The sequence below is a fragment of the Oncorhynchus mykiss genome, chromosome 24 (genome assembly GCF_013265735.2).
Source record: "Oncorhynchus mykiss isolate Arlee chromosome 24, USDA_OmykA_1.1, whole genome shotgun sequence".
NCBI classification, from domain to species: domain Eukaryota; kingdom Metazoa; phylum Chordata; class Actinopteri; order Salmoniformes; family Salmonidae; genus Oncorhynchus; species Oncorhynchus mykiss.
Genome location: NC_048588.1, coordinates 31999945 through 32143369, shown reverse-complemented (window position 1 = coordinate 32143369; position 143425 = coordinate 31999945). Strand labels below are relative to the sequence as shown.

General features: G+C 43.6%; 6 protein-coding genes across 10 annotated transcripts; 2 read left to right on the top strand and 4 right to left on the bottom strand.

Moving 5' to 3' along the window:
• Positions 1–6475: 6475 nt before the first annotated feature.
• On the bottom strand, positions 6476–8567 carry LOC110503170 (neuronal acetylcholine receptor subunit alpha-9). Its single transcript, XM_036961887.1, is given in 4 exon segments — positions 6476–7060; positions 7062–7362; positions 7763–8042; positions 8258–8567. Coding segments are annotated over 4 exon segments (1197 nt in total). The 5' UTR covers positions 8480–8567; the 3' UTR covers positions 6476–6666.
• Positions 8568–13621: 5054 nt separating this feature from the next.
• LOC110503169 (post-GPI attachment to proteins factor 2) lies at positions 13622–24541 on the top strand. Of its 4 annotated transcripts, none has more exons than XM_036961886.1 (7): positions 13622–14069; positions 14169–14194; positions 14310–14475; positions 14565–14814; positions 16681–16787; positions 20402–20510; positions 23632–24541. In XM_036961886.1, exons 3-7 carry the CDS (start codon positions 14311–14313, stop codon positions 23760–23762), a joined length of 762 nt encoding a protein of 253 aa, XP_036817781.1. In that variant the 5' UTR covers positions 13622–14069; positions 14169–14194; position 14310; the 3' UTR covers positions 23763–24541. The 4 variants fall into 4 exon arrangements, with proteins under 4 accessions (XP_036817781.1, XP_036817779.1, XP_021437198.1 ...); XM_036961884.1 differs by having other exon boundaries at positions 14305–14475; XM_021581523.2 differs by lacking the exon at positions 14169–14194.
• Positions 24542–25814: 1273 nt separating this feature from the next.
• On the bottom strand, positions 25815–28374 carry LOC110503168 (rho-related GTP-binding protein RhoG). The gene is made up of 2 exons (XM_021581521.2): positions 27954–28374; positions 25815–26862 (listed from the first exon to the last, which is right to left on the bottom strand). Exon 2 carries the CDS (start codon positions 26834–26836, stop codon positions 26261–26263), a length of 576 nt encoding a protein of 191 aa, XP_021437196.1. The 5' UTR covers positions 26837–26862; positions 27954–28374; the 3' UTR covers positions 25815–26260.
• A 7962-nt stretch (positions 28375–36336) lies between these two features.
• Positions 36337–92979, top strand: LOC110503167 (stromal interaction molecule 1). Of its 2 annotated transcripts, none has more exons than XM_021581519.2 (13): positions 36337–37008; positions 37545–37668; positions 51242–51372; positions 55675–55789; positions 56918–57026; positions 57139–57254; positions 64272–64449; positions 77799–77976; positions 79754–79921; positions 86578–86678; positions 86800–87032; positions 90721–90787; positions 91918–92979. In XM_021581519.2, exons 2-13 carry the CDS (start codon positions 37557–37559, stop codon positions 92450–92452), a joined length of 2043 nt encoding a protein of 680 aa, XP_021437194.2. In that variant the 5' UTR covers positions 36337–37008; positions 37545–37556; the 3' UTR covers positions 92453–92979. The 2 variants fall into 2 exon arrangements, with proteins under 2 accessions (XP_021437194.2, XP_021437195.2); XM_021581520.2 differs by having other exon boundaries at positions 36338–37008; positions 90724–90787.
• A 700-nt stretch (positions 92980–93679) lies between these two features.
• On the bottom strand, positions 93680–98217 carry LOC118944035 (ice-structuring glycoprotein-like). Its single transcript, XM_036961555.1, has 3 exons — positions 98209–98217; positions 94766–97583; positions 93680–93714 (listed from the first exon to the last, which is right to left on the bottom strand). Exons 1-3 carry the CDS (start codon positions 98215–98217, stop codon positions 93680–93682), a joined length of 2862 nt encoding a protein of 953 aa, XP_036817450.1.
• Positions 98218–106414: 8197 nt separating this feature from the next.
• Positions 106415–112962, bottom strand: LOC110503469 (short transient receptor potential channel 2-like). Its single transcript, XM_036961880.1, has 13 exons — positions 112948–112962; positions 111996–112688; positions 111477–111677; positions 111204–111368; positions 110779–110953; positions 109964–110164; positions 109633–109795; positions 109409–109501; positions 109129–109321; positions 108863–108990; positions 107363–107423; positions 107047–107179; positions 106415–106916 (listed from the first exon to the last, which is right to left on the bottom strand). Exons 1-13 carry the CDS (start codon positions 112960–112962, stop codon positions 106687–106689), a joined length of 2451 nt encoding a protein of 816 aa, XP_036817775.1. The 3' UTR covers positions 106415–106686.
• Between the last annotated feature and the right edge of the window lie 30463 nt (positions 112963–143425).

Genomic DNA, 143425 nt, shown 5'->3' with positions numbered 1-143425 from the left:
TGAATTTATCCCAATACTTTTGGTCCCTTAAAATGTAGAAAAAGTGATGTAATTTCTAAACGGTTCACCTGGTGTGGATGAAAATACCCTCAAAATAAAGCCGACGGTCTGCACTTTAACATCAGAGTCATCGTTTCAAATCCAAAGTACAGCGTCAAAACATAATTTTTTAACAATTTTCCCAAACTTTTGGAGCTCACTCTCTGTCCCTCTTGTGATGTGTTTGGTAAACAGACAGACATGAACGTCATTTGCCTGGCTCTGCTTCTGTGAGAGGGATTACCAGAAGGACTGTAGGAACTGTGTCAGAGGAAAAAGGCCCTGGATCACTGGTGGCTTTTGTATCTATATGACCATTATTTGATAGCCCAAGTAAAAATATTTTTATATATTACAATTTATTCTGAAATGTACAAAAAAATCAAATAATATACACAACCGTTCAAAAGTTTGGGGTCACTAAGAAATGTTCTTGTTAATTTTTTAAATAAAATTAAAATAACATCAAATTGATCAGAAATAGAGTATAGACATTGTTAATGTTGTAAATGACTACTGTAGCTGGAAATGGCTGATATTTTAAATGGAATATCTACATCAGCAACTATCACTCCTGTGTTTCAATGGCACGTTGTGCTAGCTAATCCAAGTTTATCATTTTAAAAGGCTAATTGATCATTAGAAAACCCTTTTGCGTTTATGTTAGCACAGCTGAAAACTGTTTTGCTGATTAAAGAAGCAACAAAACTGTCCTTCTTTAGACTAGTTGAGTATCTGGAGCATCAGCATTTGTGGGTTCGATTGCAGGCTCAAAATGGCCAGAATAAAATAATTTTCTTCTGAAACTCGTCAGTCTATTCTTGTTCTGAGAAATGAAAGCTATTCCATGCGAGAGATTGCCAAGAAACTGAAGATATCGTACAATGCTGTGTACTACTCCCTTCACAGAACAGCGCAAACTTGCTCTAACCAGAATAGAAAGAGTAGTGGGAGGCCCCGGTGCAAAACTGAACATGAGGACAAGTACATTAGAGTGTCTAGTTTGAGAAACAAAAGCCTCACAAATCCTCAACTGGCAGCTTCATTAAATAGTACCCGCAAAACACCAGTCCCATTGTCAACAGTGAAGAGGCGACTCCGCAATACTGGCCTTCGAGGCAGAGTTCCTCTGTCCAGTGTCTGTGTTCTTTTTCCCATCATAATCTTTTCTTGTTATTGGCCAGTCTGAGATAAGGCTTTCTCTTTGCAAATCTGCCTAAAAGGCCAGCATCATTAATTTGACTATATTCTACATTGTAGAATAATAGTGAAGACATCAAAACTATGAAATAACATGTATGGAATCATGTAGTAACCAAAAACGTGTTAAACAAATCGAAATATATTTTATATTTTGAGATTCTTCGACGTAGCCACCCTTTGCCTTGATGACAGCTTTGCGCACTCTTGGCATTCTCTCAACCAGCTTCATGAGGAATGCTTTTTGTTTTAGTTGTATGGCATTGAAGCTTGTCTGGAGGTTAGTTAACACAGTATCCAAAGAAGGGCCAGAGGTATACAGAATGGTGTCGTCTGCGTAGAGGTGGATCAAAGAATCCCCAGCAGCAAGAGCGACATCATTGATGTATACAGAGAAAAGAGTCTGCCCGAGAATTGAACTCTATGGCACCTCCATAGAGACTGCCAGAGGTCCGGACAACAGGCCCTCCGATTTGACACACTGAACTCTATCAGAGAAGTAGTTGGTGAACCAGGCGAGGCAATCATTTGAGAAACCAAGGCTGTTGAGCCTGCCAATAAGAATGTTGTGATTGACGGAGTCGAAAGCCTTAGCCAGGTCGATGAATACGGCTGCACAGGCTGCATGTCTCTTATCGATGGCAGTTATGATACTGTTTAGGACCTTGAGCGTGGCTGAGGTGCACCCATGACCAGCTCTGAAACCAGATTGCATAGTGGAGAAGGTACGTGGGATTCGAAATGGTCGGTGATCTGTTAACTTGGCTTTCGAAGATCTTAGAAAAACAAGGTAGAATAGATATAGGTCTGCAGCAGTTTGGGTCTACAGTGTCTCCCCCTTTGAAGAGGGGGATGAACACCGTAGCCTTCCAATCTATGGGAATCTCAGACGATATGAAAGAGAGGTTGAACAGGCTAGTAATAGAGATTTTTGGGGACATTTGGGCAGTCTTGATGCAACATTTTGAACAGAAATACATTGCTTCATTGGATCAGTCAAAAACGTTGCACATACGCTGCCGCCATCTAGTGGCCAAAATCTAAATTGCACTATGGCTGGAATAATAAATTATGGCCTTTCTCTTGCGTTTCAAAGATGGTACAAAAAAAAAATATTATTTGAATTATCTTTCACCAGATCTAATGTGTTGTATTCTCCTACATTCATTTCACATTTCCACAATCATCAAAGTGTTTCCATTCAAATGGTATTAAGAATATGCATATCCTTGCTTCAGGTCCTGAGCTACAGGCAGTTACAGATGAAGTCGGAAGTTTACATACACCTTAGCCAAATACATTTAAACTCAGTTTTTCACAATTCCTGACATTTAATCCTAGTAAATATTCCCTGTTTTAGGTCAGTTAGGATCATGTGAAATGTTATTTCGTTCATCAAATTCCCAGTGGTTCAGAAGTTTACATACACTCAATTAGTGTTTGGTAGCATTGCCTTTTAAAACCTCTAGTGACTCCTCATCCCGCATGTGGGAGCGTAATCATCGACTGACACGAATTAGGATAACGCAATGGACATAAATATTCCTAGAAAATAAACCTGTTCATGAAAATCACAAATGAAATGTATTGAGACACAGTTTAGCCTTTTGTTAATCTCAGATTTTCAGAATATGGTTAACAGCCAAAGCTAGGCAAGCATTTGTGTAAGTTTATCGATAGCCTAGCATAGAATTTTGTCCAGCTAGCAGCAGGTAACTTGGTCACGGAAATCAGAAAAGCAATCAAATTAAATCGTTTACCTTTGATGAGCTTCGGATGTTTCGGATGTTTTCACTCCCGAGACTCCCAGTTAGATAGCAAATGTTCCTTTTTTCCAAAAATATTATATTTGTCGGCGAAATAGCTCTGTTTGTTCTTCACGTTTGGCTGAGAAATCTCCAGGAAATTGCAGTCACGAAAACGCCGCAAAATATTCCAAATTAGCTCCATAATATCAACAGAAACATGGCAAACGTTGTTTATAATCAATCCACAAGGTGTTTTTCAAATATCTATTCGATAATATATCCACCGGGACAATTCGTTTTTCAGTAGGACCGATTGGAATAATCGCTACCTCCATATTTTACGCGAGAGTCATCAGCCATCAGGTGACCACTTGGTAGCCGCTTACGGGTATTCTTCAACATAAAGGTGTAAAACTACGACACAATGCTGTAGACACCTTCGGGAATACGGAGAAAGAGTAATCTGGTTGATAGCCCATTCACTGCTCAATAGGGACGCATTGGAACGCAGAGCTTTCAAAACATGAAGCACTTCCGGACTGGATTTTTCTCAGGCTTTCGCCTGCAACATCAGTTCTGTTATACTCACAGACAATATTTTTACAGTTTTGGAAACTTTAGAGTGTTTTCTATCCTAAGCTGTCAATTATATGCATATTCTAGCATCTTGTCCTGAGAAAATATCCTGTTTACTACGGGAACGTTATTTTTCCAAAAATGAAAATACTGCCCCCTAGTCACAAAATATATAACTTCATAAGGCTCCTTTTTTCTCCACTTCCTGTCTGACTGACGTAAGTAAACTGCCTTTAACTCAGGCCCTGAAGCCAGGATATGCATATGATTGTTATCATTGGAAAGGAAACACGTAAGATTGTAAAAATGTAAAAAATAATGTAGGAGACTATTACACATTATACACTGCTCAAAACAATTAAGGGAACACTTAAACAACACAATGTAACTCCAAGTCAATCACACTTCTGTGAAATCAAACTGTCCACTTAGGAAGCAACACTGATTGACAATAAATGTCACATGCTGTTGTGCAAATGGAATAGACAACAGGTGGAAATTATAGGCAATTAGCAAGACACCCCCAATAAAGTAGTGGTTCTGCAGGTGGTGACCTTAGACCACTTCTCAGTTCCTATGCTTCCTGGCTGATGTTTTCTTCACTTTTGAATGCTGGCGGTGCTTTCACTCTAGTGGTAGCATGAGAGAGTCTACAACCCACACAAGTGGCTCAGGTAGTGCAGCTCATCCAGGATAGCACATCAATGCGAGCTGTGGCAAGAAGGTTTGCTGTGTCTGTCAGCGTAGTGTCCAAAGCATGGAGGCGCTACCAGGAGACAGGGCAGTACATCAGGAAACATGGAGGAGGCCGTAGGAGGGCAACAACCCAGCAGCAGGACCGCTACCTCCGCCTTTGTGCAAGGAGGAGCAGGAGGAGCACTGCCAGAGCCCTGCAAAATGACCTCCAGCGGGCCACAAATGTGCATGTGTCTGCTCAAACGGTCAGAAACAGACTCCATGAGGGTGGTATGAGGGCCCGACGTCCACAGGTGGGGGTTGTGCTTACAGCCCAACACCATGCAGGACGTTTGGCATTTGCCAGAGAACACCAAGATTGGCAAATTCGCCACTGGCGCCCTGTGCTCTTCACAGATGAAAGCAGGTTCACACTGAGCACATGTGACAGACGTGACAGAGTCTGGAGACGCCGTGGAGAACATTCTGCTGTCTGCAACATCCTCCAGCATGACTGGTTTGGCGGTGGGTCAGTCATGGTGTGTGGTGGCATTTCTTTTGGGGGCCGCACAGCCCTCCATGTGCTCGCCATAGGTAGCCTGACTGCCATTAGGTACCGAGATGAGATCCTCAGACCCCTTGTGAGACCACATGCTGATGCGGTTGGCCCTGGGTTCCTCCTAATGCAAGACAATGCTAGACCTCATATGGCTGGAGTGTGTCAGGAAGGCATTGATGCTATGGACTGGCCCGCCCGTTCCCCAGACCTGAATCCAATTGAGCATACCTGGGACATCATGTCTCGCTCCATCCACCAACGCCACGTTGCACCACAGACTGTCCAGGAGTTGGCGGATGCTTTAGTCCAGGTCTGGGAGGAGATCCCCCAGGAGACCATCCGCCACCTCATCAGAAGCATGCCCAGGCGTTGTAGGGAGGTCATACAGGCACGTGGAGGCCACACACACTACTGAGCCTCATTTTGACTTGTTTTAAGGACATTATATCAAAGTTGGATCAGCTGGTAGTGTGGTTTTCCACTTTAATTTTGAGTGTGACTCCAAATCCAGACCTCCATGGGTTGATAAATTTGATTTCCATTGATCATTTTTGTGTGATTTTATTGTCAGCACATTCAACTATGTAAAGAAAAAAGTATTTAATAAGAATATTTCATTCATTCAGATCTAGGATGTGTTATTTTAGTGTTCCCTTTATTTTTTTAGCAGTGTATATGGTAGGAGAAAATCCAAAGATAAACCAACAGAAAAAAAAGAGAGCCCATGCTCTTACAATGGAAAGTATAAGGAAATAATGATATCTACCTCCCAGGATGCAATTCCCATGGCTTCCACCTGGTGTCAGTAGTCTTTGATCAAGGTTTCAGGCTTGTTTCTCCTAAAACAAGTAAGAAATATGAGTTTTCGTACAAGGACACTGTTGCTTGACATTAAGGTTTATTTTCTAATAGTGAATCTTGACTTAATTGAACATAAGCAGTGTCCTATTTCATTATCAACTGATTCCAAACAATTCTTTGCTTTGGAATTTGCAGAGTTGTCTAATGGTGAAACTTCTTTACCTGAACAACTATCAAACTAACTCTTATATCAGCCTTAAGAAAAGTCAATTATTTCATCATGTTATCATGTAACTTCTGTCACTCTTCAATTTAAAAAAAGTTACACTGTACACTGAGTATACCCCCCCCCCCCCCCCCCCCCCCCCGCTGCCCTCAGAACGGCCTGAATTTGTCGGGCATGGACTCTACAAGGTGTCGGGTGTTCCACAGGGATGCTGGCCCATGTTGACTCCAATGCTTTCCACAGTTGTGTCAAGTTGGCTGTATGTCATTTGGGTGGTGGACCATTTTTGATTCACACGGGAAACTGTTGATTGTGAAAATTCCAGCAGCGTTGCAGTTCTTGACACAAACCGTTGTGCCTGGAACCTACTACCATACCCCATTCAAAGTCACTTAAATCTTTTGGTCTTGCCCATTGACCCTCTGAATAGCACACATACACAATCCTTGTCTCCATTGTCTCAAGACTTAAACATCCTTCTTTAACCTGTCTCCTCCACTTCATCTACACTGATTGAAGTTAATTTAACAAGTGACATCAATAAGGGATCATAGCTTTCCTCTGGATTCACCTGGTCAGTCTATGTCATGGAAAAAGCAGGTGTTCTTAATGTTTTGTATTGTGTCTGTGTGTCTGTCTGTCTGTGTGTCTGTCTGTCTGTGTGTCTGTCTGTGTGTCTGTCTGTGTGTCTGTGTGTCTGTCTGTCTGTCTGTGTGTCTGTCTGTGTGTCTGTCTGTGTGTTAGAGCGAAAACATTTTGATACACCATTTCAGGTAATACTTCCTTCACTTCAACATGTTTTCTCCTGTTTCGTACCCAATGAACACAGCCCAGTTATGAAGTTAGATGGCTTTCCCCATGATGAGCAGGCTCATGGAAAACACCATGATGAAAAAGATCCACATGAAGAATCAGTCCAACACCTTCGCCACCTTCTTCCACTCCCCAGTCCTTTTTGCTGTGGCCCTCGTATTTCTGTAACAGTTGGCAATGTACTCAATATTTGGGAGGAGCTGCTGGTGCTGACAGGTGAACTGGGTCTTACACACCTCCTCTCTCCCTGTACTCTCTCCTACTCCCCCATTCTGGCTCCTCCTGGCTGCGGCCAGCCCTGGCGAGTCCCTACAGTCCATGCTCATGAACATGCCGTTTCTCCAGGCACTGTAGTGGTTGGTGGGGTTCCTCCCCATGGAGCCGGTGGGACTCATCAACTGATCTTCTGTCTCCTCAATTGCCATCTTGACCTCTTTCCACCTTCAGAATCAAGTCCTCTTGGACCGTTTGTCCGTTCATGGTGTAGTTGTTCCACCTCTGAGGGGTAGGTTGAGGTGGCGGGTCCTGTTTCTCAGGCTGAAAAAACATGCAGTTCTCCCCTACTTCATATACAAAGCACACCCTGGCCATGTACTGCAGGATGAAGATCTTGGCCCACTTGGGCACAGGCTTGGCGTCTGGGCCACAGTGGTGGATGTTTGTGATAAAGATGGTCAGGGCCATGGAGACTGTTATCATGGTCATGGTGGCAATGTAGTACTTTCCTGTGGGACATTGAAAGAGGAACATGTATAATTATCACTATCTATCATTGAATGGTACTGATGTCATTTTAAAGATCCTGTTTTCCCCTTGACAGAGACAGTGCATGGAGTTCAATCAACTACAGTGTTACGGACATGTTCATCACTAGCTAAAAGAATGCCCTCAGGGGCAGACTGGCCATTTGGTATTTCGGCAAATATCAGATGGGCTGGTCCATTTTTAGCCTAGTGGGCCTGTCTCACTTGTTTTTTTTCTGGCAAAATGATTATGATCTGGGTAGTAATGGGGGCCTCAAGGGAGATAATAGTCTGATGTGGGGACTCAAGTAAAATAATGGGCCAGTGTGTTAGAAATTTCAGAGCCGAATTCTGGTCCCAGTCCACCCCTGATTGCCCTCACCAATAAGTGTTACGTTCTCTGATGGAGGCATGGTTTCAGAGACCAGCAGCTGAAACACGGTGAGAGCCAGCATGACGGTGACGCCCAGGGACACCTTCTCCCCAGAGTCAGCCGGCAGGTAGAAGCCAAGCGGAGCCAGGAAGGAGATCATCACACACGGAATGAGCAGGTTGAACACGTAGAAGGAAGCCTTCCTCTGTAGAGTGTAGGTCACATCAGGGTAAGATTCAGCACAGCAGCCATACAGAATTATGTTCCTCTTGGCAGGCATCCCCAGCACCTGAGAACCAGGACCACAATGGCAATAAGTGATTCAGTCATTCGGGAAAATATGGACAGAGTTCAAAACAAAGGATAAGAAGTTAGACCGTGTTTCCCAATGGAATAAATATGTTAACTGTACTGTGTTTTTATCATCAATGACTTTTTATTGAGTGTATTGTTACAACTCTATGTATTTTAAATTGGTCAAATAAAAGGGATCAATTCATTCACCTCCCATTCCACATTCTCTACCAGGTCAGCCAGGTCGGCGTGGTCCATGGCATTCTGGAGGTCCATCTGGTTACCGTTGTAGGTCCAGGAGCCGTAGGTGAATCTGCACTGCTGGGCATCAAACGGGAAGAAGGATACGTCTACCTTACAGGAGCTCTTGGTGATAACCGGGGAGTCCCATATGATCTGGCCATCATGGCGGATAACCACATTAGTGTCCATGGAGCCTATGAAATGGCTATCAGCACTGAAATACAGAGAGAGAGACACAGAGACACAGAGAGAGACAGAGAGACAGAGAGAGAGAGAGAGAGAGAGAGAGAGAGAGAGAGAGAGAGAGAGAGAGAGAGAGAGAGAGAGAGACAGAGACACAGAGAGAGACAGAGAGACACAGAGAGAGACACAGAGACACAGAGAGAGAGAGAGAGAGAGAGAGAGAGAGAGAGAGAGAGAGAGAGAGAGAGAGAGAGAGAGAGAGAGAGAGAGAGAGTACTGTACAGCTGTTGATTAAAGCACACAGTTAAGAATTATACTAGCATTGGTTTAGTGTTAGATCAACAGACACTGAAGTCCATTCATATGAAGACAGTGACGAACTATGTATATATCAAACACTCTAAGAAAGAAGAAACACATGTATTAACCTTTTAGAACAGACAGGCACGAATAGCAGGACCAACCAGGCACGAATAGCAGGACCAACTAGGCATTACCAGCAGGACCAACTAGGCATTACCAGCAGGACCAACCAGGCATGACTAGCAGGACCAACCATGCATGACTAGCAGGACCAACTAGGCATTACCAGCAGGACCAACCATGCATGACTAGCAGGACCAACCATGCATGACTAGCAGGACCAACTAGGCATGAATAGCAGGACCAACCAGGCATTACCAGCAGGACCAACCAGGCATGACTAGCAGGACCAACCATGCATGACTAGCAGGACCAACTAGGCATTACCAGCAGGACCAACCAGGCATGACTAGCAGGCCCAACCATGCATGACTAGCAGGACCAACTAGGAATTACCAGCAGGACCAACCATGCATGACTAGCAGGACCAACTAGGCATGAATAGCAGGACCAACCAGGCATTACCAGCAGGACCAACCAGGCATGACTAGCAGGACCAACCATGCATGACTAGCAGGACCAACTAGGCATTACCAGCAGGACCAACCAGGCATGACTAGCAGGACCAACCATGCATGACTAGCAGGACCAACTAGGAATTACCAGCAGGACCAACCATGCATGACTAGCAGGACCAACCATGCATGACTAGCAGGACCAACTAGGCATGAATAGCAGGACCAACCAGGCATGACTAGCAGGACCAACCAGGCATTACCAGCAGGACCAACCAGGTATTACCAGCAGGACCAACCAGGCATTACCAGCATGACCAGCAGGACCAACCAGGCATGACTAGCAGGACCAACCATGCATGACTAGCAGGACCAACTAGGCATGAATAGCAGGACCAACCAGGCATGACTAGCAGGACCAACCAGGCATTACCAGCAGGACCAACCAGGTATTACCAGCAGGACCAACCAGGCATTACCAGCATGACCAGCAGGACCAACCAGGCATGACTAGCAGGACCAACCAGGCATTACCAGCAGGACCAACCAGGCATGACTAGCAGAACCAACCAGGCATGACTAGCAGGACCAACCAGGCATGACTAGCAGGACCAACTAGGCATGACTAGCAGTGCCAACCAGGCATGACTAGCAGGACCAACGAGGCATGACTAGCAGGACAAACCAGGCATGACTAGCAGGACCAACCAGGCATAACTAGCAGGACCAACCAAGCATGACTTGCAGGACCAACCAGGCATTACCAGCAGGACCAACCAGGCATTACTAGCAGGACCAACCAGGCATGACTAGCAGGACCAACCAGGCATTACCAGCAGTAACAACCAGGCATTACCAGCAGGACCAACCAGGCATGACTAGCAGGACCAACCAGGCATGACTAGCAGGACTAGCAGAACTAGCAGGACCAACCAGGCATGACTAGCAGGACCAACCAGGCATGACTAGCAGGACTAGCAGAACTAGCAGGACCAACCAGGCATGACTAGCAGGACCAACCAGGCATGACTAGCAGGACTAGCAGAACTAGCAGGACCAACCAGGCATGACTAGCAGGACAAACCAGGCAGGACTGGCAGAACTAGCATGACTAGCAGGACTAGCAGAACTAGCAGGACCAACCAGACATGACTAGCAGGACTAGCAGAACTAGCAGGACCAACCAGGCATGACTAGCAGTACTAGCAGAACTAGCAGGACCAACCAGGCATGACTAGCAGGACTAGCAGAACTAGCAGGACTAGCCAAAGACACAAGAAAATCAATGGAAGAAGACTGGACCGGTTATGAAAAGAGATAGCTCTTTTAAGGGTTGACTCCACTTTGTTTCTGCATTTTATAACCTTGATGTTTTATTGTCACGTAGGTGCAGTGAAATGTGTTGTTTTTCAGGCTCAGCAACAATTGTACAGCACTAGTGGAGCAGATTTGTGTTAAGTGCTTTGCTCAAGGGCACATCGACAGATGTTTCACCTTTTTGGATCAGGTATTCAAACTAGCGACCTTTCAGTTATTTGGTGTTTTGTTGACGGTGGTGGAAAATGCTCTCATGAGCCACTTCAGAACTTCCCATAAGTGTTCAATTGGGTTTAAATCTGGTGACACACACACACACACACACACACACAAACACACACACACACACACACACACATATATACAGAGAGACACATCCCATCATGCTTACATGACCCTAAGCATGAAGGGGTGTTAATTGCTTAATTAACTCAGGAACAGCACCTGTGTGGAAGCACCTGCATACAATATACAGTACTTCGTATCCCTCATCTACTCGTGTGTTTCCTTTATTTTGGCAGTTACCTGTTCGAGGGTAAAAGTCTTAATGTGTCAGAGAACATGTGAACACATGGCAGAGGGTGCAGAACACTAGGACATAAGGGTGATTTGGGAGTAGATTACGCTTCTGATGCTATAGTAAGAGATCAAGCAAAGCTTCCATTATGAGCCAGCAGATGCAACTGAGGCATCTGTTGACCCCAAGCAGGGATATGTTGATACACGCCCTAATCCATGGGACATTTGCCATATAATACCACCATAGAAAATAAACACAGATAGCTTATAATACACTCTAATAGACATACTGTACCCTGTTCTTGTAGGTTAAATGCATGCATTTTTGTCACATAAGCTGGATAGGTGCAGTGAAATGTGTTGTTTTACAGGGTCAGCCGTAGTAGCATGGCACCCCTGGAGCAAACTAGGGATCATTTCCTTGCTCAAGGGTACATCGACAGATTTTTCACCTTGTTTGCACGGGTATTCGAATCAGCAACCTTTTGGTTATCGGCCCAATGCTCTAAACGCTAGGCTACCAGCCACACTAAAGTCCTTTATGCTGATTTTTTTCCCCTCCATTTGTATAGAAAGATCAAATCATATTTGGATGAGTTTTCAACAAAATACTGTTGTGCAATCTTCTGCACACTTGGAATTTACCGTTTCATTTTCTCTCCAATCTTTGATCCTGTTTCTTTGTATTATTATGTTGTTATCAGAATATATGGTTTTCCCATGTATTAAATGATGTTGTTTTTTGTTGTTGAGAGAATTAATTTCAAATTCTTGACAAACATAATTGAGTTCAGAACACTGCCAGAAGCAACTGATTACAGTGGTCTCAGTGGATTTGGGGGATCCAGATGTTACCCTGCTTCACTGTTTCAATAAAGCCTTTTCAGGAGGCTGTAGAAAAGGGCCACAGGATTAATGTAAAGTACCAGTAAACAGTTTGGACACACCTACTCATTCCAGAGTTTTTCTTTATTTTTACTATTTTCATTGTACATTGTAGAATAATATTAAAGACATCAAAACTATAAAATATGACACCACTTGTCACAACACAACTGAATGGCTCAAACGCATTAAGAAGGAAAGAAATTCCACAAATTTACTTTTAACAAGGCACACCTGTTAATTGAAATGCATTCCAGGTGACTACCTCATGAAGCTGGTTGAGAGAATGCCAAGAGTGTGCAAAGCTGTCATCAAGGCTACTTTGAAGAATCTCAAATATGAAATATATTTTGATTTGTTGAACACTTTTTTGGTTACTACATGATTCCATGTGTGTTATTTCATAGTTGTGATGTCTTCGCTATTATTCAACAATGTAGAAAATGGTAAAAAACAAAAACAAACAAAAAAACACCTTGAATGAGTCAGTGTGTCCAGAGTTTTGACTGGTACTGTGAATAAGATGATACCTAAACAACTGGCAGGGAGATCCTGCCTCCTGCCTGGGAAACAGCTGTGAGGGTTATCGAATCAGAATCTGACTGGGACAGAGGAAATAATCAACCACTGTAGATGTCACAATGATTCATCATTAAGAGACCATTAATAATGCAGTTTACATCAGGTACTTCAGTAACTCTTAATGTAATACAAATCCAACAAGCTATCTGTCAAGAGGCTCCTCTAAACCAGTCATGAAACCATTTAAATCACTACTTGCCTGATGTTGACTGAAAAACCAAAATGAGAAACAATCATTGCGACTGGACTGTAAGTGTGTGTTGATATAGACACTAAACATAGCGTATACATTTCTAAATATGTACATTGGGAATTTACCATTTTCAACTGTACATAGTTCAGCAAAAGAGAGAATCTATAGCCTACCTGGAATAATATTCAAGCAGAAAATAAAACTCAGCGAAGCTCGAAATCCACGTACTTTCATTTTGCTGTTACAGGTTACACTTATATCTATATCCAAAAATATACCAGATGATCATTTCAATTACGTTTACGTTCCCGGATGGATAGCCGTAGACTGCTCTTGTGCCTTGACAAAGATGATTGTTAGCGTGAGATGACTGGGGTTAGAGGCTAGGTGGAGGCTCATCATGACGTACTGAGCACTATTGGAATTTACACATTATATATTTGAATAAGACGCGTGGGACTTATCCATTGACCAAAAATCATCATCCTCAACAACAAAAACATTGACTTGAGTCTTTTCCAAATACCCCCATTTTCTCAAAGTATGTATATGGTTATTTCCTGAGGCAACTTGCAATGCCAGACTGTCAAAGATAAGGCTACAGTATTTGGTGATGCGCAAGAACAGCACCACGGACAGCTCCCGTGATATAAAGTTGGCTTATCAATGAATTCTATTTCTTACACTTCCTCGTGACACTTCAGCCACCAATGATTTTTCAGTATAGACACATCGTGTAACATGACTGGTTCTTGATGTGACGACGTTTTTTTATAGGCTACTCCCATCCGGTCACTACTGAGGCAGTACCTTGCTATCTCTTCCGGTTATCGCAATACATTTTAGAACGATCTCTTCAATACTTTTTTCGCATTGCATTGGTACATTTATTTTCAAACATTATTGAAGATATTTATAAAATGGCAGCTGGGAGAGGATTCAGGTTAAAAGCTTATTCTGCATCGCGTTGATGATGCTCAGTGTTCATGTTGTGCTGGGCTGAAGGGAACATGAACAGATGCTAATGAATTAGAGACCACATTACAAATTTGTGAAATACCTGATCAAGATAAATCTGAACATAGTCAGTAGCCTATATGCGACGATGCACCAGCGTTTGTGGTGACAGTTCAATTCAAGCCAACAAAAGCCATTTCCTTCTCTGACTATGCAAGAGCTATATCTGTAAACAATTGACCTAGCTGTAGCCTACAAATAGGAGGTATGGGATCATATTCAGATCATTTTTATGCATGTTTCTGATCAAACTTATATATAGTCCTGCCTTAATGTCACTGAAAACAGCAGCATGATTTTGCAGGAGGCATGTCAAACTCTCAAACGTAGGTATGAAATCCAGAATTAGCCTATATCATTATTATACATTATTTTGTTCATATCTGGACATTCTCAGTTAAAATGCTTATTTTGTGATAAATATGGCCCTGATGTCCCAGTCTAGGATGCTGCAGGGTCCACATGTCCTGGGTCATGACAAGCCTCTGATCAGACTATCATTCACGTCCTGTGTTGTGGGCACCGTCAGCCTGCCACTGCTTGGCTTAATTACCTGCATCTCCATCTCCTCCGTGTTCCATTTCCAGGACTCCACTGACACACATTGCAAGGTAATCAATCCTGTCCGTTATTAAGAATGTAGCATGCATGCAAATAAATGGGCTGACTGTCTTTTTTTTGGGGTGGGGGGGGTGTTTAGGTTACCAATTATCTGCCCTCCATTAGTGCCTCCATAAGCCTGAGCCCAGAGTGCCATATCTGGCGCTTCTGCATTGGCCTGCACTCTGCTCCCAGGTTCCTGGTGGCCGTGGCCTATTTTAACTTCTATAAGGGCCGCTTCTCCACAAGGTTCCTGGAGTGGCTGCTCAGCTGCCTCAACTTCATGTGTGCCATCACTGAGAACTTTGGCCTCTTGCTGCTCACCTACGTGTCATCCAATGAGACATACCGTGAGTGACCTTTGACAATTAGTCAGCTGGAAATAAATCGGCATAAGGCCTGCCCTACAGCATAATAGGCTGCTCATTTACATTTACATACAGTGGGAAGAACAAGTATTTGATACACTGCTGATTTTGCAGGTGTTCCTACTTACAAAGCATGTAGAGGTCTGTCATTTTTATCATAGGTACACTTCAACTGTGAGAGACGGAATCTAAAACAAAAATCCAGAAAATCACATTGTATGATTTTTAAGTAATTAATTTGCATTTTATTGCATGACATAAGTATTTGATCACCTACCAACCAGTAAGAATTCTGGCTCTCACAGACCTGTTTAAGAAGCCCTCCTGTTCTCCACTCATTACCTGTATTAAACTGCACCTGTTTGAACTCGTTACCTGTATAAAAGACACCTGTACACACACTCAATCAAACAGACTCCAACCTCTCCACAAAGGCCAAGACCAGGGAGCTGTGTAAGGACATCAGGGATAAAGTGTAGACCTGCACAAGGCTGGGATGGGCCACATGACAATAGGCAAGCAGCTTGGTGAGAAGGCAACAACTGTTGGCACAATTATTAGAAAATGGAAGAAGTTCAAGATGACGGTCAATCATCCTCGGTCTGGGGCTCCATGCAAGATCTCACCTCGTGGGGCATCAATGATCATGGGGAAGGTGAGGGATCAGCCCAGAACTACACGGCAGGACCTGGTCAATGACCTGAAGAGAGCTGGGACCACAATCTCAAAGCAAACCATTAGTAACACTACGCCGTCATGGATTAAAATCCTGCAGCGCACGCAAGGTCCCCCTGCTCAAGCCAGCGCATGTCCAGGCCCGTCTGAAGTTTGCCAATGACCATCTGGATGATCCAGAGAAGGAATGGGAGAAGGTCATGTGGTCTGATGAGACAAAAATAGAGCTTTTTGTTCTAAACTCCACTCGCCGTGTTTGGAGGAAGAAGAAGGATGAGTACAACCCTAAGAACACCATCCCAACCGTGAAGCATGGAGGTGGAAACATCATTCTTTGGGGATGCTTTTCTGCAAAGGGGACAGGACGACTGCACCGTATTGAGGGGAGGATGGATGGGGCCATGTATCGCGAGATCTTGGCCAACAACCTCCTTCCCTCAGTAAGAGTATTGAAGATGGGTCGAGGCTGGGTCTTCTAGCATGACAACGACCCGAAACACACAGCCAGGGCAACTAAGGAGTGGCTCCGTAAGAAACATCTCAAGGTCCTGGAGTGGCCTAGCCAGTCTCCAGACCTGAACCCAATAGAAAATCTTTGTAGGGAGCTGAAAGTCCGTACTGCCCAGCAACAGCCCCGAAACCTGAAGGGTCTGGAGAAGGTCTGTATGGAGGAGTGGGCCAAAATCCCTGCTGCAGTGTGTGCAAACCTGGTCAAGAACTACAGGAAACGTATGATCTCTGTAATTGCAAACAAAGGTTTCTGTACCAAATATTAAGTTCTGCTTTTCTGATGTGTCAAATACTTATGTCATGCAATAAAATGCAAATGAATTACTTAAAAATCATACAATGTGATTTTCTGGATTTTCTCTCACAGTTGAAGTGTACCTATGATAAAAATGACAGACCTCTACATGCTTTGTAACAAAATCGGCAGTGTATCAAATACTTGTTCTCCCCACTGTATATGCTGCATGATATAAAATTATGTTTTTGAACAAATGACAGAATTTCGTTTGCCCATTTCTTGCAGTTATAAATAAGGCCCTGAGTTTTTCCAGATACATGACCCGACCAGGAAAACTATGGACCCTAGTTATAAACCATATAACCTATATCAGTGAGTGTTATGACTAATACAGTTGTACTTTCATATCCTTCTTTGTCCCATAGTTGTCCATAAAGAAGGTTTTGTCCTGTTCATTGCCAGTTCTGTTATCCACATGGTGTTAACCTGTCGGCTGTGGCTGGTTATAAAGAAGTACTCACTGATTCCTGAGGTAAGGCATCGTTTCTTCCCTTCAGCCCTATACTTGATCAGCAAATGTTGAAATTGCCTGAAAGACAGAAATGTAAAGGGAAGTTAGTTGTTCAATCAACTGAATGAAGAAGTGAACTAACTATTTTGGTGGTATGATGCAGTTTCCTGGTGAAGCAGGCAGTATAGTATAGTTCCTGTTAGTAGAGGGGCTTTTGGTGACTTTGTCTGCAATGTCGACAATGTTGACACTAGAGCCCTCTAGAGTAGAAGCCAACTACTGCAGCCTGATGAAACAGCATTGTTAAGTGCAGTTCAAAGCTGTGTCGAGATTCTCAAATGGTTTAGCTTGACTCTTCGCATCCTCTTCTCCGTCCTCTCCTTGCCACCTTTCAAAAACTGTCAAAGGTAATCGAGGAGAGTAGTGAAGGAAAGGAAACATGGAAACAAATGCACTTGTATGAAATTAAACTCTTCTTCTCCACTAGCACGTTTACAAGGGTGGAATCCTAAAATAAATGCCTAAAGTAGAACAACTTATTTTAGCTAGTTGCGTGAGACATTTTATAGATAAAAGGGTCATTTGTGTATAAAACATTTGTCTCCTTTGAGAATACAACAGCTGATTCAAAAGGGGTGCGGGAGATTTGAAAACACTTTGCACTACACATGAGTATCTTCGACTGTAGGAGGCAATTGAGGAGAGAAGCAAAGTTCTCTGTTCACCTATTATTGAGTTGACACACTCGACCACTTATCGGTTTCCGGGTCACGGAGGAGAGGAGGACAGAGGAGTATAAGAGAAGACAGAATCTCCCTGTGTCCTTTCTTTTCACTCACACTGATGCCTGGTGACTGAGCCTGTAGTGCTCCAGTCTATTGTATTTACCCATGTCAATCGTTATAGCTATATCTTATTTATTTAGTCTCTCATTTTAAGTTGTCACTATATGGTTGAAGGACTTGAAGCGCTGTTATTCTGTGTTAGGACTCTAGGAGAAATAGCAGCATGTTGATCCCAACCAGATCGGTGGTATAGGCTGTTACTGAGGGTTTGATCAGTCAGACTTGGAAGAAGCCTCTGGCTGTGTTTACACTGTCAGTGCCTGGGCCTCTGTTTTGGAGGAACAGCTGTTTCCTGACCCAGTCTGGGGCTGTGACCAACACACCCCTCCACACAACTCATTGGGAGTGTAGGCTGTCATGTGCACCACACATGCACACACGCAGAGATTGTAGCAAGCACAAACACATTAACCGTGCTCTAACTTGGCTTGGACACTTACATTGGCACATAATGTATTCATTGCATATGGCATATACAGTACTTGCCTAGCCTGAGTACCAGTATCTTTATCTTACATTCCACTCCTTGTCAATGCCAAAGAGACTGACTTTCTGCCATCTTAAACAGAACAGAGGAGCTTATCCTGGTTGATAACCCTCACAGTTATCCTCCAATCGCAACGATTTTCCAAATATTGGAACTCGTGTATCACTTTTTTTCTCCACCGGAACATGTTAGTAGTTCTTTTTTTGTCCAGACAAAACAAGTCTGTCAAAACTTGCTAGTTCACATCTAAATTCTCAAACAAAATACATACTGTAGATAATTCAATTCCAAACACAAAACCTCTTTGCTTTGATATTAAGCTTCAACATACAAAAACTTGTTTAGATAACGGCAAAATATTTGTTTTTGATTCTAATTATATATTTTTTGAGGATCCACATGTTATCCATTTAAGATATCTATACTAAATATATTCACGTCACCAAATGATTGATTTAAACACACTGCTTTGCAATGGTCTACAGTGGACTCAGCAGCACTCTGTAGTGTAGCACCATGGTGTAGCCGGAGGACAGCTAGCTTCTGTCCTCCTCTGAGTACATAGACTTCAATACAAAACCTAGGAGGCTCATGATTCTCTCCCCCTTCCATAGACTTACACAGTAATTATGACTACTTCCGGAGGACGTCCTCCTACCTATCAGAGCTCTTGCAGGATGAACTGACATGTTGTCCACCCAATCAAAAGACCAGCGAATGAATCTAGTACTAAAAGCTACAGCTAGCTAGCACTGCAGTGCATAAAATGTGATGAGTAGTCGACTCAAAGAGAGAGAAAGACAATAGTTGAACAATTTTGAACAAATTAATTTCTTCCAAAATTAAGGAGAAGAGAGAGACAGAGAGAGAGATTTGGATGTATTTTGTTTTTCTTTCACTTATCTAGTAATGCAGTTAGCTTAGCCTACTCAAAAACAGAAATGAATGCTATGTTAGCTAGCTGGCTATGGCTATCCAACACTGGAACTCTTCCAAGTCAAGGCAAGCTTTTGATTTGTATTAATTTATTGCCACCGACTGTGTAACTGCTAAACTGCTGTCGGACTTTACATTGTACTGCATGATTCTAGCAGGTTTACTAACGATTAAGTTCTAGTATCTATGATGACTAAGACTTGACAACTATCTAGGCTGTGTGTAACATTAGGGGCGGCAGGGTAGCCTAGTGGTTAAAGTGTTGGACGGAAGGTTGCAAGTTCAAACCCCCAATCTGACAAGGTTGTCGACAAACCTGTCGTTCTGCCCCATGAACAGGCAGTTAACCCACTGTTCCTAGGCCGTCATTGAAAATAAGAATTTGTTCTTAACTGACTTGCCTAGTTAAATAAAGGTAAAATAAAAAAAATAATTAGCGGGCATGATATGAAGGTTTGGCTTTTTCGCCTGGTCACAGACAGCTGATGTGTTATGCACTGAAGTACCCAAACGAAAGGAAAAGGTGAGAGGAGGAGAGCGCGTAGATAGTTGCAAGAAGTAACTATGTATATATATGTATAGAATGAGCAAAGTGATCATGCTGTTTGTATGTGGCTGCTATGAAATTGAACTGTATTTGCATGTGCTCAGGGGTGTATTCATTCCACCGATTCTGTTGGAAACAAACGTAACGAAACGGGATAAAATGACCAATGAGGAATTGAATGTGTCACTGTCTGTCACCTTGATTACTCTAATTTCTCTAGACCTGTGCACCGACATGTAGTAGCCGAAACCTGTCGATGTTACATTGAGCTGGGTGAATGGAATTTGAATGACAATCGTCCAATAAGCTGTAATAGAAATACATCTTCCCTGATCATGAACGGCACCGACCGCCACTGACATGCAGTAGTATTAGGCTGCCACTCTGTCATACCATTTTTATGGGCAATTGCCGTTTGGATATTGATTTGATATGGGGCTTGTAATCGTGTGTCATGATAATCTATTGTGGGCATTTAAGGGTGGGACCAGTAAATAGAGAACATGCTTTTGCTTGAGACACATGCTGCCAGTGATCTGCAGTATAAATAGTATATGTGGAAGGATGTGGCTGAAACAGTTTTTACACCAGCTGCAATGTGTTACTGATGTCTCATCTCAAGAGTTTCTCAGATGGGGCTTGATTAAGCCTGCTCATTGTGTTCCTCAACCTAGATAAATTAAATGTTTTTAATTGTTCAATTTATAAAGTAGGCCATTGCATTCGCATAGTACAAATACACAGTAGTTAAGTACACAATGTCATTTTTTAGTATTGCAATCTTTCTCTATCAAATCGCTCTTTCTTTTTTCATAAACAGGACGTGAAATCTTTCCACTGGAAAATCCGCTGCTTGATCCTCAACATCGCTTTCTGCTGCTTGGCTGCTTACTTTTACTGGAAACACAACATGTACTGTGAACAAGGGAGTAAGTATATTGTAGCATCAGAATGTTAAAGGGCATGAGCAGTCATTCTGAAAAGTACTTTTTCTCTCATGGCTAACTACCATGAAGTTTGAAAAGACAGGCTGAGTGGGCGGGGAGATTATATTCATGAGCTCGCATTGACTGACAGCTCTTTGAAACGCCGATGTTAAGCAACTTTGATGCAGTGACCAGTGTTGCAGTAAAATCATCTAAAGGAAATTTGGTGATGCACAAAGTAACTCAAACATCATTGAAGTTGCATCAATGATATCCTTGTTACAGTTGGAAGTCGGAAGTTTACATACACTTAAAACTCATTTTTCAGCCACTCAACAAATTTCTTGTTAACATTCTACAGTTTTGCAAGTTGGTTAGGACATCTACTTTGTGCATGACACAAGTAATTTTTCCAACAGTTGTTTACAGACAGATTATTTCACTTATAATTCACTGTATCACACTTTCAGTCGGTCAAAAGTTTACATACACTAAGTTGACTGTGCCTTTAAACAGCTTGGAAAATTCCAGAAAATGATGTCATGGCTTTAGAAGCTTATGATAGGCTAATTGACATCAGTTGAGTCAATTGGAGGTGTACCTGTGGATGTGTTTCAAGGCCAAACTTCAAACTCATGGCCTCTTTGCTTGACAACATGAGAAAATCAAAAGAAATCAGCCAAGACCTCAGAAAAAAATGTAGACCTCCACAAGTCTGGTTCATCCTTGGGAGCATTTTCCAAATGCCTGAAGGTACCACATTCATCTGTACAATCAGTAGTACGCAAGTATAAACACCATGGGACCATGCAGCCGTCATACCGCTCAGGAAGGAGACGTGTTCAGTCTCCTAGAGGTGAACATGCTTTGGTGAGAAAAGTGCAAATCAATCCCAGAACAACAGCAAAGGACCTTGATGCTAGAGGAAACAGGTACAAAAGTATCTATATCCACAGTTAAACGAGTCCTATATTGACATAACCTGAAAGGCCGCTCAGCAAGGAAGAAGCCACTGCTCCAAACCTCCATAAAAAAGCCAGACTACGGTTTTAACTGCTCATGGGGACAGTACTTTTTTGGAGAAATGTCCTCTGGTCTGATGGAGGAAAAAGGGGGAGGCTTGCAAGCCGAAGAACACCATCCCAACCGTGAAGCACAGGGGTGGCAGCATCATGTTGTGGGGGTGCTTTACTGCAGGAGGGACTGGTGCACTTCGCAAAATAGATGGCGTCATGAGGGATGAAAATGATGTGGATATATTGAAGCAACATCTCAAGACATCAGTTAGGAAGTTAAAGCTTGGTCACAAATGGGTCCTCTAAATGGACAATGACCCCAAGCATACTTCCAAAGTTGTGGCAAAATGGCTTAAGGACAACAAGTCAAGGTATTGGAGTGGCCATCACAAAGCCCTGACCTCAATCCCATAGGACATTTGTGGGCAGAACTGTAAAAGCATGTGCGAGCAAGGAGGCCTACAAACCTGACTCAGTTACACCAGCTCTGTCAGGAGGAAGGGGCCAAAATTCACCCAATTTATTTTGGGAAGCTTGTAGAAGGCTACCCGAAACGTTTGACCCAAGTTAAATAATTTAAAGGGTGTGCAAAGCTGTCATCAAGGCAAAGGGTGGCTATTTGAAGAATCTCAAATATCTAATTTGTTTGGATTTGTTTAACACTTTTTTGCTTACTACATGATTCCATATTTGTTATTTCATAGTGTTGATGTCTTCACTATTATTCTACAATGTAGAAAATTGTAAAAATAAAGAAAAACCCTTGAATGAGTAGCTGTTCTAAAACTTTTGACCGGTGGTATAAATGTATATATATAAATATATATATATGTGTGTATATGTATATATACACCATTTGGCGGGGCTCTTGGGATGCAGATCACAGCAGCACTGACCCATGTGTTGACCTGACAACTGTGTCTGTGTTTTGACCGACCCACTCCCACCTTTTGTTCCATGCTGGCTGAACACCTAGCTAGCCAGTAACACAGCAGCACTGACCCATGTGTTGACCTGACAACTGTGTCTGTGTTTAGAACGACCCACTCCCACCTTTTGTTCCATGCTGGCTGAACACCTAGCTAGCCAGTAACACAGCAGCACTGACCCATGTGTTGACCTGACAACTGTGTCTGTGTTTTGACCGACCCACTCCCACCTTTTGTTCCATGCTGGCTGAACACCTAGCTAGCCAGTAACACAGCAGCACTGACCCATGTGTTGACCTGACAACTGTGTCTGTGTTTTGACCGACCCACTCCCACCTTTTGTTCCATGCTGGCTGAACACCTAGCTAGCCAGTAACACAGCAGCACTGACCCATGTGTTGACCTGACAACTGTGTCTGTGTTTAGAACGACCCATTCCCACCTTTTGTTCCATGCTGGCTGAACACCTAGCTAGCCAGTAACACAGCAGCACTGACCCATGTGTTGACCTGACAACTGTGTCTGTGTTTTGACCGACCCACTCCCACCTTTTGTTCCATGCTGGCTGAACACCTAGCTAGCCAGTAACACAGCAGCACTGACCCATGTGTTGACCTGACAACTGTGTCTGTGTTTTGACCGACCCACTCCCACCTTTTGTTCCATGCTGGCTGAACACCTAGCTAGCCAGTAACTGCTGACACAGATGAAAGGGGAAACATATACGTATCGTTGCCATAGATGAATAGGGTCAACTTTTAATTATGTTTGCTCACACCCTACAGTACAATGTTGGCATCAGTAGAGTAGCTATCTAGCTATATAAACAACGCCTCTCTGCAAACACAAACATGGCTTCTCCGATGTTGGTTACAAGGCGGTACTTATTTAAATAATGAAAGTTTAGGTGATGTCACCTTGTCCCCTGAATAATGAATCCCAGTGTTTTACATGGGGGAGCGGACCAGTAACTTTGTGATCAAACGTTATCAATGAAGAAGCAACAGTCATTTTTCATACTTTCATCTAGTTTCCTTCAGATATCAGCAATTTTCATGAAAAACATTATTTTGACTGTTCATAACCTTTAAGCATTATATGATACAAAAAGTATATTTTAATTTGACATTGTTTGTTAAAGAGTTCATAAAAGTCTCCGGTCTTTCCTAACCTCCACAGGCTACACCTTTTTCGCCCTCTTTGAGTATTGTGTGGTGTTCTCCAACATGGCCTTCCACCTAACAGCCTTCTGGGACTTTAAGAGCAGAGAGATGGTGGTCATCTCACCAGAGGAGGGTAAAGACTTCTGACTGGGAAACAGAGGGTCAGGTGACAGGTGTTCAACCACTCAGAACACACCTAGCGGAGATGATGCTGTTGCAGAGGAGGAGGAGCAGGAAGAGAGCGCCTTCTTCCATATATTTACATGATGGTGGATGTCATGACTGTAAATAATCACTTTATTTATCTGGACTGTTCAACCTGAAAGTCAATCCTACTGTACCAATATTTTCATAGAGTTGATATTAACATACTGTATGATAAAAGACAGACTTGGTCCTCTATGATTTGGGACAGTGGGGCAACTTCGACTTGATCACCTTGACTTAAGAGTATGTCCTTCTTTAGTCATGCTCACGTGTCTATGACTTATCACTTGTGAAATTTGGGAAATGCTGACTGTTGCCAATGATGTGATCTGAAGAGAGTGTCTTCAGCTCTTTGTAGAACGTATTTTTAAATGCATCAAGAACTGTGGATAAACACAACCATGATTTTGTATATTCTCAAGTATAGAGAGACATCTTAAAGGTATTAATAATCTAATAGTGATTTTTTTGTGTGTAAACATTAAGCCTCATTAAACAATTATTTCAGAACTTTTTAGTTATTTACCATAACATGCTTATTCTTAGTGAGTCAGTCAGTCAGTGAGGTCCACAACCTAAATTAAGGAAGTTACAAATAAATGTTCTTCCTCGTTTGTAAAGACAGAGAGAGGGACAGAGAGAGAGAGAGAGGGAGAGAGAGAGACAGAGACAGAAAGAGAGAGAGAGACAGAGAGAGTGAGAGAGACAGAGAGTGAGAGAGACAGAGACAGAGAGAGTGAGAGAGACAGAGAGAGTGAGTGAGAGAGAGAGACAGAGTGAGAGAAACAGAGAGAGACAGAGGGAGAGAGAGAGAGAGACAGGGAGAAGACAGAGTCAGAGAGAGAGAGAGTTAGACAGAGAGAGAGAGAGAGAGTGAGACAGAGAGAGAGACAGAGAGAGAGAGAGAGAGAGAGAGAGACAGAGAGAGAGAGAGAGAGACAGAGAGAGACAGAGAGAGAGACAGATAGAGAGAGAGAGAGAATGAGATGGAGAGGTAGATCCAGATAGTACTAGAGTGGTTGTTGTATACAGTCACATACAGTATGTACTGTACTAAAACAGTAAAGACATCTATCTGTATGTCCCTCCACTGCTCTCACACAAAGAAGTGTCTGTTATCCAGCAGGCAGAGCAAAGGCACTGAGGCCTTATTTCACTGTCAAATGAGTCCAGTGGCCTGAGGTATGGGAGAGGACAGTGATTGTACAACAAATGAAAATGTATGTTTCACAACTCTGTAACAGCAAGCTGGATAATTTCACTTCCAAATCATGCTCAGGCAAATCAGGAACCTCATGTTTGTTTAGCATGCTGGTTTTTATCACCTCCCATGACTCCATTGGAAAGGGTTTGGCATTCTTGAGGTATTCATTTAAATGTATGCATTGATCAACACATTTATATGCTGTTCCTGATGATAAGAATAAAGACATGTCAAAGTAATCTACACTACAGTTTGCACACAATTTCCATCTCTCGTTTACAACAGTACAGATGTAATAATAATAATAATAATACTTTGGTGGGTGCTTATGTTTGAATTGGAAATGTGTTTTTTTGCCTTTCCCATCCCCGAGACACCCTCGAAGAGTGGGGTCATAGCCTTCTCAAAATAGTTACACAATATTAAAACATCTACAACCCCAACTTAACTAAAATAGATAATAAGCTAAGGACTTTCAGAGGGAAGTTACAACCAGGTTCCATTTCTCTCTCCTCTCCTCTCCCGTCTCTCTCCTCTCATCTATCACACACACACGCACGCACGCACGCACACACACACACACACACAAACACACTGACTAATGACCTTCGATAGGAAAATCAGCCTATGCATTTCTTATCAAAAACCTCTCTGCATTTCCTCTTTTGTGTCCAGCATTCAACACATTCAAACAGAGTTGAAGAGCACTAACAGAAAACCAGATGGTGTAAAAATACATACTTCTATGGTACAACAAAATATTTATTAAAAAAAACAACTACTATTAATTATGGGAGTATGGATATTTAAATTCCTGATATTTTTAATTATTTTTTTAAAGAACATACATGTCAAAATGTGACAACAATACAAGCACTGATAAATGACAGAATGTATCTCCTCATCAGAAAGTCTCAGGTCTTTTTGGTTAATTGCTATAAAGGAAGAGGGAAAAATAATGGATATACAAAGGTAAGGATTCTTACAGACAGCATTTGACCCAGGCCCTTCTTGCCTACGTAACATTGGCTCAGTTTTGAGGCATCCATCTTGAGCCAATGCCTCTGCCTCAATGGTCCCCTTGTCTCAAGGAAGTCTTGATATGGCAGTGTTTGTTATCAGCAGTACAACAAAAACATATTTCACAATAAAATCAACTCCAATGGTTTACACACATTCAATTAATTAATATTGTTCTGTTTGATTTGCATACGTGATAGTATCTCTACTGCCTTTACAATAGCACACAGGGTTTCTTGGTGGCGACAGGTTGTGGGTTGAGAAAGGCTCGCACACCCTCAGCGAACACCTCTTTGATTCCGTCTTGGTTGAGGGCAGAGCATTCAAGGTACTTGATGGCTTGGATCTGCCTGGCTAGGGCGATGCCCTGCTGTTGGGTGATGGTCGTCTGGTTCTGATCCTTTAGCTTCTTCAACACCTCCGGGTCATTGCGCAGGTCCTTCTTGGTGCCCACCAGCAGAATGGGCGTATTGGGACAGTGGTGGGTGACCTCTGGGTGCCACTTGTGCTTGACGTTCTCAAAGGAGGGGGGGCTGGCAACAGAGAAGCAGATGACAAACACGTTGGTCTGAGGGTAGGAGAGTGTGCGCAGGCGGTCGTACTCCTCCTGGCCTGCTGTGTCCCACAGGTTGAGGCTAATAGTCCTGCTGTCCACAGTCACTTGGGCGCTGTAGTTGTCAAACACAGTGGGGATGTACTCCTTGGGGAAGGCGTTGGTGGTGTAGGAGATGAGGAGGCAGGTCTTCCCCACTGCACCGTCTCCTACCACCACACACTTGATGCTCTGCATTCTGATGCCTTCACTGTCTCAGACACCTGGACATGAGAAACACAGGGAGAAATGCACTTTAGGCTACAATGTTCACCAAAAGAGAGACACTGGCTAGGGCCCAACAAATGTAAACTGTTGAAAGTGATGTTTGTGGTTTAAATTGCTCTCACACTTTATCAGGTACGAACATCACTCTCACACCCTCATTTACACAGTACAGTTTGACACTATCTATTTATATCAGTCTTTGTTAATCTACTGGCTTTCATTTCAACTTGAACATTATGTTAATCTGTGGGCCTACTTCATTTATAGTTACAGTACATAAGGCCTGTGTTCCCCATGAATTCAAGTGTGAACACTGAAACTTCAAAATATGGGTGGAGACTGGAGTTTGAAATACATGCAGTAATTGTAATTAATTGTGAGAGAGGAGAGCTGGACTCTTCCCACAGCTCTCTTAGAATGTTGGAGAAAATGTGAATATAGCTAAACCCAGTCTACAGGGACCCGAGCCTGGGAGCACTGAAATGTACTTCTCTGTACACTGACTGGGGATAGTTCATCAAATCCAATAAACCTTTGTATGCCTACCACCACTGATGCATACCTTTGGCCTATCCACAGAATATCTATGATAGGTGATTTTCACTCATTTTAGGCCATCAACAAGGCCATAAGCATTCTGATCGTGTACATTTCTAATTTCATTCACCTAGATTATTAAGAAAAGGGCCCAATACTAACCCTGAAATTAGAAAAAGAGTTCAACATAAATTACAGTAAAGGTTTTTCACCATTATCATCATTTAAAAGAAAAAGAGACACTATAGTCAGCAGAGACAGTTATAACTTTAAATGGGCTAAGTGAAGCACAAAATAACTGTCACATATAAATATTGCAATTGTGGATTTTAACATCGCATGCCATATCGTAGGCCTACAGAGTTTTGATATAGAATAGCGCCTACCAACATTATACCGGCAGTTGGCCACCTCGCCTTATGGTGCGTCACCCAAGTGCTTCCGTAGGATTATGTGTTACAGCCCACATATCTATTATACAGTAGTAGTACATAATTACAACATTTTGACAACAAAAACATGCAAAGGTTAAAAAACAAGTCAGACTCACCAAACATACTATCTTTAATGGCAGGTTTTGTATGAACATATAGCCTACAATCTGTCCGAGAGCGTCAAAGCAGTCAAGCAAAGTGTTGCTGTAGTGGAGGAAGTGTGTGTGTTCGCTGAAGAGGAAGCCACTCGAGAAATAATGGCACTGTGAGGAAGTGTACTGTCTCCCCACCACGACAGCCTGAGCTATTGTTTTAAGTATACGTTGCTGGTAGAATATTAAACAGCATTTTTAAATAAAATTGTTACCCAATGAATTATCTTATTTGACATTCAAATGTACAGAATAGGAATAACCATATCGTTGTTAGGCCCAGTGCAGACACAATTCAGTGTTTCCTGTGTTTTATATCATATTGTACAACAGATGATGAAACTGTAGAAGTGGGAAGAAAAGGGATCAGTGTTATTCCTAATTGTTGCTGGTTGAAAATATATTCTACGAAAGAACATCTAATCCTCAGGTTTGCAATGGGCGGGAGTTTTGGCTTGCCTGGTGACATCACCAGGCGGTAAATTGGTTAATAGACCAATAACAAAAAGAGTTCCAAACCTCTCTGACAATAACAGCTACTTTTCAGTTTTCTCCTCCACACTCAGACCACTCCCAGACAGTCCTAGCAAAATTCTTGCTTGAGAAATATTTTTATTGCTAAAAACGCTATTTTGTTCAAATTTAATGGAAAACGATTAAAATATGGTACTTAATTGTTACCCAGAAATGATTTGATATTGATATAAACATGGCTGCAATGGGCCTTTAAACTAAGAATTGATCATTTAGCATTAGTTTATGATACAGTATATTATCAGATCAAGTTGTATCATACACCTTTATTACAAGACGTTGGGATTTATCATGATAAGGCCTACATGATAAGGCCTACATGATAAGGCCTACATGATAAGGCCTATCCCATTGAGGCTCAAATCTGTTCTGAAGGGGGGCATCAGTTCCATCAGAAGATGCCCCCCCTCTTTTCCCCCATCAACACATCTCCTGCCCTTTTATTGCTAGTGTTGTGTAGCCTACAGCCTCAAGGTGGCATACTTGAGCTTAGTTGTGTGGGACTGATGAGTCGATGAGCTCCACTGTTCCTTTGTTCTGATAGCCTACATAGATTTAGATAGACACCACCTTATTGTATCTGTCCTTTTGAGAGCACAGGCAGTGCCATTGAGACCATCTCCATTTTGAAGTAGTCCATTTTCTTCTTTAACTACATTGAACAAAAATATAAAACATAAATATCAACCATTTCAAATATTTTACTGAGTTACAGTTCATATAAGGAAATCAGTCCTTTTAAATAATTGGAAAAGGCCCTAATCCTATGGATTTCACACGACTGGGAATGCAGATATGCATCTGTTGGTCACAGATTCCTTTAAAATCAGGTGGGGGCGGATCAGAAAACCAGTCAGTATCTGGTGTGACCACCATTTGCCTCATGCAGCTCAACACATCTTCTTGATCAGACTGTTGATTGTGGCCTGTGGAATGTTGTCCCACTCCTCTTCAAGGGCTGTGTGAAGTTGCTGGATATTGGAGGGAACTTGAACACGCTGTCGTATACGTCAATCCAGATCATCCCAAACATGCTCAATGTGTGACTTGTCTAGTGAGTATGGAGATAATAGAAGAACAGGGACATTTTCAGCTAACAGAAATTGTGTACAGATCCTTGCGACATGGGGCCGTGCATAATAATGCTGAAACATGAGGTGATGGCAGCAGATGAATGGCACGACGATGGGCCTCAGGATCTCATCAAGGTATGTCTGTGCATTCAAATTGCCATCGCTAAAATGTTATTGTATTTGTTGTCTGTAGCGTATGTCTGACTATACCATAACCCCATCGCCACCATGGGGCACTCTGTTCACAGCGTTGACATCATCAAACCGCTTGCCCACACAACGCCATACAAGCTGTCTACATTCTGCAAGGTACTGTTGAAACCGAGATTCATCCGTGAAGAATATACTTCTCAGCTTACCAGTGGCCATTGAAAATTAGCATTTGCCCGCTGAGTTAGGTTACAACCCTGAACTGCAGTCAGGTCAAGATCCTGGTGAGGAAGACGAGCACATACTTGAGCTTCCCTGAAACGGTTCCTGACAGTTTGTGCAGAACTTCTTTGGTTGTGCAAACCCACAGTTTCATCAGTTGTCCAGGTGGCTGGTCTCAGATGATCCCACAGTTTCATCAGTTGTCCAGGTGGCTGGTCTCAGATGATCCCACAGTTTCATCAGCTGTCCAGGTGGCTGGTCTCAGATGATCCCACAGTTTCATCAGTTGTCCAGGTGGCTGGTCTCAGATGATCCCACAGTTTCATCAGTTGTCCAGGTGGCTGGTCTCAGATGATCCCACAGTTTCATCAGTAGTCCAGGTGGCTGGTCTCAGATGATCCCACAGTTTCATCAGTTGTCCAGGTGGCTGGTCTCAGATGATCCCACAGTTTCATCAGTTGTCCAGGTGGCTGGTCTCAGATGATCCCACAGTTTCATCAGTTGTCCAGGTGGCTGGTCTCAGATGATCCCACAGTTTCATCAGTTGTCCAGGTGGCTGGTCTCAGATGATCCCACAGTTTCATCAGTAGTCCAGGTGGCTGGTCTCAGATGATCCCACAGTTTCATCAGTAGTCCGGGTGGCTGGTCTCAGATGATCCCACAGTTTCATCAGTTGTCCAGGTGGCTGGTCTCAGACGATCCCACAGTTTCATCAGTAGTCCAGGTGGCTGGTCTTAGATGATCCCACAGTTTCATCAGTTGTCCAGGTGGCTGGTCTCAGATGATCCCACAGTTTCATCAGTTGTCCAGGTGGCTGGTTTCAGACGATCCCACAGTTTCATCAGTAGTCCAGGTGGCTGGTCTTAGATGATCCCACAGTTTCATCAGTTGTCCAGGTGGCTGGTCTCAGACGATCCCACAGTTTCATCAGTAGTCCAGGTGGCTGGTCTCAGATGATCCCACAGTTTCATCAGTTGTCCAGGTGGCTGGTCTCAGACGATCCCACAGTTTCATCAGTTGTCCAGGTGGCTGGTCTCAGACGATCCCACAGTTTCATCAGTAGTCCAGGTGGCTGGTCTCAGACGATCCCACAGTTTCATCAGTTGTCCAGGTGGCTGGTCTTAGATGATCCCACAGTTTCATCAGTAGTCCAGGTGGCTGGTCTCAGATGATCCCACAGTTTCATCAGTTGTCCAGGTGGCTGGTCTCAGATGATCCCACAGTTTCATCAGTTGTCCAGGTGGCTGGTCTCAGATGATCCCACAGTTTCATCAGTAGTCCGGGTGGCTGGTCTCAGATGATCCCACAGTTTCATCAGTTGTCCAGGTGGCTGGTCTTAGATGATCCCACAGTTTCATCAGTTGTCCAGGTGGCTGGTCTCAGATGATCCCACAGTTTCATCAGTTGTCCAGGTGGCTGGTCTCAGACGATCCCACAGTTTCATCAGTTGTCCAGGTGGCTGGTCTCAGATGATCCCACAGTTTCATCAGTTGTCCAGGTGGCTGGTCTTAGATGATCCCACAGTTTCATCAGCTGTCCAGGTGGCTGGTCTCAGATGATCCCACAGTTTCATCAGCTGTCCAGGTGGCTGGTCTCAGATGATCCCACAGTTTCATCAGTTGTCCAGGTGGCTGGTCTCAGACGATCCCACAGTTTCATCAGTTGTCCAGGTGGCTGGTCTCAGACGATCCCACAGTTTCATCAGTTGTCCAGGTGGCTGGTCTCAGACGATCCCACAGTTTCATCAGTTGTCCAGGTGGCTGGTCTCAGACGATCCCACAGTTTCATCAGTTGTCCAGGTGGCTGGTCTCAGACGATCCCACAGTTTCATCAGTTGTCCAGGTGGCTGGTCTTAGATGATCCCACAGTTTCATCAGTTGTCCAGGTGGCTGGTCTCAGATGATCCCACAGTTTCATCAGTTGTCCAGGTGGCTGGTCTCAGATGATCCCACAGTTTCATCAGTTGTCCAGGTGGCTGGTCTCAGACGATCCCACAGTTTCATCAGTTGTCCAGGTGGCTGGTCTCAGACGATCCCACAGTTTCATCAGTTGTCCAGGTGGCTGGTCTCAGACGATCCCACAGTTTCATCAGTTGTCCAGGTGGCTGGTCTCAGACGATCCCACAGTTTCATCAGTTGTCCAGGTGGCTGGTCTCAGACGATCCCACAGTTTCATCAGTTGTCCAGGTGGCTGGTCTTAGATGATCCCACAGTTTCATCAGTTGTCCAGGTGGCTGGTCTCAGATGATCCCACAGTTTCATCAGTTGTCCAGGTGGCTGGTCTCAGATGATCCCACAGTTTCATCAGTTGTCCAGGTGGCTGGTCTCAGATGATCCCACAGTTTCATCAGTTGTCCAGGTGGCTGGTCTCAGATGATCCCACAGTTTCATCAGTTGTCCAGGTGGCTGGTCTCAGATGATCCCACAGTTTCATCAGTAGTCCGGGTGGCTGGTCTCAGATGATCCCACAGTTTCATCAGTAGTCCAGGTGGCTGGTCTTAGATGAACCCACAGTTTCATCAGTAGTCCGGGTGGCTGGTCTCAGATGATCCCACAGTTTCATCAGTAGTCCGGGTGGCTGGTCTCAGATGATCCCACAGTTTCATCAGTTGTCCAGGTGGCTGGTCTCAGATGATCCCACAGTTTCATCAGTTGTCCAGGTGGCTGGTCTCAGATGATCCCACAGTTTCATCAGTTGTCCAGGTGGCTGGTCTCAGATGATCCCACAGTTTCATCAGTTGTCCAGGTGGCTGGTCTCAGATGATCCCACAGTTTCATCAGTTGTCCAGGTGGCTGGTCTCAGATGATCCCACAGTTTCATCAGTTGTCCAGGTGGCTGGTCTCAGATGATCCCACAGTTTCATCAGTTGTCCAGGTGGCTGGTCTCAGATGATCCCACAGTTTCATCAGTTGTCCAGGTGGCTGGTCTCAGATGATCCCACAGTTTCATCAGTTGTCCAGGTGGCTGGTCTCAGATGATCCCACAGTTTCATCAGTTGTTCAGGTGGCTGGTCTCAGATGATCCCACAGTTTCATCAGTTGTCCAGGTGGCTGGTCTCAGATGATCCCACAGTTTCATCAGTAGTCCAGGTGGCTGGTCTCAGATGATCCCACAGTTTCATCAGTTGTCCAGGTGGCTGGTCTCAGATGATCCCACAGTTTCATCAGTTGTCCAGGTGGCTGGTCTCAGACGATCCCACAGTTTCATCAGTTGTCCAGGTGGCTGGTCTCAGATGATCCCACAGGTGAAGAAGCCGGATGTAAAGGTCCAGAGCTGGCGTGGTTACACGTGGTCTGCGGTTGTGAGGCCAGTTGAACATACTGCCAAATTCTCTAAAACAACGTTAGAGGTGGCTTATGGTAGTGAAATTAACATTTAATTCTCTGGCAACAACTCTGGTGAACATTCCTGCAGTCAGCATGCCAATTGCACGCTCCCTCAAAACTTGAGACATCTGTGGCATTGTGTTGTGTGAAAAAACTGCACATTTTAGAGAGGCCTTTTATTGTCCCCCAGCACAAGGTGCACCAGTGTAATGATCATGCTTTTTAATCCGCTTCTTAATGTGCCACACCTGTCAGGTGGAAGGATTATCTTGTTAAAGGAAAAATGCCCACGAACAGGGGTGTAAATACATTCCTGCACAAAATGATTTTTTTCTTTGTATAGAACATTTCTGGGATCTTTTATTTCAGCTCATGAAACATGGGACCAACACTACATTTTGAGCTTATATTTGTGTTCTTTGTACTTGTATGAGTTGGCAAACAAATTGAATGAGTGCACACTGCCACCTAGAGTGTGTTGTTTGAATTACTGCCGCAGTTATGGAATGTTTCCTTACAGGTATTATTCATTGGCTGATCCTTCCTGGTGACCTGGATGGAATTATGTGATCATTCCTTAACCCATACGAAGTCCCACCCAGTCGACTACTTCAAAATGGTGAAAATCCTCAATGGCTCTGCCTGTGCTAAAATGTCATTTGGGCGCTAGAGTTCTCTATCTATCTCTATGTCTCAAAAATCTCAACGAATTTACTTTTGTGTGAAGCCAGCTAGCAACAATAAGGCTGTGACCTACAGTAGGAGATTTCCATAAAAACATGTCCTGCGTTGATATTGCTACAAACGTAGCATACAAATGTATCGGGGACTCGATCAAGCAACCTTTCAGTTACTGGCCCAATGCTCCAACCACTAGGCTATCTAGGTGTGGCATATAGCCAATAAACACTGCTCAAAAAAATAAAGGGAACACTTAAACAACACAATGTAACTCCAAGTCAATCACACTTCTGTGAAATCAAACTGTCCACTTAGGAAGCAACACTGATTGACAATACATTTCACATGCTGTTGTGCAAATGGAATAGTCAACAGGTGGCAATTATAGGCAATTAGTAAGACACCCCCAATAAAGGAGTGGTTCTGCAGGTGGTGACCACAGACCACTTCTCAGTTTCTATGCTTCCTGGCTGATGTTTTGGTCACTTTTGAATGCTGGCGGTGCTTTCACTCTAGTTGTAGCATGAGACAGAGTCTACAACCCACACAAGTGGCTCAGGTAGTGCAGCTCATCCAGGATGACACATCAATGCGAGCTGTGGCAAGAAGGTTTGCTGTGTCTGTCAGCATAGTGTCCAGAGCATGGAGACGCTACCAGGAGACAGGCCAGTACATCAGGAGACGTGGAGGAGGCCGTAGGAGGGCAACAACCCAGCAGCAGGACCGCTACCTCCGCCTTTGTGCAAGGAGGAGCAGGAGGAGCACTGCCAGAGCCCTGCAAAATGACCTCCAGCAGGCCACAAATGTGCATGTGTCGGCTCAAACGGTCAGAAACAGACTCTATGAGGGTGGTATGAGGGCCCGACGTCCACAGGTGGGGGTTGTGCTTACAGCCCAACACCGTGCAGGACGTTTGGCGTTTGCCAGAGAACACCAAGATTGGCAAATTCGCCACTGGCGCCCTGTGCTCTTCACAGATGAAAGCAGGTTCACACTGAGCACGCGTGACAGACGTGGCAGAGTCTGGAGACGCCGTGGAGAACGTTCTGCTGCCTGCAACATCCTCCAGCATGACCGGTTTGGCGGTGGGTCAGTCCTGGTAGCGTCTCCATGCTCTGGACACTATGCTGACAGACACAGCAAACCTTCTTGCCACAGCTCGCATTGATGTGTCATCCAGGCCGCACAGCCCTCCATGTGCTCGCCAGAGGTAGCCTGACTGCCATTAGGTACCGAGATGAGATCCTCAGACCCCTTGTGAGACCATATGCTGGTGCGGTTGGCCCTGGGTTCCTCCTAATGCAAGACAATGCTAGACCTCATGTGGCTGGAGTGTGTCAGCAGTTCCTGCAAGAGGAAGGTATTGATGCTATGGACTGGCCCGCCCGTTCCCCAGACCTGAATTCAATTGAGCACATCTGGGACATCATGTCTCTCTCCATCCACCAACGCCACGTTGCACCACAGACTGTCCAGGAGTTGGCGGATGCTTTAGTCCAGGTCTGGGAGGAGATCCCTCAGGAGAACATCCGCCACCTCATCAGGATCATGCCCAGGCGTTGTAGGGAGGTCATACAGGCACGTGGAGGCCACACACACTACTGAGCCTCATTTTGACTTGTTTTAAGGACATTACATCAAAGTTGAATCAGCCTGTAGTATGGTTTTCCACTTTAATTTTGAGTGTAACTCCAAATCCAGACATCCATGCATTGATAAATTTGATTTCCATTGATAATTTTTGTGTGATTTTGTTGTCAGCACATTCAACTATGTAAAGAAAAAAAGTATTTAATAAGAATATTTCATTCATTCAGTTCTAGGATGTGTTATTTTAGTGTTCCCTTTATTTTTTTGAGCAGTGTACAGAGGCTAAGGGCTGTTGTTATTACCTACGACGCAGCGTGTAGTGCCTGGATACAACCCTTAGCGGTGGTACACTGGCCATATATCACAAACCCCCGAGGTGACTTATTGATTTAATAAACTGGTTACTAACGTAATTAGAGCAGTACAAATACATGTTTGTCATACCCTGAATACTGATTGGCTGACAGCCGTGGTATTTCAGACCATATACTACGGGTATGACAAATCATGTATTTTTACTGCAAAAATTACGTTGGTACCCAGTTTATAATACAAATTAGGCACCTCGGGGGTTTGTGATATCTGGCCAATATACTTCGGCTTAGGGCTGTTCTTACGAACGACGGGCCTTATTGCTTAAATATATAATAACATAATTAGACATAATTAGATATCCGGATATATTTTTTATTCAATAATTCATTTACACCGTTTACAGGGCTAAAAAAATATTTTGAAGGATGATAAAAAAAAAACTGAACAGGAAGTGATTCGTTAATATTTCTGGATTCACATGGGTGAAGCAACCCAGTCTGAAGAAATTTTTTTTGTGTGTGGGGGAAACCGGCTGTAGCGGACATGTAGCTAGTGCATTACGACCGCTCTGTGTTTGAATCAATCATAAATACTTTTTTTCTTACTTGAGTGTATTTTATCCAGTAAATTGACGTAAAAGGACGGGGTTGCTAAGTTGCTCGCGTTCTATCACTGTAGCTAGTTCGTGTGCGATGATTTATCGGTTTAGCCATCTTCCTAGCTGCTGACAGTGGTCTGAAGGCTGCTGTTCTTGTTGCGGTGGTGAGCTACCCGAAGAAGCGGCCCTGACCATAACGTTAGCTAGCTGGCTTTATCCAAGTGTCTGTTTGTCGACCTCCAAGTATCTTTTAGTCGACCACCTCGGCCGTTGCATTGGATTGTCTGCGCATTGCTGGCTGGCTAGCTAGCTACCTAAGGTCAGCTGGCTAAACAGAGCGGAAAGTCATCTGTCATATGCAGATATGACAGCCAACTAGCTAGTTAGCCAGCTAACTTCTCTCTTTATCCATGGAATACAAATGGGTTTCTTTTTGGAGTATGGACCTACGATTGATGGCGTGCCTTTGAGTCTACGGTAACCCACAATAGTTGTAATAAGAAAAGCATCCAATGCAAAAGTATTGAAAGGTAACTAACTAGTTACTATACATTTAATGGCTACCTAGAAAATCATGGAACGACTTACTTGATTATGATAGCTATTCAGGCCGGGCTGTCAAGCTCCCAGCTGTCACTTTTTTGTTTTTATAACGTTGGTTAGCCAGACATGTATTTAGCTACTGACGGGTAACGTTAGCTATGATTGCTTGTTATCCATGTGCAGCTAATATAGGCGTGTAATGTAATATAATTATTTTATTGAAGGTGAAATTGTTTGCTATTAGTGTTATGGATTAGCATTAGCCAACCACTGATTTTTGTGAGAGCCTGTGTTATCTGACTTAGCCCTATGTGACTTCTATACTATGTCTGATGATATTTGGCTTGTAAAGCTCTGATATGATCTCATTTGATGCTTAAGTCCTTTTAGATTGTAATAATCATGCAGTGTCATTGTTTGAAATCTGAAGTTTGCATAGTAAAATCACTAGGCTAGTAGCTAACATTTGTAGGTATTAATGCGTGATGTCTCTCTTAACGTTTCCTCTCCATCCTCTTCCTAGCAAACCTCCATTATGGATTTCAGCAAATCGTTGACCTTGTGGATTGCATGCTTATGCCTCCTGAGGGAAAGCTGGAGGGTACAAGCCAGCTCAGACCACCATCATATTGATAATGGTGTGTCAGGTATGTAAATATAATTCAGAAAGTTCTGAACGTTATGACACAGATTTCATCATTCAGCCCATATACCAACCAGCATGTGTATTTTCATACAATACTCCATACACAATGTGATCAAAATTGGACACATTGTAGACATTTGTTGCGTTATCAGTGTTCTAGAACCTCCTCTACCATTCCTGTATTTAGGAATGGTGCTGGCTCTAAATGTAGCCATGCTGAGAATAGTTAGGGTATGCAATCTCCATTAAGCTCTGTCCTCGGGTGGTCACGGTACACTTGCAAGTCAGGGAGTCGTGCATCTTCGTAGTGAGTTTGTTTTGTTACCTATTGACAAGTCAGTCAAAACATTTTTCACTCATCTTCACTAGTTTTGCCACAGCATTCAGTGTCAGAACAAAACGGAATATGTGAAAGGATTGTCATAGATTTTGTTTAAACTAAACTACATGGCACTGAGCATTTTTGGGACTTTGCAAAAATATAAGGAACATCATATAGGTGCCTAAGCCTCATGTCAGCTACAATAGCAGACTAGACCTAGCCTATTCATTGTTCGTTTTTGACAGGATGAGACCCTAGATTTATGGAAATGTTAGCTGTGTTGATTGCGAATTGACTGATTGGGAATGTCCTAACGAGTCTCTTCTGGCGTTCCCTTTTTGGTGGGTATGGATCACGCATTGTCATGTCATATTTATACAGCTGACGGCTACTTATGTGCCTGCCCATCATTTTATCATCACTGTTTATACACTTGAACAGTGTTGATGTTGAACTTGTGGAATTCATAATTTATCATGTAGTGCCATGCTTCCTGTCTAAGGGGCCCTTAACTAATGTAGGCCTATTCCTGAAACAATTGAGATGTTTAGAAATGAATAACAATATCTTTGAAGACCACTCTCGGCCTGACTTCTGTAAGTAAGTCTATTCTATACCACTTACAGTAATTGTGCCTCTACTTGAAAAGTCTTTGATTTGACATCATGCATTGAGGCCAGACTGGGTAAAGGCTTGGACAGGGGCCCAGTCATGCAGTGATACAACATGTTTGGCTATCACAGTGACCCATCTCCAAAAGAGATTGTATTTGGGGTAAAACATTATACGGTTTAGTGTTTTTTCTGGACCTGTTGGTGGTGAGACATTCATTGAATGTGGCCTAGCTAGCCACATGCATAATGTATAGGTTAGTGTCTGTGCTCAGCAACAGTTTAACTAGCTCGTGGCGTTTGTGTGATGAAGAGGCTCGGTGCCTGGAGAGGGTTGACCACTACAGACTACTACAGACTACTGCCTACTACAGTAAGCCTGGTTGGGCATCCTGGAGTCAGGATGGGAAACAGTAATTACACACTGGCAGTGAAGTGGAATGTTCCAGAGGGCAAGTGCGTGTTCAATCTTCTACAGGCACACGTACAGAGAGAGTGTTACATAACTTAAAGCTTTTGAAAAGGTAGTCTAGTATGTAAATACCTGATCTCCAGACCCAGAACGTTTGCAAACCAAATGAAAAAGAGGGTGTGAGTGAGAATAACAGGTGATAAACATCGTCATTGTTTTCATAATGGCAGTGTTTTCTGAAGAAGCACTGGGCTGGAGTTCTGGAATGTAGACCCACTAGTATTTTCAAATACCCAAAACAACGGCCTAAAAGTAACATTTTAACCACCACCATCACACACTTGGGTTGTAGACTTAACCCTTATCTAGTAGGCTAGCAGTGTTCAGCACACTAACTTGGGCTGTAGACTTAACCCTTATCTAGTAGGCTAGCAGTGTTCAGCACACTGACTTGGGTTGTAGACTTAACCTTTATCTAGTAGGCTAGCAGTGTTCAGCACACTGACTTGGGTTGTAGACTTAACCTTTATCTAGTAGGCTAGCAGTGTTCAGCACACTGACTTGGGTTGTAGACTTAACCTTTATCTAGTAGGCTAGCAGTGTTCAGCACACTGACTTGGGTTGTAGACTTAACTAGTATCTACTAGGCTAGCAGTGTTCAGCACACTGACTTGCGTGGGTTGATTTGGAGCCCCCAGCGAGATTTATGCTTTTAGGTTGCTGACTTTAAATAACAGTTTGACCTGGAATGGATTTGTTAGTCAGTTATCTGGAGCCATATTAGCCAGGAGGCTTTCATTTTGAGCTGTATTGTTATTGTCAAACTGCCACTGTAGATGGGGTTTGAGATTTGGTGCCTTCTATTGCAGCTGTACAGCCTAGTTAAGGCAGAGGAAATACTGTTTTTGATCAGAAATGCTCCACCCCACTTTCTGCTGCAGTGCAGTGGCACATTTTTGTGGCACATGCTACTGCCTGTATGCTTGTGCTGAAGAGAAGGCTTTACAATCATCGAATGTTAGCATGTCTTAACAAGCAGCTCCAGAAAACCTGACAGGAAGTCAGTTGATGGATTAGCAGCTTGTTGTAGCCTACTTACACTGTAAAAAATATATATTTTTATTCTTGTTAGAGTTCCCGAATAGAGTGGGGGGGGGGGTTTGACAAAGATGTATGTTTCCTTGTGCACATAAAGGCTTCTTGAAGTCAGGAACAGTTTTACTCAAATAGAGAATTTATTTGAATAAATGGATAAATACAACAGTTAAAATCAGGATATAAGTTCAAAAAGGTAAGATTTATGCTCTCCTCTGTCCTTGTTTTCAGCAACTCACACTGCCTCTCTCCCACAAACACATAAACCCTTCTGCTCAACCAACTCAGTTTGGTTGGAGGGGCAACATTCCTGACTCAACACACATTCCTCACATATATACTTACACACTTAACTGTAGCAGACTAAATGTTTGACTGGAAGGACATGAAAAATGACTGAAAAACAGGGTCCTTTAACAAATTAACATTCACACACAATGGGGAATGTATGAGTCTTTAGGTGAGGAAGTGCCATCATCCTCACAGGGTGTCAGCTGTGATGGTGGTGGTTGTTGATATGCCTGGATATGATAGAATTGATTCCACATTGGCCACCTGTCACAGCTTGGGCTGGGCAATGTGGCCAAAATGTTCAATCACGGTATTTAAAAAATAAAATGGACAGTATTTGACTGTATTTTTAGTTTTGAATAATAAAAGTTGTACATTTGCTTAATGAGTGATCCTAGTGCTTAATGAGTAGTGAGTGATCCTAGTTCTTTGAGTAGTGAGTGATCCTAGTGCTTTGAGTAGTGAGTGATCCTAGTGCTTAATGAGTAGTGAGTGATCCTAGTGCTTTGAGTAGTGAGTGATCCTAGTGCTTTGAGTAGTGAGTGATCCTAGTGCTTAATGAGTAGTGAGTGATCCTAGTGCTTAATTAGTAGTGAGTGATCCTAGTGCTTAATGAGTAGTGAGTGATCCTAGTGCTTTGAGTAGTGAGTGATCCTAGTGCTTTGAGTAGTGAGTGATCCTAGTGCTTTGAGTAGTGAGTGATCCTAGTGCTTAATGAGTAGTGAGTGATCCTAGTGCTTAATGAGTAGTGAGTGATCCTAGTGCTTAATGAGTAGTGAGTGATCCTAGTGCTTAATGAGTAGTGAGTGATCCTAGTGCTTAATGAGTAGTGAGTGATCCTAGTGCTTAATGAGTAGTGAGTGATCCTAGTGCTTAATGAGTAGTGAGTGATCCTAGTGCTTAATGAGTAGTGAGTGATCCTAGTGCTTTGAGTAGTGAGTGATCCTAGTGCTTTGAGTAGTGAGTGATCCTAGTGCTTTGAGTAGTGAGTGATCCTAGTGCTTTGAGTAGTGAGTGATCCTAGTGCTTTGAGTAGTGAGTGATCCTAGTGCTTTATGTGTAGTAGTGAGTGATCCTAGTGCTTTATGTGTAGTGAGTGATCCTAGTTTTTTGAGTAGTGAGTGATCCTAGTGCTTTGAGTAGTGAGTGATCCTAGTGCTTTGAGTAGTGAGTGATCCTAGTGCTTTATGTGTAGTGAGTGATACTAGTGCTTTGAGTAGTGAGTGATACTAGTGCTTTGAGTAGTGAGTGATCCTAGTGCTTTGAGTAGTGAGTGATCCTAGTGCTTTGAGTAGTGAGTGATCCTAGTGCTTTGAGTAGTGAGTGATCCTAGTGCTTTGAGTAGTGAGTGATCCTAGTGATTTGAGTAGTGAGTGATCCTAGTGCTTTGAGTAGTGAGTGATCCTAGTGCTTTGAGTAGTGAGTGATCCTAGTGCTTTATGTGTAGTGAGTGATCCTAGTGCTTTATGTGTAGTGAGTGATCCTAGTGCTTTGTGTAGTGAGTGATCCTAGTGCTTTGAGTAGTGAGTGATCCTAGTGCTTTGAGTAGTGAGTGATCCTAGTGCTTTGAGTAGTGAGTGATCCTAGTGCTTTGAGTAGTGAGTGATCCTAGTGCTTTGAGTAGTGAGTGATCCTAGTGCTTTGAGTAGTGAGTGATCCTAGTGCTTTGAGTAGTGAGTGATCCTAGTGCTTTGAGTAGTGAGTGATCCTAGTGCTTTATGTGTAGTGAGTGATCCTAGTGCTTTGAGTAGTGAGTGATACTAGTGCTTTGAGTAGTGAGTGATACTAGTGCTTTATGTGTAGTGAGTGATACTAGTGCTTTATGTGTAGTGAGTGATACTAGTGCTTTATGTGTAGTGAGTGATCCTAGTGCTTTGAGTAGTGAGTGATCCTAGTGCTTTGAGTAGTGAGTGATCCTAGTGCTTTTAGTGAGTGATCCTAGTGCTTTGAGTAGTGAGTGATCCTAGTGCTTTATGTGTAGTGAGTGATACTAGTGCTTTGAGTAGTGAGTGATACTAGTGCTTTGAGTAGTGAGTGATACTAGTGCTTTATGTGTAGTGAGTGATACTAGTGCTTTATGTGTAGTGAGTGATACTAGTGCTTTATGTGTAGTGAGTGATACTAGTGCTTTATGTGTAGTGAGTGATACTAGTGCTTTATGTGTAGTGAGTGATACTAGTGCTTTATGTGTAGTGAGTGATACTAGTGCTTTATGTGTAGTGAGTGATACTAGTGCTTTGAGTAGTGAGTGATACTAGTGCTTTATGTGTAGTGAGTGATACTAGTGCTTTGAGTAGTGAGTGATACTAGTGCTTTATGTGTAGTGAGTGATACTAGTGCTTTGAGTAGTGAGTGATACTAGTGCTTTATGTGTAGTGAGTGATACTAGTGCTTTATGTGTAGTGAGTGATACTAGTGCTTTGAGTAGTGAGTGATACTAGGGTGGCAACACAGACTCAATGACATTTCAGCACTTTTTTTTTATCATTTCTACATTTCCTGCACTCAATTGCAATGGTGGAAAAAGTATCCAATTGTCATACTTGAGTAAAAGTAAAGATATAGATAGATAGAACAGAATAGATAGAATAGAACATTACTCAAGTGAAAGTCACCTAGTAAAGTACTACTTGAGTAAATAAGTATCAAATGTTTAAGTATTAAAAGTATAAATAATTTCAAATTCCTTATATTAAGCAAAGCAGATGGCACCATTTTCTTGTTATTTTTCAATTTACGGATAGCCAGGGGCACGATCCAACACTCAGACATCATTTACAAACAAAGCATTTGTGTTTAGTGAGTCCTCCAGATCAGAGGCAGTAGATGACCAGGGATGTTATCTTGACAAGTGCGTGAATTGGACTATTTTCCTGTCCAGCTAAGCATTCATGTAACGAGTACTTTTAGGTGTCAGGGAAAATGTATGGAGTTAAAAAGTACAGTATTTTCTTTAGGAATATATAGTGAAGTAAAAGTTGTCAAAAATAGTAAAGTACAGATACCAAAAAATTACTTAAGTAGTACTTGAAAGGATTTTTACTTAAGTACTTTACACCACTGCTCAATTGAGATAATTTCCGCACTGCCACGTAGGGCTGCACAATATGGGCAGTTAATCTAGGACTTATTTTTAACCAAATGTTGCAATTGCGAATTAGAGCAAAACTGTTGGAATCATGGAAATAGAATGACTATTCTAATTCTATAATTAGAATATAATAGTGGGCACTTTGAATACAGTATTGTTTAAAATGCCAGGGAGGAGTTATTGTGACAGGGTAGGAACTAAAGTGTTGGTAAGTGTTTCCTAGGGGACCCTATAAGCTTTGGCTACATTGCATGTTTTCTCTTAGCTACTTCATGTAGCTAACATATTCTTGCTTTGCATATTCCTCTGATTTAGAAGATACTGTTGCAAAAACAACATGCTGATTTAGACCATCACTGGTATCAGGCTGTATTAGCTAGTTATGTTTGATCTTACTCAGTGCATTTAGTAGCTAGCTAACAATTAGCGTCTCACAAGATTTAGGGCAACTTGATAAGAATAGACAAAGTAGCTGTTTGCTGATGTAAAAAACACAAACTAATAGTGTCATCATAGAACTCTAGTGGATTTATATTAAGACACAAAGTGAAAACAGCGTTGTTGTCATCAACATTGTTGCATGTGCTGCATTGACCATGCAGACTGAACGCAAGTGTTTCCTGGTCGAGGAACATCAAATGCGCTCCTCGAGTGACGGGCCATGGCTAGGACTGTGTGGAAAGCGGCACGGAGAGAAAGAGCGGAGAGAGATGACTCAAGTAGCGAAGTAAACTATAAAAATTGACATTACACATGGTGTATCACATTTAACAAACCAACATTCAAATGCCGTTCTAGAAGGTAAAGTAAAAACCTGAACCGGTCCCTGCATCAATACCGGTAAATCATAAAATATGGTATACCGTCCAGCCCTAGCCACAGCCTCTGTGGCTAGCTTGCTCTAGCTCTTGACAGGTCAGGGTATGGTGACTTTTGTGGCTCCAAAGAAGTTGAATCATTTGTCCCTATGCTGTTGCCTACAGCTAGACTGCTTGATATAATGCAATTCCCTATCTTCACTTTTCTGGCCTCATTGCCATTTTCTGTGCAGTACTTGCTACCTTAATTTGCCTATTTCTTTGAAGTCTTTGTCATAAATAAAGCTGCAGTAGGATTCCATGCCAGAGAAGCTCCTGCCTGCCCTGTGCTGTGCTGTGCTATAAGTTGCACTCTGCATGGGCCAAGTGTTGTAATACTACGAGCTACATTGTGCAGCAAATGGGAGAGCAAGCAGGAGGTAAACACACATGGACACTTGCTGTTGCGTGCTACCTCATGATAGATATCATCACACAGGAAGATGCCTGATATCACATTTCTTAGTGTGAAATATGACGACATCGCACTAATGTAGGCATTGCCCTATTTACATTATTTTTAATTACAATGATGGCCTGGCAAATAGCCTCCTGTGGGGACGGGGACTGAGATAAAAAATATAGGACAAAACACATATCACGACGAGACACCACAACACTACATAAAGATAGTCCTAAGACGACAACACAGCATGGTAGCAACACCACATGACAACAACATGGCAGCAGCACAATATGGTAGCTGCACAATATTGTAGCTGCACAAAACATGGTACAAACATTATTGTGCACAGACAAACCACAAAGACAAGAAGGTAGAGACAACAATACATTGCGTGAAGCAGCCACAACTGTCAGTAAGAGTGTCCATGATTTGAGTCTTTCATTTGTGTTTTGGTCAGGTTTCTGGGCAGGATAAGCCACACAGTCGTACTAGCAAAAATATTTTGCACAGACTCTTTGCTTTGATCCATCTGGTCAGCTCTTTCCCTTTTAGGGACTGTTGGCTATGACTTCTTTCAGCCATTTTGCCTGTATTTTTACCCTGCTGTTTCATTATGAAGACTCCATTCTTTTGACCTGAGATTGTATACTTAACTTTGAACATTGAAGCTTTCTGAAATGACACTTGGCTACACTGCAGATATCTGTGGCTTAGAGGCAGCCTTGGTTACCCTCCTGCACACAGCCCAGAATGTCTGCAGACTGCAGCTCAGACCAAACTATGTTTTCCTCTGAGTTGACGCGAGGCCTTGTCTGTGATCTGCTGCTGCAGAGGGTTTCGAATCCCCCAGGAGAGAGGGGAAGACTGCAGGCCAGGCAGACACACAACATAATATACAGCCAGGCCAGATGGTTTCCTGACCATGACTACAGCCAGAGGTACTCCCGGCATGTGACACCATTCATACAACTATTTTTTTTCAAACAACTGAATTGGAATGGCTGCATAGCAGGAATTCTTGAGGTGAAAGTAAGAAGTGTGTTCACTAAGTATAGACCTCTATGTACGTGCTATTATGCTGTCGTGTAATAATGTATGCTAAGATAGGCGGGTCGTTCCACGAATAGAGTACATTTTGGGTAGCGTAACTTGGTAAAATAAAAATATATAACGGTCTGTCATTAAGAGCACACTTCATAAAGATGTTTTATAGAGGTCGACCGATTAATCGGAACGGCCGATTTCAAGTTTTCATAACAATCGGTAATCTGCATTTTTGGACACCGATCGTGGCCGACCGACTACCTGTTATGCGAGCGCAGCAAGGAGCCAAGGTAAAGTGCTAGCTAGCATTAAACGTATCTTATAAAAAACAATCTTTCTTAACATAATCACTAGTTAACTACATATGGTTGATGATATTACTAGTTTATCTAGCTTGTCCTGCGTTGCATATAATCGATGCGGTGCCTGTTAATTTATCATTGAATCACAGCCTACTTCACCAAACGGGTGATTTAACAAGCGCATTCATGAAAAAAGCAGTCTGTGTACCTAACCATAAACATCAACGCCTTTCTTAAAGTCAATACACAAGTATATATTTTTAAACCTCATATTTAGTTAATATGGCCTGCTAACATGAATTTCTTTTAACTAGGGAAATTGTCACTTCTCTGGGCCGCCTGGCTCGTTGCAAACTAATTTGCCAGAATTTTACGTAATTATGACATAACATTGAAGGTTGTGCAATGTAACAGGAATATTTAGATTTATGGATGCCACCCGTTAGATAAAATATGGAACGGTTCCATATTTCACTGAAAGAATAATTTAAACAAAAAAAAAATGTTTAATGATAGTTTCTGGATTCGACCATATTAATGACCTGTGGCTCATATTTCTGTGTGTTATTATGTTATAATTAAGTCTGATTTGATATTTTATAGAGCAGTCTAACTGAGCGGTGGTAGGCAGCAGCAGGCTCGTAAGCAATATTTCAAACAGCACTTTCGTGTGTTTGACAGCAGCTCTTAGCTGTGCTTCAAGCATTGAACTGTTTATGACTTCAAGCCTATCAACTTCTGAGATCAGGCTGGTGTAACCGATGTGAAATGGCTAGCTAGTTAGCAGGGTGCGCACTTATAGCATTTCAATCGGTGACATCACTCACTCTGAGACCTTGAAGTAGTTGTTCCCCTTGTTCCCCGGCAAGGGCCATGGCTTTTGTGGAGCGATGGGTAACAATGCTTCGAGGGTGACTGTTGTCGATGTGTTCCTGGTTCGAGCACAGGTAGGGGCGAGGAGAGGGACGGGAGCTATACTGTTACACTGGTAATGCTAAAGTGCCTATAAGAACATCCAATAGTCAAAGGTTAATGAAATACAAATGGTATAGAGAGAAATAGTCCTATAATTCCTATAATAACTACAACCTAAAACTTCTTACCTGGGAATATTGAAGACTCATGTTAAAAGGAACCACCAGCTTTCATATGTTCTCATGTTCTGAGCAAGGAACTTAAACTAGCTTTTTCTTCTCCAACACTGTTTTTGCATTATTTAAACCAAATTGAACATGTTTCATTATTTGAGGCTACATTTATTTTATTTGTGTATTAAGTTAAAATAAAAGTGTTCATTCAGTATTGTTGTAATTGTCATTATTACAAATAAATAAATAAATAAAAAATTGGCCGATTTTTAATCGGTATTGGCTTTTTTTGTCCTCCAATAATCGGTATCGAAAAATCGTAATCGGTCGACCTCTAATCTTTTATCATCTCAAGGGGGTAACAACAAGTCTATAGTACATGCCAATAACGTGCCATTAAAGTAACGGTTGACTGTAACAGGGTTGAAGTTTCCATCTTAATTAGCCATTAATTAGCCCTTGTGATATGGAGAAGGGAAGCTTTGTGCAACAGGGAAGGGCAATTCAATGCAAGCTTCACATTTTTTTTACATTAAAACATTTCTAGCTCATCTATTAGTAACAGGGTGTTATGCTTAGTTTTCCATCACTAAACAACCAGAAAAGAAGAATAAATACTATAATTTGACTATTATATTTCAATGTTTCTTAAAAAATTTTTTTAAATAAAGGAATATAGTTTTACTATATTAAATAAAATGAGAGTTCAGTTGACGTAACAGGGTTGACCTTAAGAATGATAAACACGATTAAATGAATCACTAATTATATTAAATAAATAATCATCTTCAGAAAGGACAATCAAAGCAACAACATAACTAGGGCTTTACAATGATGGTGAAAACTTGAAGAAGTGTTGTGGTTAGATCTTCCCAGGAAAGTTGCAAAAATATGACGAGGGACATGTCAAAATGCAGATAATTTTTTTTATTCATATAAAAAACTTTATTTATAGAAATCTCCATGTGGTATATATTAAAAGGCACTTCGTTAAATGTACTACTAGTAGTAGGCTTTATTCCATACTAAGTAAAGGAAAATAACATTAGGCTAGTAAGGATTTTGATGTTTTGAACCCGTAGTTCCCTCTGGTCTTTGACTTCTCCCTTACCACAACTCTACTTCCCTACACACGTGTTGCACTGGGATTGATGACATAACATCAGCACCCTTGTCATTCTGAGTGTTGACAACAATGTGTTGACAACACTCAGGTTACACTGTTGAAAAGAAAGCAGCTACCCCCCCCCCCCACAACACAGCCTGGTTATAAATAGCCTCTTGCTAGGTTTAGTTAATGTTCTGCTACATTTAACAACCCTGTGGTTTTCTGCGGTGAGCAGCAAAGTTCCTAGGCCACAATGTGCATTTGAACAAATGGCTTGCTTTGGTTTCAAGGTGGACATCATTTTGGCTGTTGTTAGCCTACCCATAAGCTGAAGTGTGTTACAAGCTGATTGTCACTAGACTAGGGCTGACCCCATTTAGTTGACTGGTCGATTGTTTGTTTGGTCAATAGGCTGTTGGTTCACCAAGATTTTTGGGTGGGAGCAGTGGCAAATATACAAAAATGATTTATGGCACACGAGACACCTGTCTGATTCATACCTGTCTGATTCATACCTGTCTGAGTGGACTAATCCATTGTGGAGGCCTGTCTGAGTGGACTAATCCATTGTGGAGGCCTGTCTGAGTGGACTAATCCATTGTGGAGGCCTGTCTGAGTGGACTAATCCATTGTGGAGGCCTGTCTGAGTGGACTAATCCATTGCGGAGGCCTGTCTGAGTGGACTAATCCATTGCGGAGGCCTGTCTGAGTGGACTAACCCATTGCAGAGGCCTGTCTGAGTGGACTAATCCATTGTGGAGGCCTGTCTGAGTGGACTAATCCATTGCGGAGGCCTGTCTGAGTGGACTAATCCATTGCGGAGGCCTGTCTGAGTGGACTAACCCATTGCGGAGGCCTGTCTGAGTGGACTAAACCATTGCGGAGGCCTGTTTGAGTGGACTAAACCATTGCGGAGGCCTGTTTGAGTGGACTAACCCATTGCGGAGGCCTGTTTGAGTGGACTAACCCATTGCGGAGGCCTGTCTGAGGGGACTAATCCATTGCGGAGGCCTGTTTGAGTGGACTAACCCATTGCGGAGGCCTGTCTGAGGGGACTAATCCATTGCGGAGGCTGCGGGGATGGCACACCAGTATCACCAGTAGTACAATTACTGCTAATTCCCATTTGTTTAGTTATAGTAATTTCTGTTAATTTATTTGATTTATTATTATTATAGTCTTACTGTTGTCATTGTAGGAGTGGACACGTTGTTTGCAGAGAGCACAACTTAGGCTACACTTGTTAGAAAAAGGTTGGTTTATTTCATTCCATTTACGAGTTGTCAAATTATTCGTTGTCTTTTGTTTTGCAGCTCTCTTGTCAATATTGAGTAAGGACATGCACCTGATTATGCATAGAAGTAGGCCTAGGCTACCTGGCCTACCTGCAAATATAGGCCTATAAATGTGCCCATTTCATACTATTTCTGATTGTCTTAACCATCACAAAGGAGCTTTTCAAATAACATTTATTCCCATAAAAAAGCAAGCAAGTAAATAAAGCGTGTTTTTACATCCATAGAGAATGACAGTAGTTCCTCAATGTAGCCTACTTTATACATTTTTTTTGCGTCTCTCTATCGATTACCACTCCGCATGAAAGGAGGAAAAAATGTCATGCTCTGATCTGATGTAAAAGTCCTAAAATAGGCCTACCTAATTACTTCTTATCCCTTGCGCAAATAGTCTACAACTGTGTCTGTGGCAGGGGAAACTGAGCACACAGAATATTTTATGCAATGTTGCAAGTTTGCTAGCACTAGCTTTGGGACATACCAAGTTAATAGTTGATACAGTGTTTCAAGTTTCTTGCAGACAATGTTCCCTATAGCCAATGTGATTAATAGGATATTTATTTTTATCAGGATATTCTCTACCTGCAGGCTGCAATGTTTTTATTTGTTGGCTTTAAGTAGGCTATTTTTACGTAGATGGCAATAAAAGTTACTTTTATATTTGTATCATTATCATTTAGATAGAATTTAGATGAACCACAACATTGATTTTGAGATATGAAGACTTTATTATACATGAAATGAAACTGTTCCACAGAAATGTACATATAAAACTGGCACATAGATTAGTAGAAATCATACGAAAGCTTGGCACTCCACATGGAAAAGGTTGCCGACTGCTGTTGTGGCCTTCAGCAGCCTAATGGCAGAATCTGGGTAGGAGGAGAACATATACATTTTTTTGTTTTATTCTGGGTAGGCTATATTCATCTGTCTCCCTCTTTAGTCATTTATGTGTCTTCATTTTGAATCGCAGTGCATCAGACAAGCTCAGTAGCCTACATATAGTTGATTTTATTCAAACATAGACATGTGTCTATATTTGGGAAAATACAAGTTTAAAAATGTAGACCAATTGATTGGTCGAAAGAACAGACGGCTCTTGGTCAACCAAGTTTTTTGTTGTTGTGGACAACCCTACACTAGACCTACTGTGTTGTATCCAGATACCTTCAAAACGTTCCTGTACCATACCGGGGTATACGGTATTACTGGCAGTGCACACAAAGAGCGCTATTTCTTTCCAAACAAAAAAATGAAATATACATTATTCTTTTGACACACAAAACAAATTCTGGCAGCAGGGATCTTGATCCAGTAGGAGATTGTATCTTCTCTAAGAAGCTTGATCTTGCAAGCTAGCTGCTAAGCTAGCCACTTAGCCAGCCGCTTAGCCAGCCGCTTAGCCAGCCACTTAGCCAGTGCGTTAGCAAACCAAATGCATAGGTGGAGCCCTGAGTTGGAAATCATTTATTTGGCACATCTTTGATAGTGTAACTTGTAGCTTTAGGGCACCCCAAACTGTTGGAAATTTCTACCAGTATACAATATATATGACTTACCGCCCAAGTTCAGGTATTGTTGGGAGCCCTGTACAATTGCTGGCCCTGTACAACTGTTGTCTCAAGTTGAACTTGTCTTTTCTCTCTCAGAACTCTGTCGCATCGATGAGCCTCGGTGCCACGATGAAAATACCATCCTCAGCTTCGAGGCCATCCGCAGTATCCACAAGCAGATGGATGACGATGCTAATGGCAATGTGGATGTGTCAGAGACGGACGGGGTGAGTAGTACCACCAGGTTCCCTACACAATGTGGGCATGTCAGAGACGGACGGGGTGAGTAGTACCACCAGGTTCCCTACACAATGTGGGCATGTCAGAGAAGGACTGGGTGAGTAGTACCACCAGGTTCCCTACACAATGTGGGCGTGTCAGAGAAGGACTGTGTGTAGTACCACCAGGTTCCCTACACAATGTGGGCATGTCAGAGACGGACGGGGTGAGTAGTACCACCAAGTTCCCTACACAATGTGGGCATGTCAGAGAAGGACTGTGTGAGTAGTACCACCAGGTTCCCTACATAATGTGGGTGTGTCAGAGAAGGACTGTGTGAGTAGTACCACCAGGTTCCCTACACAATGTGGGCATGTCAGAGAAGGACTGGGTGAGTAGCACCACCAGGTTCCCTACACAATGTGGGCATGTCAGAGAAGGACTGGGTGAGTAGTACCACCAGGTTCCCTACACAATGTGGGCGTGTCAGAGAAGGACTGGGTGAGTAGCACCACCAGGTTCCCTACACAATGTGGGCATGTCAGAGAAGGACTGTGTGTAGTACCACCAGGTTCCCTACACAATGTGGGCATGTCAGAGAAGGACTGGGTGAGTAGCACCACCAGGTTCCCTACACAATGTGGGCATGTCAGAGAAGGACTGGGTGAGTAGCACCACCAGGTTCCCTACACAATGTGGGCATGTCAGAGAAGGACTGGGTGAGTAGTACCACCAGGTTCCCTACACAATGTGGGCATGTCAGAGAAGGACTGGGTGAGTAGCACCACCAGGTTCCCTACACAATGTGGGCATGTCAGAGAAGGACTGGGTGAGTAGCACCACCAGGTTCCCTACACAATGTGGGCATGTCAGAGAAGGACTGGGTGAGTAGCACCACCAGGTTCCCTACACAATGTGGGCATGTCAGAGAAGGACTGGGTGAGTAGCACCACCAGGTTCCCTACACAATGTGGGCATGTCAGAGAAGGACTGGGTGAGTAGCACCACCAGGTTCCCTACACAATGTGGGCATGTCAGAGAAGGACTGGGTGAGTAGCACCACCAGGTTCCCTACTTCAATACATTTCAATAGCATTTGATAGATTACAGGTGTTGTCAGTTTTCACATTGTGATGTGTTGGAGAGGATGTCGCTACTGTCCTGCATGGCACCAGTCAAACCTGTCTATGTGAGTCACAGTGAAGTGGCCAGACGGTATCAGTACTTTAATCCCCTGTCATACACCAGCAGGGATTCCTTCCGGAGATGGCCGCAGATAATGAGATTAGTTAATGGCTGCTCGGTAATGGCTTTTACTTTGCTATTGAAGTAAGTGGTGGATTTGTGCTTCTCATGTTGTAGTGCTGTGCTTGAGTTCACTGAGTAGAAACCCCTGCTGGTTTTTACTATGTCGCTGGAGTAGTTGGCTCTTGTTATACAGGCTCCTTACCAATTGCTATTTTGTGTGTTTTTTGCGTGTTGTTTATAACTTATTTTGTACATAATGTTTCTGCCACAGTCTCTTGTGACAGAAAAGAGCTTCTGGATATCAGAACAGCGATTACTCACCTCAAGCCAGACAGATTTTTTCTTTAATGAGTCAGACGCTAAGGATATACTGCTGATACCTGACCAGGCCCAAATTCCCATAATTCGCATGAAGAAGAGACGCTGATACAGGTCCGGGTGCCTTGTGAGAATTCGTTGGCTAGTGAATAACCCTCCTCTACCATCCGTCCTATTGGCCAACGTGTAATCATTGGAGAATGAACTGGATGAGCTCCGTTCAAGTCTTTCCTACCTGGGGCTAAGCTTTCTGTCATCCAAGGCCCTAAAAATTTCCAAAGACTACAGCCACCCTAGTTATAGGCTGTTCTCTCTGCTAACACACGGCATGCGGTACCTGAGCGCCAAGTCTAGGTCCAAAAGGCTTTTTAACAGTGTCTACCTCCAAGCCATAAGACTGCTGAACAGTAAATCAAATGTCCACCCAGACTATTTGCATTGAACCCCCCCCCTGCTATTCAATGTTTATTTTCTATGCATTGTCACTTTACCCCTGTACCTACATGTACATATTAACTCAATTACCTTGACTAACCTGTACCTCCGCCTATTGACCTGGTACCGGTGGCCCCTGTATATAGCCTTGCTATTGTTATTTTGTTACTCTTTTTTTTTTAACTGCATTGTTAGTTAAGGCCTTGTAAGTAAGCATTTCACAGTAAGGTCTTTACCTGGGAGTGTTGGGATAAGGCCCCTCTCTGCTGTGTAACCGGTGTCCTGGGCCTCATCTTGGACTGGAAGAGCTTAGCAAGGCAGCACAGCATTGCCAGGCCAGTCCAGGCATTCCTTCAGTCAGAGAGAAGTCAGGGCTGCAAAAATGACACCTGTGTGGCCTGACCTCGCCTCCCCTCCCCGTATCAGTCTTCCTTTCACACTACAACCAGTAGTAGAGCAGCCATGACCAGACTGGGAGAGGAGAGGCCTGTAGGGCAGCCACGGCCAGGCTGGGAGAGGAGAGGCCTGTAGGGTAGCCACGGCCAGGCTGGGAGAGGAGAGGCCCACCTCAGGAGGCTCTGGTCTGGGCTAGAGCTGTCTTCCTCTGCAGCGTCTTCTGCAGGGGCTAAGCAGTTTGAGAAGGAGACACTGGCTCTGCAGACATCCCTGAAGCAGCCAGCCTGTGAATTAAGCACATATCTCCAGTGTCAGTTCTGGCTCAGAGCCGGCACTGAGAAAAGCTGAACAAGACATGTAGAGTGCTTGGACCGAAACAGCTCTGATGCCTGGGATCTTCTTAGAGAAACACAAATGTTATGATCATGTTTCATCATTTTTGGGGGTATTTGATTAGGATCTCCATTAGCTGTCGCAAAAGCAGACGCTACTCTTCCTGGAGTCGACACAAAACATGAAACATCATAATACAGAATATTAATAGACAAGAACAGCTCAAGGACAGAACCACATACGTTTAAAGTGGTGCAGCGGTCTAAGGCACTGCATCGCAGTGCTTGAAGCGGCACTGCATCGTAGTGCTTGAAGCGTCACTGCATCGCAGTGCTTGAAGCGTCACTACAGACACCCTGTTTCGATTCCAGGCTGTATCACAACCGGTTTCCCGTAGGGCAGAGCACAATTGGCCTAGCGTCGTCTGGGTTTGGCCGGTGTAGGCCGTCATTGTAGAATTTTTTTTGGGTTCTTAACTGACTTGCCTAGTTAAATAACGGTTAAATAAAAATCTAAAACTAAGATGATTGAAACAGCATGTTGCAGCTAGAAAACACACCGGACCAGGATTTTCTGCTACATTGTCAAAGAAACGGTATGATTTATTGCCTGATTGATTGTGAGTGTCCGCCCTGTAGTGAAAACCACCCACACTATGCTCTGAAGAAGGAAAATCAGCATCATGGCTTGTCCTGCGCCCATGTTCTTTGAGATGTTCTTTGTGTGGGCGTGTGTGTCGTACAGCAGCCAAGCTTCTTCCTCCCAGTGATAACAGCATGGGGGCTGGCTAGCGATGGAGGAAACTGAATGTCATCTAAGCCCTTTTGCTGTGCTTCTATGTTGTTGCTCAAGAGAACTGGAGACACTTAATGTGTCTGATATTACTTAGATTAGGCTCATTAGATTGAAAGATTGGTGAGTGTTTAGAGTAGAGGAGGAACACCTGATTTCCTGTTTGTGTTCCTCATCAAATAATGATCTATTGTCCACTGCTGTTAGAACTGGAGTTATAGGTTTGTACTTTCCATCACAGGATCTCAGGCCAGTAAAGCTTCAGTGTAAAATATTATACATGTACATGGCCAAACGTGTAGATCTTTATTGACATTCACTTCGTAAGACAATGTCTAGGTCTTAATTGTCATTCAGTCGCAAAAGGCCATTTGTTTTCTAGCCCCTTCTCCAACTGTGTGGTGTGAATAAAGCATAATGTTCCTGGCTGTTCCATTAATTCTAGGCTCCTCCCTACTGCACACTGTACTACAGTAACAAGGCTGGGTGCACACAGTGAAGTGAGCCCGGTCTGCAGCAGGCTCAGGGCATGCCTCTGTTGGTTATTCTCTGAGCACGCCATACAGAGATCTTTTTATCCTTCCCTGGTATAGCTGACACTTTGCAGTCTCTTAGGTCTACCTCAGCCTTGATGTAACGGTTTGATTCCATCATCTATAAGTGACAGGCAACAAAATCGTTTTGGCTGATTTGATTGATACATCCCCCCCTGTTCTTTCTTCACTTCTCTCTTACCTGCTCTCTGTCTTCCCTTCTGTTTCCCTCCATGTGACCCTGGCGACCTCCAGTTCCTGAGGGAGGACCTGAACTACCACGATCCCAAAGCCAAGCACAACAGTTTCCACGGAGACGACCAGTTCATCAGTGTGGAAGACTTGTGGAATACCTGGAAGGGTTCTAAAGGTGCTGGAACTACGCTGTAACTAACACTGTGGTGTTACAGGAGCCTCCCGCTCTGTCACTGCTCTCTACAGGCTAGCAGTACAAACCAGTCTCCCCTCCAGGCATGCTGCCCCACTTAGTGCATCCGTGTGCATATAGGAGAGTCTCAGACGATGAATCTCTTTCAGTACACTGTGTTCTGTGTTCTCCTCTGAGAGCGCTGCTCTGTCCGTCCAGCCCTCCTCGTTTGAGGTCTCACTGCTGACTGACACCATGTTAGCTACAGCACCAGACAAAAGTTTAGACATACCTACTCATTTCAGAGTTCTTCTTTTTTATTTTTTATTACTATTTTCAACATTGTAGAATAATAGTTATTTAGTAGGCTGCCCAGACAGAGTTGTCAAATGTATCAGTTGGTATGTCGTCATTGTCAAATGAAGTGCAGACCACTTAGCAGCTCAAGCATCCTGGCAGAGGGTGACCAGTGTACCTGTCATCAGAATGTACACACACAGATAACAACCATCCACACTGACGTACCAGCTACGCCTCCCTCTCCTTGACCTGCTGGCATTCCACTTACTAATCTTTGTCCCTTACCCCTCCTTCCTCCCTCTCTCTTTATCTGTCTCTCTCATTCCACCCTCCCCTCTCCCTACCTCTCTTCTGTCCTCCATCTCTCCAAACCCCCCCCCCACCCCCCCGTTTCCCTCTCTGGTTGTGTCGGAGTCTCTGCATTGCAGCTTCCTGTCAGGGGTTTGCTCAGAGCGGAGGTTTGGAGCCAGGAAACTGCAGAAGCACATTAACCCAGCTAGCTAGTCAGCCTGAGCCCACACCAAACCTCACTGCTGCTGACTCCCTGCCAGTCCCGTCTCCCTTTGGCTTTTATTGAGAGATGGCCAACATGTGTAGCTACATTTAAGTGTGTTATGATAGCGGATACCACTAAGGGTTTTTGGCTACACTCGTCTCACGGCGACACTCATAAATTATAAAGCAGAGTCAAATGTTCTCTCTCTGTGTGAGGATCTGCGTGGCCTCAACGTTGGCATATAACCAGTGATGGAGATCACTGAGGCTGAAACGGTCTTTAGAGAGAGTTGAGAAGCAAGGATAGTGTGGTAATATCATGTTTGTGTATTGCAGTGTACAATTGGACAGTGGACGATGTGGTGTTGTGGCTCACCCACGTGGAGCTGCCGCAGTATGTGGATGCCTTCCGCAAGATGCACTTCAACGGCACTATCATGCCCAGGTAAGTTAACCCACAGGGTCCTTCCTACCAACCCTCCTATTCTCTCTCTCTCTTCTCCAATCTTCCTTTAACTGCACTGTAGAGTCTCAATCTGTCTGTCTGTTTCCTTCAGGCTGGCTGTGAAGAACGCCACTCTGACAGTGTCCATTCTGAAGATGCTGGATCGCAGCCATGTTCAGAAGCTGCAGCTCAAGGCCTTGGACACTGTGCTGTTTGGAGCCCCACTCAGTAAGTGGATTACCTTCTCTCTTTTTTTTTTTTACAATTACAATACATTACCTATTAGTGTTTAGTAGTGTGTTTATCTTTCACCCAGACCGATAAAGGAGGATTTCTGTTGGATACTGAAGCGACTGTTTGTGAATGTAATTCTATGAGGAAGAACAGTGTCTGCTCTGTTTGTCTCTCCAAAGGGAGACAGTTGATTAATGAACACATTTTGGAGTTGTTTTCTTTTGTCTCAAGCAGCAGCTTGGCAGTGCCGGAAAATCTGTTCTTATCAAGTTTTAATGTCACATGCACAAGTTAAATGTCGTTATTGCAAGCTATAAACCCAACAATGCAGTAACCAAGAACAATGTAATACTAAAAATAACATAAGAAAAAAGCCCCTCCCCCTATATGTTTTAGTTCATCAGTTGGACTACCTGCAGTCAGCCTTGTTGCTGCAGCACAGAATACAGTGAATCAGTATGATCCATTTAAATTCTGCTACAATGTCCTCTGATAAATAACATCATTGTATGAGTATCAGCAGGGTTACTCTGAGGCCAGAAACCACCATGCTTTCGCCTAAAGTAAGTGAAGCCCTCCTTAGAATGGCTATTCTGTGGTGCTCTGTGCCATACCAAAAGCTTTTCCAGCCTCAGCAGAGAGAGAGCACTACTATGGAAGAGGAAGTGAGTTGATGCTCAGGCTGAGCTACTCTGTATTCTAGGCACACACCTCTGGCGCACTGAGACAAACACCACCACACCTCTAGGACCCTGTAAAATCACACCTCTAGGACCCTGTAAAATCACACCTCTGGGGCACTGAGACAAACACCACCACACCTCTAGAACCCTGTAAAATCACACCTCTGGGGCACTGAGACAAACACACCGCACCTCTAGGACCCTATAAAACCACACCTCTAGGACCCTATAAATCCACACCTCTAGGACCCTATAAAACCACACCTCTGGGGCACTGAGACAAACACACCACACCTCTAGGACCCTATAAAACCACCTCTAGGACCCTATAAAATCACTGTTGTGGACAGAATCATTGAATCCAGACATTAAAATGGAACTCAATAATAAATGTATTGAACTTATTATAAACACATTTGCCCAAGATAATCATAAGACAAAATGCATCAGTGATTAGATGTATTCCTGTAACTTTTTGAAACGGCACAGGAATTCCCCTGTCTGTGTGTGTCTACTTTGTGTAGCCGTTAGTTATCATTAGCATCATCGCTATCTTCTGGTAGAGATGGAAAGGCTTTCCTATAAACCTTCTCAATTAAATGTTAACTACAAAGTAGCCTACCTGGCAGAATGAGATCAGGATTATTTTCCTCAATCCAGTGGCCATTTGTTTTGCCAACTCTGCAATCACATGAGTGATACCGGAACATTGCTAACCAAACAACAGTCTCTTGCTGGTGCGCACTTTCATTAACGAGGTGCATGTCCTAACCTGGCACTAAGTCCTACCAGTTATGGAGTTAAAAGCACCTGCACTGTGTGAAAGCTGTTAGACAGGACAGGAAACAGAACATGTCCGTTGTAGTTATGTAGTTATGTGGATCATGATTAGTCGTTTCCACAGCAACCCTGGGCCTGGTGAAGCAGGAAACACGCAGCAGTTGGTTCCTGACAGCTATCTCACAGTGACATACTTCATGTTGTAACAGCCTCTAGTCCCCAGAGGCTGCTGCTGTATCAGTGGTTGGACACCAGTTTCCCCCGATTTTGTTTACCTACTGGAAATGTATGGCATTTTGTTGGTCATTCCCTGTCAGACTGGCCTTGGGGCTTTGGAGAACCTGCTGATGTCATGTCACCACCAGACGAGGTGGTTCCTGGGAATCGTACCAGTGGGTTAGCTCAGGGGAGGGAAGGAGAACCTGATGGCTCATATTCTGGGGCTGCAGTGTGTGTGTGCACGTGTGTTTCACTATACTTGTGGGGACCAGATGTCTTCACAAGAATAGTCAACAAACACCAATTTGGGAAAATAAGATGTTGACTGGGACTGAATTGTGCGTCCCCACAAGGTTAGTTATACAAACAGTGTTTTTTGCCTGATTACGTTTTCTCAGTTTTCCCCCAGTTTTTAATTATTATTTTTTATTTTTTCTGTTTTTTCTCTCTCAAAATCATACTTAAAAAAAAAAAATAGAACATCCAATGTTGTTCTTTTTCTAACTCTATACAACAAGGCTTAAAACACATCAGGAGACCACCTTTCAGGTCTGTGAAAAATATAATAAATGTACATTTTTGGATGTAGATCAAGAATCCCTGGTCAGATTATGTAAGGAAACCAGAATATGAATGAGCCTTAGTCCTTCCTCTGGCCTTGAAGTTCTGTCTGCTCTGCTCTCCATAATAGAGAAAGAAGAGGACACTATGCAGAGAGGGGGAAGAAAGAGTCGGGGGGGTGGAGAGGAAGTGGGGGTGTTAGGGGAAAGGGGGAGGGGGAGAATTTGGGTTGTTTTATAGGAAGGTTGCAGCAGGATAAGGGAGAGTTAGGGATCTGTGTCTGGCATGCATCATTGTGCGTGTGTTTAGTGAAGAGTCTCAGCTGGAGGAAGAGAGGAGGTCGTCTGGAGATGACAGCCTGAGCCTAAAGCCACAGGTCCTGCTGATCGTCCCACAGACTGGCTGTGCACAGCAGCAGCACTTCAAGACACCTTTCACAATGGGCCCCATCAAAAATGGACACTTGTCCTTCTCTTAATGGCTGACGCATTTATCAAGGTGGACCCATTCCCCTGCCTTTTTCACAACCTATTAGATGCAACTGGACTGTTCACCTGAAGGACAACCGAGAAAGACCGGTTTGAGCCAAGTCGTTCCCAGTCTAATGGTCAGTTAGACATGTCACTTTGGACTTTCTAGCCAACATTCCTGCTAATCAGCGACGTGTTTTCAGACAAAGAAAAGGCTAATGGATTGTGTTAGCTAGAGGAAAAGACCTACGGGTATCTGCCAAAAATTCCATCATTTGGTGTTTTGTTGGTGGAAAACCGTCTCAGGCGTCACTCCAGAATCTCCCATAAGTGTTCAATTGTGTTGAGATCTGGTGACTGAGACACACACACGCCTTAATGAGACCAGTCTGTCAAAGTCACTGAGATCTCTTCTATCCATAGTTGCCAAAATAATGGGAACTGGGCATTTATATACATGTAGATCATAATGTAATGTAATGTTAACTGCTTATTTAACTCAGGAACCACACTTGCTTTCAATATACTTTGTATCCCTCATTTACTGAAGGGTTTCCTTATTCTGGCAGTTACCTATTTTATTCTGGCAGTTACCTATTTTATTCTGGCAGTTACCTATTTTATTCTGGCAGTTACAGTTACCCGTTTTATTCTGGCAGTTACCCGTTTTATTCTGGCAGTTACCCGTTTTATTCTGGCAGTTACCCGTTTTATTCTGGCAGTTACCCGTTTTATTCTGGCAGTTACCCGTTTTATTTTGGCAGTTACAGTTACCCGTTTTATTTTGGCAGTTACACTTAACCATTTTATTTTGGCAGTTACACTTAACCATTTTATTTTGGCAGTTACAGTTAACCATTTTATTCTGGCAGTTACAGTTACCCGTTTTATTCTGGCAGTTACCCGTTTTATTCTGGCAGTTACAGTTACCCGTTTTATTTTGGCAGTTACACTTAACCATTTTATTTTGGCAGTTACACTTAACCATTTTATTTTGGCAGTTACAGTTACCCGTTTTATTCTGGCAGTTACAGTTAACCATTTTATTTTGGCAGTTACACTTAACCATTTTATTTTGGCAGTTACACTTAACCATTTTATTTTGGCAGTTACACTTAACCATTTTATTTTGGCAGTTACAGTTACCCGTTTTATTCTGGCAGTTACAGTTAACCATTTTATTTTGGCAGTTACATTTAACCATTTTATTTTGGCAGTTACACTTAACCATTTTATTTTGGCAGTTACACTTAACCATTTTATTTTGGCAGTTACACTTAACCATTTTATTTTGGCAGTTACAGTTAACCATTTTATTCTGGCAGTTACCCGTTTTATTCTGGCAATTACCCGTTTTATTCTGGCAGTTACCCATTTTATTCTGGCAGTTACAGTTACCCGTTTTATTTTGGCAGTTACAGTTAACCATTTTATTCTGGCAGTTAACCATTTTATTCTGGCAGTTACAGTTAACCGTTTTATTCTGGCAGTTACAGTTAACCGTTTTATTCTGGCAGTTACCCGTTTTATTCTGGCAGTTAACCGTTTTATTCTGGCAGTTACAGTTAACCGTTTTATTTTGGCCGTTAGTTACCCGTTTTATTCTGGCAGTTACCCGTTTTATTCTGGCAGTTACAGTTAACCGTTTTATTTTGGCAGTTAGTTACCCGTTTTATTCTGGCAGTTAACCGTTTTATTCTGGCAGTTACAGTTAACCGTTTTATTTTGGCCGTTAGTTACCCGTTTTATTCTGGCAGTTAGTTACCCGTTTTATTCTGGCAGTTAGTTACCCGTTTTATTCTGGCAGTTAGTTACCCGTTTTATTCTGGCAGTTAGTTACCCGTTTTATTCTGGCAGTTAGTTACCCGTTTTATTCTGGCAGTTAACCGTTTTATTCTGGCAGTTACAGTTAACCGTTTTATTTTGGCCGTTAGTTACCCGTTTTATTCTGGCAGTTAGTTACCCGTTTTATTCTGGCAGTTAGTTACCCGTTTTATTCTGGCAGTTAGTTACCCGTTTTATTCTGGCAGTTAGTTACCCGTTTTATTCTGGCAGTTAGTTACCCGTTTTATTCTGGCAGTTAGTTAACCGTTTTATTCTGGCAGTTAGTTAACCGTTTTATTCTGGCAGTTAGTTAACCGTTTTATTCTGGCAGTTAACCGTTTTATTCTGGCAGTTACAGTTAACCGTTTTATTCTGGCAGTTAACCGTTTTATTCTGGCAGTTAACCGTTTTATTCTGGCAGTTAACCGTTTTATTCTGGCAGTTAACCGTTTTATTCTGGCAGTTAACCGTTTTATTCTGGCAGTTAACCGTTTTATTCTGGCAGTTACAGTTAACCGTTTAATTCTGGCAGTTACAGTTAACCGTTTTATTCTGGCAGTTAACCGTTTTATTCTGGCAGTTAACCGTTTTATTCTGGTAGTTACAGTTAACCGTTTTATTCTGGCAGTTAGTTAGCCGTTTTTATTCTGCCTGTTTGTGTGTGTTGAACTGGTTCTATTCAACGACCAGTAATTGAACTGTAGCAACAGGAGATGCAAATGATTTGGTAGAGGATGTCCATAGGGATCAGATATTTCTCTGTCTGGTCTTCCACAGACGAAGAGTAGGATTCTAATGCTGCAGACCCAAGACAAATTGATAGCGAAGATGCTGAAAGCAATGCTGAAAGCAATGCGAGAGGGAGTTGTTTTCCTGCGGGAGGGAACGGATGATTGGCCTGATGTATATTAGATAATAATAATAGAAACCATGTTATCTCTCCTGTGTGTTGGAGATAAGACTGTAAAATCAACATCAAATCAGCATAGTGATTTTTAATTTAGGAAAATCTGTTCCCAGGTATTAAATAGAGGGATATGTGATTGTATCCCATTGTAATCAAGGTTTGAAATAGTTAAGTTTTGATCAAATACTATATCTGTTTGAGATTATAGTGGTAAATTTGCAGCGTACAAATGATTTAGAACTATGTTCCGGTCCCCGAACATCTGCTCAAGGAAAAAATTGTCCCAGGGCTGAGTGTAATTGGGTACCCCTGCCCTAGAGCTTTATAAGGGAAAGGGCTAGGCCACCGTCATGTGGTTCACCTTGTTTCTGTAATACTGCTCTGACACCAGTCTAGTCATAAATGTTCTTCACTATCCGGCCAAGTTCTGCTGTTAATGGCCAACTGTGTTTGTACTGGATTGTGTAGACGAGGCTACAAGAGCCCACACACACAGCTCTTGACTGATGACAGAGGGCAAGAAAACATTGCTGGCCTAATGAGCACATTGCCATGCATCATTACTCTACATCAATAACCTATGTCGGTGTCAGCGTGGAGGTTGTTTTTCTGTGAGGCGAAGGGAGGTCTTTTGTTCCTTGTCAATAACAGCCAGCCGAGAGAGCTTAGTGTGTAAGGCTTGTTTGTAAGTTGGCACGCCCTCTATGCGCCTGTATAAAGAGATGCCAGGCCCAGGCTTTAGCTGACACTCCACTTCCTATTTTGTTTCACTCCAGGACATAAGTGCTGTGCTTGCTAAGAGATCATCCGTTAGCTCAGATCTTGTCCCTTTATAAGGCCCTACGACGTCTCAGCTTCCACAGCTTTAAGAGAATGTAGTCTTCACCTGTCTGTTCTTTAAGGATGATGGATGGATCACGTCTCAGGCCTCTTGGCTGATTTTACATGAGTGTTAGTTACTGCCTGCCTGGTTGGCGTGCTGGCAGTGACTGTGAGGAATGGGACTGTTCTGAATCCATTAGGATGGCAACATTATGACAGAGGACATTCACACCTCTCTACATGGGCCGAACCCCTTGCCTCCAGAGGACAGGAAGGGCAAGACCGAGGCTGCCGGGGCTTTGATTCGTCGCCTCATGTAAATAGTGTGTTAATCTGCCTTTACCTTGGTCTTTTAGCCTGGTGCCTCCTCAACGGATCCTAACTACTACCGCACATCTCTCCTGGAGAGACCTCGCCACTGTACCATGACTTGAGTTCATTCAGTTTCACACACTTTCACAACACTAGTTCACCACCAATGAGTTTTGTTGGATGAAGGGACAATCCGAAAACGATATGTACTGTTTTTATGTCTCTGCATCCAGTATGGAGGTTAAAGAGAGTTTCGCGAGCCAATGCTAAATAGCGTTAGCACAATGACTGGAAGCCTATGGTATCTGCTAGCATACTAGCTGTTACCATAAACGTACAATCTTTGCGCTAACGCTAGGGGAAGGACATTAAGGTCTTCATTGCCAAAATCCTGAAGTATACCTTTTAACCTAACACTTCTCTCTCTCCCCAGTGAACACTCATAACCACCTGAAGGACTTCATGCTGGTGGTGTCCATAGTGATCGGCATTGGAGGCTGCTGGTTCGCCTACATCCAGAACCGTTACTCCAAGGACCACATGAAGAAGATGATGACGGACCTGGATGGACTACAGAGGGCTGAGCAGAGCCTGCATGATCTGCAGAAGAAGTGAGTTTGTCTTTCCCTTCAACCACTGTACCTGAGGAAGCAGGCCCATAGAAGTAGTGACTCTGAATGATGTCATTATCCACTGGCTTGACGTCGTGGTGGCTTGACGTCGTGGTGGCTTGACGTCGTGGTGGCTTGACGAAGGGATGGCTTGATGAGAATTTGGGGACAGTCAGTGTTCATTTGGTCAGGAATTGGCAGATTAAATACGTTTTTCAGGTGCGTCATGTTGAAGCCACTCCATGATACAACAGAAACAGGAAGTGAAGGATTAACTGGTCTGAAGCCATCAGTTGAGTTCCTCATTCAGAGCTCATTCTAGAGATTGCTGTAGTAATTATGCAAGTGGGCAAAATATCCTTTCCTCACATTGTGGAACTGTTCTCTATGGAATATCATTGAAGTTTCTCTGAAGTAAGTCTCACAGCTGATCGCAAGAGGGACTTGGTATCAACTGTCCATGGAAATGATTTTCTTATGATTATTCCGCAAACACCTTTTGAAATCTGAGCTAGCATATGGCTAGCTTCTGTCCTGGTTCTGTCACTACAGAGCTCAACTCCCCTTACTTCTCTGTGGCCCTCTCTCTGTCCTGGTTCTGTCACTACAGAGCTCAACTCCCCATACTCCTCTGTGGCCCTCTCTCTCTCTGTCTTGGTTCTGTCACTACAGAGCTCAACTCCCCTTAAGTGGCTAGATGTCAGCTATTCATTTGGTGTGATACGTGGCTAGATGTCTGCTATGTCTTTGGTTTGATACGTGGCTAGATGTCAGCTATTCATTTGGTTTGATACGTGACTAGATGTCTGCTATGCATTTGGTTTGATAAGTGGCTAGATGTCAGCTATTCATTTGGTTTGATACGTGGCTAGATGTCTGCTATGTCTTTGGTTTGATACGTGGCTAGATGTCTGCTATGTCTTTGGTTTGATACGTGGCTAGATGTCTACTATGTCTTTGGTTTGATACGTGGCTAGATGTCAGCTATGCATTTGGTTTGATACGTGGCTAGATGTCTGCTATGTCTTTGGTTTGATAAGTGGCTAGATGTCTGCTATTCATTTGGTTTGATACGTGGCTAGATGTCTGCTATGTCTTTGGTTTGATAAGTGGCTAGATGTCAGCTATGTCTTTGGTTTGATACGTGGCTAGATGTCTGCTATTCATTTGGTTTGATAAGTGGCTAGATGTCAGCTAGGCATTTTCTTGGCTTCAGCAGAGACATTCAATCCCCTCCTGGATTAAGATCCCTTTTTCCTAAATAGTTTTTAGAAGTAGTGCCTCTTGTGTAATACCATATACCCCGGTATGGTCCAGAACAGTATGACTGTATGACACCTGGATACCATCGTACTGTAGTCTTGCCTTGTCATTTCTGCCATTAGTAATGACCATATCCATGCTTTCTGCCGGAAGCTTGGAGGTGGGCTATTTTCACATCCTCCCGCTCATCTATGGTTCAGTCATGCTGACTCATATACACACACAGTGTCTAGGCCTCTATCCCTGACACACGTTCCCACTACAACTAACTGACTCCTAAAGTGAGTGTCCTTGACGTAGGCCACAGGAGGCTGCTGAGGGGAGGACAGCTCATAATGATGTCCTGAATGGAGCGATAGAATGGCATCCATGTGAAACCATGCACTTCATGTATTTGATACCATTCTGCTCCAGACATTATCACGAGCATGTCCTCCCCAATTAAGGTGCCACCAGCCTCCTGTGATGTAGATCTATTCATCCACCACCTTAGCTTAGCCATAAAGAGGCACCATCTGCTGTCCTTGCTACCAGGAGGTCAGTTATCCTGAATGAGCGTCCTGTGTGTGTTTCACAGCCTTGCTAGCTGAGAGCGTTACCAGGGCTGTGTCCTGTGCTGAGAGGAGAGCGGCCTTGGAACAGAGTCCTGTTATGCCTTTATTGACGTCCCTCTCTCCCCAGACAGGAACTTTGATTATCACATCCTGTCAGTTGGTTACAGGGGTTAGTCATGCCCTCCTTGTTCATTCACTGTGATAGTAAAACATCTCTGCCATTCCTCACGCCATCTCACCCCCTGCTGCTGTGGGACATGCAGGTGAGGCTGGGGATATCCATCTACTCTGCTGCAACTCTCTGAAACACCTAGTGAACATCCACTGACACTAAATGAGAATGTGAAATGCCAATTGCTAGGATTGCATCATCTCATGCATACTAACTAATGTGCATGCAGTTTTGTATTGTTGCTGTTTTGTGGTTTGTTACCTATGGGGTTATAGACCTTCGACTACAGTTGTTATACCACAGCAAACCAGAGCATTGACATTGAGATGCTTGCTACCCTCCTGTTAAACACTTATTACTGTAACAGTGAATGGGAGCATACAGACTGTCTGTGTGGGACTGGTGGGACAGGCCAACATGCCTCCTATGTGAGCCCTGTAATGGAGGCAGGGGAAGAGAACATGCAAGACAGGGTGACTCCGTGTGACTACGTGGGCAGGCTGGCCTGTCTCCTGTGCTCTCTCTGGGAGCTGAAGGGGAGAGGGGTCATGTCCTCTGTGTCTTTAAACGTCCCTTATTTACATAAGTATTCAGACCCTTTACTCAGTACTTTGTTGAAGCACCTTTGGCAGCGATTACACCCTAGAAGACTCGAGACTATGACGCTACAAGCTTGGCACACCTGTATTTGAGGAGTTTCTCCCATTCTTCTCTGCAGATCCTCTAAGACTCTGTTAGGTTGGATGGGGAGCGTTGCTGCACAGCTATTTTCAGGTCTCTCCAGAGATGTTCGATCGGGTTCATGTCTGGGCTCGGGCTGGGCAACTCAAGGAAATTCAGAGACTTGTACCAAAGCCACTGCTGCGTTGTCTTGGCTTAAGGTCGTTGTCCTGTTGGAAGGTGAACCTTCATCCCAGTCTGAAATCCTGAGTGCTCTGGAGAAGATTTTCATCAAGGATCTCTCTGTACTTTGCTTTGTTCATCTTTCCCTCTATCTTGACTAGTCTCCCAGTCCCTAACGTTAAAAAACAATCCCCACAGCATGATGATGGTGCCAGGTTTCATCCAGACGTGATGCTTGGCATTCGGGCCAAATAGTTCAGTGTTGGTTTTATCAGACCAGCGAATCTTGTTTCTTATTGTCTGAGAGTCCTTTAGGTGCCTTTTGGCTAACTCCAAGCCAGCTGTCATGTGCCTTTTACTGAGGAGTGGAATCCATCTGGCCTCTCTACCATATAGGCCTGATTGGTGGAGCGCTGCAGAGATTGTTGTCCTTTTGGAAGTTTCTCCCATCTCCACAGAGGAGTTCCTGAGTTCTGTCCAATTGACCATCGGGTTCATGGTCACCTCTCTGACCAAGGCCCTTCTCCCCTGATTGCTCAGTTTGGCCGGGCAGCCAGCTCTAAGAAGAATCTTGTTGGTTCCAAACTTGTTCCATTTAAGAACGAGGCCACTTTGTTCTTGGGGACCTTCAATGCTGCAGAAATGTTTTGGTAACCTTTCCCCAGATCTGTGCCTCGACACAATCCTGACTACGAGCTCTACGGACAATTCCTTCAACTTCGTGGCTTAGTTTTTGCTCTGACATGCACTGTCAGCTGTGGAACCTTACAAAGACCAGTGTGTGCCTTTCCAAATCATGTCCAATCAATTAAATTTACCACAGGTGGACTTCAATCAAGTTGTCGAAACATTTTAGGAAACAGGATGCACCTAAGCTCAATTTCGAGTCTCATAGCAAAGTGTCTGAATACTTATGTAAATAATGTATTTCTGTTTTGTATTTTTTTTAATATTTGCAAAAATGTCTAAAACCTGTTTTCCCTTTGTCATTATGGGGTATTGTGTGTAGATTGAGGAATTGTTTTTATTTATTACATTTTAGAATACGACTAATGTAACAACGTGGAAAAAGTCAAGGGGTCTGAATATTTTCTGAATGTTCTATACTTGATCCACGTTCTGCTGCTGCTCATATTCCAGTTACTCATAAATGATATTGATTTAAAACTAGTCTCACTCGTAGGAATGCTATTCATACAAATCTCTAACAGCCCAGTCAGCCTGGAGCTACTGAGCCGGTGCTGCAAATAGGCTTTGATGTTGCTTGTACCCTGCAGTGCAGTGGGGCTGAGCGTCTGCAATGCTGTGTGCCTGCCCTGCCCTGCTGTTGTTGCTGCTGAAGCTGTGGCTAGTGAATGGTAGAGGTCAGGGTCAAGAGCATTAGAGGGAGGGCCCACTGCCCACATTTTCCATCCTCAGCCCCCCGGATCACCTTTCACTGTTGCCTGGCTACCCATCCACATCACTCTAACATTTCTTCTCCACCAGGAGTCTGGATTTGCCTCCCTCCCTGACGATATCTAGAATGCGAATACATTCTGACCGTTCTGATTCGTCCCAGAAACCGATGGGTTGGGTCTGAGCCGACCTGCATGATGACATTGTCAACTTTGATATGGTGACTGGTTGGATTTGTTAGACGATCCATTCGCTGATGAATTTGTTTTGTACAATGCGCCCCGTCATTTTGAAATGAAGTCACACAAACAACTTGTCGGATGGGGGATTCAATAGAGCAGCGGAATTGAATTCGGGGTGATACTTCAGGCTACTCATGACTGCAGCCCTCTGCCTTCTCCTCTTCCTCTGGTGGGATGAGGCTGCTCTCTGGTGATGTAAAACAGCATTACACTTCCTGCCTCCTTTCTCATCTCAGCCTCAATTCGCCCTGTAAAACCTGCTCTCAAAATGACTCATGTATTTTTTTTAACTCATGCGGGTATTTCATGGATTCAGGTTCATTTATATTAATTGAAATGCTGTTCATAATTTCAATGTACCAATTCTCATCAGATATTGATAATCTCATACATATGCTATGACCCCTTTAAAACATTGCAAGCTAGGCTGTGTACAAGCTAAAGCAGTCTCCTTGTAGATTTTACATGAATATCTATAGTCCTATTTCTCCCAGTGGGCCCTCTGTGTGTTTGAACTGTGGTCTTGTGACCGACCTCACAGGATGGCGTGATCTGACACGTACTAACCCAGCATGACACAGCCACCCATCCCACAAATGGGCTCCTTGTTGGTTGTTTATATAGTCATGTCTGAGGCACTGGGGACATTATACTGTGGCAGAAAAAGAGCACCATGATCCCAATACAGAACGGCCATAGAGTACTGGGCCCTCTGTCACCACTGGGGCCCTGGCCTGGCCTGGCCAAGCCTTGACATCATTCAGTACTGTGACAGCTGCCCAAGGTCCTCTGCCCTCTACACATTAGCCATTGTTTTCAGCCACATACTGTAAGATGCAAGCCCCTCATGCTATCTTTGCACCCCCTCAATCACATTCTTAGCCTACTATAAGGCTGGTGTTTAGTCAATGGCATTGTCTACAGAGCAAGTAGTATAAAGTAGTCAATTTCATTAACTCTATTTACATGTACATACTAGAGGTCAACCGATGAATCGGCAAGGCCGATAAATTGGGGCCAATTTCAAGTTTTCATAACAATCGGTAATTGGCCTTTTTGGACGCCGATTACATTGCAATCCACGAGGAAACTGCGTGGCATGCTGACTAGAGGTCGACCGATTTATGATTTTTCAACACCGATACCAATTATTGGAGGACCAAAAAAGACTATACCGATTTAAAAATCGGCCAATTTTTAAAATGTATTTGTAATAATGACAATTACAACAATACTGAATGAACACCTATTTTAACTTAATATAATACATAAAATCAATTTAGCCTCAAATAAATAATGAAATATGTTCAATTTGGTTTAAATAATGCAAAAACAAAGTGTTGGAGAAGAAAGTAAAAGTGTAATATGTGCTATGTAAGAAAGCTAACGTTTCAGTTCCTTGCTCAGAACATGAGAACATATGAAAGCTGGTGGCTCCTTTTAACATGAGTCTTCAATATTCCCAGGTAAGAAGTTTTAGGTTGTAGTTATTATAGGAATTATATGACTATTTCTCTCTATACTATTTGTATTTCATATACCTTTGGATGTTCTTATAGGCACTTTAGTATTGCCAGTGTAACAGTATAGCTTCCGTCCCTCTCCTCACTCCTACCTGGGCTCGAACCAGGAACACAACAACAGCCACCCTCGAAGCAGCGTTACCCATGCGGAGCAAGGGGAACAACTACTCCAATGTTCAGAGAGAGTGATGTTTGAAACGCTATTAGCGCGCACCCCGCTAACTAGCTCACCATTTCACATCACATCGTTACACCAGCCTAATCTCGGGAGTTGATAGGCTTGAAATCATAAACAGCAGCGCTGCTGGCAAAACGCACAATAGTGCTGTTTGAATGAATGCTTATGAGCCTGCAGGTGCCTACCATCGCTCAGTCAGACTGCTCTATCAAATCATATACTTAATTATAATATAATAACACAGAAATATGAGCCTTAGGTCATTAATATGGTCAAATCTGGAAACTATAGTTTCGAAAACAAACAATAAATTTATTATTTTAGTGAAATACGGAACCATTCCGAACCAGGAACGAGCAAATTAGTTCGCAATGAGCCAGGCGACCCAAACTGTTGCATATACCCTGACTCTACGTGCAATGAATGCAAGAGAAGTGCAAGAGAATTCTGTGTATTGATTTTAAGAAAGGCATTGATGTTTATTGTTAGGTACACATTGGAGCAATGACAGTCCTTTTTTGCGAATGCCCACTGCATCGATTATATGCAACGCAGGACACGCTAGATAAACTAGTAATATCATCAACCATGTGTAGTTACAACTAGTGATTATGATTGATTAAGTTGAACTTCTCTAGGGTAGGGGGTAGCATTCAGGAATTTTGGAAAGCATGCCCAAATTAAACGGCCTGCTACTCGGGCCCAGAAGATATGATATGCATCTAATTTGGATAAAAAACACTCTAAAGTTTCCAAAACTGTTAAAATAGTGTCTGTGAGAATAACAGAACTGATTTGGCAGGCGAAAACCTGAGAGAAATCCATTCAGGAAGTAGTTTTTTTGGGGTTTTGTAGTTTTCTATTCAATGCCATTACAGTATCCATTGACTTAGGACTCAAATTGCAGTTCCTATGTCTTCCACTAGATGTCAACAGTCTTCCACTAGATGTCAACAGTCTTTATAAATTGTTTCAGGCTTGTATTCTAAAAAATGAGGGAGTAAGAGCAGTCTGAATGAGTGGACCCTGCCGTGTCAGAGCTTTTTCATGCACGCGACCGAGAGAGTGCCTTTCTTGTTTACCTTTTATATTGACAACGTTATTGTCCGGTTGAAATACACTGCTCAAAGAAATAAAGGGAACACTTAAACAACACAATGTAACTCCAAGTCAATCACACTTCTGTGAAATCAAACTGTCCACTTAGGAAGCAACACTGATTGACAATACATTTCACATGCTGTTGTGCAAATGGAATAGACAACAGGTGGAAATTATAGGCAATTCTCAAATAATCGTAAGGTATGCTTTCACCGTAAAGCATTTTATAAATCTGACACCTTGGTTGGATTCACAAGAAGTTCATCTTTAAACCTATGTAAAATATGTTGTGTTTTCTTAATTTTTATGAGAATTTCTGTATGTGAATTTGGCGCTCTGCAATCTCACTGGATGTTGGCCAGGTGGGACGCTAACGTTCCACATACCCTAGAGAGGTTAATGCTAGCTAGCAACTTACCTTGGCTTCTTACTGCATTTGCGTAACAGATGGGCTCCTCGTGAGGCAGGTGGTTAGAGAGTTGGACTAGTTAACCGTAAGGTTGCAAGATTGAATCCCTGAGCTGACGAGGTAAAAATCTGTCGTTCTGCCCCTGAACAAGGCAGTTAACCCACCGTTCCTAGGCCGTCATTGAAAATAAGAATGTGTTCTTAACTGACTTGCCTAGTTAAATAAAGATTAAATAAAGTTGGAAAAAAAAGAATTGGCGTCCAAAATTATTGATTTCCGATTGTTATGAAAGCTTGAAATCGGCCCTAATTAATCGGCCATTCCGATTAATCGGTCGACCTCTAACGCTGACCACCTGTTACGCGAGTGTAGCGTCAAAAGGACCTTGTGGTTGCAAGGAGCCAAGGTAAGTTGCTAGCTAGCATTAAACTTATCTCATAAAAAAACAATCACGTAATCACTAGTTAACTACACATGGTTGATGATATTACTAGGTTAACTAGCTTGTCCTGCGTTGCATATAATCAATGCGGTGCCTGTTAATGTATCATCGAATCACAGCCTACTTCAACTTTGCCAAAAGGGTGATGATTTAAGAAAAGCGCATTCACGAAAAAAGCACAATCCTTTCACAAATGTACTTAACCATAAACATCAATGCCTTAAAATCAATACACAGAAGTATATATATTTTTAAACCTGCATATTTAGTTAAAAGAAATTCATGTTTGCAGGCAATATTAACTAGGAAAATTGTGTCACTTCTCTTGCGTTTAGTGCAAACAGAGTCAGGGTATATGCAACAGTTTGGGCCGAATGGCTCGTTGCAAACTGTGTGAAGACCGAATTTGACATAATTATGACATAACATTGAAGGTTGTGCAATGTAACAGCAATATTTAGACTTTGGGTTGCCACCCGTTAGATAAAATACGGAACGGTTCCGTATTTCACTGAAAGAATAAATGTTTTGTTTTCTAAATTATAGTTTCCGGATTTGATCATATTAATGACCTAAGGCTCGTATTTCTGTGTTATTGTATTATAATTAAGTATATGATTTGATAGAGCAGTCTGACTGAGCGATGGTAGGCAGCAGCAGGCTCGTCAGCATTCATTCAAACAGCACTTTACTGCGTTTTGCCAGCAGCTCTTAGCAATGCTTGAAGCACAGCGCGGTTTATGACTTCAAGCCTATCAACTCCCGAGATTAGACTGGCAATACTAAAGTGCCTATAAGGACATCCAATAGTCAAAGGTATATGAGATACAAATAGTATAGAGAGAAATAGTCGACGTGTCAGAATTCCTATAATAACTACAACCTAAAACCTCTAACTTGGAATATTGAACCACCAGCTTTCATATGTTCTCATGTTCTGAGCGAGGAATTGTTTATTTTTTTACATGGCACATATTGCACTTTTACTTCTCTAACGCTGTGTTTTTGCATTATTTAAACCAAATTGAACATGTTTCATTGTTTATTTGAGACTAAATAGATTGTATTTATGCATTATATTAAGTTAAAATAAGTGTTCATTCAGCATTGTTGTAATTGTCTTTATTACATATACCATATACAGGTGTAGAATACAACACCTGTTGTATTCAGCGCATGTGACGAATGAGATTTGATTTGGAGAAGACACTCGCTTGACTGTATGATCTGTGCTCTCTGTTGCTTTAGTTTCACTGAATAACGTATTTATGTTGTTTTTCAAGAATATCTGGTCAGTTATGTGTAAAATGTAAAGCGTGGAAGTTCTCTGAATTCCTGTGATAGGCTTACAGTCCGGAACTACAGACTAGTGCTCAACTGTTTGATGTAGTTACAAGGCAACAGGCTGCTACAGTCAGTGTACTTCCCCCTACTGTAGTTAGCGCTTCAAACCGGACCCTGCCTGTAAAACAAACCATGTCTTTATCTCTGCCCAGGGAATCTCAACTACATGTAGCATATATATCAGAAAATGATGGATCCCTGGCTTCCTTGGGCTCTATAGTGGTCATTCTTTATAGCAAGGAGCAAAAAGGTCCAAGGACAGCTGGTTGGAGGATACTATGTGGACATGCCAGGCTCCCTGGAATCTAGCAGTGAAATTATACAGGCACTTCTATTGTTTGCCCCTGATGAGTCACTGATTATGAGCACCTGTAATAAGGCCCCACAATTCTTCCTGGTCATGCCATGTGATCAGGAAAAGAACAGATCACATCTCATGCTTTTCCTTGTCTGATTCTCTTTCTCTTTTTTCTCTCTCTCGCGCTCTCGCTCAATTCAAGGTGCATTATTGGCATGGGAAACATATGTTTACATTGCCAAAGCAAGTGAAATAGATAATATACAAAAGTGAAATAAACAATGAAAAATGTACAGGGAACATTACCCTCACAAGTTTCAAAGTAATAGAGACGTGTTATAACGATGTGCAAATACAAAAGGAAAAACAAATATGGGTATATTTACAACGGTGTTTGTTCTTCACTGGTTGCCCATTTCTTGTGGCAACAGGTCACAAATAATTGCTGCGGTGATTGCATGGTATTTCACCCAATAGATATGGGAGTTTATTAAAATCGGATTTGTTTTCAAATTCTTTGTGGGTCTGAGGGAAATTGTGTCTAATGTGGTCATACATTTGGCAGGAGGTTAGGAAGTGCAGCTCAGTTTCCACCTCATTTTGTGGACATTGTGCACATAGCCTGTCTTCTCTTGAGAGCCAGGTCTAATTAGCGGGTATCGGCCTAATTCTGCTCTGCAAACTAATTGGCCAGAATTTTACGTAATTATGACATAACATTGAAGGTTGTGCAATGTAACAAGAATATTTAGACTTAGGGATACCACCCGTTAGATAAAATACCGAACGGTTCCGTATTTCACTGAAATAATAAACGTTTTGTTGTCTAAATAATAGTTTACGGATTCGACCATCTTAATGACCTGTGGCTCGTATTTCTGTGTGTTATTATGTTATAATTAAGTCTGATTTGATAGAGCAGTCTGACTGAGCAGCAGCAGGCTCGTAATCATTCATTCAAACAGCACTTTCGTCCGTTTTGCCAGCAGCTCTTCACAAGCACAGCGCTGTTTATGACTTCAACCTTATCAGCCTATTGGCTGGTGTAACCGATGTGAAATGGCTAGCAAGTTAGCTGGGTGTGCGCTAATAGCGTTTCAAACGTAACTCGCTCTGAGACTTGAAGTAGTTATTCCCCTTGCAGAGGGGCTTTTGTGGAGTGATGGGTAACAATGCTTCGAGTGTGGCTGCTGTCGATGGGTCCCTGGTTTGAGCCCAGGTAGGGGCGAGGAGAGGGACGGAAGCTATACTGTTACACTGGCAACACTATAGTGCCTATAAGAACATCCAATAGTCAAAGGTTAATGAAATACAAATGGTATAGAGGGAAATAGTCCTATAAATACTATATTAACTACAACCTAAAACCTCTTACCTTGGAATATTGAAGTCTCATATTAAAAGGAACCACCAGCTTTCATATGTTCTCATGTTCTGAGCAAGGAACTGAAACGTTAGCTTTCTTACATGGCACATATTGCACTTTTACTTTCTTCTCCAACACTTTGTTTTTGCATTATTAAACCAAATTGAACATGTTTCATTATTTATTTGAGGCTAAATTTATTTTATTGATGTATTATATTAAGTTAAAATAAGTGTTCATTCAGTATTGTTGTAATTGTCATTATTACAAATACATTTTAAAAAGTCAGCCGATTTTTAAATCGGTATCGGCTTTTTTGGTCCTCCAATAATCGGTATCGGTATCGGCGTTGAAAAATCATAATCGGTCGACCTCTACTCACAACCACAAAGGGCAATAGGGTTCTATAAATTATTCAAGTATTTTTAGACAGCACCTGTGGTGCTGCTTTTTAGGCTGAGGTTGGTATAGTTTGTTGTGTGCTCTAGGTCAACAAGTGTATAGATGGAATTTGAATTTGTGGTCCTGGCAAATGGACCAGTATTTTTGTCTAACTGAGATTTACTGTCAGGGCCCAGGTCTGACAGAATCTGTGCAGAATATCTAGGTGCTACTATTATGCCCTCCTTGGGTGGGGACAGAAGCACCAGCATCAGCAAATTGTCGACATTTGACTTCAGATTCTAGTAGGGTGAGGCCAGGTGCTGCAGACTGTTCTACTGCTCTCGCCAATTAGTTGATATATACATTGCCTTGCAACAGTATTCATCCCCCTTGGTGTTTTTCCTATGTTGTTGCATTACAACCTGTAATTTAAATTGTTTTTTATTTGGATTTCATGTAACAGACAAACACAAAATAGTCCAAATTGGTGAATTGAAATGGAAAAAATAACTTGTTTCAAAAAATGCTAAACCAATTCAAACAGAAAGGTGGTGTGTGCATACAGTTGAAGGCTGAAGTTTGCATACACCTTAGCCAAATACATTTAAACTCAGTTTTTCACAATTACTGACCTTTAATCCTGGTAAAAAAAAATTAAAAAAACTATTTTAGGGCAGTTAGGATCATTACTTTATTTTAAGAATGTGAGATGTCAGAATAATAGTAGAGAATTATTTATTTCAGATTTTATTTCTTTCATCACATTCCCAGTGAGTCAGAAGTTAACGTACACTCAATTAGTGTTTGGTAGCATTGCCTTTAAATTATTTAACTTGGGTCAAATGTTACGGGTTGCCTTCCACACGCTTCCCACAATAAGTTGGGTGAATTTTGGCCCATTCCTCCTCACACCTTGTGTAACTGAGTCAGGTTTGTAGGCCTCCTTGCTCACACATGCTTTTTCAGTTCTGCCAACAAATTTTCTATGGGATTGAGGTCAGGGCTTTGTGATGGCCACTCCAATGTCTTGACTAAGTTGTCCTTAAACTTTGGAAGAATGCTTGGGATCATTGTCCATTTGGAATACCCATTTGCGACCAAGCTTTATTACTTCATATATCTTTATGGACATATTCTTTATCCCTTTACACTTGTGTGTATAAGGTAGTAGTTGTGGAATTGTTAGGTTAGATTACTCGTTGGTTATTACTGCATTGTCGGAACTAGAAGCACAAGCATTTCGCTACACTCGCATTAACATCTGCTAACCATGTGCATGTGACAAATACAATTTGATTTGATTGACTGATGTCTTGATGTTGCTTCAATATATCCACATAATGTTTCTACCTCATGATGCCATCTATTTTGTGAAGTGCACCAGTTCCTCTTGCAGCAAAGCACCCCCACAATGTGATGCTGCCACCCCCGTGCTTCACGGTTGGGATGGTGTTCTTTGGCTTGAAAGCCTCCCCCTTTTTCCTCCAAACATAACGATGGTCATTATGGCCAAACAGTTCTATTTTTGTTTCCTCAGACCAGAGGACATTTCTCCAAAAAGTATGTATAGTCTGCTCTATACCAAATTAGCATACCTCCTGAGTCTCTTCCCTGTTTCACACCTGGTAGTTTGGTGGATGGGACTACCACCTCTCTGTAACCTAGAGGGCAACCAGTGGGTCCGTCTCCTCTATAACATGTTTCTTGTAGGATAACAATGTCTGTATTTCCAATATCTTTAAGTCTGGGCTCCTGCTCTTTAGGCCAAAGGCAGATGACCTCAGACCTTGTATATTCCAGGATGAGATAGTAAAAGATTATCTCGCTCTCAGGCTGCAGATAGCCCAGGAGGAGCACCGTACAGTAGAGGTGGAGAAGGTGAACCTGGAACAGAAGCTGAGGGATGAGATCAACTGTGCCAAGCAGGAGGCCCAGCGGCTGAAGGAGCTCCGCGAGGGCACCGAGAACGAGCTGAGTCGGCAGAAATACGCCGAGGAGGAGCTGGACCAGGTACTGGACTGTACCACTTTGGGGAGGGGCAGGTGTGGATAACAAATGCATGTGGATGAGAGAGGGGGAATTATTCTAGCGGGGTACTTGTTGAGAAACAAGGTGTGGTTGAGGCCAGTAACATGATCCTGTATATTAATTCCAGAGAGGGGAGACTTGACTGAACCCTGTTAACCACTCTATATTCTAGGGAGCCAGCTAAACATTTAGATGGATCAGATGCAGAATGCTATCAGTAGGCATAACTCCCACTCAGCTCTTTGCCCATCAGGGAAATGTCAGGAAAAGAAGCAGTGTTCGGCCCACACAGGGCAGCTGAGCAGAGGGCTCATGTTGTGTACTCTTCATTCTACTACGATCACTATGGTCTCCTGAGAACACTGTAGTCTGATGGAGGAAGCAATAGTCACTCCTTTATCTGATTTCAGTTCTCAAGATATGACTAGAGAAAGATGGCTCCCTCCTTTTCAGCATACATGCCTACGAAGAGCTAGTATGTGTGTGTGTGTGTGTGTGTGTGTGTGTGTGTGTGTGTATGTGTGTGTGTGTGTGTGTGTATGCATGTGTGTGTATATATATATATATATATATATATATATATATATACACATGCATACACACATGTGTGTGTATGCATGTGTGTATATATATATATATATATATATATATATATACATACACATGTGTGTGTGTGTATATATATGTGTATATATAAATAAAAGCTCTTCGTAGGCATGATGGATCAGAATGTTTTCATATGAAGTAAGGATTCGATTCACCGCTCCTGACTGCAGACAGGGCATATTGCACCCTAAACCATGGCCTAGTTCTTCACAGGATTTAGAATTATCATTTCATCTGTGGAGGTCAAACCAGGTCAGTCCTCATGCCTGCCTGATCAGAAAAGATCTCTCCCATGTGCACATGGCTTGCAGGCTCCCTGCTCACCTAGCCCTAACGCTCCCTGTACACATAGCTTGCAGGCCCCCTGCTCACCTAGCCCTAACTCTCCCTGTGCACATGGCTTGCAGGCTCCCTGCTCACCTAGCCCTAACTCTCCCCTGTGCACATGGCTTGCAGGCTCCCTGCTCACCTAGCCCTAACTCTCCCTGTGCACATGGCTTGCAGGCTCCCTGCTCACCTAGCCCTAACTTTCCCCTGTGCACATGGCTTGCAGGCTCCCTGCTCACCTAGCCCTAACTTTCCCCTGTGCACATGGCTTGCAGTCTCCCTGCACACCTAGCCCTAACTCTCCCTGTGCACATGGCTTGCAGGCTAGCCTGCTCACCTAGCTCTAACTCTCCCTGTGCACATGGCTTGCAGGCTAGCCTGCTCACCTAGCTCTAACTCTCCCTGTGCACATGGCTTGCAGGCTCCCTGATCACCTAGCCCTAACTCTCCCTGTGCACATGGCTTGCAGGCTCCCTGGCTGGCCCAGTGGTGCTCCATTAAGGCTTGTCAGTGATTGAGTCTTAAGGGCGGGTGGATGCCTCTATGGCTCTGGGCTCATTTGCGCAGCTCTTAATGAGGATGTCTGGAGACAAAGAGAGTGCTAGCTTTCACACGCCAATGAGATCACATTTCCCTCTCCCACCTCCCCATCCACATTTACACCATGGTCCAGAGGGACACTGTGGGAATGATTCATTTGTGTTTAACCACTTTGACTTTTGGCGTTGAGACTTTAGTGTGTTCTTTTCACTGCTGTTTTGAGTCAGAAGAAGTTAAATGCTGTAGGTTGACTTCTGGTCTGTGTGACGTGTGTGTATTTTTGCAGGTGCGCATGGCCCTGAAGAAAGCAGAGAAGGAGCTGGAGTCTCGCTGCAGCTGGTCCCCACCAGAGTCCCTCCAGAAGTGGCTCCAGCTCACCCATGAGGTGGAGGTGCAGTACTACAACATCAAGAAGCAGAATGCTGAGAAACAGCTACTGGTGGCGAAAGAAGGGGTGAGATGCCACAGGACTAGATATATACACCGCATGAGGACTAGAGATATACACCGCATGAGGACTAGATATATACACCGCATGAGGACTAGATATAAACACCGCATGAGGACTAGATATAAACACCGCATGAGGACTAGATATAAACACCGCATGAGGACTAGATATAAACACCGCATGAGGACTAGATATAAACACCGCATGAGGACTAGATATAAACACCGCATGAGGACTAGATATAAACACCGCATGAGGACTAGAGATATACACCGCATGAGGACTAGAGATTTACACCGCATGAGGACTAGATATAAACACCGCATGAGGACTAGATATAAACACTGCATGAGGACTAGATATAAACACCGCATGAGGACTAGAGATATACACCGCATGAGGACTAGATATAAACACCGCATGAGGACTAGAGATATACACCGCATGAGGACTAGATATAAACACCGCATGAGGACTAGATATAAACACCGCATGAGGACTAGATATAAACACTGCATGAGGACTAGATATAAACACTGCATGAGGACTAGATATAAACACTGCATGAGGACTAGATATATATACCGCATGAGGACTAGATATATACACCGCATGAGGACTAGATATATACACCGCATGAGGACTAGATACAGTGCCCTGCGAAAGTATTCGGCCCCCTTGAACTTTGCGACCTTTTGCCACATTTCAGGCTTCAAACATAAAGATATAAAACTGTATTTTTTTGTGAAGAATCAACAAGTGGGACACAATCATGAAGTGGAATGACATTTATTGGATATTTCAAACTTTTTTAACAAATCAAAAACTGAAAAATTGGGCGTGCAAAATTATTCAGCCCCCTTAAGTTAATACTTTGTAGCGCCACCTTTTGCTGCGATTACAGCTGTAAGTCGCTTGGGATATGTCTCTATCAGTTTTGCACACCCATTCCTCCTTGCAAAACAGCTCGAGCTCAGTGAGGTTGGATGGAGAGCATTTGTGAACAGCAGTTTTCAGTTCTTTCCACAGATTCTCGATTGGATTCAGGTCTGGACTTTGACTTGGCCATTCTAACACCTGGATATGTTTATTTTTGAACCATTCCATTGTAGATTTTGCTTTATGTTTTGGATCATTGTCTTGTTGGAAAACAAATCTCCGTCCCAGTCTCAGGTCTTTTGCAGACTCCATCAGGTTTTCTTCCAGAATGGTCCTGTATTTGGCTCCATCCATCTTCCCATCAATTTTAATCATCTTCCCTGTCCCTGCTGAAGAAAAGCAGGCCCAAACCATGATGCTGCCACCACCATGTTTGACAGTGGGGATGGTGTGTTCAGCTGTGTTGCTTTTACGCCAAACACAACGTTTTGCATTGTTGCCAAAAAGTTCAATTTTGGTTTCATCTGACCAGAGCACCTTCTTCCACATGTTTGGTGTGTCTCCCAGGTGGCTTGTGGCAAACTTTAAACAACACTTATTATGGATATCTTTAAGAAATGGCTTTCTTCTTGCCACTCTTCCATAAAGGCCAGATTTGTGCAATATACGACTGATTGTTGTCCTATGGACAGAGTCTCCCACCTCAGCTGTAGATCTCTGCAGTTCATCCAGAGTGATCATGGGCCTCTTGGCTGCATCTCTGATCAGTCTTCTCCTTGTATGAGCTGAAAGTTTAGAGGGACGGCCAGGTCTTGGTAGATTTGCAGTGGTCTGATACTCCTTCCATTTCAATGTTATCGCTTGCACAGTGCTCCTTGGGATGTTTAAAGCTTGGGAAATCTTTTTGTATCCAAATCCGGCTTTAAACTTCTTCACAACAGTATCTCGGACCTGCCTGGTGTGTTCCTTGTTCTTCATGATGCTCTCTGCGCTTTTAACGGACCTCTGAGACTATCACAGTGCAGGTGCATTTATACAGAGAGTTGATTACACACAGGTGGATTGTATTTATCATCATTAGTCATTTAGGTCAACATTGGATCATTCAGAGATCCTCACTGAACTTCTGGAGAGAAGTGAAAGTAAAGGGGCTGAATAATTTTGCACGCCCAATTTTTCAGTTTTTGATTTGTTAAAAAAGTTTGAGGACTAGAGATACACACGGCGTGAGGACTAGAGATACACACCGCGTGAGGACTAGAGATATGCACACCGCGTGAGGACTAGAGATATGCACACCGCGTGAGGACTAGAGATATGCACACCGCGTGAGGACTAGAGATATGCACACCGCGTGAGGACTAGAGATATGCACACCGCGTGAGGACGAGATATGCACACCGCGTGAGGACGAGATATGCACACCGCGTGAGGACGAGATATGCACACCGCGTGAGGACGAGATATGCACACCGCGTGAGGACGAGATATGCACACCGCGTGAGGACGAGAGATGCACACCGCGTGAGGACGAGAGATGCACACCGCGTGAGGACGAGAGATGCACACCGCGTGAGGACGAGAGATGCACACCGCGTGAGGACGAGAGATGCACACCGCGTGAGGACGAGAGATGCACACCGCGTGAGGACGAGAGATGCACACCGCGTGAGGACGAGAGATGCACACCGCGTGAGGACGAGAGATGCACACCGCGTGAGGACGAGAGATGCACACCGCGTGAGGACGAGAGATGCACACCGCGTGAGGACGAGAGATGCACACCGCGTGAGGACGAGAGATGCACACCGCGTGAGGACGAGAGATGCACACCGCGTGAGGACGAGAGATGCACACCGCGTGAGGACGAGAGATGCACACCGCGTGAGGACGAGAGATATACAGTGGGGCAAAAAAGTATTTAGTCAGCCACCAATTGTGCAAGTTCTCCCGCTTAAAAAGATGAGAGGCCTGTAATTCTCTTCATAGGTACACTTCAACTATGACAGACAAAATGAGGGGGAAAAATCCAGAAAATCACATTGTAGGATTTTTTATGAATTTATTTGCAAATTATGGTGGAAAATAAGTATTTGGTCACCTACAAACAAGCAAGATTTCTGGCTCTCACAGACCTGTAACTTCTTTAAGAGGCTCCTCTGTCCTCCACTCGTTACCTGTATTAATGGCACCTGTTTGAACTTGTTATCAGTATAAAAGACACCTGTCCACAACCTCAAACAGTCACACTCCAAACTCCACTATGGCCAAGACCAAAGAGCTGTCAAAGGACACCAGAAACAAAATTGTAGACCTGCACCAGGCTGGGAAGACTGAATCTGCAATAGGTGCGCAGCTTGGTTTGAAGAAATCAACTGTGGGAGCAATTATTATGAAATGGAAGACATACAAGACCACTGATAATCTCCCTCGATCTGGGGCTCCACGCAAGATCTCACCCCGTGGGGTCAAAATGATCACAAGAACGGTGAGCAAAAATCCTAGAACCACACGGGGGGACCTAGTGAATGACCTGCAGAGAGCTGGGACCAAAGTAACAAAGCCTACCATCAGTAACACACTACGCCGCCAGGGACTCAAATCCTGCAGTGCCAGATGTGTCCCCCTGCTTAAGCCAGTACATGTCCAGGCCCGTCTGAAGTTTGCTAGATAGCATTTGGATGATCCAGAAGAAGATTTGGAGAATGGTCAGATGAAACCAAAATATAACTTTTTGGTAAAAACTCAACTCGTTGTGTTTGGAGGACAAAGAATGCTGAGTTTCATCCAAAGAACACCATACCTACTGTGAAGCATGGGGATGGAACATGTATGCTTTGGGGCTTTTTTTATGCAAAGGGACCAGGACGACTGATCCATGTAAAGGAAAGAATGAATGGGGCCATGTATCGTGATATTTTGAGTGAAAACCTCCTTCCATCAGCAAGGGCATTGAAGATGAAATGTGGCTGGGTCTTTCAGCATGACAATGATCCCAAACACACCGCCCGGGCAACAAAGGAGTGGCTTCGTAAGAAGCATTTCAAGGTCCTGGAGTGGCCTAGCCAGTCTCCAGATCTCAACCCCATAGAAAATCTTTGTTGAAAGTCTGTGTTGCCCAGCAACAGCCCCAAAACATCACTGTTCTAGAGGAGATCTGCATGGAGGAATGGGCCAAAATACCAGCAACGGTATGTGAAGACTTACAGAAAACATTTGACCTCTGTCATTGCCAACAAATGGTATATAACAAAGTATTGTGAAACTTTTGTTATTGACCAAATACTTATTCATTAAAAATCCTACAATGTGATTTTCTTGATTTGTTTTTCTCATTTTGTCTGTCATAGTTGAAGTGTACCTATGATGAAAATTACAGGCTTCTCTCATCTTTTTAAGTGAGAGAACTTGCACAATTGGGGATTGACTAAATACTTTTTTGCCCCACTATATGTGCTGTATGAGGACTAGATATAAACTAAAAAAAAAAAATGTCCTCTCACTGTCATCTGCGTTTTATTTTCAGCAAACTTAACGTGTAAATATTTGTATGAACATAACAAGAGTCAACAACTGAGACATAAACTGAACAAGTTCCACAAACATGTGACTAACAGAAATTGAATAATTTTTCCATGAACAAAGCGAGGGGGTCAAAATCAAGTTAGTCAGTATCTGGTGTGGCCACCAGCTGCATTAAGTACTGCAGTGTATCTCCTCCTCATGAACTGCACCAGATTTGCCTGTTCTTGCTGTGAGATGTTACCCCACTCTTCCACTAAGGCACCTGCAAGTTCCTGGACATTTTCTGGGAGGAATGGCCCTAGCCTTCACCCTCCAACAGGTCCCAGACATGCTCAAAGGGATGGAGATCCGGGCTCTTCGCTGGCCATGGCAAAGAACTGACATTCCTGTCTTGCAGGAAATCACGCACAGAATGAGCAGTATGGCTGGTGGCATTGTCATGCTGGAGGGTCATGTCAGGATGAGCCTGCAGGAAGGGTACCACATGAGGAGGATGTCTTCCCTGTTTCGCACAGCGTTGAGCTTTCCTGCAGTGACAACAAGCGCAGTCCGATGATGCTTTGACACTGTCCCAGCTCGATCCCGCTCCAGAGTACAGGCCTCGGTGTAACGTTCATTCCTTCGAGGATAAACGCGAATCCGACCATCACCCTGGTGAGACAAAACCGTGACTCGTCAGTGAAGAGGACTTTTTGCCAGTCCTGTCTGGTCCTGCGATGGTGGGTTTGTGTCCATAGGCAACGTTGTTGCTGTTGATGTCTGGTGAGGACCTGCCTTACAACAGGCCTAAAAGCCATCAGTCCAGCCTCTCTCAGCCTATTGCGGACACTCTGAGCACTGATGGAGGGATTGTGCATTCCTGGTGTAACTCGGGCAGTTGTTGTTGCCATCCTGTACCTGTCCCGCAGGTGTGATGTTCGGATGTACCGATCCTGTTACACGTGGTCTGCCACTGCGAGGACGATCAGCTGTCCATCCTGTCTCCCTGTAGTGCTGTCTTAGGCGTCTCACAGGACAGACAATGCAATTTTTTGCCCTGGCCACATCTGCAGTCCTCATGCCTCCTTGCAGCATGCCTAAGGCACATTCATGCAGATGAGCAGGGAACCTGGGCATCTTTCTTTTGATGTTTTTCAGAGTCGGTAGAAAGGCAACTTAGGACACAAAAGATTTCATAACTGTGACCTTAGTTGCCTATCGTCTGTAAGCTGTTAGTGTCTTAACGACCGTTCCACAGGTGTATGTTCATTAATTGTTTATTGAACAAGCATGGGAAACGGGGTTTAAACCCTTTACATTGAAGATCTGTCAAGTTATTTGGATTTTTACGAATTATCTTTGAAAGACGGGGTCCTGAAAAAGGGACGTTTGCCGTACGGGGACTAGGGAGGGAGATATGCCGTACGGGGACTAGGGAGGGAGATATGCCGTACGGGGACTAGGGAGGGAGATATGCCGTACGGGGACTAGGGAGGGAGATATGCCGTACGGGGACTAGGGAGGGAGATATGCCGTACGTACGGGGACTAGGGAGGGAGATATGCCGTAGGGAGATAGGGAGGGAGATATGCCGTACGTGACGTCAGATCAGTTGTTGTCTGGGACATTATATCTGATGATGGACAATATAAATTGTATCTTGGAAAGTCTACACATTCCTAGCCCATTCCTTTTCCGAATGGGCGTTTATTAGAATGCATAAGATTCTGTGTTTACGGTTGCATCGCTTCTCAAGGTCCGATAGAGACCCAATCCCTTTGTCCTTCAGTCTTCCCGCTCTTTCATTCAAACCTAACCCCCTTTCTTTGTGTAACCAGCTGTCATGACAGTTTTATCTGCTAGGGACTCTTTTTTTTTTAATGACATAATTAGTAATCAATGTATGATCCATCCTTTGTATGTCATTCTGTGTGATTATTTAGCTATTTAGTAAATACATAATTAAGCCAATTTTTGTATTGCTAATTCAACTTGTTAGCCAGAGTTTGAAGATTTTTACGACTTTCATATGAGACTGAATAAGGTGACGATGAGTAATTGACTGCTATTGATATATAATCACGTAATCAATAAAATGTTAGGTAATCGATTTAATAAAATAGCCTGTCATATAATTTAATCAGCCAGAGACACAGCAACCGTATGAGTAGGTCCAGGAGATGTCCCTGTCCATGTGAGCAGGAGAAACTCTGAACCCTTAGTGTGACAGAACGGGAGAGTAATGTTTTATCTTGTGTGTGTGTGTGTGACTGCAGGCAGAGAAGATCAAGAAGAAGAGGAACACCATATTTGGGACCTTCCATGTGGCACACAGCTCCTGTCTGGATAATGTGGATCACCAAATTCTGACAGCCAAGTGAGTTTAATTAAAGATTGGGATTTGTCTAAGCCAATATCTCCTATAACTATGTTCACATTGTGATCTCTGCTTGTATCCCTCTGCCCTCCCCGTCTCCCTCTCCTCTCCTCCGGTCCAGACAAGCCCTGGGTGAGGTGACTGCTGCTCTGAGGGAGAGGCTGCACCGTTGGCAGCAGATTGAAATTCTGACGGGGTTCACCATCGTCAACAACCCTGGGCTCTCCTCCCTGGCCTCCACCCTGAACCTTGACCCCAGCATCATGGGTGGCCGGGCCACGCCCCAGCACTTCATTATGTCTGATGACATGGACGACATGGACGAGGACATCATATCGCCCGGAACTCTGCAATGTAAGGGCTCGTCCGACTCCCTCGGCTTCACTGTAGGACTCGGTAGCAAAATACCCCCTAAATACACCAAGGGCCTCCTGGGGAAATCCAAAAATCATCTCTCATATGAAAATTAGCATACAGCCACAAAGTATTATCATTAACGATTTATCAACGATTCTGTGAATTTACAAAATGAGCAGCCTTGTTGGTGAAGGGATTCAGGGTGTTTGTCTGTGATTTGAGGGTGTTGTGTGTTTGCAAGTCTATAATATATGAATTGTAATTTCACCTGTTTTTTTTATGTTTTCAGTTGGTTATTTTGTTCCATTTTGGAATTTAGTGTTGCCTTGATATGTGGGAATTTCACTTCTGAGATGGAGTGTAAAGATGGTGCACAATGTTGATATCCCCATGCTGTGAAAATTTAACCTCTGAAAAAATACATGCTTCATGACACCAAATCTTTGTGCTGATCTATTTTTAGCAGTTGTCTCCTAGTCTGACCAATGGAATGTGCTGAACATGAAGTAATAGTAAGCAATATGAAAGGCTGTTGTACTCCTGTAAGCTTTATAAGGCTTTAGCTTTGGTCTAGGCCTATATTTGGGAAAGAAGAAGGCACAATGGCCTTGTTGTGCTGCCTGGAAGACCGTTTGTTTTACTTTCTCACATAGCCTTGCTTTATATTGTAATTCCCCTGGGGGTACATGTTAAACTCCATTCAGAAAGTATTCAGACCCCTTTCCCACATTTTATTAAGTTAAAATTGATTAAACAGTCCCCCGCCCCCTCATCAATCTACACAATCTACCCCAAATGACAAAGCAAAAATAGGTATTTATATTTTTGGGCAAGTGTATAAAAAAATGTACATTTGACATTTACATAAGTATTCAGACCCTTTACTCAGTACTGTAACCACCTTTGGCAGTGATTTACAGCCTCGACTCTTCTTAGGTATGACACTACAGGCTTGCCACACCTGTATTTGGGGAGTTTCTCCCATCCTTCTCTCCAGATCCTCTCAAGCTCTGTCAGGTTGGATGGGGAGCGTCGCTGCACAGCTATTTTCAGGTCTCTCCAGAGATGTTCGATCACGTTCAAGTCTTGAGTCTTGTTGGGCCACTCGGGGACATTCAGAGACTTGTCCCAAAGCCACTCCTGCATTATCTTGGTTGTTTGCTTAGGGTCATTGTCCTGTTGGAAGGTGAACCTTCACCCCAGTCTGAGGTCCTGGGTGCTTTGGAGCTGGTTTTCATCAAGGATCTCTCTGTAATTTGCTCCGTTCATCTTTCCCTCAATCCTGACTAGTCTCCCAGTATCTGCTGTAGAAAAACATCCCCACATCATGATGCTGCCTCCACCATACTTCACCGTAGGGATGGTGCCAGTTTTCCTCCAGACTTGACACTTGGCATTCAGGCCAAGGAGTTCAATCTTGGTTTCATCAGACCAGAGCATCTTGTTTCTCATGGTCTGAGAGTCCTTTAAGTGCATTTTGGCAAATCCAAGAGTCTTGGTGGTTTCTAACGTCTTCCATTTAAGAGAGATGGAGGCCACTGTGTTCTTGAGTACCTTCAATGCTGCATAATGTTTTTGTTGTCCTGTGCCTCGACACAATCCTGTCTCAGAGCTCTATGGACAATTCCTTTGACCTGATGGCTTGGTTATAAATTTGCAAAAAAAATGTGAAAAACCTGTTTTTGCTTTGTCTTTATGGGGTAATGTGTGTAGATTTAGGATTTTATTTATTATCCATTTTAGAATAAGGCTGTAACGTAACAAAATGTGGAAAAAGTCAAGGGGTCTGAATACTTTCTGAATGCACTGTATCCCTTTTCTTCAGCCACTAAGGAATTACATTCTCAGAGTTTCTTCTTTTGAATTGAGAATTACAGCTTTTATTTACCAGCTACGCTCTCAAAGGGAGTTATGATGCGAACAACGTACTTTAGTTCTTATGTCTATTTCTCGTCTTTTGGCAACCTAAATATATTATATTTGTCACAACATAATGTTGACATATAAAGTCAATCAATGTGTACTGGTCTCCTGGTACCCAGCACTGAGCTCTACTGGGCAGTATTTGGGTTATGATTATAGCAGACCCAGAGAGAAGGACTGATACTGTCTTGGATATGATAATAGCTGACCCAGAGAGAGCAGACCCAGAGATAAGGGCTGATACTAACTATCTGGGCTATGATTATAGCTGACCCAGAGAGAAGGGTTGCTACTTACTGCAGTGGTAATCTGAGCTCTGGTGCTGCAGTCTCCTTCTAGAGCTCTGTCACTACAGTCCTCAGTCTTCTAATCCACATTAATTACATGTTCCCTCCTCCCTCACTTCCTCTCTCTCCTCCCACCAACACTGTCTCTTTGGTTTTTGGCTGCGACTGCCGTTCGTGTCTCTGGTCCACCCACAGACACCAACTACCTCAAGGACCGGCGAGCCAGTGATCTGTGGTCCATGGGTTCTGGCAGCCAGTCCCTCAGGAAATACTCTGGTTGGCCTGTTAGCTACTTATACCCCTTTGTCCTGACCTCAACGCTCTCTCTCCTTAAGTCACACACCCCTGTCAAAGCCTCACAGCAGATGGATATAGCTGTAACACGCTGGCCTGGGACAGGGACTGTAGATGGATATAGCTGTAACACTCTGGCCTGGGACAGGGACTGTAGATGGATATAGCTGTAACACTCTGGCCTGGGACAGGGCCTGTAGATGGATATAGCTGTAACATGCTGGCCTGGGACAGGGACTGTAGATAGATATAGCTGTAACACTCTGGCCTGGGACAGGGACTGTAGATGGAGATAGCTTTGATACTCTGGCCTGGGACAGGGACTGTAGATGGATATAGCTGTAACACTCTGGCCTGGGACAGGGACTGTAGATGGATATAGCTTTAATACTCTGGCCTGGGACAGGGACTGTAGATGGATATAGCTTTAATACTCTGGCCTGGGACAGGGACTGTAGATGGATATAGCTTTAATACTCTGGCCTGGGACAGGGACTGTAGATGGATATAGCTTTAATACTCTGGCCTGGGACAGGGAATGTAGATAGATATAGCTGTAACACTCTGGCCTGGGACAGGGACTGTAGATGGATATAGCTGTAACACTCTGGCCTGGGACAGGGACTGTAGATGGATATAGCTGTAACACTCTGGCCTGGGACAGGGCCTGTAGATAGAGAAGGAAAACTGTCTATGCTGTGTCCATGTACCCCTGGCCTTACTGTCTCAAGCTGTCCAATGACTTGATCTTCTTTCTCTGATCCTCATCACCCAGAGAACTCTTAGACCCTCTCACAACACACAGCACTGTCTGATTTTACACATGAAGGATTAGTTATGATGAAATATTTAACTTTTGTACTCCCTGCAAAAATCCTCACCAGACACCAGCCAAACGTCTCACCAGACAGTGCCATCCCTCATTTTCTCTTGTTTAATGCTATGGCATAGCTAAGGCCCAAGTAATTGAACAGCCATCACTTGCCTTCCTCACAACCAAACGTTACTGAAGTGCTCAGAACAGAGGTCAAGAACACCAATTCAGAACTGAAATGTCCCCAACACCCATGTCTGCTACTGCCCTCCCAGTCTAATTCCAACCTACTGTTTTCCCTCACCCTGTGTGTTGTGTATAATCAGACTTTGGTTGTTGATAATGGTATTGTTCTGTGTTGTGTCAGCAGCTCCCAGTATGATGTCCCTGCGTCAGCGCCACATGGACTCCCAGCTGGCCATGGGCTCTCAGAGGTTGGTAGAGACCTGCCTGTTGGCGGGGCAGCAGGGAGACTGCACCTCTTACCCATCCAGGTCTAGGGCCACCCTCCAACAGTCACACAGCCAGTCCTTCCAACAGTTTGAGGCTCTCCCCCTGCCTCCCCTGTCCTCGGCTGTCTCGCACCCCTCGATCATCTGCTCCTCTCCACCTCCTCCTTACCGTCAGCCCCACTCCTTCCACTCCTCCTCCTCCTCCTTACACGCCTCTGCTCCTCATTCCTCCCATGTCTATCACTCGTCTTATTTTCAGCCCATGGACACCATCCCAGACTTCCAGCGCAGCAGCAGCTTCGGGTACCACTCTGCTCTCTTCCCTCCACACGCACCGCATGCGCGTTGGCTTTTCACCCATTCATTTCACCTGTAGTATATTCCACTGTTTTCCATATCTGTTTTGTCATTTTCATTAACGATAGTTTCCTCTGACTATAACCCATCCATTATGCCCTGTGCATTAATACTTTTCTTTGAAAATCCATTTAGTTGTTTTATTCTTTCATATTTGAGTTTTTTACATCCACTCCCAACCTGTGTCTATCCTGGTTGCCCAAACTACCCTGACCCCTGCCTGCACTACTAACAGGAGTGGAGTTCCAGTTTCTGAGTAGTGCCCACAGTGTCCTGTTGGCGAGTAGTGCCCACAGTGTCCTGTTGTTGGCGAGTAGTGCCCACAGTGTCCTGTTGTTGGCGAGTAGTGCCCACAGTGTCCTGTTGTTGGCGAGTAGTGCCCACAGTGTCCTGTTGTTGGCGAATAGTGCCCACAGTGTCCTTGGCTTTACAGGCATTGGATAGATTACCTCCAGCATGCAGTGATTTAGCTTGGATACCCTTTTCAGTCAGGCCCAGTGCAGAAACAATTCCTAGCCTCTACCCCATAGGTACCCCATAGTTCTGAAAGGATTATAAAGGTATAAGCATTCCATCAGGTGGTAAAACATCCACCTAGCCTATCAGAGGGGAAAATGGAGCTACTGCCATTGCTTATATCTGTCCAGTTCTTTCAGATCTACCTGAAGTGCCTAGGTGGTAGAGGCGATAGAATGTCTCTGGACTGTACCTCACTGTCCCTCTTCCTCCACCGACTCTCTTCTGTTCTTCCACAGGGATCTGAACCGCTCAGACTCAGACTCCTCCCTGTCCCTCTCCCAAATCGGTGATCGTCTGTCCGCCTACAGCTCCAAGGGCCACCTGGTGAAACCCACCCCCTTACTGTATGGTCCCCCTGTCCGCTCCGCCTCCGACGAGCCCTCCCTGCATGCCCACACACCTAATGGAGGGAACCGTGTCCACGAGGGAGGAGCCCAGACCGAGCCAGTCCCCGAGAGCCCCATCCTGATGAAGAAGGTGTACAGCATCGAGAAATCAGCCAGCCTGGGAGAGATGGACGTTGGCCTCATCGGTATGTCCATGTCAGAGTCCTCCTGCTCCCTCAGCCTCAACTCAACTGATGCCGACACCCCCTCCCCCACAGGGGGCCAGCCTTGGGCTGCAGGGGCCAAGGGAAGCAGCCGTATCCCTCAACTCTCCTCCAAGAAGAGCCCTCTGGAGGAAGACAGTGGCTCCACGGGAGAAGACACAGACTCCGTCGCCAGCCGTAAGAAACACACCTTCAAGATCTTCAAAAAACAGAAGAAATAATGACAAGGGCAACTGAAGACTTTTAAAGAGCTATTAAAGGTGTTTCACTTATTATTATTTCTGTTTTGGAAAACTTGTTTTGGGTTGTTCACTGGTCACAAGCGATGGCGCAAATCTTTGCCTTTAGGGTTTTCTAGGTACTTTCTCTGAGGGACTGTGGGAGCAAGCAGCTATTCGATGATGTTTGTAATGGGTGGTGTTGTATAGTGGAATGGAAGCACTATTTATTTAGCAGGAAAGTGTGCCAGTCGCTCAGAGGGAAACAAGTCTCCTGGATGGATGTCTTCTGTTTTACTTCAACCTGTATCAGTTTGCATGTCTTCACCTTTGTTTGACTGATATTTTCTGGATTCTCTTAGGTGTGTGCTTGGTTCTTGTCCTTATTCTGCTTAGACAACACTTAAAAAACTCAGCTGTTTCTTGTCGTTAATCCCCGACCACCTCCTTGTTATGTGTCAGATGGACATTGAGCACTTAAGGCCAGTCAGTGTTGGTCAATGGTGAGGGGAAGGGAGGGAGGGAGGGAGGGGGGGGGGGGGGGGGGGGGGGGGGGGGCTGAAAAGGGCTGAACAATACTTGCAAAAACTTCTCGAGTCAATTGTGCTAACAAGAAATCTAGGAGTCAATGTTATCACAACTCTTCCAGTACAGCTGCAGACACAGCAAGACACAGACTAGGCAAACATTTCCCTGGGATAGACCACCTTTAGAAGTGGAAGTGCTAACTTGATTTAATCCCTTTGAAGACAAAGCTAGGTAGCCGGTGTAACTGCCTTGTCTATTTGTCCCAATCATAGCCCTGATCTGTTCCCTAATAGAGGTTATTAAAATGACTACTTGAACTATATGAATTTCGTATCAATGTATGTTTATTGAAGTAAACCTCTACATTTTCAAATTGCCTACCATATCAATCTATGTTGTAATTGTAGGAGATATCACGTGAATCATTAGGAGTGCTGTAGGAGACGCTAATCTTTTTAAGTGCCAAAACAAAGACTCGGGTCCAGTGGCCTTTTATTCTTGTCAACAACTATATATGTACTGTCTGTTGTAAGTTAGAGGCAGCTTTGGAATGAGTAGCACTGCCTTCTGTTTTTATGTGGGGACTAAAATCAGGTGATCAATTTGACATGGTCACCCACAACATTTCAAGCAGGGAGTTGCAGGCAGCATTTGTAATTCGAAGACTCCCAAGTTGTGTGTTGAGCATTTTTGAGGTGTTTGCTACTTTAGCTTGGACTGTAGACGACCCAGATCACCTAGATCCACATTATACAGCTCCAGAGTCAAGCACACAGTAATGGCATCTATAGGTCACCATTATAAACTCACTTGCCATTATTGGTTTTGTGAAAGCACAAATGGTTTCGAAACGGATGTCACAATGCATTCTGGTAGTAGGGACTCTCCTAATAACTTCCTAAACAATTGACCTGCTGGACTGCTCCTGAATCTGATAACCATTACCCCCCAATGGAGGCCTCACACAGTGAGATTGATGGTATGGATGAAAAATAAATGTCATATTCTTTCATTGATCAGTTGAAAACATGAACTTCCTATTGGTACTTTTTAAAGTGTAGTTTGTACCTCTTCTGCACGATGAAGCTGTAATATGGATTATGATGTCTGTCTGTTGCCAGGATACTGCACTGAGTTGTTTTGATGCATGTCAGCTACTGTATTAACGTCTATAATGGGCTTGAGGCAGAGTTCAGCTCGAGCATCATCTCTGTTCACCCCTACTTAATCCCCAACTTCTCATTTTGAGCTTCTATTTATGAATACATATATTTGTACAGAGAAAAACAAATATTTTGCATCTTCTGTGGCGTTCTCTCGACTTTTATGGCACTCCTGCATGATAGCAATAAACTATTTTGAATGAAAGACATGGACTGTGTTTATCAGATACGTCTTTGTTTGGGGGGAAATGATGCCAACACATGAAACAGTAGCAAGGTATGTGCTGTTATCACAGAGTAATTAGCACTGCATAATGAACAGACATGATATACCGGGATTTTGTCATTTATTATATATGCATTTTATTTGTTTACTTATCCCTCTAGTTCACAGGAAATCACAAGCGCAATATGTATTAAATGTGTGAATATTTTTGAATTCCGTAACAAATTCAGAGCTAATTTTTGTTTGAGTTGACTGGACCCCGTCTCAAATAATCCCTAAATCTATTGGTCACGTGACGCGTCTGATTGCTTAGTGCTAACAGGGGGACAGATCTGTATGATTTACATAAGCACTTGTTTCGCTGCTGGACAAAGCAGGATGCAGTGGTGGGAAAAGTACCCGACTTGTTTCGCTGCTGGACAAAGCAGGATGCAGTGGTGGGAAGAGTACCCGACTTGTTTCGCTGCTGGACAAAGCAGGATGCAGTGGTGGGAAGAGTACCCGACTTGTTTCGCTGCTGGACAAAGCAGGATGCAGTGGTGGGAAGAGTACCCGACTTGTTTCGCTGCTGGACAAAGCAGGATGCAGTGGTGGGAAGAGTACCCGACTTGTTTCGCTGCTGGACAAAGCAGGATGCAGTGGTGGGAAGAGTACCCGACTTGTTTCGCTGCTGGACAAAGCAGGATGCAGTGGTGGGAAGAGTACCCGACTTGTTTCGCTGCTGGACAAAGCAGGATGCAGTGGTGGGAAGAGTACCCGACTTGTTTCGCTGCTGGACAAAGCAGGATGCAGTGGTGGGAAGAGTACCCGACTTGTTTCGCTGCTGGACAAAGCAGGATGCAGTGGTGGGAAGAGTACCCGACTTGTTTCGCTGCTGGACAAAGCAGGATGCAGTGGTGGGAAGAGTACCCGACTTGTTTCGCTGCTGGACAAAGCAGGATGCAGTGGTGGGAAGAGTACCCGACTTGTTTCGCTGCTGGACAAAGCAGGATGCAGTGGTGGGAAGAGTACCCGACTTGTTTCGCTGCTGGACAAAGCAGGATGCAGTGGTGGGAAGAGTACCCGACTTGTTTCGCTGCTGGACAAAGCAGGATGCAGTGGTGGGAAGAGTACCCGACTTGTTTCTCTGCTGGACAAAGCAGGATGCAGTGGTGGGAAGAGTACAAGACTTGTTTCGCTGCTGGACAAAGCAGGATGCAGTGGTGGGAAGAGTACCCGACTTGTTTCGCTGCTGGACAAAGCAGGATGCAGTGGTGGGAAGAGTACCCGACTTGTTTCTCTGCTGGACAAAGCAGGATGCAGTGGTGGGAAGAGTACCCGACTTGTTTCGCTGCTGGACAAAGCAGGATGCAGTGGTGGGAAGAGTACCCGACTTGTTTCTCTGCTGGACAAAGCAGGATGCAGTGGTGGGAAGAGTACCCGACTTGTTTCGCTGCTGGACAAAGCAGGATGCAGTGGTGGGAAGAGTACCCGACTTGTTTCGCTGCTGGACAAAGCAGGATGCAGTGGTGGGAAGAGTACCCGACTTGTTTCTCTGCTGGACAAAGCAGGATGCAGTGGTGGGAAGAGTACCCGACTTGTTTCGCTGCTGGACAAAGCAGGATGCAGTGGTGGGAAGAGTACCCGACTTGTTTCGCTGCTGGACAAAGCAGGATGCAGTGGTGGGAAGAGTACCCGACTTGTTTCGCTGCTGGACAAAGCAGGATGCAGTGGTGGCAAGAGTACCCGACTTGTTTCTCTGCTGGACAAAGCAGGATGCAGTGGTGGGAAGAGTACCCGACTTGTTTCGCTGCTGGACAAAGCAGGATGCAGTGGTGGGAAGAGTACCCGACTTCTTTCGCTGCTGGACAAAGCAGGATGCAGTGGTGGGAAGAGTACCCGACTTGTTTCTCTGCTGGACAAAGCAGGATGCAGTGGTGGGAAGAGTACCCGACTTGTTTCGCTGCTGGACAAAGCAGGATGCAGTGGTGGGAAGAATACCCGACTTGTTTCTCTGCTGGACAAAGCAGGATGCAGTGGTGGGAAGAGTACCCGACTTGTTTCGCTGCTGGACAAAGCAGGATGCAGTGGAGGGAAGAGTACCCGACTTGTTTCGCTGCTGGACAAAGCAGGATGCAGTGGTGGGAAGAGTACCCGACTTGTTTCTCTGCTGGACAAAGCAGGATGCAGTGGTGGGAAGAGTACCCGACTTGTTTCGCTGCTGGACAAAGCAGGATGCAGTGGTGGGAAGAGTACCCGACTTGTTTCGCTGCTGGACAAAGCAGGATGCAGTGGTGGGAAGAGTACCCGACTTGTTTCGCTGCTGGACAAAGCAGGATGCAGTGGTGGGAAGAGTACCCGACTTGTTTCGCTGCTGGACAAAGCAGGATGCAGTGGTGGGAAGAGTACCCGACTTGTTTCGCTGCTGGACAAAGCAGGATGCAGTGGTGGGAAGAGTACCCGACTTGTTTCTCTGCTGGACAAAGCAGGATGCAGTGGTGGGAAGAGTACCCGACTTGTTTCGCTGCTGGACAAAGCAGGATGCAGTGGTGGGAAGAGTACCCGACTTGTTTCGCTGCTGGACAAAGCAGGATGCAGTGGTGGGAAGAGTACCCGACTTGTTTCTCTGCTGGACAAAGCAGGATGCAGTGGTGGGAAGAGTACCCGACTTGTTTCGCTGCTGGACAAAGCAGGATGCAGTGGTGGGAAGAGTACCCGACTTGTTTCGCTGCTGGACAAAGCAGGATGCAGTGGTGGGAAGAGTACCCGACTTGTTTCGCTGCTGGACAAAGCAGGATGCAGTGGTGGGAAGAGTACCCGACTTGTTTCGCTGCTGGACAAAGCAGGATGCAGTGGTGGGAAGAGTACCCGACTTGTTTCGCTGCTGGACAAAGCAGGATGCAGTGGTGGGAAGAGTACCCGACTTGTTTCGCTGCTGGACAAAGCAGTATGCAGTGGTGGGAAGAGTACCCGACTTGTTTCGCTGCTGGACAAAGCAGGATGCAGTGGTGGGAAGAGTACCCGACTTGTTTCGCTGCTGGACAAAGCAGGATGCAGTGGTGGGAAGAGTACCCGACTTGTTTCGCTGCTGGACAAAGCAGGATGCAGTGGTGGGAAGAGTACCCGACTTGTTTCGCTGCTGGACAAAGCAGGATGCAGTGGTGGGAAGAGTACCCGACTTGTTTCGCTGCTGGACAAAGCAGGATGCAGTGGTGGGAAGAGTACCCGACTTGTTTCGCTGCTGGACAAAGCAGGATGCAGTGGCATAATTTTCTTTTTTAAAATGTATTCACGGATAGCCAGGGGCATGCTCCAACACCCAGACATTATTTACAAACGAAGCATGTGTTTAGTGAGTCTGTCAGATCAGGGGCAGTAGGGATGACCAGGTATGTTCTCTTTATAGTGTGTGTGAATTAGACCATTTTCCTGTCCTGCTAAGCATTCCAAATGTAACGAGTACTTTTGGGTGTCATGTATGGTGTAAAAAGTACATTACTTTCTTTAGGAATGTAGTGAAGTAAAATTAAAAGTTGCCAAAAATCTAAATAGTAAAGTAAAGATACTCCAAAAAAACCTACTTAAGCAGTACTTTAAAGTATTTTTACTGAAGTACTTTTCACCGCTGGGAGGGTGTTAGTCTGGGTTCTTGTGATTGGAACTTTTTCTCAGGTTTCTACCAATTCAAAAGGACAGCAAACATAGCTTTTATAAACTAGATTTGACTATATGTCCCTTTTTTATTTCTTTATCTACTGGTAACCTTTTAATTTGACTGATTTTAGTGTTTGTCTTTCGTGTGCTAAAATCATTTAAACCTACTTTTATTGAGCAGCCATCTTAAACAAATGAAACATCCCCACTTGGACCATGAACCAGCATTACTTGGATAGGTGTTTATTTCTGTTTCTCCTCACCACTGTATTCCAGAGACACTGGAACGGTGAGCCGGGTGTACCTGCCTGACTGGTCTACCTGCCTGACTGACTGGTGTACCTGCCTGACTGACTGGTGTACCTGCCTGACTGACTGGTGTACCTGCCTGCCTGACTGGTGTACCTGCCTGACTGGCTGGTGTACCTGCCTGCCTGACTGGTGTACCTGCCTGCCTGACTGGTGTACCTGCCTGCCTGACTGGTGTACCTGCCTGACTGACTGGTGTACCTGCCTGCCTGACTGGTGTACCTGCCTGCCTGACTGGTGTACCTGCCTGACTGACTGGTGTACCTGCCTGACTGACTGGTGTACCTGCCTGCCTGACTGGTGTACCTGCCTGACTGGCTGGTGTACCTGCCTGCCTGACTGGTGTACCTGCCTGCCTGACTGGTGTACCTGCCTGCCTGACTGGTGTACCTGCCTGCCTGACTTGGTGTACCTGCCTGCCTGACTTGGTGTACCTGCCTGCCTGACTTGGTGTACCTGCCTGCCTGACTGGTGTACCTGCCTGACTGACTAGTGTACCTGCCTGACTGACTAGTGTACCTGCCTGACTGACTGGTGTACCTGCCTGACTGACTGGTGTGCCTGCCTGACTGGCTGGGTTGTGCCTGACACTCAGTGGGTACTCAGTGGGATGATTGTGTGCCTGTGTCAGTAAGGAGGGATCTGAAGACAGTTACATGTCAGCCCAGGCTACTGCAGTGGTCAGCTTGCAGCCCACACCCCCTCTTAGTCGCCCCCTGAAGCAGCATCAACTCTGCCCTGGCTGGGCTACACAGATGTTGTGGCTTGGACCACCATCTCACAATGCCCTGTGGAACAAGGGAACTACTGTAGTGTAGTTGGTGAGTTGAGTCCAGAATGTCAGTCCAGAATGATACAATAGTTCACAATACAAAATGAAGATATTTACAGTAAAATCACATTGTGGACCACTCAAATAGAGTTTTGAGACTAAAATCAGTCCAAGTCAAGCAAGGTACTGTACTATCAGCAATTCATTTTCAACATATTTAGGCTATGAACCATAACAAACGTAATGAAAACCTTTATATCCTAGCATTTCTCATTTTATCACAAAATAATCTCCCATTTAGAGACGGACCATTTGTTGTGGTCGATGTCTGCCTCAACTGGAGAGAACTTGACCAAGATGTTAAATGACTGTAGTAACGAGGTCCTGGAGTACTGGCGGCTCCAATCTATTTATGACGTTGGCTTTGTGTTGGGTGATATTAATATAGGATGATATTTTAGACTTTTGTTCTCCCCTGTTGCCAGGTTTGTGTCCTCCATCTGGGTAGTCCTGACCCAACCGTACCAGGAAAACGTGCCAGGAAAACGAGTACGGCGTCTTTCACCACGGAGACGACCAAACAAACTGACACTCCCAATTTATTACTCAAAAGTTCAGGTAACATAATGCTCTTCCATCCTCACTTCTCAAACATTTTATTGCCTATTTCTTTATTAATATACATTTTTGTAGGTGTAGATCAGCTTTACCATTGCAGATAGATTGTGGTTTCCATGAATGTTATTGTCTGCATCATTTCCAATCCCCCATATATCTATTTTTGTAAATATGTATATATTTATATACACAATACCAGTCAAAAGTTTGGACACACCTACTCATTCAAGGGGTTTTCTTTATTTTTTACTATTTCTATACTGTAGACTAATAGTGAAGACATCAAAACTATGAAAAACACATCATGTAGTATCCAAAAAAGTAACAATCAAAATATATTTTAGATTTTAATTCTTCAAAGTAGCCACCCTTTGCCTTGGTTACTGCTTTACACACTCTTGGCATTCGGTTCATACTGCAGAATACAGGTAAGAATGAACCTGATAAAAGAAAGAACACTAAAGCATTTTGAATATGTAAAGGGGAAGGGGGATACCTCGTCAGTTGTACAACTGAATGCCTTCAACTGAAATGTGTCTTCCACATTTAACCCAACCGCTCTGAATCAGAGATATGTGGGGGGCTGCCTTAATCGATATCCACGTCTTCGGCGACCGGGGAACAGTGGGTTAACTGCCTTGATCAGGGGCAGAACGACAGATTTTTACCTTGTCGGCTCGGGGATTCCATCCAGCAAGAACTGGTATTTTACAGGTTCTGAGATCCTATACACCTGTGTCACACGGACGGCTACTTTGTGGTCAGTGGAGGTCAGTTTATGAGAGGAATTGTAGGATATTATGGACCGTTGGTGTAGCATTATCGTAACATAATATCTGACTTCAGGATGGTAAGAATCACAGTCAGACACATTCAAATCCATCTTTAATTAAACAAAACATGTTATACCTGTATTCACTCGTCTCCCGCAGTCTGAAGTCGTTGTTCCAGACCATATTAGGAGTCTGAAATTGACTGGATGGCTACAGTCCTGTCAGGAGTTTCAGTTGGAGCTTTCATGTCAAGTTGACTGGATATTTATTGAGAGCCAGACAGAAACAAGAGTCTGGTAATGATGTGTAACATCCACTAGATGGCATGATGGTGTATAAAATATTTAGTGGCTCACAAAGTTAGTGTCACTCCATCCAAACTGACACAACCTCTGTTTTCCAGAGAACTGTATGGATGCTTATCATGAGCAGACATTAAATATAATCTAGCTGTGACACCACACTGTGAACCCTGGGAGACAACCAGTGCCCCTTAAAACATTGTGCAGTATGACTGCCAAAGCTACTGGCCTCCAAGCATGGTAAGTAAGAGCTGGTTATAATGATAAATTCAACTATTTTTACCTCAAAGTGTCACACCAGCTAACACCATTAACACCATTTAATGAGGATGTTGACATCTCTAATGTTATTGTTTATACTGTATACCCAGGGGGCAGAAAGGTTGATCTGGCATCAGTGGTAAGAGCTCTGTACTCCTCGTCTCTTGTTTTAACTGTGTTAAGAGAGCACTAGATCCACTCGACTAGTTAACAGGATAATGGCCCTTCTGCTGCAAGCTGGCTGTCTGGGGAACGACAGAGCTCTACAGCAGTGGTGTAGGAGTGGAGAGGCAGGCCAATAAGGTGGGTGAATGAGTTTGGCTATTCAGGTGTCTGTTTTGATGACTAGAGCCAGGAGTTTATTTATACTTTATCCCTACTACTCTGACATCGCCAAGCGGACATTCTCTGACCAGCACAACCCCTCACCTCAGCAGGTAGGCCTTCGTGCTTGAATCGAGATCATCTCGGCAGTGTGTATTACACAATCCTAAAACAGGTAATTTAATGAAAACTACTCCTCCTCTGCTCTGTCTGTATTGTAGATGTTTGTAGAATCTATTTACTTGAACGAGGAAGTGCTGATGTCCAAATCAAAGAAAACCATGATATCTTCCACTGGCTAAAACTCCAGGCCCGCAATGGAGCCGCAGATGCAGAGGTTCTATTCATCTGTCTGATGGTTTTCAGTATTAAACATCATCTGATGAAATCTTTGTGATAATGGTTGAACTGCTCTTCTATAGCAAGCTGTGGCCCGTATGCTGTTCTGGGGCCAGCAGGGCGTGTCTCCAGACATCCAGACTGCTGTGAGACACTACGAGAGCGAAGTTGTCTGTCTGCGGGGACCCAGTGTCCATGTAAAACTAGGCCATAGTCCTCATGCAGGTCCGAGGTGAAACACTCGGTTTGATGACACAGTCATCAGTCTCTGTAGTCATTCTAAGTTCAATGATTAGTAATGTCTTTTGACAATACCATCATTACATTTAAGGGCCAAGGAGTCAAGAAAGACATTCCAAGGGCAGTCACTTTCCTGAAGAAAGCAGTAGAGCAGGTTGGTCCAAATTATGTTCTGAATGTTATCATTATGCATGGGCTGTAGGACTACAATGACACCTTCACAATTGCTCATCATACCATTCTATCCCACAGGGTTTCACGCCAGTGATCAACGCCCTTGGCTGGTGCTATGAGCAGTTTGAGAAGGACTACTATTTTTGCAAATTTATTTTAAATAAATAAATAAATGAACTACCACATTTACATAAGTATTCAGGCCCTTTACTCAGTACTTTGCTGAATCACCTTTGGCAGCGATTACAGCCGTGAGTCTTCCTTGGTATGATGCTACAAGTTTGGCACACCTGTATTTGGGGAGTTTCTCACATTCTTCTCCGCAGATCCTCTCAAGCTCTGTCAGGTTGGATGGGGAGCGTTGCTGACTAGCTAAATTCAAGTCTCTCCAGAGATGTTAGATCGGGTTCAAGTCCGGCTTCTGCCTGGGCCACTCAAGGACATTCAGAGACTTGTCCCGAAGCCACTCCTGCGTTGTCTTGGCTATGTGCTTAGGGTCGTTGACCTTTTGGAAGGTGAACCTTCGCCCCAGTCTGAGGTCCTGAGCGCTCTGGGGCAGGTTTTCATCAAGGATCTCTCTGTACTTTGCTCCGTTCATATTTCTACAGACAGGTATCTGCCTTTCCAAATCATGTCTAATCAATTGAATTTACCACAGGTGGGCTCCAATCAAGTTGTCCAATCAATTTCTAGTCTCATAGCAAAAGGTCTGAAAACATATGTAAATTGGATATTTCTGTACATGAACAATTAAAAAAAGCAAAAACAATGTTTTCGCTTTGTCACTATGGGGTGTTGTGTGTAGATTGATGAGGGGAAAAGTCATTTAATACATTTTAGAATGAGGCTGTAACATAACAAAATGTGGAAAAAGTCAAGGGGTCTGAATACGAACGTTGGATCGGTGAGACTTGTTTCCACAGTGATTATATGCAGTATCAATGCATAACTACAACTAAATCAATGAGTGACACACATGGAGTTATAAACAGTCTGCATTGACTCTGTCATTGGATGCATTGTATCTCCATCCATCCCTCCAGCACTGATCAGGATGGGTGACCTGCTGTATGAAGGACATGAGCAGGGACAGAGAGGGGTGGCAGCAGCAGAGATGTACAAACAGGCAGCACTAAGGAGTGTGATGCCATTACCATCTCATTAAAGGAATGCCGTCACATTCATCTGCCATCCTTTTGTGTGTGTGTGTGTGTGTGTGTGTGTGTGTGTCTGCATGCTTTTTCTCACAGGGCTGGTACAGTCTTGGTGTGCTTGTTCAAGAGGAACAGGGGTTACCGTTGTCCGTCCTGTCTGAACTGGGTCTGACACAGCATTACATGGCAGATAACACTGAGCTGGCGACTACACTTTACTGCAGGTATGTACTTTGCCACTGTACACCATTCACAACAACTGCCATGCATCCAACCTGAGAGTATGATGGTACTATATTACTGTCAACTGGCTAGGCTGTTCTTACTGTACAATTCCTATACTTTTCCATATGTGCAGAGACTCCAACGGCACAGCTGAGTCCTACTTGCCCTGCAGATTTGCGATATCCAGTGCATATCTGCAGTCTTTCCAAAATACCAAGTTATGTATGATGTTGGAATATTGAACTTGTAGTATTCAACATAGATGTACAGTATGATGTGAAAATTGATATTGGGCTGTCTTCTCTCCCTCAGGTCTCTGGTACTGTGGTAGTTGCAGTTCCACCAATCCTCTTCATCATCCCCTGTGTTCTCAGGGAGCGTGGCATCATGTCTTATCATCACTAGAACCAAGAAGTCCATCAGCATATCATGTCTTATCATCACTAGGACCAGGAAGTCCATCAGCCTATCATGTCTTATCATCACTAGGATCAGGAAATCCATGTGTCACACCCTGATCTGTTTCACCTGTCTTGTGCTTGTCTCCACCCCCCACCAAGTGTCTCCCATTATCCCTGTGTATTTATACCAGTAGTTTCTGTTTGTCTGTTGCCAGTTTGTCAAGCCTACCAGCATGTTTTTCTAGTCTGTTTTCTAGTCCTCCCGGTTCCGAACTTTTCTGCCTTCCTTGACCTCGAGCCTTTCTACCGTCCTGTACCCATCTGACTCTGTCCTGGTTTACGAACTTCTGCCTGTCCTCGACCTGCCTCTTGCCTGCCCCTTGTCTATTAATAAATATCAGAGACTTGAACCATCTGCCTCCTGTGTCTGCATTTGGGTCTCGTCCTGTGTCTTTATACCATCCACCTATCATGTCTTATCATCCCTAGGACCAGGAAGCCCATCAGCCTATCAAAACTATGAGGAAGATGGCTGTATCAGGAGCAACTCCCAGGAAGCTATTTTTTTCACAGATTGTATTCTCATTTTACAGATTTTGTTTTTATAGCTAAAGATAAATTGTCTTTTGTGTTTTTATCTTTGTTTTATCTGGAATGAAGATAGTACCATGTCCAAAATGTAATGTATGAATTCCTTCCTATGTACTGTATGATCATGGTTTACATAACTTTCTTTTGATTGAGGTGTATCAATAAAGCAAACTGATTTGACAAATCATTGTTTTTTATTGACTGGGGCTCCAGTGTAGAACAGATCATTCAGGGGGTGGGGAGTGACTAATACCGTGGTGTCCCTGAACATAGTCATTTCCCAGGCCCATAGAGGACTGTGCTCTTGGCCTCTGAGCTCCAGGGCTCCTGGTAATGAATGACTGGTCACGCCCCAGGGGTTCACCAGGCCTGGCACAAACAGCAGGTGAACGGCAAGCTGACACCTGTACACAGACACACTGGAGCCTGGAAAGCACACAGTTACCCTTCTAATTGAAACAACATGAAATGACTGAGTCATGAGCTGGATGGGTAACATTGTAGTCTGTTTTACTGTGTGGCAACGTCACAGTCCGATCTCCCCATACACTCAAAAGCAGGCAGTACGTTACTCTGTCTGCATTACTCTATCGATATTATTCTGTCTGCATTATTCTCTGCAATATTCTGTCTGCATTACACTGTCTATATTACTCTGTCTATATTATTCTGTCTGCATTACTTTGTCTGCATTTCTTTCTGCATTACTCTGTCTACATTACTCTGTCTATATTATTCTGTCTGCATTACTTTGTCTGCATTTCTTTCTGCATTACTCTGTCTACATTACTCTGTCTATATTATTCTGTCTGCATTACTTTGTCTGCATTACTCTCTGCATTACTCTGTCTACGTTACTCTGTCTATATTTTTCTGTCTGCATTACTCTGTCTACATTACTCTGTACCACATGTTTTCGGTAACACTTTTCTTGACACACAGTGTCATAACCATGTCATATGTCATAACAGCTGACATAACCTGTTATAATATGGTCATAACACTGTCAGTGCTCATATATTTAACCTGTTGTGACATAAATTGCATTATTTTATGGCTGGTTATGACACCTACACACGAGTGTCAAAACCCATAAAACCTACCTCACAAGGCAAAACATTCCATTACACCATAGTCTACTTGTCAACAGTATATTTATGTTATATAACATTTTCTGAAATTCACCATATATTATCATTGCAATTGCTCACACATTGATGTCAGGCATGTTAGATTTCAGGAGCAGGACAAAACCACCTCTTTGAATGATGACTGATATAAGGGCCCATCATGCTTATATGGTTATGATGGTCATAATGCTTCATAACAGTGTCATAAAGTGTATTTTCTTAGTCCAAGTAAAGTGACAACAGTATGGTCATAATGCTTCATAACAGTGTGATAGTGTATGTTCTACAAATTATTTAAAAAAGAATGAAAAAAGACGACGTAAAGAATTCGTTACAACAACAAAGGATTTAACAAACCTTCAAACTAAAGGAAACTGATGGGTTTTGACACTGTAGGTGTTGATACCAGCCATAAAATAATGCAATATATCTTACAACAGGTGTAAATATATGGGTCATGACAGTATTGTGACCATATTATGACAAGTTGTGACAGGTCATGACAGGTTATGTATGACAAGTTATGTCAGCTGTTATGACATATTATGACATAGCGTGTTATGACACTGGGTGTCAAATTAAGTGTTACCATGTTTTTTCATACAAGAGTTCTCTATATAGACATGTTATGGTACAGTAAATGTAATTACTACATTTTAAACTGATCATCAGGTTATCCATGCAATTATTTTGTTATTTTTTTCTACTCATAAACATGCTTTTGCTAATTGCTACATTTTTATGACACGCATAATCAGACAAAACATGTAGGAGTGGTAGGCTTCTCACATAATGGTAGGCAACTTACATAATAAGCAAGCATAGCTGTTGTGAATATTTACAGAAAGCTATCAGGCAGGGATTACATCACTATATGATGCTAGTGTTTTCTTCCACTGTTCCCTGTGTGCAGGTACTCTCTGTTTCTCTCTCCAGGAACTCCTGCCCACTATGGGACTCAGGGCTGATGTCTGGGGAGCTCTCACTGTTGTTTGTGGGGGTGTTTTTCTCTGTAAACACCTCCTGGGATCATTTCTGTTTTCCCCTCCTCTTTCTTCCCCTCCTCCACCACCCCTACGAGGTGCAGATTGACTCGTACACGTCTGGGCTATTCCCCATTGCCTCATTTTTATCAAAGTTCTTAAAGTTGTTCTTTGCTCCTTTTATGTACTTGCCCAGGAAGTTGCCTCCATCGCCCTTTGAGCCGAAGGACTTGCTGTTCTGCAGGTTCTGATAGAACGTCTTCATATCAGAGTGAAGTCTCCCCACCCCCTTGTTCAGCTCTGTGATCCTGTTCCCCACATCTGTTTAAAAACAAAACCCCCATGAGAGATAGAAACACAAAGAACAATATGTAGCAGTCACTGTTCTCGACTTTAGGTCAAGGTATAGGGCTAACACATGCTTTACTGTGGGCACATTTAGTCCCTCTACCTTTACGTGTCGCCTCTCCAAACTCCCTGCGGGCTGCTTCTATGTAGCGCTGTACCAGCGCCTTGACCACCTGCAGGCGATATGACACTCGGTCCATCCCTGCCTCTCCACTGTTGTTCATTGTACTGTTGGACTGGAAGTGTAAAGAAAAAAACGTATGAGTCTGAAATGATTATGCTTCTGTGTAGTAAGGTTGGTAAAAATGTTTTATATATATCTATAACCCACCATAGAGGCAATAGGAGGATAGTCTGAAATGATTATGCTTCTGTGTAGTAAGGTTGGTAAAAATGTTTTATATATATCTATAACCCACCATAGAGGCAATAGGAGGATAGTCTGGAATTTTCTTTCGGTTGCAGCAACAGAAAAAGCCCCTATTACAAAGAAAAAAAACACTTACCGAACGGTTTGATGACAATTTCCACTGTTTAAAGCTTGTTACAGAGATGTTGCAGTCAGTGGCCAGCGGTGTTGCAGTCAGTGGCCAGCGGTGTTACAGTCAGTGGCCAGCGGTGTTGCAGTCAGTGGCCAGCGGTGTTGCAGTCAGTGGCCAGCGGTGTTACAGTCAGTGGCCAGCGGTGTTGCAGTCAGTGGCCAGCGGTGTTGCAGTCAGTGGCCAGCGGTGTTACAGTCAGTGGCCAGCGGTGTTGCAGTCAGTGGCCAGCGGTGTTGCAGTCAGTGGCCAGCGGTGTTGCAGTCAGTGGCCAGCGGTGTTGCAGTCAGTGGCCAGCGGTGTTGCAGTCAGTGGCCAGCGGTGTTGCAGTCAGTGGCCAGCGGTGTTGCAGTCAGTGGCCAGCGGTGTTGCAGTCAGTGGCCAGCGGTGTTGTAGTCAGTGGCCAGCGGTGTTGCAGTCAGTGGCCAGCGGTGTTGCAGTCAGTGGCCAGCGGTGTTGCAGTCAGTGGCCAGCGGTGTTGCAGTCAGTGGCCAGAGGTGTTGCAGTCAGTGGCCAGAGGTGTTGCAGTCAGTGGCCAGCGGTGTTGCAGTCAGTGGCCAGCGGTGTTGCAGTCAGTGGCCAGCGGTGTTGCAGTCAGTGGCCAGCGGTGTTGCAGTCAGTGGCCAGCGGTGTTGCAGTCAGTGGCCAGCGGTGTTGCAGTCAGTGGCCAGCGGTGTTGCAGTCAGTGGCCAGCGGTGTTGCAGTCAGTGGCCAGCGGTGTTGCAGTCAGTGGCCAGCGGTGTTACAGTCAGTGGCCAGCGGTGTTGCAGTCAGTGGCCAGAGGTGTTGCAGTCAGTGGCCAGCGGTGTTGCAGTCAGTGGCCAGCGGTGTTACAGTCAGTGGCCAGCGGTGTTGCAGTCAGTGGCCAGCGGTGTTGCAGTCAGTGGCCAGCGGTGTTGCAGTCAGTGGCCAGCGGTGTTGCAGTCAGTGGCCAGCGGTGTTGCAGTCAGTGGCCAGCGGTGTTGCAGTCAGTGGCCAGCGGTGTTGCAGTCAGTGGCCAGCGGTGTTGCAGTCAGTGGCCAGCGGTGTTGTAGTCAGTGGCCAGCGGTGTTGCAGTCAGTGGCCAGCGGTGTTGCAGTCAGTGGCCAGCGGTGTTGCTGTCAGTGGCCAGCGGTGTTGCAGTCAGTGGCCAGAGGTGTTGCAGTCAGTGGCCAGAGGTGTTGCAGTCAGTGGCCAGCGGTGTTGCAGTCAGTGGCCAGCGGTGTTGCAGTCAGTGGCCAGCGGTGTTGCAGTCAGTGGCCAGCGGTGTTGCAGTCAGTGGCCAGCGGTGTTGCAGTCAGTGGCCAGCGGTGTTGCAGTCAGTGGCCAGCGGTGTTACAGTCAGTGGCCAGCGGTGTTACAGTCAGTGGCCAGCGGTGTTGCAGTCAGTGGCCAGCCTACCTCAGTAAGTAGAACAAGGCCTTTGGAGAGGGGACGAGGTTGAAGGGTACAGGTATAGTGGAGCCCTCTCTGAAGTAACTCAAGTAGAGCTTTGAACGAGCAAACTTCCATTCAACATCAGCATCATCCTGACAGGGACCAAAAGGATGGCAGTCAGAGAGGACATTGTTAAAACACGTTTTTTTAATACGTTTCCCTCACATGTATCATGCACATGTTAACATGTTTGATATATTGATTTGCGATGCAAGATTATTATTTTATACCTCTATCTTCTGGAATGAATTAGTGATCATGGCGATAAGCATATTGAGCAGGATAATGACAATGACGAGAGTGAAGACCCCATACAGGACCCTGCCCACAAACTGAGCCAGGACAAAATCTGGCATGTCCACATAGCCTTGATTAGATGCACCAAACATGGTCCAGAAGAGAAAGCTGAAGGTTTCATTGAAGCTGAAACCAAAGGAAAAGTGCAATAGGAATGAATGCATAGAGCTCTGTAGGTTTGGAAGATTCTGGTAAAGATTAGAACTGTCATACCGTCCAAGATGTGGAGAAGCTGCGTAGGGCACGTAGATATTATTCAGTCCACAGAGAAAAGCTGTTCCAATGATCATCAAGAGAAACATGAACCTAAAGGAGAAGAGGGAAGAAGTGTTGTAGTTATTTGAACTATACAACATTAAGTTCATTTTTATATTTGCGCATTACTTTCCGGAGTGTCATTTCGAAATGCAAAGTGTCCTGACGTGTCCTTGTCTCACCTCATCATGTCATCTATCATTATACCAATGGAGATCTGTAGAGTACCCAGAGACTCATGGGCAGGCAGGATGTAGGCCAGTCGGGTGAAGCTGAGCATGCTGGTCACAGCGAACAGAATCTCTGAGATCAGCTGAGGGTCCTCCTGCCACCATTCATCCCGCACTGCAATAAGACAGGAAATAGCCATACATGAAGATTCATAAAGATCAGTAGGATTAAACCCAATAGTGTACTTTAGGTGATCATATACAGTAACAGGATATTGAGTTGTATGATACGGAATTAAATATAATATACAATACCTATGTCTTGTTGGTATGTACAGCTCACCTGTTTGGGTGAAGTAGGCACACTTCTCAACCAAGTTTTGGTCTTGGCAAACAAAATGACCAATTGCCATGATGAGGACTCTCAGACTGAAGGAAGCCAAGTACATGCTGAGTACTATCATGTCCAGAATGTTGGACCAGTCCACGATGTAACCCCTCAGACCCTCCGCCCACACATTCTTACACTCACTCCAGAAGAAACCTAGAGGGGCAGGATCATGTCGTTCCTATATTTTAATATTATGCTAATAGCATTTATAGTTAAACTTTCATCTCTAACATGCTACATACACTGATTATACCAAACGTTAGTGACACCTTCCTAATATTGAGTTTCCCTCAGAACAGCCTCAATTTGTCGGGGCTTGGACTTTACAATGTGTCGAAAGCGTTCCACAGGGATGATGGCCCATGTTGACACCAATGCTTCCCACAGAGTGTGAAAAACCCAGCAGCATTGCAGTTCTTGACATAAACCGGTGCACCTGGCCCCTACTACCACACCCTGTTCTAAGGCACTTACATTTTTAGTCTTGCCCATTCTCCCTCTGAAAGACACACATACACAATCCATGTCTCAATTGTCTCAAGGATTTAAAAATCCTTCTTTAACCTGTCTCCTCCCCTTCATCTACACTGATTGAAGTGGACCTGGATTCACCTGGTCAGTCTATTTCATGGAAATAGCAGGTGTTCTTAATGTTTGTACACTCAGTGTATAAAGGAGCCTATACTTTACAAAGAGTTTGTAAAGAGTTTGTGGTATGAGAGATTGATGAATCGATAGTAAAGAATTACAACATAACATAGACCTACCGACCACCCAGATCATATGGAGGGAGTTGTAGAGGATGTTTTGCTGCCGGGATGCGAACTCATCGCGGTACAGCTCCATGAAAATAGACTCAGCTAGAAGGGCGATGATGAACCACAGGTAGGAGGCAGAGTGCAGCAGGAATTTGATCACAGGTATCTTCAAAGTCTTTCCAATCTGAAATAGAAACACAATCCTTACAACACATCTGAAAAATGTATTTTACACTAGAGCTGGATTCAATCAATATCGGGGGAAGTATCGTGGAAGATCCGCGTTAAAACGTGAAGACAATTTCCGATTGAGCCGACATATACAGCGTTAACCGTGAATGCAGTCTCTGCAAACACAGGAACACTCGGGAACTCGGGAACTTCCGCAAAACTTCTGTGATATGGATTGAATCAAGACCCTACTCTTAGCACACCTTGGACTTGGGAGCGACCCAGTAGATCATACAGAGGAGAGGCATGGTGAAGAAGATCCCAAGAGACACCGTGAGCTTCCAGACCGTCTTGCTGCCCCGCCACCCTGGGATGTTTCCACACCAAATGGACGACAGCACTTGCTGGCAGATGGGATGACTCACAAACTAGAAGAGGAGAAAAAACTGTGAAAGTAAACGTTTCTATTTTTATTTGTTTGAAGATAATTTACTTTGAGTACAATACAGGTGGTATGGGGTAGGTAAAGTAGTTACCAGTTTTTGATTGTAATTGACTGCAAGGCGTAGGCGTGACAGGGTTGGAATCCCCTCCTCAAAGGTCTGCTCGTCCAGTTCATCTTCATTATCGTCATCACAGATGTTCAGGACCGTTGTGACCTCACTCTGGTTGCGACACATGGCCAGCATCTCCACTGCGAACTCCTGACACAGCTCTTCCAGGGCCAGGTACTGGGGCTGAGGAACACAAACAGAGACATACAGAGACTGAAACAACTAGATACACCAGCAGACCTTTAGATATGTGAGCCTTCGTTCTTCATTTTCTTGACTTCATGTGAGCTAACATTCAAATTTGATTCACTTTACCTTGATGTTAAAATGTTACCATGAAATTGGCTCATTCATCCCCCCTCCTCTCACCTGTAACTATTCCCCAGGTTGTTGAGAATGAGAATGTGTTCTCAGTCAACTTACCTGGTAAAATAAGGGTAAAAAACTGTAAATAATATTGTACTACGTTGTCATTTACCCACAACATCAATTAACTCATACCTTAAATTCAGGTTCTTTCTTGGAGAGCTTGCGTAGCTCCCGGCTGAGTCTGAAGGCACTGAGCATGGCATCCTCTGTAGTGATGGAGAGGTATGCCCGGCTGGCCATGCCCCGGTAGGTGTTGATACGAGACAGAGAGAACTTCAGCAGGTCATACTGACGGCCGTTCCGGCACTCCAGACAGGTACAGGAGATAGAGTGAGGCAGAGGGATGGCATGACCCTTCTTAGTCAACATGGTGACAATGTCATACAGGTCCTTCTGACAGGCCAGGGTCAGCGGGGTCACTCCGGGTGCAAACTGGGAGTCATCAATGGAGTGGTCAAATATGGCCATGGAGAATGAGCGCACATCCATCTTGTTGCCCTTTTCCTGGTCCAGGCGGTCCAGGAGCCTCTTGACCACCCGGGGCTGGTTGGTGTCCACCGCCACCAGCAGCGCCTCGTAGATCTGCCTGAAGTCAAACTTGACGCCCAGCATCAGAGCGGAGAAAGTGTCCTCATTGCCCATGCGGATGGACAGGTTCAGGGCTTCTCTCCACAGACGGTCCTCAGACTCATCCAGCTGGCGGATGATGCCGTCCCCTGTGGACAGCAGGCTGCCCACCAGAATTGCGTTGTCTTCCTGAATGGCTGCTATCAGCTCCGGGGGGAAATTAAGCTTTTTGTTCACAATCGCCTGCCATTGGTCTGGCTGAGAGAGGATTTAACATGACATGTTGTAATGTACAGTAATTGAATACAATTATCCAGAATATTGTGTTATGAACCACAATTTTACTCAGTAATACTTTTGGCATTTATATTATATAGTAACTACAATAGTTGTTGTTTTTATCTCATAGTAGGCTATATATATCAGAGTATTCAGTTATTCAAACATTCAAAGTGTTGACCCAAAAGTTTTGTTTACACAAAACGGGTCAGCACTATTAGAGCATAGGAAGTCTTACCGTAATATTGTCCATGTTGGTTAGCAGGGAAAACAAATGAAATCCTCCTTGTCGAGAACCTTCATCTGTAATGCATAATGTAAGTCCATATAAGACTGGTCGCTCAGTCGTACTTGAGGAGAACAGACTGAGACCTAATGCTCCAGACAGTCAGAGCAGAGACCTGTTGCCTCTGTGTTGCCTGCTTCTGCTTTTACCTCTGTTACTGTGTAGATCAGCACTGGGGATTCCCACCAGAGCACGTTAACGCAACAGTACAACCAATAACAGGCGCCTCCCAAGAGGAGTACACCAATTATCACAGAGCATCTCATCGAGGTTTTAGGATTTGTACAGTGTCTCATTTCTCTTCAATGTTTCTATATCATTTTAATTCTGATCTCAGACCTGGAAATGGGTATCTGTGGTGTATTAACAGTGTAGGCACTTTAAGATCCCACAAAGGGCCTATGGCCTTGTTGCTTATAGCCTAATGTTGGTTATCGACTGATGTTCACATGGATTTTACACCTATGGTCCATCAACAAAGTGACCATCTCCAACAATAGGCTATGTGCAGAGTATACCTTGATATAAAATAATTTCAAGTAAAAAGTATAAAGATATCATTTGCATAAAAATGAACATTTCTGATAGACAATGAAAACAGCAGGAACCAATTAATGAGAGGGGCGAAACCTGTGCATTAAAGCCATGCACTTGACCGGCGCGCTCACACAGATATGGCAGAGGAAACTCACAGATATGGCAGAGGGAACTCACAGATATGGCAGAGGAAACTCACAGATATGGCAGAGGGAACTCACAGATATGGCAGAGGGAACTCACAGATATGGCAGAGGAAACTCACAGATATGGTGAGTGGAGACAGGTTTGCGTTTTCCCAAAAGAAATACAAACATTTCTATATAACTGGGAACCAAACTGGCGTTTGTTTGTTTATATGACTAATAATGTACAAATCATGTTTGACGTGACTATTGGTAGAATAGTTAAGTCAGATAGCAACGTTCGTAACAAACAACTAGGCTAGACCGTTTGTGATAATCCATTTTTATGGAGGGAAATGTCTGACACAGAGGCGTCATACAGCCATTATTTTAGAGGGGGCACAAAGTATGTGAGGAGAGAGTGGGGGTGTTGTGGAGGAGGGTTCTGGAATTCAGAGAATTTTGCATTTGTAATTCTGTTTTCGTTCTGTGTAAATTGAACGTCCCACCCACCTCTCCCTCCCTTTGCCCTCAGAACAGGCTCAATTCGTCAGGGCATCGACTCTACAAGGTAAACAGGAAACTGTTGAGTGTGAAAAACCCAGCAACATTGCAGTCCTTTGACACAAACTGCCTAGCACCTACTACCATACCTCGTTCAAAGGCACTTACATGTTTTGTGTTGCCCATTGACCCTCTGAATGGCACACATACACAATCCATGTCTCAAGGCTTAAAAATCCTTCTTTAACTTGTCTCCTCCCCTTCATCTCAACTGATTGACGTGGATTTAACAAGTGTCATCAATAAGGGATCATATCTTTCAGCTGGATTCACCTGGTCAGTCTGTCATGGAAAGAGCAGGTGTTTTTAATGTTGTGTGTACTTAGTGTATACTACTCACACACTTTGTATTGCATATATGAAATATTTTCCTGAATTCCTTACCACCCCACTAAATGTGCCACTACCAAAACATAGTGGGAACGTAGCAATAAAAAGAGAACCATGCATCATTTTGATGAACCTTCTATTCCAGATACATTTTAGAAATTATATTTGCATTTATCTCCGCTGGTCCTCTCTAAAATGCTCAATGTTTGTCAAACCCTGACCTTAGAGATCCTTATTATTCTCTATGTTTGGTTAGGTCAGGGTGTGACTCGGGTGGGAAAATCTATGTTTTCTATTTCTTTGTGTTTTTGGTTGAGTATGGTTCCCAATCAGAGGCTGCTGTCTATAATTATTTATGACAAAAAACACAAGGAAGGGGTACCATTCAATTATTAGAACATGAAGGACAAACAATACAGCATCACGACACTATCAAACATGTGTCAGTCTTTCTGCAACAGAGCCATCCTTATGTGTGAGGGTGCGTGTCATAGTTTCCTTTTTCATGATCACAATCTTGTAAAGCCCGAACCCTCCAAGATCCCCCCACAGTTCCCCGATAGCTGTCCCTCAACCATTCGAGACCCCTCCCACAGTCCCCCCCTGGAAGAAAAATATATATAAAATACAATTAATTCCATTCCCCACCCCCAAGAACCCCCCAATGCACCAACAACCAAGAGAATGAAATAAAGAGAAAAAAGGAAAAGATGGAAGAAAACAGTAAACAACAATGCAAAAAAAATTAAACAAAACAATAAATTTAAAACAATGGACATCAAGGACATCTGAAATCATGACAGTAATGTCGACTTTATATGTGTGTGTGCATGTCTGGCACTATTACATGTATGTGTGTGTTCTTGTAGGTGTTTATTTGAATGAGAGTGTGTGTATATGCATGTGTACAAACACCTGCACGGCATCAGCCTCAGGCAAACCGGCATTAGTTGTAAAAACACTGCCACTAAGTGTCATTCAAATGTACTTTTATTATGTTTTATTTGTACTTTTTTCCCCTTTATCTTTTGACCATCATTCTCTCTCTCACACAGCAACTCCACTCCCACTTGTCTCCAATTCCACATCCCAACCCAGCTTCTTTCAGCCCATCCCATCTATCTCTCTCTCACACAGCAACTCCACTCCCACTTGTCTCCAATTCCACATCCCAACCCAGCTTCCTTCAGCCCATCCCATCTATCTCTCTCTCACACAGCAACTCCACTCCCACTTGTCTCCAATTCCACATCCCAACCCAGCTTCTTTCAGCCCATCCCATCTATCTCTCTCTCACACAGCAACTCCACTCCCACTTGTCTCCAATTCCACATCCCAACCCAGCTTCCTTCAGCCCATCCCATCTATCTCTCTCTCACACAGCAACTCCACTCCCACTTGTCTCCAATTCCACATCCCAACCCAGCTTCCTTCAGCCCATCCCATCTATCTCTCTCTCACACAGCAACTCCACTCCCACTTGTCTCCAATTCCACATCCCGTGCTTCTACACCTGCATTGCTTGCTGTTTGGGGTTTTAGGCTGGGTTTCTGTACAGCACTTTGAGATATCAGCTGATGTACGAAGGGCTATATAAATACATTTGATTTGATTTGATTTGATCCCAACCCAGTTTCCCTCAGCCCATCCCATATATCTCTGCTGGCCACCCACTTCGTGTTTCTACGCAACACATATCTTTCAACTATGCTATGATGTTTAACGTACAATTGGAATCTATCTAATCGAATAGAATCTACAGATTGCATGTTGAAGGAGCGCAGCGTAGCCTAGTGGTTAGAGTGTTGGACTAGTAACCGGAAGGTTGCAAGTTCTAACCCCCGAGCTGACAAGGTACAAATCTGTCGTTCTGCCCCTGAACAGGCAGTTAACCCACTGTTCCTAGGCCGTCATTGAAAATAAGAATTTGTTCTTAACTGACTTGCCTAGTTTAATAAAGGTTAAAAAAAGATAAATACTTTTACTAAGAGTATTAGTGTATTAGTAATTGACTGACCCGGTCTCTCCAGATCTCCTAACAGTACTATTTCGAGGGTCAATTTTAGATCAGTGTTATGCATTTTCAGCCATTCCTGAACCTGAGACCAGAAACAGGCTACCTGAGGGCTGTCATGACTGTCCTGATCAGGTCAAGTAACAGGAGACCACAACCCTACAGATTATCTCTCAAGGAGAGATCTAGGGGTCTGAATATGTGGGGGGGTTTATGATCCCTCACGCCCCTGGTAAATCTCAGGCCACAGACAAATTCCTTTGTCCTGTTACTATGGAGAACCTGCCTCAGAACATTAAACATGAAATAAAGGGACTTTGGAACAATGGTTTCCGTCAGCCACAATGGTGGTCATGACGATAGATGGAATATGAAAATGTATGTCATTTTTGTTTTGTTATTAAAGGTTAATAGATGATGTTATTACGAAAACATTGTAATGAGAAGAGTTTTCCTAGTATATGTTTGATGTTTATACATTGTACGTTGTATGGAAAATATCCAAATCAAAGAGAATGTTTTGGGGAAGATGAAATGTTAAGTTAGTTGTCTAAAATTGGATTTGAATAAAATCTAGACCTTGCCTCATTAACTTGGGCGGCAGGGTAGCCTAGTGGTTAGAGCGTTGGACTAGGAACCAAGAAGGTTGCAAGTTCAAACCCCCGAGCTGACAAGTTACAAATCTGTCGTTCTGCCCCTGAACAAGGCAGTTAACCCACTGTTCCTAGGCCGTCATTGAAAATAAGAATTTGTTCTTAACTGACTTGCCTAGTTAAATAAAGATAAACATTTTAAAAAAAAAACTTGGTATGCCCAGAGAATTGCCCTAAAGGCGGTTACGCCCACTTCTGACCCAAGGGTATAAAACCTGTGAGTATAGAATTTACAGGAAGACTACCTGACCCAAGCTGCAGCAAGGTCTAAAAAGTAAATGAACACAGAACGCAACGCAAGTTTGAAGAGAAAGAAATCATTTTCTACCCAAGCTACGGATGAGCTGTGTCTAAGCGGGTGAATTCAAGTCGAACCACCTAGCCATCGAATCGTGGTATCTAAAGGGTTTCATTCTCATGCTGTGAGCTCTGAGCTACAGAGCTGTCTATCCTCAGAAGACCCCTTCCATAGCAAAGGGTGAGGGAACCAAGCCAAAAGGACACTGACATCGGGAGGACGGTCAGAGAGGTGCGCCGGAGTAGTGCGTCATCGAGCAGCCTGGACGGTCCACGCAGAGAATCCTCGGAGATCGTCCCCACGTAATTACACCATTATATTCTGACCCATAAGAGCGGCAGTTTGGGGCAAGGCTAGGGTTAGAATAGCATAGCTGACAAATTCACCCAAATGTATATTTCTCTTGTGTACTTTCTTTTTTCTCTCTCCTTTGAAATCCCCATTGTGGGTAACACACGCCATAGTGTGTTGGCCCGTTATACTCAGTTCTAATCAATAGCCTATAATGTGTTTTGCCTATGTGTATATTTTATCATCATTTTAACTTTTTAGTAAATAAATATTCAACTAAGATTGGTGTGGTACGAACTCATTGGTGAGACCCGGGTCCGTGCAGATTCAAATCAAATCAAATGTTATTTGTCACATACACATGGTTAGCAGATGTTAATGCGAGTGTAGCGAAATGCTACACGGGCTATACGACGTTCAGAACGAGACTGTAGAGGTAACTGATTAATTAGCGGCTGTTGTAAAATCGATATTCTGATATTCTTTGAGTTCATTTGGGAAATAGAAACTCAATAAAAACTAGTTTTCCCATGGTGCCCCAGGTTAATGAGTTAATAATTGGTTAACAGGTTAATGAGTTAATAATTGGTTAACAGGTTAATGAGTTAATAATAGCTTGATTCAGTTAATCACACAATTAGAAACTTTAATCATTCGATGAACAACAATCGTCACATTAACTAATACAACATCACGACAGGGCAATACCAAAATAAATGGTCTATTGATTCTGTATCCTCACAACAAAATCTGCAGAGCTTCGATGATTTTATGCCCGAAAATATTCAACATTTTGTTGGTGGCAAGAATTCTATATAATATTTTTAGCTGAAAAGCACGAAGTCTTGAATCTTGCGTTGTTTTATATATCAACTCATAATGTACCATGGAATCGGTACATCAAAAATCTCTTCCCAACTATTTTGCAATCTGTATGGCACAGCTGTCAACATCCTTGTCCTCAAATGAAACTGGTATACTTTCCTATCTATGCTATTTCTATTCCTCTGTCAGTTTCGATCCTTTATATTGGGCAGACAGACCAGTTCCCTACCTCCCCCAGCTGCCACCCTCCTCCTCCAGTATTGATCCTTTATATTGGGCAGACAGACCAGTTCCCTACCTCCCCCAGCTGCCACCCTCCTCCTCCAGTATTGATCCTTTATATTGGGCAGACAGACCAGTTCCCTACCTCCCCCAGCTGCCACCCTCCTCCTCCAGTATTGATCCTTTATATTGGGCAGACAGACCAGTTCCCTACCTCCCCCAGCTGCCACCCTCCTCCTCCAGTATTGATCCTTTATATTGGGCAGACAGACCAGTTCCCTACCTCCCCCAGCTGCCACCCTCCTCCTCCAGTTTTGATCCTTTATATTGGGCAGACAGACCAGTTCCCTACCTCCCCCAGCTGCCACCCGCCTCCTCCATTTTTGGGGCAATGCTGTAATCAATTGGTTGTACTCTTGGATTGAGCAGGCCTTCCCGTACAATTCTGATAACTCCATGAAGGACATAACTCTACCATTACAATTTACAATATCATTTAAGAACAAAATTCCCTTTTCAAACATCTTTCCCATAAATACAGGTATTTTATCAACCATGTCACGTTCTGACCTTTATTTCCTTTGTTTTGTATTTATTTAGTATGGTCAGGGCGTGAGTTGGGTGGGCAGTCTATGTTTGTTTTTCTAGGTTTTGGGGTATTTCTATGTTTCGGCCTAGTATGGTTCTCAATCAAAGGCAGGTGTCATTAGTTGTCTCTGATTGAGAATCATACTTAGGTAGCCTGGGTTTCACTGTGTGTTTGTGGGTGATTGTTCCTGTCTCTGTGTTTTGCACCAGATAGGGCTGTTTTTGGTTTTCCACGTTTATTGTTTTGTAGTGTTCGTGTTTATCTTTCTTTATTAAAAACATGAATAACCACCACGCTGCATTTTGGTCCGCTTCTCCTTCACCACAAGAAGACCGTTACAAACCAGCACATTTGAGTTCAGCCATAATATTTAATGTAATATTTGTTCTATCTTTTCAAGGAGATGAAATTGAAATTTTAGCCAGCTCTGCAATGCTTGTTTGAAAAAAGTATAATTTTCAAATAATTGAAAAATCAAATTTTATTGGTCACATACACGTTAGCAGATGTTAATGCGAGTGTAGCAAAATGCTTGTGCTTCTAGTTCTGACCATGCAGTAATATCTAACAAGTAATTTAACAATTTCACAACAACTTCCTTATATACACATGTGTAATGGAATGATTAAGAATATGTACTGTACATATAAATATATGGATGAGTGATGGCCGTGCGGCATAGGCAAGATGCAGTAGATGGTATAGAGTACAGTATATACATATGAGACGAGTACTGTAGGGTATGTAAACATTATTTAAAGTGGCATTGTTTAAAGTGACTAGTGATACATTTATTACAATTTTGGGAGTCTGTTGCGCCTTCTTCACCACGCTGTCTGTGTGGGTGGACCATTTCAGTTTGTCCGTGATGTGTACGCCAAGGAACTTAAATCTTTCCACCTTCTCCACTACTGTCCCATCGATGTGCATAGGGGGTGCTCCCTCTGCTGTTTCCTGAAGTCCATGATCATCTCCTTTGTTGACGTTGAGTGTGAGGTTATCTTCCTGAAATCGCACTCCGAGGGCCCTCACCTCCTCCCTGTAGGCTGTCTCGTCGTTGTTGGTAATCAAGCCTACCACTGTAGCGCCGTCTGCAAACTTGATGATTGAGTTGGAGGAGTTTTTGGCCACGCAGTCATGGGTGAACAGGGAGTACAGGAGAGGGCTGAGAACACACCATTGTGGGGCCCCAGTGTTGAGGATCAGCGTGGTGGAGATGTTTCCTACCCTCACCACCTGGGGGCGGCCCATCAGAAAGTCCAGAACCTAGTTACACAGGGCGCAGGTTCTCGTTCTTATTGACGAGTTTGGAGGGTACTATGGTGTTAAATGCTGAGCTGTTATCGATTAACAGCATTCTTACATAGTCATTCCTCTTGTCCAGATGGGTTGGGGCAGTGTAATTGCATTGTGTGTGGACCTATTGGGGCGGCGGAGTTGGTCTAGGGTGTCAGGTAGGGTTGAGGTGAAATGGTCCTTGACTAGTCTCTCAAAGCACTTCATGATGACAGAAGTGAGTGCTACGGGGCGATAGTCATTTAGCTCAGTTACCTTTGCTTTCGTGGGAACAGGAACAACTGTGGCCCTCTTGAAGCATTTGGGAACAGCAGCATGAGATAGGATCCAGGAGCCAAGATCAAGATTTATACCAGAACACTGGTCCCAAGATTCAGACCCAGATCCAGTTGAGACTGGGTCTGGGTCAGTCAAATGACCTAGTGGCGTCATGGGTGGAATGTTATTCATATTTTTCATAATTTCATAATTAATCAACTTTTTTTAAATTTTTAAACGCCATTATTTTAAAAAATCTGGGTTTTCGATGTCATACCGTTTTGTTTTATTTCAGTCGTTTGTGATGTATATAAAGTGTAATATTGAGATGGAAACTCAAAATGAAATACATTTCAGGTGCCTTGTGTGTGAGGTATGTACTTTTGGTTCAAAATAGATTTGTTGAAGACTACGAAGAAAGACTGTGTGACCCTGATTTAGACCACTGCAGGAAAAGGTTAATGACCACATTTGTGATCTTGAGTGGTCGACAGAACAAGACCACTAGATCAAGAGTCCTTTCAGTAAGAAACTGAAGTAGAGTAGAAGCACAGTACAGTAGAGTATTTATTTTATTTGACCTTTATTTAATTAGGCAAGTCAGTTAAGAACAAATTCTTATTTTCAATGACGGCCAGGGCAGAACAACAGATTTTTACCTTGTCAGCTCAGGGACTTGAACTTGCAACCTTGCTGTTACTAGTCCAACACTCTAACCACTAGGCTACCTGCCGACACAGTAGGGTACAGTGCAGTACATTATAGTAGAGCACAGTACAGTAGCGCACAGTACAGTCGGGTACGGTATAGTCGAGTACGGTGGAGTCGGGTACGATAGAGTTCAGTACATTATAGCAGAGTACAGTAGAGTACGACACGGTAGAGTACAATACATTATAGTAGAGTACTGTAGACTACAGTACAGTGCATCATAGTAGAGTACAGTAGAGTATGGTAGAGTACAGTACAGTACATTATAGTAGAGTACAGTAGAGTACTGTAGACTACAGTACAGTACATTATAGTAGAGTACAGTAGAGTATGGTAGAGTACAGTACAGTACATTATAGTAGAGTACAGTAGAGTATGGTAGAGTACAGTACAGTACATTATAGTAGAGTACAGTAGAGTATGGTAGAGTACAGTACAGTACATTATAGTAGAGTACAGTAGAGTATGGTAGAGTACAGTACAGTACATTATAGTAGAGTACAGTAGAGTATGGTAGAGTACAGTACAGTACATTATAGTAGAGTGCAGTAGAACACAGCAGAGTAGAGGACATTATAGATGTCTATGTTTAGTCCAAAGAGATGTTAATATTTGGGCTCTTGGAGGGTTGGAGCCCGCCTGCTGGTTATGCATCTCAATACTCTACGCTTTTTCTTGAAGTACTTGCACTTGTCCACTGCAGACATGTTGGTCCTCTGTGGCTCAGTTGGTTGAGCATGGTTGAGCACAACTTTTAATTGGAGATAGCCTCAATGGCACGGACCGTGCTGTCACAGACTCCATAATGGATGAAACCTCTATTTATCTCTATGGTGTCAATTGTTTCGGTTGTGACCGTTTCGGTTTGGATAATTCTTTACTTATTTTGGACTTTACAGAATCCGCCTAGCTACATATGGGTGGTTAACTTTCATAGGGACTGTATAAATACCCCAAACTTATGTAACAACAAGCTAAAATGTTGCAATTCTTCCAGTTTGGCCTTAAACAACCTCAACCGACTTGGTGCACTTATTTCAGATGAAGAAATTGTCGCAACAGAGACAAAGAACAAAAGCTTAGATGAGTCCCTGCAGTAGGCCTCCCATGTTATAAATCAACTCCTCGAAGTACAAATTCTAAATTCCCTTAATTTGAATCATGCTACTGTTCATGCTAATCTATCTCATTGCTGAGTGGATTGAAAACGTATAAACCTACTCATGAGTTTAGTACTTTACACCTGACTTACCCCATCATGATTAGAAACAAAGTGTTGTTTTAACCATGTCTTTGTAAAAACAGTGTAGCCTATAGCTTGTTAATACTGTAGCTATCCTTGCAATTTGAGCAACGTTACAATTCCCACCTCGTGGGTTAACACTATTGGCGCAATGCGTACGGTGTTTGCCTTTCATGCTTCCCTGCCCCACCGTTCGTTACATTATCGTTTCAGAGGTGGGATGTCGGTTGTGAGGCCATCACAACGCATCCGTCCGTGTGAGGGGGCTGAGCAGTTGAAGCAAGGGGGCATGCCGTTAGGAGGGGCAGTGTCGTGATCCTCACCATATGAGCCAATTTACAGTCCCCACCAAGTGGGTTAACCGTATTGGCTTGATGCATAGGGTGTTAGCCTTCCATGCCAGCGACCCAGGTTCCCTGGCGTTCGCGACAATACGTTCGTCTGATCTCATGTCAGTCCTTACATCCTAATCTCCATCTTTGCGTTGAGTTATAAATGTCTTCAGCCCCATCTCCAGCTTCAGACCAACAAATCAAGTGGGGTGACTGCCTTTTGACTGAGAACAGTTTCTATAGCCTATCGGTGTGCCTTTAATTTACTGTCCAGAACACAATCCAATAAGCAGGACAGATTTTTGCTGAGAGATACAGCCCACTGCCCAAAATGTGAGTTCTGCTAATGTGATTCCATGGGAGGAATGTTCCGGGACTTATTGATATTTGAAGAAACAGCACCCTGTATTTTACTGCTCTGTCACAGAAGCAATTTGCACATTTATTAGCTTGAATTTAAAGTGCATAGTCAAATGAAATCCCTAAAGATTTGGAGAAAAAGTTTCAAATGGGAGGCTGGGCCCAGTGAGCCACCGTTTAGGACACAATGAAAAGTAGGCAGCCTGGCTGTTAAAACAGGAGGGGCAGCTTTCTTCCCTTCAGCTGCCATATTAATCAATTGACCGTGACCTTCTGACACATTTTTTTTCAGCTTAATTTTGAGAAGTACACAGCGTTTCTTCCGGAGCAGGGCGTATTAATTACGCTGATGGACTCCAGTGGTCTTCCAGAGCGCCCGGAGGAAGCTGGAGCCTGGCCGGGCTGAGAGGCACTACCTTTGCAATTGAAATGAGAGACACTACATCAGCCTTTGACAGGTATACATTTCATTCACTGTATAAATCTGCTGATAATATACAATAATAGGAAAAACGTGCTCGTACCAATCACACACTTATAATTTACAGCTCCAGCAGGATACATTTGCCGTGTCATGGAAGTAGATTTACTGCACGGATAACGGCAACAGGTTCAGCAATAGTACAGCAATACTACTACAGTACATACAGTATTATGTGTTATTTGGCATTCAGTGAACCGTTGTCCTGGAAACGTCACACAGTCTGTGTGTATGATGATTGCCACAAATGACCACCAGACCAACAGACATAGGAACCATTGGTGGTCAAGACACACTTCAGTCACACCAGCCATACTGTAGTTAGTTCACAGTAGCTGCACCAGACCACATGCTATATTTCTACAGTACTGTACCTGAAAATGTTTGAGAGAAATAATTGGACTTTAACTCCGATTAACTTCACAGCAGGACAGGTTAATTTGTGATCAAGACCTGGGGAGCTAAAATGTGAATAAATTAATGGCAAAGAAGCCAAGCAGCTTCATGGAGGAGACTAGAATCAAATCAGTTTAATTAACTCTGGTGAGATGACAGAGGCTTTTACTCCACTTGGATTGGATTACCAGGAATGCAACCCTCCTATGACAATTTGCATTATCAAGGCAATCTCTCTCCCTCTCGCTCTCTTTCTTCCCTCTCCCCCCCTCTGCCTCCCTCCCTCTCTCTTTCTTCCCTCTCTCCCCTCCCTCTCTCTTTCTTCCCTCTCTCCCCCCTCTCTCTCCCCCTCTGCCTCCCTCCCTCCCTCTCTCTTTCTTCCCTATCTCCCATCTCTCTCCCCCCCTCTGCCTCCCTCCCTCTCTCTTTCTTCCCTCTCTCCCCTCTCTCCCCTCTCTCTCTCCCCCTCTGCCTCCCTCCCTCTCTCTTTCTTCCCTCTCTCCCATCTCTCTCTCCCCCTCTGCCTCCCTCCCTCTCTCTTTCTTCCCTCTCTCCCCTCTCTCTCCCTCCCTCTCTTTTTGCCGATGGGCTGTACTTGGGCAGGGGGAGAGCGCTTTACCAGTTGTGTGAGTGCAGGAGAGGCAGAGAGAAGGATCTCCATGCTCTATCAGGCAGAACAAGAGTCCTGATTCTTTCTCCGGCTTGTGGGATAGACAACAGTGACACAGTCCTGTGGTGCCACATAGCCCACAGATCCAGGTAAGACAAACGTTTGTGTGTGTGTGTGTGTGTGTGTGTGTGTGTGTGTGTGTGTGTGTGTGTGTGTGTGTATTTAGTTCCCCATGGAGAGCACTTGTTTACCACAGTAGGGTAGGCTCATGATTACCCTCTCTGGACAGGTGTGTATTGGTAGGTACGTTGAAAGCATTGGAGAGAAAGAGGATAATTTTCAGTCCTCAAATGCCACTGCTTTTCTCTCATATTAGATATTGATTTATTGAAGAACTGTTTAGTTGGAGATAAGTACTTTGTTTGTGATATTATGCTAGATGTATGGATTTAGGTTGATTATTAGTACCTGTTTATGGCATCAACACCAGTCGGCAGTGTTTTGGGTCAGGACTGTCGTTGTTACTACCGTATCTTTGTGATTGTACATTCTAAACATAATCTCTGCTTTATTTCAGTGAAGTTTATTTTGACATTCCTTTATTGTCCAACCTGATACCAATATAGCTATCCCCACCAAACCAACATGTTCATCTCTACAGTAAGATAGACATTCAGGGATTTGTCTTTACCTTATCTTTAATAAGTCCATTGCGTAATCAATGAGAATGTATGTTTATTGTAAAGATAACTTGAATTTGGTGGCAAAGCAATGACTCCCACTATGGTTAATGGCATGCCAATACTAAGAGGTCACTGATGGAATGGGAGGTAGAATGTTTCTAGTCACAGCATGGAACACTTTTCAATCACCTTACCTCCACTGAGAAAGCCATAATTGGTTTGTGACAATATTACCCTCTAAAAGCTTTTTCTTTGAAGCCCACTGCTGAATAGTTTGATAATGGCATTCTGCGTTTCAGCACAAGATAGCGATGTTGGATGTGTGAGACAGCTTTCTAAAAAAAAATGCATAGAGTGACAGCAGTATGCTTTTCACAGACTTTTTTTTCCCCTCAGCGGCACAGGAGGGCTCCTGCATAATTGCATTTTGACAGCGCATCCGACAGCACGGCTGTCTGTGCCTTACTCATGGCCAGAGTAGAACCCTCACATTGGTACTGTGGATTCAGGACCTTGGACAGTTCCCCTAGTAGCATTTCTCAGTTTCTAGTAGAACAGATGATGGTGAATCTCTCGGTGTGTTCTTTCAACACCACTGGTCCAGGTGATGCCAACCAAGCAGCCAGATTGAGTGGGATGGGGGAGAGTAATGTCTGATAGGTTGCTGCATTACCATGTTGTGGTATCTTGCTCTTCCAAGAGACATGCAGGCAGAGGACTAACACACTGCCCTGTCTGAATACCCATACTAGGCTTTTTGGGATTGCGAAAATATGTTTTTTAGTATGTGACCTTTAGGAAATTGAGTATGCTGTAAATGCCTGGATGTAATGCTCATTTCAGTTTTACATCTAGTAGAATTCGCTGCATGATATTGAGGAAGAGAAAAGTCCTTTCAGACCCACGAAAACAGATGATAATCAGCTGATAATGACGCCAAGTATCACAAAGAACGAATGGCGGATAACAACTCAGTTTGGTCTTAGATGATGCATTCTCAGTACGGGTGAGCAGTATGTTGATGTTTGTTGTTTACTGCATACCTTTTTACTAAACAGGACATTCTAAATGATATACAGTACTGATCGGACACAGTATGTTGTTTTAGTAAGTAGTAAGCAAGACAGATTTCAGACATGACCACTGACTAACGGAGCCACCTGTCGCTCCTCTCCAATCTGTTCCCCCCTGGGACTGTGTCCAGCTCAGGGCCTCTGACCACCCACTCCCCTCTCTGAATTAGACATGACTCTGACTTCACATTGAAGATTTAATAAGAGTAGGTTTAAATAGTGGTAAATACACTGTACAATGAAGTAGGAATCCTAAATAGGGATCTAAATGATTATTGTTTGTTCAATTCCATTAGGAGGATCATGATTCTACAACTTGGCTACTTTTCAGAATTCCATTACCAGATATTGAGTAGGTCTAAGTGAGTTACTAAACTGTTATTATCCTAGTGGTCCACTATGTCTTATGATAATATATCACTTACCTCCTCTTGCATAGTACTGGAGTTGGCGCCATGCTGAAGACCTTGGAGGAGACTCCCAATGTCTTTCCACTTTCAGAAGTAAAATTGACAAAATGTTGTCCAATTCATGAAAGACAAATTATTGTATTTAATAACACACAGCAATTACACTGTCACTGAAAATACTAGTTTACAAATTATCACTTTTGACTACTTCAATTTTAGGTGAACTGTATCTGTTCTGCTTAGGCACACTTTACCATCTCCTACTTCCTGACCTTGGAACAGCTTTACCAACATCTACTTCCTGTCCTTGGAACAGATTTACCAACATCTACTTCCTGTCCTTGGAACAGCTTTACCAACATCTGTTTCCTGCCCTTGGAACAGCTTTACCAACTCCTACTTCTTGTCCTTGGAACAGCTTTACCAACATATGTTTCCTGCCCTTGGAACAGCTTTACCAACTCCTACTTCCTGTCCTTGGAACAGCTTTACCAACTCCTACATCCTGTCCTTGGAACAGCTTTACCAACGTCTGTTTCCTGCCCTTGGAACAGCTTTACCAACTCCTACTTCCTGTCCTTGGAACAGCTTTACCAACATCTGTTTCCTGCCCTTGGAACAGCTTTACCAACGTCTGTTTCCTGTCCTTGGAACAGCTTTACCAACTCCTACTTCCTGTCCTTGGAACAGCTTTACCAACTCCTACTTCCTGTCCTTGGAACAGCTTTACCATCTCATAATTCCTGTCATTGGAACAGCTTTACCATCTCATAATTCCTGTCATTGGAACAGCTTTACCAACTCCTACTTCCTGTCCTTGTCGCCACTCTGTCACTGTATATATATTCCATCTGTCATTTGTCTATTTCGGTCATTGTAAATGTTATTTGTTTTCCTGAGAGGAATCTCTCGTACTATTTACTGAGTACGTTATATTTTGCAATTTGGGTCACCCTGTGCCTTTTTTATGAAAATAAATTGAGCACAACAGTGTTTAGGTTTCTTCCCGCTTTAATCCATGGTGCTTCAATAAATTCAGTAGTTCTAAACCTGCGACTGCCTCCTGCCTACTGCTTTCTACACCAGGGACACAACGTCACTACATCAAGGGAAATACAGTATTCTTTCAAACAAAGAGATCTACACATATTTCAGGATGTTGTGTATCCCTGGAAATAATCAGAACTTATGTAAACTTAACAATTTTGAAAACATAGCGAGTCCAAAAAAGTGGTCTTGTCACAGCTGATTTCCTCCTCTTCGTCTGAAGAGGAGGTGTAGCAGGGATCGGACCAATACGCAGCGTAGTTCGTGCTCAACATGTTTTAATGAAAGACGAAATAAACGTGAACACTACACAAAATACAAAAACCAAACGTTGCAAAACCGAAACAGTCCTATCTGGTGCAGAGAACACAGAGACAGGAAACAATCACCCACAAAGTACCCACAGAATATGGCTGCCTAAATATGGTTCCCAATTAGAGACAACGATAGATAGCTGCCTCTAATTGAGAACCAATCTAGGCAACCATAGACATACAAATTACCTAGAAGGGTAATTTACATAAACATACAAAAACCCCTAGACAAGACACAATACATCACCCATGTCACACCCTGACCTAACCAAAATAACAAGGAAAACAAAGAATACTAAGGTCAGGGGTGACAGGTCTCTTGGCACAACTTAACCTGAGTATGAGGAAAGTTGAGCATAGAGACAGGGTCAATTGTGCCATCTTGAGGTAAGCGGGTCAGTATACCTCTTCAGAGTCATTCAGTAAATGTTTTCTTCCCTTGCTGCTGCTCTAATGGATTTCTTGCCTTGCTGCTGCTCTAATGGATGTATTGCCTTGATGCTGCTCTAATGGATTCCTTCCCTTGCTGCTGCTCTAATGGATTTCTTCCCTTGCTGCTGCTCTAATGGATTTCTTGCCTTGCTGCTGCTCTAATGGATTCCTTCCCTTGCTGCTGCTCTAATGGATTCATTCCCTTGCTGCTGCTCTAATGGATTTATTCCCTTGCTGCTGCCATAATGGATTTATTCCCTTGCTGCTGCTCTAATGGATTCCTTCCCTTCAAATCAAATCAAATCAAAGATTATTTGTCACGTGCGCCGAATACAACAGGTGTAAACCTTACAGTGAAATGCTTACTTACAGGCTCTAACCAATGGTGCCAAAAAAAAAAGGTGTGTGTGTGTGTGTGTAGGTAAGTAAAGAAATAAAACAACAGTAGAAAGACAGCTTTACCATCTCCTACTTCCTGTCCTTGGAACAGTTTTACCAACATCTACTTCCTCTCCTTGGAACAGCTTTACCAACATCTACTTCCTCTCCTTGGAACAGATTTACCAACATCTACTTCCTGTCCTTGGAACAGCTTTACCATCTCCTACTTCCTGTCCTTGGAACAGCTTTACCATCTCCTACTTCCTGCCCTTGGAACAGCTGTGTGGTTGTTTGGCGTCATGGAGATGTGTATGTAAATGATTACACCTTACCAATAATGAATCTCTCAGAGGTGTCTAGATGAGAAGATAAATGTCTGAGATGTAAGTGTGTGCCTATTGATTTTCCTCCATCCTTTGGAAGATGTTGTGAAATGCCAGTGACTGATAGCTTTTTGTGGACTGTGTCATGTGATGTAGTCCTACGTTGGTTATAGGACGGGCTGGACAGGGCTTAACTTTGGGAATACGTCCTACTTCACTCTTTGCTAATACTAGTTGGTGGTACCTTCATTCTCCCTTAGATGGAGACCAGTCCCAGCTCTTACTACCAGCACAAACAAAGGAGGTACTAGGGCTACGGTAATGTGTCTTTCACTCTGCATTGCACAAATCATCCATATGGATACAATGGAGATGAGAATAGTATCTATATCACCTAGAAGCCTGTGGTCTTCAAATAGGTATGTGGAGGCTTTTAGAATATACTGTACCTATACATTGTGATGTCACAAATCCACTTCTTCTATTCACACATAGTCTCTTTGACAGAGCTCAGCAACTTCTGGGAGAAAAATGGCACTGTCCTTTTTATAAATGTCAAGTTGTTAAATATCTGCTTTAACTTCAAACAATACCATGGTTAGAAATGAGAATGGATTTTGTTTCTTTGGGGGGCGGTCCTCTGACAGACATCTACCATCTGATGAGAAACTATCTTCTTTCTCATTAACTGGGGACTGAAGCCAGACCGGGTATAGTGTAGGTGTTACACAGGCTTGTGAAAGTTCAGCTGCTTAATGAGCTCATCCTCATCTATCATCTGACTTTTATCTCTTGCATACTGTAGTTATTCTGGCCAGACCACTCTGCCAAGCTTTTTACTTGTGCTATAGTATATCTGCTGGCATATTTGATTCACTTGGCTCATGAAAAAAACAATACTTGATTAAATATAATGGTCACTCCATAAATTTCACCCCAGAAGTGCATGATTACAAGTGTATCCTTAAGATTTGATGAATTGATGGTTTATAAAAGCTTTGTGTTTAATGAGTGGTTCATTCGGGCCAATGACTTGCTATATGTTTAGCAGTGTTACACTCAGTGAATTAAAACAGGCTTGGCTGGGTATCCTCTCATATGACAGAGTGTCTGCTTAGGAACTACTTAGCAGTATTAACAGACCTCTATTGGGATTTTACAAAAAAAATTATCTGAAATATTTATTCTATATTACAATAAATTATATTGTTATATTCAGGGACAACTGGCTCTGTCAACTCTTTTGTCATCGTAATGTCTATTGAAAGATTTATAGCTTCTTGTAGCCAGGTGACCTTATGGTTTGTCTTAGTCCTGCATGCCCCTCCCACAAAAGGATGATATTTATTTTAAACAGCTAAAGAAGACAAGACATCAACTATTATGTTGCGGTTAGGATATTATGACGTGTTCTTCTTCTATGGTTTAACTCAGTTGGTCCTTTGTGTTCCCAGAATCCAATGGTGCGATGGCCCCCAGGCAGGGCAGTGTGGGACTTATAGGTCCTCCAGCAGGCGTGCCTCTCCCTGTCCTCCCACTCCTCCTCCTCCTCCTCTGTGGCCAGATGCTGGATGCCCAGGGTCAAGGTAAGACTTTGATTACTGCCATTGTTACTTCCACATGGCTCTGTGGGGTTAGGATGTTCAATAGGACAACACCTTTGGGAGCTACATTGCTTGACTAGGGTAATTCAGCTATGTATCCAATGTGCATTTTGTTCCATCCAGTTGGACAGTGTGTATTCCCAGGGGTCCGTGCTGCCAACTTCAGTGGTATTGCTTTCCTATGCACGTCTTGTTTAATCTGGGAACCCATTTTGTGCTTTTCAGTCTTGAACCGTTGTTCATTCGTCACATAGACATCTTCCAGGGGTAATACTGACATTTTGCATACAGTAATTGGGTGCTTGGCTTATTACCTGGGTGCCATGTGGGCTGGGCTGGTTTTGGGTCCAGATTGAATGTGCATCTCCCAGGGAGACAAGGCCACTGTGCCCTCTGCTGTCAGAACCCTCCACTGGCTCCTACCTCTCCCTGTGGCCAATCTTATTTATAGCATGGCGGGAACTGCCACACTAACTGGTGAGAGCACAACACACACACACATACTCACCACGCTCACTCTCACTCCAAACAATTGCCAAGTTTTTGAGGGGTAGGGGGGGTGCAGATGGAATTGAAGCAGCTACAAGGTTAATGTGGAGTGGAGAGGAGTGCGAATTTTAACATTCAGCTCTCATACAATGAGGCCTGATTAATGGGACTCAACTGTGGCACATGCCAGAGTAATATATACCAGCTGTAAAGGAGAACGGGCGAGGACCAAGGAGGAACTAGAGTGAGAAACACTCTTTAGACTAATTCAAACCTAAGACGCTTTGAAACAGATATAAAAAGGAAATGCAGGTATTCTGTCAAAGAGCCTAATATAGTCTCATTTTATTTCTGTTAAGTCATTTCTTATCTAGGAAGCTTGTGTACCTTAAAGGACCATTTCAGTATAGGGTTAGTTTTAGGGGAGAGTGGGGTAAGTTGAGCCTTTTTTTACATTCAGTATGTAACACCAGCCTTCGCTTTGGCTCCCCCTCCTGTCCAGCTCAGGCGTTTTGCGTCGCCGGCCTTCTAGCTGCTGCCGAACCGACTGCTGGCAAACGCCCTTCACTCATCAACCCCGGACTTGTCTCGTCATCATTAAAAAACACCTGGTTCCAATCGCCACTCTGTCACTGTATTTATACTCCCTCTGTCATTTGTCTATTTCGGTCGTTGTAAATGTTGCTTGTTTTCCTGAGAGGAATCTCTCGTACTACAGTATATCACAAAAGTGAGTACACACCTCACATTTTTGTAAATATTTGAGTATATCTTTTCATGTGACAACACTGAAGAAATGACACTTTGCTACAATGTAAAGTAGTGAGTGTACAGCTTGTATAACAGTGTAAATGTGCTGTCCCCTCAAAATAACTCAACACACAGCCATTAATGTCTAAACCGCTGGCAACAAAAGTGAGTACACCCCTAAGTGAAAATGTCCAAATTGGGCCCAAAGTGTCAATATTTTGTGTGGCCACCATAATTTTCCAGCACTGCCTTAACCCTCTTGGGCATGGAGTTCACCAGAGCTTCACAGGTTGTCGCTGGAGTCCTCTTCCACTCCTCCATGACGACATCACGGAGCTGGTGGATGTTAGAGACCTTGCACTCCTCCACCTTCCGTTTGAGGATGCCCCACAGATGCTCAATAGGGTTTAGGTCTGGAGACATGCTTGGCCAGTCCGTCACCTTTACCCTCATCTTTTTTAGCAAGGCAGTGGTCGTCTTGGAGGTGTGTTTGGGGTCGTTATCATGTTTGGAATACTGCCCTGAGGCCCAGTCTCTGAAGGGAGGGGATCATGCTCTGCTTCAGTATGTCACAGTACATGTTGGTATTCATGATTCCCTCAATGAACTGTAGCTCCCCAGTGCCGGCAGCACTCATGCAGCCCCAGACCATGATACTCCCACCACCATGCTTGACTGTAGGCAAGACACACTTGTCTTTGTACTCCTCACCTGGTTGCCGCCACACACGCCACACACGCTTGACACCATCTGAACCAAATAAGTTTATCTTGGTCTCATCAGACCACAGGACATGGTTCCAGTAATCCATGTCCTTAGTCTGCTTGTCTTCAGCAAATTGTTTGTGGGCTTTCTTGTGCATCATCTTTAGAAGAGGCTTCCTTCTGGGACGACAGCCATGCAGACCAATTTGATGCAGTGTACGGTCTAAGCACTGACCGGCTGACCCCCCACCCCTTCAACCTCTGCAGCAATGCTGGCAGCACTCATACGTCTATTTCCCAAAGACAACCTCTGGATATGAAGCTGAGCATGTGCACACTTCTTTGGTCGACCATGGCGAGGCCTGTTCTGAGTGGAACCTGTCCAGTTAAACCGCTGTATGGTTTTGGCCACTGTGCTGCAGCTCAGTTTCAGGGTCTTGGCAATCTTCTTATAGCCCAGGCCATCTTTATGTAGAGCAAAAATTATTTTTTTCAGATCCTCAGAGTTCTTTGCCATGAGGTGCCATGTTGAACTTCCAGTGACCAGTTAGTATGAGGGAGTGTGAGAGCGATGACACCAAATTTAACACACCTGCTCCCCATTCACACCTGAGACCTTGTAACACTAACGAGTCAAATGACACCGGGGATGGAAAATGGCTAATTGGGCCCAATTTGGACATTTTCGCTTAGGGGTGTACTCACTTTTGTTGCCAGCGGTTTAGACATTAATGGCTGTGTGTTGAGTTATTTTGAGGGGACACAAAATGTACACTGTTATACAAGCCGTACTTTACATTGTAGCAAAGTGTCATTTCTTCAGTGTTGTCACATGAAAAGATACACTCAAATATTTACAAAAATGTGAGGGGTGTACTCACTTTTGTGATATACTGTATTTACTGAGTACGTTATATTTTGTATTTTGGGTTCGCCCTGTGCCTTTTTTATGAAAATAAATTGAGCACAACAGCGTTTAGGTTTCATCACGCTTTAATCCATGGTGCTTCAATAAATTCAGTAGTTCTAAACCTGCGACTGCCTCCTGCCTACTGCTTTCTACACCAGGGACACAACGTCACTACATCAAGGGAAATACAGTATTCTTTCAAACAAAGATATCTACACATATTTCAGGATGTTGTGTATCCCTGGAAATAATCAGAATTTATGTAAACTTAACAATATTGAAAACATAGCGAGTCCAAAAAAAAAAGTGGTCTCTTGGCACAACTTACCCTGGGTATGAGGAAAGTTGAGCATAGAGACAGGGTCAAATGTGCCATCTTGAGGTAAGCGGGTCAGTATACCTCTTCAGAGTCATTCAGTAAATGTTTTCTTCCCTTGCTGCTGCTCTAATGGATTTCTTACCTTGCTGCTGCTCTAATGGATTCCTTCCCTTGCTGCTGCTCTAATGGATTCCTTCCCTTGCTGCTGCTCTAATGGATGTCTTCCCTTGCTGCTGCTCTAATGGATTTCTTGCCTTGCTGCTGCTCTAATGGATTACTTCCCTTGCTGCTGCTCTAATGGATTCCTTCCCTTGTTGCTGCTCTAATGGATTTCTTCCCTTGCTGCTGCTCTAATGGATTCCTTCCCTTGCTGCTGCTCTAATGGATTCCTTCCCTTGCTGCTGCTCTAATGGATTTCTTCCCTTGCTGCTGCTCTAATGGATTCCTTCCCTTGCTGCTGCTCTAATGGATTTCTTCCCTTGCTGCTGCTCTAATGGATTTCTTGCCTTGCTGCTGCTCTAATGGATTTCTTGCCTTGCTGCTGCTCTAATGGATTTCTTCCCTTGCTGCTGCTCTAATGGATTTCTTCCCTTGCTGCTGCTCTAATGGATTCCTTCCCTTGCTGCTGTTCTAATGGATTCCTTCCCTTGCTGCTGCTCTAATGGATTTCTTCCCTTGCTGCTGCTCTAATGGATTTCTTCCCTTGCTGCTGCTCTAATCGATTCCTTCCCTTCTCTCACTTCCTTGGCTGCTCTCTCAAGAACCTTAAGGGGGCTAGAGCCTTGCTTGTTTTACGTCTGTATAAACGGGGCATGATGTCTGCTCTGTAACAATAAACAGTTGAGTTCAAATGCATGACACATAGCAAAAATACTATGCATATTGTGTAGTAAACTGACTAAATTTAATCATCATTTGTATGGGGTATGGTGGCCATTGGCTCAACTTACCCCATGGCCATTGGCTCAATGTACCCCATGGCCATTGGCTCAACTTACCCCATGGCCATTGGCTCAATGTACCCTAAGGCAAACATTTTGACTATATTATCCCACACAGCTACAAGGATGCACTTTCATCCTAGGTTTATGACCTTATATTGTACCTTATAGATCTGATGTATAAATAATCTTAAAATGATCTACTTTGGTTTAGATACAAGCATCATAAAACTTCTAACACAAATTCATTTGACTTTGTGAAAATCATTTTTTTACCTAACTTGCTTACCAATTTTTCCATGTGGTTTCTTCTATTACAGACTCCGTGAAATTACGACTTCTTCCTAAATATCTGGTCAATATTAATATTGTGTATGGTTACCTAGAAACAAGGGCTGGCCCAACTTACTCCACTCTCCTCTCCTGGATGAGATGACAATCCCACTATAACCTTCAAACATGAAACATTGTCAGAGATGTGATTTCTGTCTTTCTTTTGGCTTTGGTTGCGTCAAAAGACTACGATTGATTGCTGTGAAGACTCAAAGCTGGGCGGCAAAGACAAGACCATACAATCTTAGACAAGAGCCACTGAGGTTTGTCTTCAACAAGGGCAGTAAATTGTATTGAAAAAGGCAGCAGGAGGGAGGGAAAAAGCCACAGAATGTAAAATGCCTTTATTGTCTTGACCTGTAATGTATGATGCTCCATGAGCCAAAACCCCCTCATTCAATCCTCTGACCTTTGTGGATGTCATATATGGATAATCAGGAATAATATGGTGTGTCATATCTGAAGATGCAGTAGGGCATAAGACTGAGGATCAATCTTTGAATGTTTGAGGAAGTCTGGGTGTGCCCATGAGACCATTGCATCATGGATCCCACCATCTGCAGTGGCTGGAGCAGCTGCCTAGTGGACTAACCACATTACTGCAGATCCATCTTCCTTACCTCATCTGGTTTGGTTCCTGTGGCTCTGGTCAAACTGTCTGCTCCTTGGCTATGGTTTTAGGACTACCACACCCTTCAATGGCCATATTGGACATCATTATGAAAGTATAGTTCTCTTGGAGAGAGAGCTCTTGTGAAGATGAGTTTTAACCTTCATAGTGGTAACTTTCCTCCTCCCTCTCAGTCTGTGGTTGAGTACAAAGCTTTTAGCGACCTAATCTGATAAGTGATGGAGGCTCTTCCTCTTGCCTTGGGAAAGACATTACATTTCCACTAGCACTAAAAACACTGCTTTCTCACTCGCTTCATTTCATCACGTTGTTCCTAGTGGGACCAGAACATGGTGACCCGGCTGACTACTTATCCATGCACTCATAGGGCTTGTGCATTTTGCCCAGCAACCACTAGATACAGTATGTGTTGTAGGCAGTGGTGTAAAGTACTTAAGTAAAAATACTTTAAAGTTCTACTGAAGTTGTTTTTTGGGGTATCTGGACTTTACAATTGATATTTTTGACAACTTTTACTTCACTACATTCCTAAATAAAGTACGTATGTACTTTTTACTCCATACATTTTCCCTGACACCCAGAAGTACTGGTTACATTTTGACAGGAAAATGGTCCAATTCACGCACATATCAAGAGAACATCCCTGGTCATCCCTACTGCCTCTGGTCTGGTGGACTCACAAAACACACATGCGTTGTTTGTAAATTAATGTCAGTGTTGTAGTGTGCCCCTGGCTATCCGTAAATAAAAAATTATAAATAAAGTGTGCTGTCTGGTTTGCATAATATAAGGAATTTTAAATGATAAATACTTTTACTTTTTATACTTGAGTACATTTTAGCAATTCCATTTACTTTTCATACTTACGTTTATTTAAAACCAAATACTTTTAGACTTCTGCTGAAGTAATATTTTACTGGGTGACATTCACTTTTACTTGAGTCATTTTCTGTTAAGATATCTTTACTTTACTACAGTATGACTTTTGTGTACTTTTCCCACAACTGGTTGTAGGTACATTCAATGTACTAGTTCAGCATAGTGTAACCTATAGTTCTCTACTGGAGGGTACTGTCTGTTTCTGCCCTACTATACTGAGGAGCTGAGAGCACAGTACATGGAACACATTACTGAGAATCAACCTCTATGGACTCACTTTTAGTTGCAGGGGTGAGATTCATTTGCAAGACCATTAGAAAACTCATTTGGGCTACCAATCAAGCAGTCTTTGAAGTAGAAATTGAAGCTATTCCTTTTAAGGATGACATAGACAAGTTTGTGTCCCTCAGTGTTGGAAACATTTAATCATATCCTTTACGCTGACATAAACCAATAAGATCCAGCTATAATGTACGGCATAAATATGCAGGATGGGCGTTGTACAGGTAGTATAGGAACTGTTGTTTTGTTTACTCACCATTCCTCTGCTGCCTACAACACCCATCCTATGTGTTCTTTTTATTTAACTAGGCAAGACAGTTAAGAACAAATTCTTATTATTAATGACAGTCTACCAGGGAACAGTGGGTTAACTGCCTTGTTCAGGGGCAGAACAACAGATTTTTACCTTGTCAGTTCAGGGATTCAATCCAGCAACCTTTTGGTTACTGGCCCAATGCTCTAACCACTAGGCTACCACAACATTATACGGATGTTGTGTTCATTATACGGAAGTGGTGTTCATTATACAGATGTGGTGTTCATTATAAGGAGGTGATGTTCATTATAAGGAAGTGGTGTTCATTATAAGGAGGTGGTGTTCATTATAAGGAGGTGGTGTTCATTATAAGGAGGTGGTGTTCATTATAAGGAGGTGGTGTTCATTATAAGGAGGTGGTGTTCATTATAAGGAAGTGGTGTTCATTATAAGGAGGTGGTGTTCATTATAAGGAGGTGATGTTCATTATAAGGAGGTGGTGTTCATTATAAGGAGGTGATGTTCATTATAAGGAGGTGGTGTTCATTATAAGGAAGTGGTGTTCATTATAAGGAGGTGGTGTTCATTATACGGATGTGGTGTTCATTATAAGGAAGTGGTGTTCATTATAAGGAGGTGATGTTCATTATAAGGAGGTGATGTTCATTATAAGGAAGTGGTGTTCATTATAAGGAGGTGGTGTTCATTATAAGGAGGTGATGTTCATTATAAGGAAGTGGTGTTCATTATAAGGAAGTGGTGCTCATTATAAGGTAGTGGTGTTCATTGTAAGGAAGTGGTGTTCATTATATGGAGGTGGTGTTCATTATACAGATGTGGTGTTCATTATAAGGAAGTGGTGTTCATTATAAGGAAGTGGTGTTCATTATAAGGAAGTGGTGCTCATTATAAGGAAGTGGTGTTCATTATAAGGAAGTGGTGTTCATTATAAGGAAGTGGTGTTCATTATAAGGAAGTGGTGCTCATTATAAGGAAGTGGTGTTCATTATAAGGAAGTGGTGTTCATTATATGGAGGTGGTGTTCATTATACGGATGTGGTGTTCATTATAAGGAAGTGGTGTTCATTATAAGGAAGTGGTGTTCATTATAAGGAAGTGGTGCTCATTATAAGGTAGTGGTGTTCATTGTAAGGAAGTGGTGTTCATTATAAGGAGGTGATGTTCAGTATAAGGAGGTGATGTTCATTATACGGATGTGGTGTTCATTATACGGATGTGGTGTTCATTATAAGGAAGTGGTGTTCATTATAAGGAGGTGATGTTCATTATAAGGAGGTGATGTTCATTATAAGGAAGTGGTGTTCATTATAAGGAGGTGATGTTCATTATAAGGAGGTGATGTTCATTATAAGGAAGTGGTGTTCATTATAAGGAGGTGATGTTCATTATAAGGAAGTGGTGTTCATTATAAGGAGGTGATGTTCATTATAAGGAGGTGGTGTTCATTATAAGGAAGTGGTGTTCATTATAAGGAGGTGGTGTTCATTATAAGGAGGTGATGTTCATTATAAGGAAGTGGTGTTCATTATAAGGAGGTGATGTTCATTATAAGGAAGTGGTGTTCATTATAAGGAAGTGGTGTTCATTATAAGGAGGTGATGTTCATTATAAGGAGGTGGTGTTCATTATAAGGAGGTGATGTTCATTATAAGGAAGTGGTGTTCATTATAAGGAGGTGATGTTCATTATAAGGAGGTGGTGTTCATTATAAGGAGGTGATGTTCTTTATAAGGATGTGGTGTTCATTACAAGGATGTTGCCCAATGTGGAAGTGAGTTAAATGTGTGTTTCCTTGCTCTGTGTGTCCTGTGATTTATCTCTCTGTCACACTATCAGGCAACTCACTGCCCTGCAGACAGCTGCCCTGGCAGATGTGCTCTCTACCCCCACCCCATGCGGACACACACACACACACACACACACACACACACACACACACACACACACACACACAGATGTGCAGTGTAACACCTTCCAAGGCAGGGCTTCTTTTTATATTTCCACATGACATCTGCATCTGCTGTCAGGTTGGTTTTACTGCCTGGGTGAGCTGGTGGTCCCTAGACACAGGGCTGCTGATGACTAAGTCAGAACTCATCACATTCATCAAACAGATTGGAAGGTCCATGTCAGCAACAGAACTTGGCCAGAATATTTGTTTCTGTTTCAGAGCACTTTGTTTGCAAAGGTCTTCATTGAGGTTAGATAGATAATTACATGTCTGCATCCTGTAAAATTTCTTAGATTAAATCCAGACCACGGAAGATCTGCGTTATAATGCGATTGACATTTAAAGGTCATTTCCCATTGAGCCGACATATGCTACGTTTACCGTGTATGTGGTCTTTAAAACATGTGAGGAGGACAAAACGCAATCGTATTAAACTTGGCCCTGAAAGTGTGAAAACAAGTAGAGGTCAGTAAATTGCATTTTTCAATCTGTCAATCCCGCTGTACTTGACATCCCTTTGAGCTCGTTACTACTCCTTTCAACTCGTTAATACTCCTTTCAACTCGTTAATACTCCTCTCTACTTGTTAATACTCCTTTCAACTCTTTAATACTTCTTTCAGCCTGTTAATACTCCTTTCAGCTTGTTAATACTCCTTTCAAATTGTTAATACTCCTTTCAGCCTGTTAATACTCCTTTCAGCTCGTTAATACTCCTTTCAGCTCGTTAATACTCCTTTCAGCTTGTTAATACTCCTTTCAGCTCGTTAATACTTCTTTCAGCTTGTTACTACTCCTTTCAACTCGGTAATACTCCTTTCAGCTCGTTAATACTCCTTTCAACTCTTTAATACTCATTTCAGCTTGTTACTACTCATTTCAACTCGTTAATACTCCTCTCAACTCGTTAATACTCCTTTCAACTCGTTAATACTCCCCTCAACTCGTTAATACTCCTTTCAACTCGTTAATACTTCTCTCAACTCATTATTACTCCTTTCAGCCTGTTAATACTCCTTTCAGCTCGTTAATACTCCTTTCAACTCGTTAATACTCCTTTCAACTCGTTAATACTCCTTTCAACTCGTTAATACTCATTTCAGCTCGTTAATACTCCTTTCAGCTCGTTAATACTCCTTTCAACTCGTTAATATTCCTGTAGTCTTGTTAGTACTCCTGTATTCTCGTTAATGCTCCTGTAATCTCGTTAATATTTCTGTATTCTCGTTGTGCATAAAGACATATATTACCTGTTTGTGTTTTTATCATCTCCTTTTGAGAGAGATGTGCTGTGTTCTGAGTTGTGTAGTGGTGTTATCCCTGTGCAGACAGATAGTCGCTGGGGCGTCTCTGTGGCTCCTGGCTGCAGTTCCATCTGTCTTCCTCCCGCCCAGCCACACGCCTGGGGTATGGCACACCGTCAAGGTGAACTGGCTGCTACTGGGCAGGGAGACAGAGATGCTGCTGGGTTTTTCACGCTCAGCAGTTTCCTGTGTGTATCAAGAATGGTCCACTACCCAAAAGACATCCAGCCAACTTGACACAACTGTGGGATACATTGGAGTCAACATGGGCCAGCATCCCTGTGGAAGGCTTTCCACACCTCGTAGAGTCCATGCCCCGACAAACTGAGGCTGTTCTGAGTGCTAAAGGGGGTGCAGTTTGTGTAGTATCTGTGTTTTCATGTTTTATGTACAGTCTGTTTAAGCATAAGACTAAATGAATTTCCCCCTGGTGGGATAATAAAGTTGACCTGAATCAGAATTACGAAGGTGTTCCTAATGTTTTGTAAACTCAGTGTATAGTAGGCATTGCATTGACGCTGACATTTATTGGGGACATTTTCTTAGACATGGCTTTAATCTTTGAGAGAAAGAATGAGATTTACAGGCCTCACAGACAGCTATTTCCAACCTGAAAAGGGTTGAGATTGTGATTCCTTAATGGCTCTGAGAGTCCTTATAGGGGAAGTCGTCCTCTGTGAGCGGATGTGTTTTATTCCCATGGTCAGTGTTCAGCTATTGTTGGCTGGCGGACTGAGCCTCGGTCTGTCATTTCCTGCACTAAGTCATCTCCAGATGATTTCCAGAATTCATCATGGAAATTGCTCAGGATTGGCCATTAGATGTTTTTTCTTTCCCTCTCTGTGAAATAAATGGACGACTGATTGATATTAGAGAGAGGAACTGCTGTGCAATGGCATTTCAGAACAAAAACGAGTGAAAATACAGGAGCCAACATCTAATAGACGGCACGGGTAAATTTGTAAGGAGTAGTGCTTTTGAGAAATGAATGTCACAGAGACATTCTTCAAAGTGTTTATGTCCCGGGTGGCTTCATAGACTCCATACATCTAACCCTAAATCCAATTTTTCTCTTTAGAAAGGGTAGTGGGTCAGGACTAGTTATCATGACAAATGGCAAAATTAACCCCGGCCCCCTCCCAGACCTCTGTTTGAGCCATGAGTCATTAACTCAATAGAAGATGATGAATTCTCTGAGAAACATCCAAACGTAGTCGAGCAATTGGCATCCAGTCCCCACTGGGTTCAGGCCTTTGGCATCACAGTCCCCACTGGGTTCAGGCCTTTGGCATCTAGTCCCCACTGGGTTCAGGCCTTTGGCATCTAGTCCCCGCTGGGTTCAGGCCTTTGGCATCTAGTCCCCGCTGGGTTCAGGCCTTTGGCATCTAGTCCCCGCTGGGTTCAGGCCTTTGGCATCTAGTCCCCGCTGGGTTCAGGCCTTTGGCATCTAGTCCCCGCTGGGTTCAGGCCTTTGGCATCTAGTCCCCGCTGGGTTCAGGCCTTTGGCATCTAGTCCCCGCTGGGTTCAGGCCTTTGGCATCTAGTCCCCGCTGGGTTCAGGCCTTTGGCATCTAGTCCCCGCTGGGTTCAGGCCTTTGGCATCTAGTCCCCGCTGGGTTCAGGCCTTTGGCATCTAGTCCCCGCTGGGTTCAGGCCTTTGGCATCTAGTCCCCACTGGGTTCAGGCCTTTGGCATCTAGTCCCCGCTGGGTTCAGGCCTTTGGCATCTAGTCCCCGCTGGGTTCAGGCCTTTGGCATCTAGTCCCCGCTGGGTTCAGGCCTTTGGCATCTAGTCCCCGCTGGGTTCAGGCCTTTGGCATCCAGTCCCCCCTGGGATCAGGCCTTTGGCATCCCGTCCCCACTGGGTTTGGGCCTTTGGCATCCCTTTCCCACTGGGTTTGGGCCTTTGGCATCCAGTCCCCCCTGGGATCAGGCCTTTGGCATCTAGTCCCCCCTGGGATCAGGCCTTTGGCATCTAGTCCCCACTGGGTTCAGGCCTTTGGCATCCAGTCCCCGCTGGGTTCAGGCCTTTGGCATCCCGTCCCCACTGGGTTCAGGCCTTTGGCATCCAGTCCCCCCTGGGTTTGGGTCTTTGGCATTACAGTCCCCACTGGGTTCAGGCCTTTGGCATCCCTTTCCCACTGGGTTTGGGCCTTTGGCATCCAGTCCCCCCTGGGATCAGGCCTTTGGCATCCAGTCCCCCCTGGGTTCAGGCCTTTGGCATCTAGTCCCCGCTGGGTTCAGGCCTTTGGCATCCCGT

What these genes read in the sequence shown, in the direction of transcription:
- LOC110503169 (XM_021581523.2), top strand. Translation starts at nt 14,311, where the DNA reads ATGCTGCAGGGTCCACATGTCCTGGGTCATGACAAGCCTCTGATCAGA. An exon ending in AGTACTCACTGATTCCTGAG is followed by an intron (nt 16,788 to 20,401) that starts GTAAGGCATCGT and finishes TTTCATAAACAG; the next exon opens with GACGTGAAATCTTTCCACTG. An exon ending in CATGTACTGTGAACAAGGGA is followed by an intron (nt 20,511 to 23,631) that starts GTAAGTATATTG and finishes TAACCTCCACAG; the next exon opens with GCTACACCTTTTTCGCCCTC.
- LOC110503168 (XM_021581521.2), bottom strand. Translation starts at nt 26,836, where the DNA reads ATGCAGAGCATCAAGTGTGTGGTGGTAGGAGACGGTGCAGTGGGGAAG.
- LOC110503167 (XM_021581519.2), top strand. Translation starts at nt 37,557, where the DNA reads ATGGATTTCAGCAAATCGTTGACCTTGTGGATTGCATGCTTATGCCTC. An exon ending in TACTGGTGGCGAAAGAAGGG is followed by an intron (nt 79,922 to 86,577) that starts GTGAGATGCCAC and finishes GTGTGACTGCAG; the next exon opens with GCAGAGAAGATCAAGAAGAA. An exon ending in ATCGCCCGGAACTCTGCAAT is followed by an intron (nt 87,033 to 90,720) that starts GTAAGGGCTCGT and finishes GTGTTGTGTCAG; the next exon opens with CAGCTCCCAGTATGATGTCC.
- LOC118944035 (XM_036961555.1), bottom strand. An exon ending in CCAGCAGCGAAACAAGTCGG is followed by an intron (nt 93,715 to 94,765) that starts GTACTTTTCCCA and finishes ATGTGGATCTAG; the next exon opens with GTGATCTGGGTCGTCTACAG.
- LOC110503469 (XM_036961880.1), bottom strand. An exon ending in AGAAAGAACCTGAATTTAAG is followed by an intron (nt 111,678 to 111,995) that starts GTATGAGTTAAT and finishes TGTGTTCCTCAG; the next exon opens with CCCCAGTACCTGGCCCTGGA. An exon ending in TGGAGAGGCGACACGTAAAG is followed by an intron (nt 106,917 to 107,046) that starts GTAGAGGGACTA and finishes GTTTTTAAACAG; the next exon opens with ATGTGGGGAACAGGATCACA.